General features: G+C 49.9%; 3 protein-coding genes across 3 annotated transcripts; 1 reads left to right on the top strand and 2 right to left on the bottom strand.

Annotated features, from left to right (window-relative positions):
- Positions 1 to 34758: 34758 nt before the first annotated feature.
- Positions 34759 to 82936, bottom strand: LOC149357180 (uncharacterized). Its single transcript, XM_089576526.1, has 4 exons — positions 82904 to 82936; positions 60500 to 60662; positions 35527 to 35664; positions 34759 to 34865 (listed from the first exon to the last, which is right to left on the bottom strand). The coding sequence occupies exons 1-4, from the start codon at positions 82934 to 82936 to the stop codon at positions 34759 to 34761; spliced, it is 441 nt and encodes a 146-aa protein (XP_089432652.1).
- Positions 82937 to 89627: 6691 nt separating this feature from the next.
- LOC149357179 (uncharacterized) lies at positions 89628 to 104822 on the top strand. The gene is made up of 5 exons (XM_089576525.1): positions 89628 to 90110; positions 90159 to 91475; positions 102290 to 102391; positions 103554 to 103655; positions 104730 to 104822. Exons 1-5 carry the CDS (start codon positions 89628 to 89630, stop codon positions 104820 to 104822), a joined length of 2097 nt encoding a protein of 698 aa, XP_089432651.1.
- A 15532-nt stretch (positions 104823 to 120354) lies between these two features.
- Positions 120355 to 121692, bottom strand: LOC149357178 (uncharacterized). Its single transcript, XM_089576524.1, has one exon. It carries the CDS (start codon positions 121423 to 121425, stop codon positions 120355 to 120357), a length of 1071 nt encoding a protein of 356 aa, XP_089432650.1. The 5' UTR covers positions 121426 to 121692.
- Between the last annotated feature and the right edge of the window lie 4328 nt (positions 121693 to 126020).

The following is a 126020-nucleotide window of genomic DNA, read 5'->3' as shown; positions in this document are numbered from 1 at the left end:
CTCCAAACTTATATGGTGCGCATTAGTCGACACCTAAAATGTTTGAGTACTCTTCAAACGATTATCATATCGAATTATACAACTCCGAGCACCTAATCCACCCTAATCCGCTATTAAACAGATTGAAAGCGCAACTGTAATGTTTCTTCTACCTCTTTTGATTTTACAGAAATTTTAACGGTCCGTTCTACTTACTCTCGTGGTCCTTTGTGCCGAATTTCGCGGCGGAGAGAGCTAAATTCCAAACTCCGCGCAGACCTTGCATGTGTGGCGTCACTGGATGCACGCCCGTCGATATTCGCTTTCCGTTTGCGGGGCAGAATATCGAGCTGCTTTTTAAGGCGGAAGCCTTGAATGCCTCATCGTTGTAAGTAGGAGTTTTCGACAGAAATGTCACGGTTTTCAGTTGATCCAAACGGTCGCGACGTCACAGTGCGCGAATTTCAAACGGGGCCAATTATACTTTGGCTAGTGACCATGCAACCAATTAAAGGGATGGTATAGTGATGATCCATGTTAGTGGGACAGGGTTTAGTTAATTTGTTAATTAACCGATTATAAAAAAAAACGTAGTTGGCCTTTTTTAGTTTTTTAGGGTTGGCCGACTTGCAATATTTTTGATGTCCTGGGATTTTCGAGTTTGGCTGTGCCCTATGCTTAGTCTACGGTGTTAATTACTTCACGACCCTCGAGATTGAATTCATAGAACGCAGAGAATCCACACACCACTGCTTGCGCAGTGGTGCAGCGGTTCAGCGATGCGCCACTGCCCGGAAGGCGGCTGCTTCTAACACAGCCTCCGGCGGGGCTTGAGAGACCCAGGTTTCTCTTCCCAGCTCCTGTACCGCTCATGCACAGACCACACGAGAGTTAACCAATTGCATCGAATTTATTTGAATTAACTTCACAGCCACGTACCACTCGCGGAAGGTAACCCACAACCCAGAAGGTAGGGTGCCACGTGCCATAGTGACCAGGTTTTGGTACGTCACAAGGTCACGTGACCTCTCAAGACCAATCGGAGAGTTTCGTGACAGAACTTCTTTGCGAGATGAGAACCTAAATGCTGTCGCATTGACAGTGTCGAACGTTAAAGATATTTAAAGCTTACCGATGGTATTCTGTTGTTGGCCCAGCAGCTTCAGTGGGCACCTCTTAAGTTACGCAAAGTTACTGAGTCTCTGGGTAGATGTCAGAGCCAGTCAAGCACCTTTCAGAGAGACAGGATGATGACACTGATGAAGCGCTGTGTGTAGATTGACAAGTGATTTAACGATGGTAAGATGTGCTAAATGAAAAAAAAAATACATCACGCAAAAAGGATTACACAGGACCTAAACAGGGTGATCACCTGGGGCGATGTGCGCTGAAAACTGGTATATGCACTTATCGGGGAAATGTTTTTGGATCGCAGGTATGTAATGTCACAAAGCGACTCAGACCATGGGGCGCCGTAGTGAAGGCCTCCGGAAATTTCGATCACCTGGGAATTTTTAACATGCACTGACATCACACAATACGCGGTTCTCTGGAATTTCGCCTCCACCGAAATCCAAACGCCGTGGCTGGGATCGAACCCGCGGGTTTCGCGTCAGCATCTGAGCGCCTAAACCACTGAGAAACTACAGCGGCCTCTGAGGGAAACCCCAGAAGATAAGGTATTCGGCCCAATACTGGGAATATATTGGCAAAGGCCGTTTCTGGAAAGGACTCGAGTGAAACCATCTATTTGCAATAATGGGCCGATTACCTTCTCCATTTGGGAATGTACTTTTCACTTGGGAGTGCACTTGGGAAGAATGTCACTTTGTATAGTACAGGGAACTTCAGAAGGGCGTCTAGCACCGAAAAGGGAAGCTCCACACTTTGAAACCTGCGGTTCTAGCACGCCTAGAAGTGGGTTCATGTGCGTCCAATACGCACGGCCTATTCTCAGCCTTCACTCTTCAGTGTTTCTTGCTCATTCTGAGTCAGGTGATCTGCGCTTCCACTTGTGCAAGTGCATCCCGAGTTCAATGTATGTCTCCGCTCAGGTTCTCAAATGAGACATGTTCGATATCTGCCGTGTCTCAAAGAGCGGCTGATGCTGCATCGCGAAGAGGCACGCCGTCACCTACTATACTACGATGACGAGAAGCCCAGCAGAGTGTTATTCAGTCTCTACGAGTAGCTATCAAAAAATCAATTGATTTAATTTGATTCATAAGCCAAGAAACCGCAGGAAGCCATGAAACAACCACTTCGCGTTTTGTTTATTCCCTTACGTCGTATCTCAATATCCTTTCGTTTGCATGTTTCTATGAGTGTTGCAATTTTTTTCGTCCCAACATTGTCGCTGATGTTTATTATTCTATTCTACCGGATTTACGATAAGCTTGTTTTAGCATTATGCGGAACGCTGTTGTGGCCCACCGTGCGCAGACGCCACGCGTCGGAGTACACCTGTGGTTCAGATAGGCTGCAATGACGTGGATGGATTCCTGATGTTGCTGATGGCCTTTTAGCCCTGATCGCACTCAGTTGCTCTAGCTAGGGTGGTGAGTGCGGTCTTTAGTTGGGTGCGGAAGTGTTCCACTAGGCCGGTCATCTGTTTGTGGTAAGCGGTGGTGCGCAGGCGAGTCGTGCCGAGAAGGGGAAGAATCTCAGGAAGAAGATACGACTCGAACTGTATGTCGAGTTGCCTAATGATTTTAGACGGATATCCAATAAGGGCCATCCACGTAGAAAGGAGAAGCAGATACGACTGTGGAGGCCGCAATATCGGGGTGTGGTGTAGCTTCAGGGGTGCCGGTGTACCTACAGGCAGGTAAATAACAGTGCACTTGCAAGGTGCAAGTAGTCCGGCTAGATTGATTTGTACCATATCAAGGCGTCCTTGGGGGGGGGGGGGGGGGGGGGGGGGGAGAAAAGAAGGTTTTTTGTTCTGATCTCGAGCCGACCCTTTTCCTTTACGTTTCTCTCAAAATGTATTTATTTATGCTTATTATTTTCGAATAATTTCTTTTAACAATCACCTTTTTGTGTCCTTAATTTTCATTCAAATCTCCTCAAAATCTCTCATAATTCGTCGCTTGTTTTCAGCAGATTCTTCAATTTTTATTTATGAGCCGCCTGAGCTAAGGCTGAATGAACCCTGTTTTATCCTGCTTGGTTCTGCACGAAACCTTGGCCAATCCCCCACCGTGGGTATGTGCCATGGCTTCAGAGGCAACAGCAACAACAACCCGAAGCCCGAGCCTTTTTTTCCACGCAGCTCGTGACACTTTCTCTTCATCGCGCGCTCCCATCGTCCAGAGGTGGCGCTGCTACGGAATATTCTGGGCCGCTCCTCGACTGCTCTGGTCAGGACGAAGAGACGACCGGCAAGAGCATCCTGACTCAACTCGAGGATCCACGCATCTTGCACCGGCTGCTGGCGGGAGCCTGGGGCATGCAGATGCCCATCTCAGTGCTAGTGGCAGTGTGGCACGACGTGGCGGGCCTGATGTTCGGCCACCTGCTGCTGCTGTTCCTCATGCTGCGTTCCGGGGTGCTCCCAGACCACCGGGTGAGCGACGGCTGTCTGGCCTACCCGTACACCGCCCTCCACAACTGCTGCCAGCCGGCCACACTCCAGTACTGCCACAACAACGATTTCATACGCCGTGACATAAAACCGGAGAACATCCTGATCGGTTACAGAGGTGTGCTCAAGACAGCAGACTTTGGCTCGTCCATCCATGCTCCGTCCTCACTGCGTTAAAACCTGTGTGGTACCATGGATTACTTGCCACCCGAAACTGTTGACTACAGCGTCTACGACGAGCAAGTGTATCTCTGGGCTCTCCGTGTTCTAATCTGTGAGTACCTTGTCGGAAAGCCTCCTTTTGAGTCAAGCTCTGCAAGAACTACCTATGACAGGATCCGACGAGTGCACATACAGACCCCTGCTCATGTCTCCGATGATGCCAGGGAACTCATTTCTACTCTGCCAGGGAAGGAACCGAAAGACAGGGCTAGGATGGAGGAAGTGATGTCGCACCCATGGATCACAAAGAATGCAAAGTGTAGTACCTCATAGATGAACTTTTCTGGTGGACCTGTACATGTGTGCTAGCCTAGCAGACTGCTCCAAGGTGCATGCGCCTGGGGAGCAGGCATCTGGCGAAGCGGAGACAAGGCATTCAAAAGGAAGCACACTTTAAAGCCAAATCTGTATGAATCGAAGATACTTTTGACTTCGTTCCAATTGTGTACACTCGACGGGGATAAATACGGAAACGAGTACGTTTGTAATATACTTCTGTAATTAATACGTTTGTAATTTTAAACATAACTTGTATTCATGTATTCAATAAACTTTTAGCCCGATTTATGAAACCTTGTTTTGCGAGCGTGCACTGGTCTGTAGTTTGATAATTAAAATGGTCCAATGGGCCTAAAAACTTGGCGACCTTCTTAACCGCATTCTTAATGAACAAAATTCGGTAGCATGTGGCTTGCCTGCTATGATTTATGCAATAAGTGTCAAATGTTATTGCGTTTTTACAGCCAAAACTCCAAAAATATGGCATGCATGAGTCACTGCATTGAGTTTGAGTAGGTTCCATTGGATTATCGTAGTAGATTATACTAAACCAGCCACTCTAATCCAGCTTAATTCACTGACTAAACTGATTTAAATTGCAACTACAGCCTTTTCTGCCTCCTATGAATTTATTGTAACTTTTATGGCACTTTCTCCGTAGTTTTCTGGTCCTCTTGGGCAGAGTTCATGAGCAGGGTGAACGAATTTTAAACTTGCCCCATTTCCTGGCCTCCATTTGGGAGGTTTCGCAGATAACTGTGCCTTTGTGACGTTGCTTCTGCCATCGCATGGCCATCAATATTATTTTTGTGTTTCCTGCTCCGAATTTCGAGCTGGCTTTTCGTCATTAGAGACAAATACTGAGTCGATCTCTCACTTCAAGTCACTAGTTTGGGCAATCAACGCGCACACGATATCTTTTGCGACAGTATCCGTGACTTCACCGGACGCTCATTCATGACGTCATCGTTTGGTCGAAACCCAGTGTAGCTTCCGGTTTTCTCATTTTTGCTGTTTTTATATACACATACTTGGTATTTTAAAAAAACTTTTTTTTACGCCGGACCAGAGGGAGTATGGACAGTTGTCGAGGAAACGTATCGAAATAATACGTTTGTAATATACTGCGGGAGATCTACACTGAATTTTAAGCAGAATTTGTACTCACGTAATCACGGAGTTTCCTTTTAATCCATTTTCTGGTGTGGGCATACTTCCAAAATGTTGGGATTCCTCAGATTTACATTTGGCGCTGTTTTATAATTAGGCTACGGTTCGGGTGACGTCACAGCCCTCTCAATCGCATTCATAGCACGTAGGGAGTCCTCATAGCACTTCTGCCGCAGTGGTGCAGGCTTTTGTGCGATGCGCCACTGCACGGCAGGTGACTGCTTCAAACAGATCCACCTGAGCGGTTTGAGATACTCAGGTTGCCCTTCCCGAGAACCCGTAAGGTTCATGCAATGGGTCACGGTAAGAATTCCACTATTTCATGGAATTTATTTGAACTTCATGCCCGCATACCATGGCTGCTCACATCCAGGTACGTAGGTCGCCATGCGCCATGGTGGCCAGGTTGTGATGACGTCGCAAGCTCACGTGACCTCTCGAGGCCAATCATTATTTTGCCACCTGACACGATGGGCCAGTTAAATGTGGTGGGCAGGTTTGGATGGCAACACAACAAGAGGTGAACTCTCCTGACCAATAAAGAAATTTCGTGACCTAGAAGCCGTAACTTTTTTTGTTAGACGACAAAACAAATGCTATCGCAATAAAAGTTCCTAACGTTAAATGATTGCTAAATCTACCCGATTTTGAAAGCTTTACAAGACACCTCATAGTTCCACAAAGTTGCTGAAGTTCTTGGCACCTCTAAGTGTTATTCATGCACTTTACTGAGGAACAGATTGATGACGCTGATGACGCGCTGAGAATTGATGTACAAGTGGTTAACGATGGTAACATGTACTAACAATAAAGAAATTATAGCAATTGAAAAGGATACCCCATGGTCTAAACCGGATGATGATCACGTGTGTTGGTGTGCGCTGAGATCTGGTATGCGTTCCTCTGAGGGAAATAGCTTTCTAGTCTTGCAGAGTAGAAGGCACTTCAGAAGGACGTGCAGCACACAAAACGGAAGCACCGAACTTTGAAACTCGTGGTTCTAGCACGCAGAGTAGGAAGTGCATGCGTGTGTGTGTAATACGTGCGACCTGTCCTCAGTCTTCAGGTAATCAGTTGCTTGATGACAGTGTTCCGTTTAAAAGTCTATGTCAAGCTGTGATCGCTTCCACTTATACACTTGCATCCCTAGTTTTTTATATCTGCGCGTTCAAGTTCTCAAAAGAAACATCTTCAGTATCTTCCGTGTCTCAGAGAGGAGCTCATAATGTGTTGAGAAAAGGTATCTCGTCACCAACTAAACTATGATGACGCGAAGTCCAGCAAAATGTTATTTATTCCCGTGCTTAATCTCAGAAAATGCAATTCATTTCATTTCATTATGTGAGGCGAGACAATAGAGGAAGCCATGAAACAATCACTTCGCGTTTCATTTACATCCTCGTATTCTGTCCTAATTTCATTTACTTGGCTTGTTTATTTGTATATTGGAAATTCTTCGTCTGGGCGTTGTCGCTAAAGTGGATTATTCTAACCTGCCGGCAAACTGCGTTAACCTTGTTTCAGCGCAGTGCGGAGCGTCTTTATGGCCCACCGCGTGGCAGGCGTCGGGTTAAAGCTGTGACTCTGATAGGCTGCAAGACGAGGACTTCTGACGCTCCTCGTGGCCTGATAGCTTTTTCGGAAAAATTTGATTCGTTGTATTGGAAATGTAAGTTTTTACGCCCATACTCAAGGACTATTCTAAACTTTTAAAGTTTTTTGTGCATAAAGGCCAATGTTCCCACTTAAATGCTTAGAGAGCGAAAATTATGGTCGTGTACCAAGTTTTGGAACTCGAATTGGGCTCGAGATGTTGTGTTACACCATGCCGCGACTTTTAACACCCTTATGCCTTTAGCCCTTAGCCCTTAAACCCTTAGCCACGTACAGGTAGAAACAATAGTCTGTGTTTCATCAAAGCTATGTTCTTGTAAAAACTGGTTAAATATTAATGGCGCTAACGTGATGCTTTATAATGTGTATTTATTGTTTTCTTTCTTGCTTTCTTGTTTGCTTCCAATTTTCAGAGTATTAACAGGTATGTAAGTAATTTTGCACGCTGTATGTTCGCTATCTCTCATGTCGAGGGGGCTAGGGTTCCATTCAAGTGAAAAGAATAGATCGTTTTTTTTTCGCTTGCGCCTGCCTACATCTTTATGATGTCAATAAAAGTGAAATCAATAAAGAGGTCCCTCAGAGATCTGCCAATACTTCAGGACCGAATGGGCTACAGCAGGTGTGCAGAGTAGACATGCAGCCTGCCCACGGCTTTGAAGTCTCTTGTAAAACGTTTTAACAGTAAACCAGGTCTAAAATCTACTTACATCTTTGGCTTTTAAACACAGAAAACAACTTTTAAGCACCACTTACTCCTGCTCAGCAAAGAAAGCTTGAGCAACTGATGCACTCTATTTGTGTTGGAACTGCGTGTGTAAGGCTGCAGCCTTGGCAAGTGTCCTTCGCTGAATGTGGCAGGCTCAGTGACAGCTGTGTTTCGCCGTTTTAGACATCGGCTTCCGGACTACAATGGTGCCGACCATAGCGGTAGCGCGACAAACGTTCCTTCAGCTGCACCTCAATTTCCACGGCTGGTGAGTGAGCTGTGGAGAATTTGTCCTTTGAAGGGAAGTAGGCTGCCTGAGGCGTACATTTGGGGCATTAATTTCTGAGGGCGTGGCACCGAGTGTCTTCGCTGTTTCTACCAAAGAAGCTGTGCGCAGGGTTAGCCATCTGGGCCTTTTTTTCTTTGAAGCAAAGATCAGCGCTACAAACGAGGATAAGTGCTTGTCTTGTCGTCGGTAACACTGTCCTAGTTCGTTGCGCGCTTTTCCTTACGAAGTTGTTTGGGTTTTGTGTGCCACTGATGTCTGCATGCTGTACTTGCGAGAAGTGGTTGCGTCAGAAAGATAATCTTACATTATTTTGTGATCAGTGCTTGTCACTCCGCCGCAGCATTTTGTGACGCTCTTTGCGTCCCTTCGAATCGTGATGATGTTTTGTGTTGATGTTTTTGTGAACGTACAGGCGTACTGCAATGATCGCACTAGACGCAAATACATTTTACAAGATAGAAGCGATGCGGTTGATGCTCAGCTTAGGAGAGGCAGGGACATGGCTGCATGGTATTAGTGGAGATGTCTTTCGTTGTACTTTAATTGTCGCCTTCATGTCTGGCTTTTGTTTTTAACAAAATTTTCCTACGAGTAAACAGTCAAACAGCTAGAAGATGTGGGCGAAAAGCTGCTTACCAACTTGTGCATGAAATTAGACTAAATTTGATGCACGTATGTAATATATGTAACAAATTCTGTGGCATGCCATGTAAGGTAATTTTGTTTACTGCAGCGTGAGAACGACAATAAAACACCCTGCTTTGGTCTGCGGTAGGCAACAACAACAAGTCGCGATCAGTGAAACCTCCTGTACCCAGATGTGTACCTTTTCTGGTGATTCTGGGAGCACCTACTAATTGCACACGGGACAGTGTGCGCACTCTGCGGTCAAGACCGGGTCCATCGAGTGTGCAGTCCTAGTTGCAACTTCCCTGCGAATTTGTTGCGACAACTTGCTCAATTTCATTGTCTTCGAAAGGAGCTCGCAGCACTGACTACCGTTCGCAACTACGGATGAAGCTTTGGAAAGGCTCCGTCGATGCAACTGAATTTCACTCATGGAAGAACTGACTACGACCGCATCTCGCCTCGACGAGAATCCGGCAGTGGCTCTTTGGAAGGAGTTCGTTTATCCGCTATAAAAGAGAAAACCTTCCATTTTAGATTATGGTCACACGAATAGCAAACACGAACACGACGTTGCCACGCTCCAGAAATAGCTGAGGTCTTTGAATTTCTGTGAAGCTATAACCTGACAGGTATTCCAAAGCCTCAGCCACTGGAGGACGTCAGCTGACATCTCAGTTCGACGAGCAAGGCTAGAAAGGTTCCATTAGCCCAGTCAATGAAGGTCACTTTCGAGCGACATCACCAATAACTAATAAAATCACATCCGAACCCCGTTGAAAGGGTGAACCCGTTCTGGCGCTCTGACCTTGCCGAGAGGTGCTGTGTTCGATCCCGCGTGCTCCCGGGTACTCAACGGTTTCGAAATGGCTGCAAGATTTCCCCCTGTCGGGTGCTCGGCTTTCCTGGGGAAAAGTGGTTGGGAAAAGGGCGTTTTACCAAACAGCGACGTAGACAGCTCAGTGACTCGATTCGCAGTGAAACAACATAAATACGCCATGTGCGGTCCAGCCCATTTCTGATCCTTTTTTGATAGCCTTAATCCTTATGAGCCAATTAACAGTGTGTCTGTGTTTGTGCGCCTCTGCACGTGAAGGCGTGTGTGTGTGTGTGTATGTGTGTGCGCACGTTTGCCTGTGTGTGTCTGTGTTAGTGCGCGGGTGTGCGTGTGCGTGCATGTGTGTGCGTGCGCGTTCCTGAATGTGTGTGTGTGCGCGCGAAGGCCTGTTCGTGCGTGTATGTGTGTGGGCGCATGCCTGAATGTGTGTTCGCGCGTGCGTGTACGTGTGAATGTGCTTGTGTGTGTGCTTGAAGACCTGTGAGTGCACGTGTGTATGTGTGTGCGCGCGTGTGTGAGTGGGTGCCTGAGTGCGTGTGAGGGAAGCCGTGTATGTGCTTATATGTATGCGCATGCGTGTGTACGCGTGCTAGCCTGTGTATTTTTGTGCGTCCGCGCGAGTGTGCGTGCGCATGCCTGAGTGTGTGTGCGTGCGTGTACGTGTCCCTACTGAAAAATCCGGTATGAATTTTAAACCGGAACCGCATACCGGGTTATTGTACAGGATTTGCGATACCGGATTACTGGAATATCCTGTATAAAACAGGACAGTCCTGTATAATACAGGACTCTCCTGTTTTGTACAGGATACTCCAGTATCGCAAATCCTGTACAATAACCCGGTATGCGGTTCCGGTTTAAAATTCATACCGGAATACAGGACAGTCCTGTATTAAACAGGCTAGGCCCGTATTATACAGGAGGGCCCTGTATCACAGGACAAAGGCAGAATAAAATGCTTCAAATATATCCCACTTGGACTAAATCTGCCCAAAAACTGGGGCCATAAGTGTACATGCCAAATGCTGAAATATACAGAGCCTCAAAAACTGGTAATCTGCGATTATCAGCAACTCGCATTGCAGTCGATGTGCCATTGTGTTATTTGCTCCCACCTTTTACCAAAGTATTGGTAGCTTGGTGAGTATTATAATGCATCAAAAACTCCAAAAGATGTTTATTTTTTCCGCATGTCTTGAACCAGCTCACTAAGGTAATAATTTAACTCTTTGCGACGATCTACCGGCGCTGGGGTCTCTACAGGGTGCTGGCCAATGAAGTAGTCAAAAGCACCTGCAGAAAAGAAAATATGATTGGTAGTACATAATGCCCCCAGCTTATCATTTAATTGCGCACTGACACACAACATAATGCATTGAGCACTGTGACATGCAACTTACGGCCAATGGCTTGTAGCTTTTCAGGGGTCATTGACTTTCTGCCCACTGTGGAGGCTTCTGACTTCAGGTTCCGATGGCAAGCTTGCCCTGTAACGCCCCTTTCCAGGAGTTGTGGAGTCGTCCAAAGGCTGCGTCTTTACAGAAACGCGAATCTTTGGGTGCCACCATAACTGCTGCGCACGTTGCCGAAGGAATAAAAATTCCATTCCCGAGGTGGACCTGTATGCAATAACAAATGCATACCCCAGTAGCACAAACGGGGCTCTGAATTGCGGGCCCCCGTGGGCCCAGACAAGCCACAGACAAGCCAGGCGTCTCAAGACGCCAGGCCCTGAGCATTGGCAATGCTCAGTATCGTGAATGCACCTACCGCCTTCCATATTTGAATCAATAATGTATTGCAAATCTGCGTCGTAACATTGTTGGTGTGTAAACAGGTTGCTCAGACGATTGCGATGCTTGCGTCGTCATCCTCCATTATTTACGGCACATACCGCAGCATTGATGCGATGCGTGATGTTTGTTCAAGGTCTTGAGCCGCTCCCCCTCAGGACGCTTATCAATGATTGCTCTCGCACGTATACACCATGTGCCTCTGTAAAGAAATAATACAAACTATAAAACTAATTTTAGTCGTGCTATCATGAAGGACAAGCAATTTCGGTATGTAACTGAAAGAAAATTTTGCGCTATTTCGTCCCTCTACGCTGTGCAGTCTACAAAGTTTTAGTTAAAAAGACACTGAACAGTTAGAACGTTTCTGTTGACGCCGAGCATATAACCGAGACGGAGGCAGTACTTAAAGAACAGAGTGATTTAAAATGCGTACTTACGTCCTAGCAGCACGACGTCGCCGTCATAAAATCCGCCTTCCACCGGTCAAATGTTCACCACCGGCCTCCACCGGTCAAATGTTCACCACTCACGTCTTTCGGAGCGAAGTCATTCATCACTGAGACAAGGATGATAGGGTTCCACCATATTTGCACTGGACGTACGCATGAAAGGCGATGTCATCTTTGATCATGGATTGATCAAGGCAACACGAAGAAAGTCGCAAAAAATTGTATAACACAAATTCAACGCCAACGAGCGAGTGCCAGCGTGTTTTCCCAGCTACCTTCATCGCTTGACACTCAACCCAGCCGCAGGAGAGAAGTAAAAACCTGTTCCAAACAAACGCAGGAAAGGCGGGGGGGGGGGGGGGGGGGCACTTTTGCAAAAAGTCACCGCGAAGCGGCCGGGGACAGTGAACAAGTAGAATCGGAACCTCCTCGCCACTTCATGGAAGTCGCGGGAAGCGTGGTCGGGAGGGCGGCTTAAAATGTTCGGTCGTGGGTTGACAGACACAGAGGAGCCCAAGGGGAAGGAACAAAGCCCGATAGAAAGACCAGGAATGCGCAGGCTTTTTGTTGTGACGGACCCAGGAAAAGCAGAGAAGGCGGTGATGAGAGAAAAAAAAAAGCTTTAAAAAATTTGCGTAAAGACGGGTTACTCGTGTAAGGTTTCTACAGGTGGTTTTTGTTTTTATTTTGTTCTCTCGAGCGCTGTATCTTCTAGCTAGCACGAAGCGTCGCCCTTAAGGGAACACCGCAAGCTGCCGGCTCCGTTGATATCTTGTTCGTCGATAGAAATGTTCTGGGCGATTTGTGATTAGTATGCCTTCCTGATAAAGTGAAGGGTGGGGCCGCTCGGGATGGCACTTGGACAAGCTGCGTTATCAATGGGCAATCACTTGACGAAGAAGAAGTGCAAAGAATTCCTGCACGAAAACCAAGAATTTTCTTTCTTCATCGATGCGTCGCTACAGACTGCCGCTAGCGAACAGCTGCTGCAATGAACGCGACAGTAACAAACCTTTTGGAGCCTCTGGCGCAGTCACCGGAGGCTCGCCATGTTTATCAGCCAGTCGTGAAGTTCTGCACTGTGAAATCCAGAGTAATCTGCGCAGGACTTACGAAGGCTGCTGGCGGATATATACTAGCCGTGTGCCCGCACACAGCCGCCTTGACTTTGTCAGGGTGCTGCACGGGAAGCCAATATGGCGGTTGCCCTCAAATCACCAAATCATGCACAAACTGCATGTTTTGCCACTGCGAAGCTCACGCTTAGCCCTTTTCTTTTCCTAGCCCTTTCAACAAAACCGCGTATGTGTTGATTATCGCACTTATGCGCTCGCTGCCCCCACCTTTCCCCTAAAAAATATCTGCTGGCGTACAACAGTCAATCTGCAGACCAAGCACCAAAACCGCGGCACATATCGCTCTGAATACAGGCTGGTATGGCTGGTTTGAGCTCCGTACCGGACTAGTCTGTCCGGTTTGAGCTCCGTACCGGACTGGTCTGTCCAGTTCGAGCTTCGAACCGGGAATGGACTGTCCGGTATGAGCTCCGTACCGGAGCGGTCTGTCCGGTTTGGGATCGATACCGGACCGGTATGAACCGGTATAGCCATCAAACCGGACGGGTCTCGCCGGTATGAGAGTGATACCGGACCGGTATGAAACCGATATGTTCCGGTAAAATCCGGTTTGCCGCGATACCGGATTTTTCAATAGGGTGTGCTTTGTGTATGTATGTGCGCGCGTGTGTGTGTGCGTGCGCGTGCCTGAGTGTGTGTGTGTGTGTGCAGGAAGTCATGTATGTGCGTCTATGTATGCGTGTGTGTGTGCGTGCGAGCCTGTGCATGTTTGTGTTTGCGCGTGAGTGTGTGTGCTTGCACATGCCTGAGTGTGTGCGCGCGCATGCGTGTATGTGTGAATGTGCTTGTGTGTGTGAGTGCGTGAAGACCTGTACGTGCATGTGTGTGCACGCGCGTGCCTTAGTGTGTGTGCGCGGGAATCTGTGTATGTGCATGTATGTATGATCGTGTGTGCCCGTGAGCCTGTGTTTATTTGTGTGTGCATTTGAGTGTGTGCGTGCGTGAGTGCACCTGAGTGTGTGCATGTGTATGAATTCGTTTGTGCCTTTTTGCGTGTGTACCATCGCGACCTGAGTGTGTTGTGTGGGTGCGCGCGTGTGTGTGTATGTGTGCGCGCGTGAATTTGTGTGTATGTATGTGCCTGAGTGCGTTTATCTGTGTGGGCGCGTGCATGTGTGCGCATGTGTGGCTTTGTGCATGCGCGTACCTGTGTGTGTGTTTGGGAGTCTGTGAATGCTGCCTGTGTGCCTATGTGTGTGTTTCTGTGTGTGTGAGTGCTCGCGCGTGTGTGTATGTATACGTTCGTGTGCGTGCGCGTATCTGTGTGTATTTGTGTGCGTTAATATGGGCGTGCGCGTGCCTGAGTGTGTTTTTGTGCGTGCGCACCTCTGTATGCGTGCGCGTGCCTGAGTTTTTCCGTGTGTTTGACGTGTGTGTGCGCGCGCGTGCGGGTGTGTGCGTGTGCGTGCGCATACCTGTGTGTCTTTCCGTGTGTGTGCGCGCCTGCGCGTGTGGGCGTCAGTGTGCGTGCCTGTGTGCGTTTGTGTATGTATGTTTGCGTCCTGTGTGCGCTTGTGTGTGTGTGTTTGCGTGAGTACCTGTGTGTGTTCCTGTGTGTATGCGCGCGTGTGTGTGAGTGAGCGTGTGTGGGTGCGCTTGCCTGTGTGGGATTGTGAATGTGCGTGTGCGCGCGCACCTCTGTTTCTGTGTGCGCGCCCGTGCTTGCGTGTATGTGTGTGTGAATATGTGCCTATGTGCGAGTGGGCTTGTGTGTGCGTTGGCCTGCCTGTGTGCGTTTGTGTGTGTGTGCGCGCGCGTACCTCTCTATGCTTGTCTGTGCGCGCCCGTGTGTGCATGCGTGTGCTGCGTGCGTTGCCGGGCCTGTGCGTGTGTGTGTTGGTGTTGGGAGGGGGGCAAGCGGTATCAAGAATGGTTTAAGTGAGTGAACGGGTGGAAGCGTACGTACGCTCGCGGCTGCAAGAGAAGGAGTTGAAATGTGCAGGCCTTCAATTTTTTTTGACGTCCTTTACCTCGCGCCTCGGGACGAGTGAGCTTGGTGCGTGAACCCGCGCAGGCCATATGCAGCGTCTATCTATTCTTCAGCCCGCGCGAACGCAAGCGAATGGAGAGAACCACGTTCGAGAGCTTTAAAGTCGCTGGTTACTGGGCGGGTGCTTCCGCCGATATGGCGGCTCGGTGAAGCTTCCGTTCTTATTGGCTGAGCATGCTTCTTATGTTCTCAACTCCTCTACGCGTGCGCTTTGCACCTTACAGGAGCGCATAAGCACTTCCTCCTGACGGTGCAATGGTCTTTTATTGGAGACTTGCTCCCCCAGAGTGGCAACACATTTCAAGTTAAGCAAACAAGGGAAGGGGCACCTTTTGGTGACGGAACTTGCATTTACTGCGGAGGCGAATAGCGGCTGTGTCAAGTTTTAGATTGCCAAATGTTCCTCTCATCTCCGCGTTTTGTTTGTGTTTTTTTTTCTGATGTGATGAAAGCAGCATTTGTGGAATATGGCCTTGCTACCCAAATGTCGATAAGCGGCATTGGTCTTTCAGAAGGAGAGATAAGGAACTACGCGAGCACTTATCTGGTCTCTACCCGTGTCAGTCATGGCTAAGGTCATTCGCACTGTCGCGGCGTGATCGCAGCGTCGAGATTCAGAAACTCTTGGTTTCTCCATTTCTCATGCCGCAAACAATGCTCCGGGATATCTAGCGACCACGCACCACTGATCCAGGCCATCGTTTAGTACCACGTGAGCACCTGCTCATCCGCGACCGCGCTGATAAGCGCACGAGCGCGGGATACTGGAACCATGTGACGGAAACATTGCGCGTCATCGCGCCACTTCACCCGTGGTCGATGGTAGTGTTTATACCGAATGCCTGACGCGGTCGGCGTGCAGTCAGCCTTCCCTTTGATCGGACGCAGTTAGCCTTCCTCATAGCAGTGGTAACGTTACAGTCGCTGTTTTAATTTGAGTAGCGTGTTAGCACCTAAGGCTACCATTCGGTTTGGTTTGGTTTATAGGGTTTAACGTCCCAAAGCAACTAAGGCTATGAGAGACGCCGTAGTGGAGGGCTCCGAAAATTTCGACCACCTGGGGTTCTTTAACGTGCACTGACATCGCACAGTACACGGGCCTCTAGCATTTCTCCTCCAAAGAAATTCAACCGCCGCGGCCGGGATCGAACCCGCGTCTTTCGGGTCAGCAGCCGAGCACCATAACCGCTGAGCCACCGCGGCGGCTAAGGCTACCATTCGTTATACGAGGTAGGGACGTGTGGATCCGCTGTCCAGCCCATTGTGGAACATACCAGATGCAGGCATTCAGTACCACAGCGCATCCGCAGAGAACTCGGAGGCTCCTGCGCGCATGCACAGGTGCTCGGAGCCCGTGCACTGCGGTGGGACGCCCTGTTCCGCTGTCAGGTCGTCTGCTTGCTGCAAACCTGCAGCGCCGCTAACGGTTGTCCGAGTGCACAAAAAGGCTCTGCCGTGTCGTACTGAGTTTAAAGAGTGAAATGGAGCACAATACCACGAGGTTTTCATTCTGTATACGGTGCTATAGGAGGTCCCTATGTGACCCCGTCGACATATCTTCGGTAGCGGGAGACACTTTCATTGCTGGAAAATTCCGACCTAACGTTATGACCCCCTCTACCCTGGTTCAAACTCACGAGTGTGGTGACTACATCGAGTCAACTGCAGGCTTTGCTGCGGTTTTTATTAGACTTTTGGCTTTTCTTGTCGTCTTCGTTGTGCGATAAAAGTGCACTCGCGCTGCTGCTTCAAAACCTGTAGATATTTTTGCGTACCCTTCATTTTCTTTTGCATGGAATGGAAGAAAACAGGGCTCTGGTGGGTTTTACCGCACAAGGCAGGTGCTGATAGATTTTCCATCGAGGAATGGTGACGTGACCAAAGGCCCCTTTTCAAGCATTTCACCCCAGGAGAGCCGAGCACGAGGCCGGGGAAAATTCTGATCCCTTTAGAAAACCGTTGTTACAGTGTATTGTAGAACTGTCTCGGAGGGGAACTGCAGTTCTCAATTGGTAGCGAGGTGCTGCTGGAAGTGTTAAGGAAATAAATGCGTGTACTTAGGGCAGGAAGGGGCCGTAGATCCGCATCACGAGATTGAAATAACTGGGATTATAAGATTGGGGCCGAGCGCATTTCGCAGTTTGTCTAGAAGGATGAATGAAAGCTAACAGTATTCATTCAAGAGAAATGTATATAACAGCTGTATCTTACCGGTACTCAACTCTGGGGAAAAAATCTCGAGGCTAACAGAAAGGGATCAGCTTGCAGAGGTATGGAAAGAAAGTGATAGGTGTAACGTTATGAGACAGGAAGCGGACGGAGTGGGACTGGGAACAAGCGCATGTTATGGGTATCTGAGTCGAAATCCAGAGGAAGATATGGGCTTGGCCAGGGTATGTAATGCGAATTCAAGATAACCGGTTTCCAGGTGGCCGTGGGCAAACGTGCGCTTGCGTCACGGTGACGCTCTGAAGACGTCGCCCGCAAAGGCTGTCAAAGCCTTTGTGAGACCACAAAGAGCAAGAACTTCTGCAAAAAAACCCTTTAGTTTATTTTCTGCAGAAAGAAAGGAATGCCTTAGGGCAGTGTCTCGTGGGTCGTGCAGTGCCTGCATAAAAGGTGTGCAAAATAAAAAAAAAACTGCGATTACTGTGTGCAAAGTGTTCCGATAACAGCAGAAAAGTTAGTTTAGCGATTTCGCATGAACCAAGCAGTACCGCTCTGTGCTGACCGAAGGTCGTCGCGGCGCATTGCTGTTTCAGTACGACAGCCTGCTTCCACCACTCGTGTAGCGAGTGAGTGGACGCCAAATTATCCTCTCCGGTCCTTTTTCCTCTCGAGCTAAATGTAAACGCCATGCTGGGCGAATAAACTGGCTGGCTGTGGTTTGCCATCGGCGATCGGTGGCTGCAGCGCCCGCCATTTATCACTGTTATGAGGTGATCAGTTGCGTACTTTACATTTTTTAATTTAAGTATATATCCCGCAACTATAAAGGTGCAAAAGGAGGGCACGAAGTAATTTTGTATATAATTACGACCACTTCGCGGATGGTGCATATTAACATTGGCTCTGTACAGTAGCGTCTGATGCCCTAGATGCCAGTTTTTTTTTGTCGTGTTGTGTTTCTCGGCGAAGGGAAAAAGCGTTGCGAAGCCTTTCGCAGCTGCCTGCACCACATCTTGCATCGGTCTCACTTCTGCGGCCGCCCACTGTCGCAACCCCATTGACCATCGCATCCGGCGTTTCGGCCAATCAGGTGTCATCAAAAGGGACGTTTCTTTTAAAAAATGGCTGAGGCTTAGCTAAGGTTAAGCCTAGTCAGATGCGAAGCATATTGATGGCTAGGCTTGGTAATACATGGCTTTCCTTGGTTGAATACTTGGTCATTTTAATACCGTGGGGAAGACAACGGCATGGCTACAGCGGAACGCCGACTAACCCCGAGACGCGCGTTGGGTGAGCGCCTGGATTGTCACGGAAGCCGCGTCCGCCTGCCCGGTGGAGCGAGCGTTTCCCCTACACCGAGTGTGAACGCGCGTTCGAAATGCGCGGGAATGCCGCTCGAGGACATTCCGGCGTCTGTGCGATGGCATCGTTCTCCCTCTCCCAGCGCGTGACGACGATCTGTCGTGACGTCATCGTGTCACGTGATGTGGCATCATCGTGTCGCGTAATTTGGAGGCGCACAACCACAGCGACGGCGCGAGGTGGGCCCCCGTTTCTCCACTGTCGTGACGTCATCGTGTCACGTGGTGTGACGTCATGTATCACGTGATTTGGAGGCGCACAACCACAGCGACGGCGCGAGGTGGGCCCCCGTTTCTCTACTGTCGTGACGTCATCGTGTCACGTGGTCTGACGTCATGTATCACGTGATTTGGAGGCGCATAACCACGGTGAAGGGCTGAAGTGGTAGCTAAAGTAGTATGCTTCACATGAAATAACTGAAATTTGGGACATGTGCGCAGGTGGCAAGACCAGACTAGGAATTTTGTAGAAATAGGGTGCGTAAGGTTAATGGAGGGATATGGGAGAGTCCTCTGTGCTGCATTTGATGTACTTGGGTTGAAAATGTGTGGGATATACAGATATTCCTCGCCTGCCCGCGCCGAGTCACGAGACGAGAGCGCAAGCCGCAGGGAATGGGGAGAGGAGGGCACCCGGCAACTCTCCTCACTCTCAGCTCGGACGTGACGTCACGCCTACGCTCTGGCGTCTTAGGAACGGGGTGAACGACCCCTCTTGGTTGCAACCGGTTGCTCAAGGGAGTGCAATGTCGGAGGGGTTTAAGGAGAGCTCACGCGGGAACAAAGGCGGTCCAGTCTCTCCTCTCGCCGTGGTGACTGCCCGATTGCCCCGCCGACCCCGTCTCCTGCCCGCGCCCTCCCGGATTATTCAACGCCGGTCGACGACGACCTGGTAAGCTGCTGAACCATATATTATCGGATAGAACATTCTTCCGCAGTGTGCTTTGCCTTGCGCTAGGTTAATAAACGGTTTCCTAGCGTACTCTGTTCGTTGCCTACTTCGTCCGAACCCGCCGTGGCTGTGACTCTGCGCCACGGGTTGGGGACACGAGAACGCCCGCGCATAGCTGGCACGGAAGCGCGCCTTCCAGGCCGGCTGCTCGCAGGTGACCCCATATCTTGGCACCCGAACGTGGGGCGAACTAGGCATTGAGCAGTGTACTTTGTTGGAGCGAACGACTGTCGACGCGCTAACAAAGAATGGCAGATGATAGGCCTGACTTCCAGTCTTTGTTCATGCTGTCAGAGCTAGCGGCACAGAGCCAGGGCTCCCTACTTGACTTGCCTATGGAAGGCGTAAATCTTGAGTGTTCCACGCGGAATAGCCGAGTTGCATTCCCGGGCGCGTCGGCAGGACTTAGGCCTGGTACGGAGGGCACCACATCGGGCACCCCGCCGCTCCGTGGTGCGAACAATAGGGCACCTACGCCTCATTGTTCGACGCCATCAGCGGCTGCGCCCAACTCCGGGGGCGTTAGTCCGCAGTCATCCGAGGTGCTCTTGCAGAACGCGATGCAAGTTATGCAGAGCTTAGCGGGTATGTTGCAAAACAATTTGCAAGCCCCGGCCCAGGCACCCCGTCTTAGGATAGACGTACCTACCTACACGGGGTACCACGACAGAACAGGTGCTAATGAGTACCTCGACCGTCTGCTGCATTATCAGCAAGCGACAGGAATTGCAGACGCCGAACTGCTCGCGCGTGTTGTGCCTGTCTCTTTGACGGAGCAAGCGGCCCGCTGGTACCGACTAACCGGCAACCGAGCGAGGACAATGGAGGAGTTTAGCGCAAGCTTCCGCGACGAATTCCTCCCCGCAAACTACGAGTGGCGTTTGAGGAGGGAGCTGGAACTCCGCACCCAGCACCCCGACGAGTCTCTGTTAGAGTACGTCCGAGCGATGGACGAACTGTATCGCCTCGCTGACCCTCGCGCCACAAACATGGAGAAAGTTGAGCGTGTCACACGACAAGCGCACCCGACTTTCGTGGCCTACCTGAGAGGAGGAAGGTTTAGAGACCTGGACGAGCTAGCAGCTGAGGCGAAGCGCATTCAGGGAGACATCCTCTCTGCGCGAGCGTATCGGCCGCCGCCACCTGCATCGCAGTCACTGGAGCCGCGTTGCGCGTGGAATGGCAGCTCAGCGTGTAGTCCGTCTAGAGCTGAAGCGACAGCACAGTTTGCTGACGAGCGTGTCCCGAGGGGTTGGGAATTGTCCGACCGCGCTTTGGACCCCTTCAGCTACACGCTGCGAACAGCACACGCTGCCGCAGAGCGGAACACCTGTAGCCGAGATCGCGAGGCCGACACGCGGCCGCACGAGCGGCCCCCACCGTCCGCACCGCGAGATCGAAACGACCGACCGGAACGTGGCGACCAGCGCCTAGCCCGTCGGAGCCCGAGCAACCGCTGCTACAGGTGTGACCAACCGGGGCACTTCGCCCGCGAATGTGGCCGCCTCCCCGCCCGTGACCAAACACAGTCGGGAAACGGCTACAGCCGCCGGTGATCGACCTTCGATCCCGCGCGGCTTACACAGAGAACCCCGGTTTATTAGCGCCTTTGGCATGTCGCGTAGGAAGTTCTGTTGACTTGCCAGCGCCGTTGATTGAGCTAACGATAGCTCGAAAGAAATTCACCGCGTTACTCGACACAGGGGCAAGCGCTTCTTTGTTCGGTGACGAAGTGCTAAACCATCTCCGCCAGAACAAAATCCGGTTGAGAGAGTGCGATACCACTTTTCGCCTCGCGAGCGGCACAGCGCAATCCAGCGGTGCAGCTAGGATAGTGGTTCGCTGGGAAAGACGCGTGCGGCGACAACGCCTCGTTCATCTTCCCTGTTTATCCGTTCCTGTAATTCTTGGGCGAGACTTCCTAGCCAAGACAGGCATTGTGATAGACATAGCCAGCGGAGGCTATCGAGAGCGCACCACCGGCGCCTTGAAGCTTTTTGCAAAAGCGCCCGCGGCCTCGCAGTCAATTACGGCTCCGAACGCGGAGCTAGCGGGGAGTGACCGTGGAAAATCACCCCCGCCGGCCCGGAAACAAGCATGCGAGCGGACAGTCGCCGCTGAGAGAGGGCCCACAGAGAATGTTGTCGCGGTAGAAAGCTGTTCTACCGTGCCAGGGAGGTCAATGCACCCTTTGTTGTCGGAGGTGAACAGCGTATCGGAGAGGGAGAAGGCACGCTTGTCATCTCTCCTCTACGAATTCAACGCGACATTCACGGACCAGCCTGGCCTGACTACACTAGTAAGGCACAGAATAGACACGGGTGATGCACTGCCTTGGAAGTGCAATCCTAGACCAATCAGCTTGGCTAAGAGAAAAGCACTGGACGGCGCCTTAGACGAACTTATCGATACTGGCGTTGTTGAGAGGTCTAACAGCCCTTGGGGCTTCCCGGTAGTCTTAGTCCCAAAGAAAGACGATACATATCGGCTTTGCGTGGACTACCGCAGACTGAATGAGGTTACGAGGAAGGATGCGTACCCTCTACCAACCATTTCTTCCCTAGTGTCCGACCTAGGTGGGGCGAAGTACTTTACTACGCTCGATGCTAGCCGCGGATACTTTCAGGCTGAAATGGATGAGCGTGATAAGGAGAAGACTGCTTTCACTTGTCACAGAGGTCTTTTCCAATTCAAGAGAATGTCTTTTGGCTTGGTAGGAGCACCCGCTACTTATCAGCGCCTAATGGACCGTGTTCTGGGAGATGCGAAGTGGCACCACGCGCTCGCATACCTAGACGACATCGTGGTGTACTCGAAAACGTTCGAGGAACACCTGCGCCACTTGAGGGACATCCTAGAGAGGCTGAGGTCCGCGGGAATCACTTTGAACCCGAAGAAGGCGCAGATCGCCGCGACCCGAATAACACTGTTGGGGTTCACGATCGACAAAGGCCGCATTCTGCCGTGCGAGGATAAACTCGAGGCTTTGCTTAAGTTTCCGTCGCCGTCAGATCTAGCTGGTCTCAGACGCTTCCTGGGAATGGCGAACTTTTATCGCCAGTTCATCCCAGATTGCGCAGCGCTGCAGGCACCTTTGACAAAGCTTTTGAAGATGGGCGAGCGCTGGAGTTGGGGTCCCGAGCAAGAGGCTGCACTGCGCAACCTCGTTAAGGTGCTCGCGGACACGGCTGAGTTGCAGCTACCCGACCTGAACAGGGAGTTTGTGATTCAAACCGACGCAAGCGACCTGGGCTTAGGAGCAGTGTTGCTTCAGGAGCATGAAGGCGTCCTCCGACCGGTAGCGTTCGCGAGCCGTTCACTGACGCCGGCAGAGAGAAACTATTCGGTGACTGAGAAGGAATGTCTCGCGATAGTTTTTGCTCTGCGGAAGTTCGACTACTACGTCGACGGGGTGGCATTTGTGATCGAGACGGATCACATGGCGCTCACCTGGCTGAGACGACTCAGCGAGCCGAGCGGCCGCCTGGCGCGTTGGGCCCTGTTGCTGCAGCGTTACGACTTTACCGTACGCTACCGCAAAGGGAAGAACAACGCCGTGGCTGACGCACTCTCGCGAGCGCCTGTCCAGAGCGAGGAAGGTCACGCGACCGACCACCCGACAGAGAGAGAGAGTGAGGGTTTGTCCCCAGCCGTAGCCGATGTAAGGGACGCGGACCGACCGTTGACCCCAGGCGAGAGCGTGAACCACGTGGACTACGCGAGTTCAGTGGGGATCGCGTTCAGCAGAAAGGAGCTGCTCGAAGCTCAGCAGATGGATTCATTTTGTCGAAAAGTGTTCGACGGGCTCAGGGAGCCGGGCGGCCGGGCCGCCGCGCACACGGGGACAGCTGGTTTTGCTGTCGGTGCGGAGCGCTTGGAAACAGCTGGTAGTGCTGTGAGCGCGCTGGATTCTTATCTGCTGGATTCCGACGGCGTCCTGCTGAGGTATATCCCCTCCGAGAACGACACAAGTGAGGCGTTCAAGGTGGTGATACCGCGAGTGTTGAGAGCGGCACTGTTACGTTACTTTCACGACTCGTGCATCGCTGGGCATGCAAGCGGCCCCAAGACTTACATTAAGTTGTGTCGCTTTGCTACCTGGCTTGGCATGAAAAGGGACGTGACACGCTACGCCCGCTCATGTCATGTGTGCCAAAGCGTGAAGCCCCGGGGTGGACGACCGCCCGGCCTCATGCAGCCGATTAACAGCCAGACTCCCTGGCAAATCGCGGCGTGTGACATCATGGGACCGTATCCCACGACACCGAGTAGGAACAAGTTCCTGCTGGTGGTCACGGATCACTTCAGCAAGTGGGTTGAACTCTTCCCCCTTAGAAAGCTGACGGCACGAGTGATCATGGAGAAGCTGATGGACGTATTCACCAGGTTCGGTTTCCCAGAGCAGCTGATAACGGACAACGCGTCCTACTTCACTGCGAAGGTGTTCGTAGATTCGTGCGCTGCACTCGGCATTAAGCACAAGAAAACGACCACCTATCATGCTCAGTCGAACCCCACGGAACGAGTCAACCGCAACATCAAGCACATGCTTGTCGCGTACTCTGAGAGGCACAAAGATTGGGACTCCTATCTGCCGGAGATCGCGTTCGCTTTGCGTTCGACCGTTAACCGCTCGACTGGGTATGCACCGTCTTCTCTCAATCTGGGTAGAGAGCTGCTAAATCCGATGGACCGGGTTCTAACGGACAGCAGGAAGACGCCAGTCGCTTCGTCAGCACGAGCTGAATACGCGACGCAGCTGCGCGCTAAGATGACGGAGGCCTTACACAAGGCTCGCCGAAACCTGAGCACTGCTAGGGCGCAGCAGAAAGCACAGTACGACCGCTCGCGCCGGGATGTTCGCTACGAAGTGGGCGATCTGTTGCTTCGGCGCCAACACGTTCTGAGCGATGCTAGCAGACAGTTCGCGGCCTCGTTGGCGCCGAAATGGATCGGGCAGTTTCGTGTGCGAGAGAAGCTTTCCTCGCTCGTTTACAGGCTCGAGGACTTGCGGTCGAAACCGACAGGCGGACCGGTGCACGTATACGACCTGAAACGTTACGTGCAGCGAGATGAGTGGGTCCAGGACACAGCCCGACCCGCGCCGCAGTCGGAGAACGAGCGCTGCGATCAGCCGGCGACTTCCGCGTCCCGCTATAACTTGCGCCGTAGGCAGAAATAAAATCTGCCTGCGCGGACTATAGCGAGGGCGAAGGCCGACACGCAGTCTCGTTAGATGCATGAACGTACGGGCCGCTCATGCCGATCAATGTTACGTAAGACTTACTTGCGTTAACCCTCATGACACTCGTGAGGGCCGAACAGCTACGTAGCACGCGCTGCGGGAGTTGGTTACTTCTGTGTTGACCTTTTCAGCGCAGATGGAAAAGAAGCAGGGCGCATCAGAACGACATCGTTCGCCACTACCACCAACTAGAACCATCTAGAGCCACCATCCAGCTTCGGCAACGCGCCGCGCCCATGGCCCGCCTCTACGCCCAGCCCGCGACCTGAAGCCGCCACCCTGCTGCCACCTGGGCGCCCCTGCTACCTGCCACGCCGCATCGGAGCCAACCGCCTGCCTAACGCTTGCCGACTGTACGCCGCCGCACCCGCCTACCCAAGAGCAAGCTGGCAAAACGAAGACAGAGCAGCCGCGGCCCCGTTTACCACCTCAATCCTGGGCCCTCACCAGCTGACCAGGCATGCCAAGGCAGCTCAACCGCGGCCTCTACCATGGAAGCGCCGCGGCCCTAGCCCCTGAAGCCACCTGACCTAGTCTCTCAGAGCGGCGCGGCCACGGACCTGGCCTCCAAGCAATCCAAGCCGGTGCCAAGGAGGCGGTCGACCATATTCACCGGAGCGGCGCAGCCGCGCGTACTCAGAAGACTGCAACCGGTAGCAAGCTACCTGTCGACGTCGGCATCTCGCGGGTGGTCAAGCATTCGGACCAGCTGATCGGTGCGGGCGTGGCGCGGACATCAACAAGTGTACCGGCGGGAGCCGAAGAACTTCGATCCCTGGATGGCTGCGCCCGCTTCTCTGTCCGGGAGGCTTCTTAAGGAGGGGAGGATGTGGGATATACAGATATCCCTCGCCTGCCCGCGCCGAGTCACGAGACGAGAGCGCAAGCCGCAGGGAATGGGGAGAGGAGGGCACCCGGCAACTCTCCTCACTCTCAGCTCGGACGTGACGTCACGCCTACGCTCTGGCGTCTTAGGAACGGGGTGAACGACCCCTCTTGGTTGCAACCGGTTGCTCAAGGGAGTGCAATGTCGGAGGGGTTTAAGGAGAGCTCACGCGGGAACAAAGGCGGTCCAGTCTCTCCTCTCGCCGTGGTGACTGCCCGATTGCCCCGCCGACCCCGTCTCCTGCCCGCGCCCTCCCGGATTATTCAACGCCGGTCGACGACGACCTGGTAAGCTGCTGAACCATATATTATCGGATAGAACATTCTTCCGCAGTGTGCTTTGCCTTGCGCTAGGTTAATAAACGGTTTCCTAGCGTACTCTGTTCGTTGCCTACTTCGTCCGAACCCGCCGTGGCTGTGACTCTGCGCCACGGGTTGGGGACACGAGAACGCCCGCGCATAGCTGGCACGGAAGCGCGCCTTCCAGGCCGGCTGCTCGCAGGTGACCCCATAAATGACGACGAAGAAACTCAATGTCTGAGGCGAATTAGGAGGCTCCAAAGGGACCCAGATCCTAAGCACTGCAATGACACCAGAGAACGACAAGACACGACGACGCCTGCGAGGAAATTAAGGAACAAAGCGTATGGTCTACGAACTACGTAATTGTTCCGAATGAGAGGCTGGATTATAATGGGTTGTTATCGCGCACTTGACGCTGTTGTTCTACGTACCAACCCTCGATGTATATGATATCAGCTGATCAAATCTAAAGAGGGAGACGAAGACGGAGAGCCGATGGGAGTGGTCGCCACCGTACCTTAGCCAAGCCTCCCGCGTGGGTATGTACCATATGTTTACTGAGGTGAAGAAGAAGAAGTAGAAGTGGACGCGCTTCGCATAGGGCCTGAGGACATCGTCATCATCATCATGGGCACTGCCAACGAGGCAAATTTCCTCCGCAAGATGCCTTCAGTCTAGGACATCATAATTCGAAGAGCTTTGCGAAATCATCCGGTATCCATCGACGGCTTTCTCAATCCTGTGAGTGTTTTTCCGATATTTCTAGAGACTTGTGAGGCGTCGGGGCGGTGGCCGCCACGCTAGGTGTGGCGAGGCCTGGTGCAGCCTACCCAGTCAACATGGATACATCAAACCAAAACGAGGCGGTTACTTGTGGTCTACGCTTACCAATCACTGACCCAGCTAACTCTACGAATGCCCCGGAAGCGTGTTCGCCAAATGCAGCCGGTACAGCCAGCGATGACAGCGCCGCCCACCGGCAGGTAGCAGCCACATTAAGGCTGGTTATAAATATTCATTCAGAACGACGGCTTGACATCGCTGCTATGGCGCAGTGGATTAGAGGCTCGTTTTGCGTATGGAAGGTCGGCTGTTCGACTCCGCTCTCTGTACTGTAGTTTTATTGTTTTTTTTAATTCATTTTTTTTTCATTATTTCCCTTTTAGGTCGCAAATCGTGATGCTTAGTGGCATATAACGCCGTTTAAGAGGATTTATTATCCCTTTTAGGTAAGCCGTTGTGACAATCTTCAGTCACCGTGATCAATTCACCGTGGTTTCAAGCCTTGTGGCTGTACAGGCTGCAGTTGGCGAATACGCGCCCCGGAAATGCATTTAGACGCCCAAATTCAGTGATCCGGATGTGGAAGAAGGCCGTGCCTGGACGCCGGACGACCGTCATTCCAACTGGCATGTAAACATATGCAAGAAGAATCGTAAAAGATTAGCAAAGTGCGAGCAAGTCGTGAACGCAGGAAAGACTTATGCTCCCCCAACGCACCTACTTCAGACCGCCGTAAAACCGCAGAAGCCGACATCATCGCTAGCCCAGCCGGCAATGCGTCACACGACTCAGAAGAAGGGGAGCTACCACCGCTTAGTACAAATGACTACAAGATAAGACCCAAGAAGGGCATGGACGTCAAGAAATTCGTGCCAGCCCAGAGCCATCATGGCGGCCTGCAACAACTTAACATCATGCGACCGATTTATTGTGTGACCACGCTTTCTATCAGAAATCATCATAGTCAGCGAGAGACCGCGGATGCCGTACTGCATATCACGAGTCTGTGCTTGGAAGGGAAGACTTACGCAGTAAACGTCTATCTAGCGGCGCCTGAGGATGTCATCAGAGGAGTTAATTCATAGAATGGCCCCAAACACTCCATGAGAGGAACTCCTAGCAAACCTTCGACTGCGCACTCAGTGGGCACAGATCGTTCAAGGACGCATGTTTCGAGGGTCTCGCACAGCAGCGCTAACATTCCTGAGCCCCATCCTTCCCCGTCATCCATCCGTTACGTCATCTACTACGGAGGAGAGACGGCTTGATACCCTTATAGACCGACACAGCAGACCTGCAAAGTATGTCTCAAACCAGGACACAGAGCGGACGCATGCCCAAGCCCGGAGATCAACGTGTGCCGCAACTGCAGACTTCAGGAGCCGGAGGAAAACCACGTCTGCGAAGCCAAGTGCCTAGCCTGCCAAGGAAACCATGCAACGGGAGACAGAGCCTGCGAGCAGCGCCTCAAGGCAGCTAGTCACTGGACCCAGGCACAACAACACCGCCGTCCAAAAGGACAACAAACAACAACAAAAGCCTTCAAGCCAACACGTCAGCAGGAAAGATCAGCAGTTCAACCTGATGGAGTACCGCTGGTTCGCTTCGGAGGAACAGGAGCGGCAGCCGACAGTTACGCCCTGACCACAGTGCCGCCCTAGTCGTAAGCCGGATTACCTAGGGGCGCCCCTATCAAAAGATCAGAATCGTTGATAGAAGGGCCATTGATACCATCATAAGGGGAGACTATAAAACTGCCTTAAACATCCAATCAACGACAATAACGGAGCGTATTTGGGAACTTGGAGTACACAACACCTCTGACGATCTCAGGGAAGCGGTTCTACAGGGTAAAAAAACACCTAACCACAAAACAAGCGAGTAGGGATATCCTGACGAGACTGGGGCTATGGCAGGCACTACGAACTAATGAGAGCAAGTCCCAAATCATGACAGCTTCATGAGAAAAGACGTATGTAAATCCAATACCCAGGCACATGCATCACGAACGGCAGAAAGATAGAAGGGTAGAAGGAGAGCCAGAGTCAAAGCACTAGCAAAAAAATAACTATCAAAAGAACTGGAAGCGGTATACGTGGACATCTGTGGCTACGCCGAGCCAGGCAGGTTCGCGATTGCCGCGGTCGGCGATGGGGCTTTAATCTATGCCAAAGATGCTGCGGAAGCGGAATCACTGGCCATAGCCATCACTATCCAGACTTAAGATCAACAGGGGAAGTCATCGCACGTAATGACGGACTCCCAATAAGCCTGCAGTGGCAACATCGCTGGAAAACATCACGAAAGAGAGAGCACACTATTAAGTACACTCGCACACTCAGAAACAGTAATATGACCACCTGGTCACGAAGGCCTAGCTGGAAATGAGGTAGCGAATGATATAGCCCGAGCTCTCACAAACAGGGTGGATCGAATTCTTATCCCCCCCCCCCCCCCTCTTGGGATCGTATCCTATGGTGACAGGTTAGAACACTTTAGGCTAGAAAGAAGACATTTCTCACCGCCACACAAACAACTTTCCTCCTCGGATGCCAGTGACTGGAAAGAAAAACAAACACAAATAAATACATATCCAAGTCTTGACATTTTACACAAGCGAAGACCCACACAATTCCCGAGTTACTGTCCTTGGTGCGGAGCAAGCCCCACGCTCTACCATGTTATGCCTTGTCAAACTGGATAAAAAGTCACTAGCGCAACACGCGACACACGAGCAGTGGGAGGAGGCCCTGAGCAGCGACAACCTGGACCAGCAAGCCTCGATCATCCAACCAGTCCGCAAGTCAGCTGCCGCCAGCGAAGCTTCGGACTAGGAGCCCCGACCACCCGGCTCCTGCAAATTAATCTATGCTAATTAAAAGTTTTTTCCCTCTCTCAAATCTAAAAAGGAAGATGCACACTCATGGCAAAGACGAAGATGGCCATGCACTTCAGCGGTGTTGCTCTCGCCACGTATGCCTGTGCTCCCCCTTCCTGACCTGGGTCTCTTTTGGCCGCTGCTTCCGTCGTCCCAGCTCCTTTCGAAAAACACCCGCCTTACACAAAGGGTTGTCGAGTGATTGGAGCACAATTGGGAAATGAAATATTAAGAGAGAGAATGCGACTGACGGCCTGTTTTAGACATTGTTTTATACGAAAGGGACAAGTCATTTCTTAGGTGGTTGTTTGCCCAGTTTATGTCACAGACCTGAAACATACTATTCCTATGCTCTGTCAATGTGCTTGTTCTTGTTGTGTAGCCATGGAGCTGAGTGGCCAGCTCTGGACTGACGCGTTGTGCAAGGGCACGGGTTTCCTTTTTTACCTCGTTTTTGTAGCGCTGCCAACTTGGTATTCCGTGTCGGGTTCTAGATAATGTAGTAGGGTTTTAACGAAGTTAAACCGCGTGGATGTGCGAAAGCGTGAGTTTATTCTGATTGGCTCATAGATTTGCTTTGCTGGGTCGTCGGCACGTCTGGCGACGATATTAAGACTCAGGTTAAGCTCTGCTCGAGGTAAAGCTCGCCTGATCTGTTCGCGCCGCAGACGGAACTTGATGAAGACGACGATGTGCAATACACAGTGGGAGATTTTTTTAGCCGTTTTCTGAAATCTTTTGTCCCATCCACTTTAAAGGAGGTCCGTTTTGTCTCGGTCCCTGGACATGTAGGTATTCATTCAAACGAGGTGGATGATTAAGTACTTAGCAAGGTCAGCTATTGACGTATCAGTGACCCGTAGCGAATTTCAGTCTGCTAGCGATTTCCAGGTTTCAGTGGTTGCAACACATATCAACCAGGTTACGCGATTCCTTGGTAAATACACCTATTATCAGCACTTAGCATAAAATTGGAACGTCCGTTCGTGTAAAACCAGCCTGCGTGTGGTATCAATGACGCGGTTGCGGTGCACGTTTCCAGGTTTAAATTTATATCTATACAGATGTGGGTGGTCACCGACAAACGTATGCGACTGATGCGGGGACAATGAATCTGTAGACCATTTTGTGCTCTACTGTCCGAAGTTCGCACTTCAGAGAAAGATTTACCTGGAAGTCCCTCTCTCCAGGTTAGGGCTCTCGATAACTCTGCCGGTGTTATTATTGTTTGGTGCGAGGGATTTGCATTGGGTTCAATTTGTGGGTTTCTCCATGTTACATAGTTGCAACTGGTAGGTTTATTTGCTCTTTCAAAATTCTTCCAGCTCTTCTTTTTTTCACCAAAATGCGGTTTGGTATTTCACTTTAAATATTCTTCTGTCGTTTTTCATCGTTATATTTTTCAAAATTCACGCTTGGCGCTAATATTTTGTAGTAATCGCATATGCAAGTTTCCTTCTTTAAGCCACTACACCTTGGCCAATCCCCCCATGTGGGTATATGCCATGTTTTCAGAGGAAAAAGAAGAAGAAGCAGTGCAACTGTATGTTACAGTTTAACACATGGCACGGGATCGGCTGCGGCAGCAGCTAACTGCTCTCGTACAGTGATCAGCGAACCTCATGTTTTCGCCCCGCGGCTGGTTCGAAAGTCAGTCGCGGCAATATTTATTTATTTACTCAAAATCAAGGTCAAGGCTTCAGCGATAGCCCCGCTTTTGCAGCTTTAGTCGTGCATTAGGGGTTTTGGTCTAAAATCACTGAGAAATTTTCAAAACAATAGATTAGGAACGTTCAAAAGAAAACTGACAAGAATAAAAAATGGCTGGTTGCTTCGGATTCATGCAGTGCCAACATTCCAGTATGATGTGTCCGGAAACCCTTGTAATTTCTGCGGTGGAGGAAGGGAGGGGGGGAGGACGGGTGCGAGACCCATCGAGACCCTCCTGACCTTAAGCACTGCACTAACGAATTGCGCAGTGCCTGCAACACGCGGGATGAAAATTTCTCACAATCGTTGTCTTGCGCAGCCGCCGCTCGGACGTACTCCGATTTTGTTGTCTGGGTCAGTCAACCTTCACTGTTGGTTATTTGATCTTTGCGTCGCATGGTGTATAATCTGAATGATGGAAACACAAGCTGTTTTACAAAGTATTTTGGTGTAAATTACATTTGTAAACGTCTTTAGCCTAACATCAGGGTAAGTTGGAAATAGTGGAGCTAATGTTGATGCATCAACTCCCTCTTCGTGGCCGGAAAAGTGGCAGGTCCCACTGGAAAGAAAAAAAAGCAAAATCATTTTCGCCTCGACAAGAATCTTTGTTTTATGCTTTCAGTGTCATCAGCTGCAGCGCAACAGTATTTGAGTTTTGCGTTTGCGGTAATCTAGCTGGGAATGTTCGCCGTTATAATGTTTCTTATTTGAACCTTTAGAATGTACCAGTATTTTGATCAAATTATTGGCATACCCCCTCCCTATCGCGACCCTCAAAAGAGGCTAACAGCATGAAAAATACATGAGTAAATAAATAGTCATGACCACTTGCAATGCAACTGTTTAAGATCTAATTCAAGACCACTGCCAGATTGAGCAACTGCCCCAATTTATCTATTTGATTCGCTCGCAGTGAGGAACTGAACGACTGGCATTGGCAGAATCGACTTTCCGCCCTTTTGGTTGGACACTGCTTATGAGACTCCTTAATTTGCTTTTTGCTTTCCATGATAACGATGTAATCTATGGGCTTCAATGTGAGTGTGTTAGCCTATAGGAGCCTCCCATAACCTCTCGTCGACGCTTGCTTTGCGTCGTGTCTCCGCGCAGCTTAACTTCACGGCAGATCAAGGAGATGTTGTGAACCAGCCCACACAACGCCCATGGCAGGATTTTCACCCACTTAAATGGCATAGCTCTGCGCCTCACAAGCCTGTTTTTCGCCCATGCGGTCACGAAATGCTCACTTTCAAATAGAAAGTTCCCAATCCCTAAGAACAAAACCAATGACGGTACGTCTTTTTCAGGGAGGTAGTATGGTCATCTCAAGAGCATCTCCCACAGTTTATTCACTTGTTTTCTTCAGATGTGTATAGTAAAGTGTGCCAGTTTTTATATCCATGCTCTGCACCAGTAGTCAACCATTCAATTTCTTTAATTGGGTGTGTATTACATTACATGTGCTCTCCGTGACGCGTGCACGGTACCATTTATGCGCAACTCCACGAAAGAGAAAGCGAAGAGGGCCGGTTCCAAATAATTCAAAGTCTGGTGAAATAAATCTTTGACGAAGATGCCTGTTCTCTCTTAAAATAGAAATCGAAGAGGCAAAGATTTCAAACAAATCGAGTCATTGATTGTCCTTTTTAGTCATTGGCGCAGTTGTGTGCGAGGTATTTTAGCTTAGTTGACAAGTTCGGGAGATTCTCTCCTGAAATAAACAGGGCTATATTACAATCCAGAAAACGGAAACCCTCTGCATAATTTCCGCGATTTCAATCAAATTATTGTTTCGCATTCTTGACTCGTCACATCAGAGTTATTTTGTTTCAACTTTCTGTTCAGCCATTTTTCATAAACGAACAGACAGGCTAGTTGTTGAGCACTTGTTATGAGAAACGGCTCCTAAAGACGGACGGACAGAGCTTGAATGAACACGCAGAAACCGATCGCTTATTGTCACCTGCTGTCATCTTCAGCCCAACTACGTCTACTGCACGACAACGGCCTAATACAGTCCCCCCCCCCCCCCCCCCCCCCAGTTTATCCTGTCCTGCGCCTGTTACATCCTCCGCGAAAGCTTCCTGTTTGCCGGACCGTGCTGTGATTGCCTCATTTTGAAATGAATTCGACTATCCCAAAGGGTCACGGATTACGTTTTCTCCGCATTGCATGTCTTGTTCATGTGCATTGTCTTATCTTGATTTCGAATATATAAACCACCGTTTGTTTTCTGAACCACTCTGTTTTCATCCGTTTACTTAAGGTTAAGGTTACCTTTCGCCGTCCTTTCCGTAGGTGGCTGCGTGGACCTCAATTTCATCAAAAACCTATTTTTTAGCCTCCAAGTTTCTGCCCAGTATATCAGAGCTGGAAGTTTACAAGTGTTACTTTGTTACTTGTTTTACTGTTCAGGGGTATTGGCAAGATGTTATTCTCGACCTATGGATACTAGCCAAACGCACTTGATCCTGTTCATATTTTCTTTGGTTTTTCCCTCTTATCCTCCGGATATGTAGTGAATACTTACCCTAGATAGAGGTATTTCCACTACACTTCTAATACTCCGCTGCCTATTAAAACCCATTCTTCCCTGAATTCCCTTTTTGCTGACCATTACTTCATCTTTTTGTCATGTCAAATTTTAGCGCCACCATTCTGCTTTGAGTGCTTAGGCTCCGAACCGTTCGCTCTACTCATTTGCGCAGTTGGTCAGGAGGACAATGTCACCAGCAAATCAGAGATTACTAAAATTTCCTACGTTTGCCTTTATCCTCAGCTCTTAGCAATACAGTCCATGAGTACCTCCTGCAAACACACGTTCCATAACATTATGTAGAGAGTGCCCTTGGCCTGGCGTCCTTTTTTATTGGCATGTTCTTACTTTTACTATGGAGAACCATGGCCTCTCTAGTCCTTAAAGATACTGAAACATAAGCGCACAGATGTATCTTTGTAACGCCACAAAGTACCCTAAACATTCCCAGGAATTTCATCCTGACGACCGTCGGCTATGATTTAAAATTACTATGGAACTGACTGATGAAGAATCTTTTGCACTCCCTTCTAATGTGTTCTTCCCTTTCTTTTGAGACAGGAAAAAAATTGCATCTTCTTTGCGTGTCTGCATTGCAATATTTGGTTTGGTTTTAGCGATTCAGTCTATGAGCGACGCCGTAGTGGAGGGCTCCGGATAAATATTCCGACATTTATAAGGATCCATAGTGACGTAGCTGGGCTCTGAGTTCAAAAAAGAAAGAAGACTTCAATGCCTTAAAGTTGGAGCGGTTAAACACGAGACTGGTTGACGCTGCGGAGAGTTTATTGGATTGACTACCGTTTCCACATGCATAGCAGAAAGGATGTCCTCTTTCTCTACATCCTGCACAATGTGCTTCCTACATTGATCGCCATGGGCAGTTTTTTGTGGTTGTTGCTATTGTTTCCTGTATTTCGGCAAGGCGAGATCTCACCAAACGTCGTTGCTCAGAGGATATTTGTTGTTTTGCAACAGAATGTGAGGTCACGTCTTTGATCCCAACCGCTGTAGCCAGATTTGGACACGGTCTAAATGCAAAAAAGCTCGTTTGTTAAGGTCTTAACATACGTGACAGAAGAGAAATATATGTGAAACAAAGGAGCTGTTCTTACAGTTAAGAGCGTTTGCGGGTATACACCTACTAATATAACAGTTCAGCCGTTTACTATGATTTACATTCCTGCAGATAATGATGAGCTCAGCCAGTTTCATTCTGAATTGAAGCGTACAGAAGCCACATACCGCACTACACGGACTTGCGAGGCCGCAGAGGGTAGCAAGGGCGCTGGCACTGGAAGTACCGCTCGACGCTCTTCTCTTCTCCGCCTTCCAAGTCCTCCCTGCGTTTGCAGGCTGCGAGAAGTTCCAAGGGTTACTGTCTACGCGATCACAGTGGAAAGCACCTCTTGGCTTAGCTTAGCGTTCTTACACAGCGGAAAGAAACAATGTGCCTTTAGGTGGAGTTACTTTATCCAACGTGCAGAAAGCGAAATACGTTCGTAGCGTGAGCCAGCCTCTGCCCCTTCCACGGCCAAGGCTCAGGAGGCCACGGCGCGGCGGACCGAAGCTTCCAGGAGAGATTCTCGCATATTGAAGGAACACTGAGGCCAAAGTGATCTCATTTTTGTTCTAAGGGAAAATCCATTCTGTGGCGCTTTCTGGCAACACTGATGTTTGTTTGCGATTAAAATTCGTATTTATTACTGAGAAGAATAAATTTAAATGTGGAACTTTTTTCCTTCCACTCGACTCAAACGAAAAACGTCAAGTCTAAAAGCGACTCCGTGATCCCCGTTAGAAAGTTAATGGCGGCCTAGCCTATAGCCTCTGAGATCCACAAGCAGACTGTCTGGTGGTGGTGCTACCTGTATTTCGTCCTCTGACCTATTCTAGCTAAAAACAAAATCATAGATTGCAGTGAAAGTAGTCTCTGTGCCCTTACAACACGGTACGGTGCTATAGCAACTACGATTCGCCCTCTGTGTCCATTTTCGGTAGGGGAGCATGTGCTCACCAACAATTCGGACGAGGCACCAGTCGCAGCACGTGCACTTGTCGTCGAAAGAAGGCGACTTCATGGCGCACACGCTGTCGTTGAAGGGACCGCACGTCGCCTTGGCGCAGAGGTTCTGTGCACAGAGCAGGTAATTGTCTGAAAAAGAAGAGGGAGTCGCTTCCTCAACAACGGTTCCCGCCTGTGCAACTGCAGCAACGAACGTTGCCACCGCAGTTACGTAGGTTCTCCTCAATCAGTTATCGGATTCACTGCACCGAACATTCCCGCCTCTTTGACAACCGTAACCGAAAAGTGAAACAGCGCATATTACTACCACTGTGGAAATAACAGTGGGGGTGCAAGCTCTAAAATGCAATTCAGTGCTAAAGAGGCGCCCATTTCCCTAAAGCTTTCTGAAAGCCTGGATGTTCTCGAATACATTTCGGATTGTATTAGAGCGTAAGCTCTACTACGCCATGTCTCCCAAGGTCAATCGTCTGCGGCGGGACAACCGTGAACCGGCTCGGAGCGGGAGTGCGTACGTGACGTCGCGGTGTCACGTGACCCGCGCAGCCGGCGCAGCAGCTGCTCCGCGGCGCTGGCTCCTCAGCCCGTTTCCCCCGTCTTGCTCGTTTCGCATCTCGTTTTTTAGCTTAAGAATAGCCACAATTTTGAGCTGCATTTTTACCCTTGCGTTAATGCACGTTGGTGATTCATAGCAAAACGATTACTAAAGGCATCTTTTGTCAGTTCTCACATCGTCCGTGATTTATTTTTTAAAATTATCTCTTCATTAGCAGTTAAATCCCTAAGAAAACCTTTCCGGCCCTTTCGCTGTTTCTTGCCTTAAGTTAGTGAAACAAATGTAATCAACGACCGCTTAGTTCACGAAGCAACAAGCAGTGTTCAGAGCAATCTCGTTGCATGGTTCATAATCATCATTTATTTATTCCCTTGCTGCTTCCATTGTTACGCCGCCTTTTGCGAACTGGTGTGCCCTTTCATATTCAACTGACATGATTTCTTCATATTCACTTTTATACATGTGGGGACCTTCCCTTGTATTCCCTTCGGTTGTCTTCCCCGCGATGTGCCCTCCTTAGCATAGTCGGTAATCTTAAATAACAAGGGAGGGCGCCGGTGTCGCAGCGACACGACAGCCATGGATGGCGTGATTGCTGCGTGCGCGGGGGAGAGGGCCCTCTTCGGCTCGGGAACTGGGACGCGCGCTGACGCTGACGCGCGACGCTCCGCTCTCCGCCAGAGGGCGCGAGGCCTCGAGGGGGGAACATTCTCCCACCAGCTCGTCCCGTCTGGTCTCGCAGTTTCCCCCTTGCCCTGGCATGGCCGAACGTTCGCTCGTAACCGTGATGGTGAGTCGGACGTCCTCGATTCCTCAGCGTATTTTGTTGCTAGCTGGCGTTATTATTGTTGTAGCAATTATTGCCATCTTTGTGTCAGCCAGTGTCTTTCCTTTGTTCTCTCAGAGTAAGACCCGCCATGCTCGGTGTGCGCTCGGTAGCGTGCGCGATCTCGGGGTGAGGTCCGGCGGTTTTGAATTGTGTCAGCCGCGATTAAGCGGGGAGAACGTATTTCTCTCCCCCTCCCCCCCCCTGTTAAAACCCCACATCTGGCCGCCCAACGTGGGGCCTGCTCATCAAACATTGGGCGATTGTCGTTCGCTTCGGGGAACGCTCTTTGTCCGGACTTGACATGTGCTAGGCCTAGAGTAAATTTTGATCTCTAGGAACTGCGGCATGCTTTCTTAGTGAGAGGTGTATTGCGCTGCAGCATCTTTGAACTTTTCGACATGTTCAGCACGTTTTTTCGCCATGTTTTCCCTGCAGTTTCTTCAGCATGAGGACCGCTTGGTTCGCATCGAGGAAGCGCGAGGCCTTGCGCCCGCGGAGTTGCCGAGCACGAAGCGAGTGAGTACGGAAGCCGGGTGGGTAGCCCGAGTTTTCTGTACATATTTTTCTCGGCTGTCACGTTTTCGATTCTGGGAGTCACGGCTCCGGGAGCCGGGTGGCCTGAGCCACGGGTGCCGCGACGAGCTTGCCGGTATTGCAGCTCGGCAACGGGTGCTCCGACACCGTCCGATACGGTGGGCGCCGACCGCTCAGAAGCTACTTCGTGCAGCGAGCTGAGTAGGACCACCCCTCAGAGCTGATGACTCCTAGCGGCAGCACGCACGTAACCCGTTTCGGGTCTCTTTTTTGCTTGCGGTCGTTGTCAGAGTGGCAGTTAGGCCTAAGGCTTTTCAGAGCTGCCTGCATCACGTCAGAAGAGACACGGCTACCGGACCGTGGTGCTGAGTGGGGGCGCTTTTTGCTGCCCGACGTTTGGTAACCTCGCACGAACTAAGCAGCCTCGTTCAACACAAGAAAAGGCTTTGTTCACTCGAACTTTGCGTTTGCACAGCGGCCCGACACATATTGCTATTGAGTTAAGCATTGAGCCACGATGCTCTTGACGTCGTTTCCCCTCCCGTGACCTACGTTAAAGGCATGCGGAATGTGTTTCGAAAGCCTTGCAGATCCCGTGGAACCACCCAGGCTTGCTCTCCTGTGCACATCGTCTCGCTGCCGCATGCTGCTACAGATCGGCCTCTATCTTGTTTGGCGCATCCATCCGGGGCAGCCGTGGCGACACGAGTCGGCATTCACCTCTGGCTGCTGTTATCCTGGCCTGCAGTCTTCAACCGGCCTTCTCTTCGCAGGCCTGCGGACATGTAGTCCACGGGCCATGCGTGTCGTTCCAGCGGAGTCCTTCACGCCGCCTTCGGAACACCGCGGAAGTCTGCGCCCACCGCGGAAGTCTGCGTGGTCGGTGTCTGCGTGACCTCCGCCGCCAGACCTGCTTCAAGTGCATGAAGACCAGGAGACTCCTCCATATCATGTAATTCAGGCGCGGGGGTCTATTGAAGGTTGGAGGATGTGGGGACCTGCATCCGCCGTTCCCAAGTGGTTGGCTTCCCCGCGATGCACCCGCCCTAGCATAGTTAGTTACCTTAACTAACAAAGGAGGGCGCCGATGTCGCAGCGACACGAGCGCCATGTATGGCGTGATTGCTGCGCGCGCGGGGGAAACGGCCCTCTTGGCTCGGGAACTGTCACCCGCGCTGACGCTTATGCGCGACGCTCCGCTCTCCGCCAGCGGGCGAGAGGAGGGGGGAACATTCTCCCGCCACCTCGTCCCGAACGGTCCCCGGAGTTTCCCCTTCGCCCTGGCGTGGGCGAACTTCAGCTCGTAACCGTGCTGGTAAGTCGGATGTCCTCGATTCCGCAGCGTATTTTGTTGCTAGCTGGTGTTAATGTTGTAGCAATAAATGCCGTGTTTGTTTCAGCCAGAGTGTATTTCTTTTGTTCCAACAGAGCAAGGCCCGCCGTGCGCTCGGTAGCGTGCGCGATCACGGGGTGGGGTCCGGCAGTTTTGAACTGTGTCAGCCTCGATTAAGCGGGGAGAACGTATTTCTCTCCCCCTTATTAAAACCCCACAACCTACCGCTCCGCTTCGCCTGCCTAGGTCCTCGATCGTGCTCCGCGATTCGACTTCTAAGACGCTTAGCAATCCAGCAATATCCCTAAAGCGCAGATTAGTAAGGTATTCTCCATTAACTGTTATACCCAACTCTTCCAAATCCTTTAATACCTCCTGTGAACACGCGGTGAAAAGCACGAGAAACCATCCCTCCTTGCCTGACTTCAATTATTAACATTAAATATGCACGATTATCTTCAAAACATTCTCCCCTCTGTTGGCATGCAATCCCATAACTCATGTTAAGGAGCCAGTAAGGGCAATGCCCATAGCAAAATGTGTCTTTCCCAAAAAATTGCAATGCACTAACACCCAGATATTACAGCAATGCACAACACCAAGCGAGGCGCTGCTAATGTACGGAGGAAGAAGGTAAGTGGTGAGGGGGTTTTCTACGTGGTGAGGCCGAGAAATCTACAAGTAAACGATCTGAGCGTAAACGCCCTCGATACTTGTGCATCTTGCGTGTTTTGTGCTTAGACAGAGACTTAGACATAGCGACTTGTGCTTTGATAGACACCAAGGGTTTAAAAAACAAATAAAAGAAGCCCCCAACGCTTCAGGGCCGACTCGATGGCTAGCACGCAGCGGGGAGCAGACCTCGCTTCCCCTTCCTATACACGTGTCGGGGGCCATTGGCATAGGCATGTCCAACATTCTGTGATAAAAACGGAAAAATGGTACGACACTGTTACTGAAGAGGTATGGGTAACTATACATTTTTCTGATATGTACCAAATCTTTTTTTTTAACTGTTTCCATCTATCTCATCGAACAGCTAAGACTGCAATAGAAAACAAAAAAGGGACGCCTTTGAGGACAGCAGAAACGCTAATAAAAAAAAAATACAAGACTGCTGTCGGATGATGAATGGATGTAGTGACTGTTATAGTGAAGTCTTACAATGCATGAAAAAATTGCGTTCAGAAATGGCTTCCTACTTAAAAATGATTTTGTCCAGCGAGAGAGAGAGAGAATTATTCGGTATGGCGGAGGGCAGAGTTCCTGGGAGCCTGTTTGCGTTTCCTTTCCCATTCCGAGATACAACGTGTGGACGAAGTGGAGGCTTGGGCGAGTCGGTTCAACATTATCCGAACAATGCAAATACGTGGACGAGAAAAGAGGACACAGACAGGGCGCCGACTTACGAGTAATTTTATTGAGGCTTTACCAATGGTTACAGGCTCCCAAAGCATCGGCGAGTGACGCTGCTGCACCTGATGTGCTGTGCCATCTATGGAAGAAAAGGAAAAACCGGTACGCCGCTGCTTTCGCGACGCTTTCTTGCACGTGCACACGCTCGCGTTGTTGCGATGTACCGGCTGCATTGCAGCTTCAAGGTGATCGGTCAGATTAGCGAGCAATTCCGCAAAGCAAGCCTAATTGAAGCCGATTAGTCGCGTCTACGCTGTGGAGCAGACGATCGACGACGAGGAGGCCCCTGCAAAATGCGCGTCTTAAGCCAGTGATAACGTCGTGACGACGTGTAGCTGTAGGTAAGTGTACTGTTTATTTTATATACCGGGTGTCCCAGCTAACTTGGACCAAGATTTATAAAAAACTAAGCGGTCTTCAGAACTGAAATCGCGTGGATGTTATTGAGGTTTATCTAAAGTTACAGTACCATTTTTTCCCTCCTCCTACTTGAATAATTAGCCCAGATAAATAAATTAACTTTTTAAATATAGCTTGAAACGTTCAGGCGTCAATAGGAAGGTTGTGGAGCTCCGCAAATATCGTCCAACCCAGGCACTTCCATCGAGATAGACCTAGCGTGGCCATTTCTATTCGGGAGAAACGAAAGCCCGCGGATTTTAAAATATACCACGGGACAGCGCGCTCTGTGCGCCCGGATGCGCCAGCGATTACAGCGCTCTCATCCGTGCTTCGTTAGAAACATCACCCGCTTCGGGACTTTCGTGCTGCCCAAGACAGGGCTTCGCGATGTGCTTGGTTCCAAGATAAGCGCCAGTGGGTACGATCGGCGGAAAGAAAGCGCGACTTCTGTTTTTCAGCGTAATTCACACGACGTTATCAGGCTTGTTATATGCGTCTTTGCTAGTTGGGATCTTGCTCCCAAATTCAAACTCATGAGATTGTCATCGTTCTTCCGCAAGCATTCTGCTAACGTGAGTGTGCAGTTATTACCCTCAGGAACGGGAGCCGCGCTTTCTTTCAACTCCCGCCCGAACCCTCTGGCGCTTATCTTGGAACCAAGCGCAACGCGAAGGCCTGTCTTGGGCAGCACGAAAGGCGCGAAGCGGGTGATGTTTTTTACAAAGCACGGATGAGAGCGCTGTAATCGCGGCGCATCCGGGCGCACGGAGAGCTCTGTCACGTGGTATTTTTTAAACTCCGCGGGCTTTCGTTTTTCCCGAATAAAAACGGCCACGCTATGTCAATCTCGTTGGAAGTGCCTGGGTTGGACAATATTTGGGGAGCTCCAGGACTTTCTCATTGACGCCTGAACGTTTCAAGCTTTATTTAAAAAGTTAGTTTATTTATTTCGACCAAGTAGTCAAATAGGAGGAGCAAAAAAATGCTACTGTAACTTTCAATAAACCCTGACAACATCAACGAGATTTCAGTTCTGAAGAACGCTTAGTTTTTTTATAAACCTTGGTCCAAGTTAGCTGGGACACCTTGGATATCTATATATATATATCCACGGTGTCTCAGCTACGTTGGACCAATGTTTATAAAAAAATTAAGCGTTCTTCAGAACTGAAATCGCGTGGATGTTGTTAGGGTTTATTGAAAGTTACAGTAGCATTTTTTCGCTCCTCCTATTTAATATATATATATATATATATATATATATATATATATATTAAATAGGAGGAGCGAAAAAATGCTACTGCTATATATATATATATATATATATATATTGTTACGTGGCAGGAGGCGTTCACGCCACGAAGAACACTGGTGCACTCACGCTGAACAGAACACAAGCACAGGGCGCACCGGATGCCAAAACACAGGCCACCGTCCAGGATCCGGAGCCCGAGCACGCGCCAAGCGCCCTCTCACTTCGTCGGCCTCATCTTCTCTGAGTCGACACGTAGCATGACCCCCGGGCGCAAAAGCACCGTCGCGGTGCTGCTTAGCGAGTGTCAGAAGAAGGTAGGTGGTAGGGCTTGAGGCGCGACACGTGCACAATATCGGAGGGTGGAGTACGGGAAGTGCACTCGGGGAAGGCAGGCTCAATCTCGTATGTGACGGCTGTGACTTGGCGCAGCACACGATACGGGCCCACATATCGAGAAAGAAGCTTTTCCGAGAGCCCTACACGGCGAGAAGGCACCCAGAGCAATACAAGGGACCCAGGCAAGAAGGCACTGTCCAGGTGGCGGCGGTTATAGTGCTGTTGCTGAGAAGCTTGGGAGGCTTGCAAGCGGGAACGGGCGACTTGGCGAGCATGGTCAGCATGGGCAATGGCTTCACGGGCGTATTCAGAATGTGGGGGAGGAGATGTGCGATACAATGTGTCAAGCGGCAGTTGAGGCTCGCGGCCGTACAAGAGGTAAAACGGAGAGTAGCCGGCAGTGTCGTGGCGGGATGAATTATATGCAAATGTAACGTATGGGAGTGCGACGTCCCAGTCTCGGTGATCAGAGGAGGCGTACATGGCGAGCATGTCGGTAAGCGTGCGATTGAGTCGCTCAGTGAGGCCATTAGTTTGGGGGTGGTAAGCGGTCGTCAACTTGTGCTTAGTTGAGCACGCGCGAAGAATGTCGTTTACCACTGCTGAAAGGAAGGTGCGGCCTCGGTCGGTGAGCAGTTGGTGGGGTGCTCCATGATGAAGAATGACATCCTGAAGAAGAAAGTCGGCGACATCAGCGGCAGTACTCGTGGGGAGCGCACGTGTTATCGCGTACCGGGTGGCATAGTCTGTGGCTACTGCAACCCATCTGTTCCCAGAAGTGGACTCAGGAAAGGGGCCGAGAAGATCCAAGCCGACACGGTAGAACGGCTCCGGAGGGATGTCAATGGGCTGAAGATAGCCAGCGGGAGCAGATGCAGGGCGCTTGCGACGCTGACACTCATCGCAAGAACCAACGTAACGGCGCACTGAGCGGTAGAGGCCAGGCCAGAAGAACCGACGGCGGACGCGGTCGTACGTGCGAGTAACGCCTAGATGGCCAGCAGTCGGGAGGTCATGGAGTTCGTGGAGAACGACTGTTCGTAAGTGCTTCGGGACGACGAGGAGAAGGTCAGGACCAGTTGGTTGAAGATTCCGGCGGTATAAAATACCATCAACGAGAGCAAAGCGGTTCAGTGAAGGGTCGGTGTGGGCGGACGTTAGGCGATCGATGATGGAGAGAAGCTCCGCATCCCGACGCTGTTCTTCGCCGATAGTTGTAAACGGCGATAGAGAGAACAGGTCAATAGCGCTTGCGCTCGTCACAGTATTAGTGTGGGCAACAGGGTAACGAGAGAGGCAGTCGGCATCTTTGTGCAACCGTCCGGACTTGTAGATCACAACGTAGTCATATTCTTGGAGTCGTAGCGCCCAACGACCGAGGCGACCGATAGGATCCTTCAGAGAAGAGAGCCAGCACAGTGCGTGATGATCTGTAACAACTGTGAATGGCCTGCCATATAGGTAGGGTCGAAATTTGCCAACAGCCCAGACTAGGGCCAAGCACTCTCTTTCGGTAATGGAGTAGTTCTTCTCGGAAGGGGATAGGAGGCGGCTAGCATAGGCAATTACGCGATGTGTGCCGGATTGACGCTGGGAAAGGATTGCCCCGATTCCATGGCCACTAGCATCAGTACGGACTTCCGTAGGAGCTGACACATCAAAGTGTGCCAAGACCGGTGCAGTGGTAAGCTTCCTTATAAGGTGGGCAAAGGCGTGGTCTTGAGAGGACCCCCAGGAAAAACTGACATCCCTTTTAAGAAGATCGGTGAGCGGCTGAGCAATGTCGGCAAAATCTTGAATAAATCTACGAAAGTAAGAAGAAAGACCCAAAAAACTTCGGACGTCGTTGCTCGTACGGGGTACTGGGAAGTCCTTTACTGCTCGGATCTTGTCTGGATCGGGACGAACCCCTGTAGCATCGACGACATGGCCTAGTATAGTGAGCTGACGACGCGCGAAACGGCATTTTGAAGAGTTGAGCTGCAGCCCGGCATGACGGAAGAGGGAAAGAACTTGTGAGAGGTGGTCCATGTGGGACGAAAACGAGGGAGAAAACACAATTACATCGTCTAAATAGCAGAGGCAAGTGGACCACTTAAATCCTTGCAGCAAGGAGTCCATCATGCGCTCGAAAGTGGCTGGGGCGTTACATAAGCCGAAAGGCATAACCTTAAACTGATATAATCCATCAGGAGTAACAAAAGCAGTCTTCTCCCGATCCTGGTCATCCACAGCAATTTGCCAATAGCCAGAGCGTAGGTCTATGGAGGAGAAGAATTTGGCTCCGTAGAGGCAGTCTAAGGCATCGTCGATGCGAGGAAGCGGATAGACATCTTTTTTAGTGATCTTATTCAGGTGACGGTAATCCACACAGAAGCGCCACGAGCCATCTTTCTTCTTGACCAAGACGACGGGCGAAGCCCATGGACTGTGAGAGGGCTCAATGATGTTCTTCTCCAGCATTTTTGCCACTTCCGCCTGGATTACCTGTCGTTCTGCATGGGAGACCCGGTATGGTCGGCGGCGGATCGGAGGAGCGTCGCCGGTGTCGATGCGGTGCGTAACGGTAAGAGCTTGGCCAAGGGCGCTGTTATGGAGGTCGAAGATGTCGGAATAGGACTCGAGAAGCGCACGCAACTGACAAGATTGAGCAGGGAGCAAATCGGAGGGCATCATTGCCGTGATCGCGTCAGTCGAAGTAGGAGCGTGAACAGGATCTGCAGGAGCTGATGCATGGGCAGGGTCCAATGGGGCAACTGGGCAGGAGCCAATAGGGGAGAACGTTGCCACGCATATGCCAGGTGGAAGGACTTGGGCTGAATAGCTGAAATTAATTAACGGTAGTGACACGCTGTTTCCCCTGATTGTAGCGACAGTATGGGGCAGTGCAACGTTGCGGTGCAGCAAGACATCTGCAATAGGGGCGACTAAGTAGTCACCATCGGCCACTGATGAGGTAGGACGTAGGGTAACGAATAAGGCGGCTAGTGAGGGCAGAGAAACTTGGTCGGGCGAATACAGTCGGGGAGAATGCAAGGGTTCAGGATCTATGGTTGGGAGATCGAGGTGTAGGACGCCTTGCGAGCAGTCGATCAGGGCGGAGTGTTCTGACAGGAAATCGAGGCCGAGGATGAGGTCATGAGCACAAGGGTTCAAAACAGTGAACTGCACCGGAAGGTCATGGCCAGCAACACTAACGCGTGCAGTGCAGAGTCCGTCAACACTAACTGTTCCACCGTCCGCGACACGCACTCGAGACCGAGCCGGCGTGAGAACTTTACGTAAACGACGACGAAGTTGTGCACTCATGACAGAGATATGCGCACCAGTGTCGATAAGCGCACGCACGGGGACACCATCAACACAAACGTCTAGTTGGTTCAAGTGGGAGGTCTGTAGAGGATTTGTGGGCCTGGTCGTGGATGCAGCGTCACCTCCGGGAGCTGCATCAGCTAGTTTTCCAAGTCAGAGCGGTCGTATGAGGCTGCCGAGGATCGAAGGTGCTGCGGGGATCGGAAACGCCGGCCTCGGGGAGATGGAGAGCGGGAAGAACGACGTGGTCGGGAGCTGGCGAGATCATTGGCCGAATCTGATTGGTCATGAGGTGGTCGGGGCGGAAAACGGGGGGGCATATCTGAACGGTTGGCATAGGAAAGCTCGGTGCGAGGAGTCGGAAACCATCTATTGCGGCAGTGCCGGGAAATGTGGCCGACACAGGAACAATTGAAACATATTGGGCGATCATCAGGCGTCCGCCACTCTGCTGGATTACGGTAGCGACGAAAGTACGGAGCCCTTGGACGGAAAACATTCCTGGTTGGTGGTCGGACGCTAGAGTTCCCGATGGAACAGATAGCGTGTGAGAGGTCCAAATTTGCGAGTTCCTCTCGCACGACGGCTTGAATGAGGGAGACATCGGGCAAGGGGTGACTGGGGGTGGTAGGTTGAGGGGCCGCAGGTGCACAGGCCTCCATTTCGCGGCGAACGATCCGGGTGACTGCGTCGGTGATATTGAGAGGCGAAGTGGGAGGTGGGCTAGGTGGTGGCTGCTGCAAAACACACGTAGATGTGGCGGCCGTATGGGGAAGGCGTTCAAACTGTGGAAATATGCGCCGGCTCTTGACTTGCTCGAAGAGACGGCACTCCTTAATAACGGCATCCACGGTATCACATCCTTTGCACAGAAGCAAATGGAAAGCGTCGTCCGCGATCCCCTTCAGGATGTGGCCCACCTTTTTGTTTTCCGACATGGAGGTGTCAACCTGGTGGCATAAGGAAAGGACGTCTTGTATGTACGTGACGTAACCTTCACTGGAGGACTGAGCCCGCGACTCAAGGTGTTTCTGGGTTGCGAGCTTCGAAGCATCCGGAGGTCCGAACAGAGCGCGAAGCTTTTCCTTGAAGATGTCCCAACTCGTTAGTTCGTCCTCGTGGGTGTCGTACCATTGCCTTGCTGTGCCAGATAAATAGAAAATTACGTTTGCCAGCATGACGGTGGGGTCCCACCTGTTATGTGTGCTGACACGTTCGTACATGGAGATCCATCTCTCGACGTTTTCAGTTGAGGCACCGGAAAAGATGTCGGGGTCACGGGGATGAGCCATGACCATGAATGTAGTGGCAGTGGCACTTGGCGAGTCGCCGGGCTTCGTCATTGTAGCGGTCCCGGTGTAGCGGCCGCTGCGAAGCTCCGTGTTGGGATAGTCCAGAACGAGAGGAAGGGGAAAGTCCTCACCTCCACCAAGATGTTACGTGGCAGGAGGCGTTCACGCCACGAAGAACACTGGTGCACTCACGCTGAACAGAACACAAGCACAGGGCGCACCGGATGCCAAAACACAGGCCACCGTCCAGGATCCGGAGCCCGAGCACGCGCCAAGCGCCCTCTCACTTCGTCGGCCTCATCTTCTCTGAGTCGACACGTAGCAATATATATATATATATATATATATATATATATATATATATATATACAGGGTGTCCCAGCTAACTTGGACCAAGGTTTATAAAAAAACTAAGCATTCTTCAGAACTGCAATCGCGTGGATGTTGTTGATGTTTATCTTAAGTTACAGTACCATTTTTTCGGTTCTCCTACTTGAATAATTAGTCGAGATAAATAAATTAACTTTTTAAATATAGCTTGAAACGTTCAGGCGTCAATAGGAAGGTTGTGGAGCTCCACAAATATCGACCAACCCAGACACTTCCAACGAGATAGACTTAGCGTGGCCGTTTTTATTCAGGAAAAACGAAAGCCCGCGGATTTTAAAAAATACCACGTGACAGAGCGCTTCGTGCGCCCGGATGCGCCGCGATTACAGCGCTCTCATCAGTGCTTTGCAAGATAATTGTGCGGGTTGTGGTTAAAGGCCGCTAAAAAAACTACTTTACGTAAATATTACTTTGCTGCAAATGTCTCAGTAAGCTGTTTTTCAAAGCGATCTACAACTTTTCCATTGGCACTTTGTTCCTCAAGTCAATAATTAAAAAGTTAGTTAATTAAGCTTGACTAATTAGTCAACCTTGAAGAACGAAAAAAATACTGCAGACTAGGTCACGCGACTCTAAACAACCCTCATTTAGTTTCAGACGGCTAGGACACCCCGTGTTTTTTAAAAGCTTGGTTACATTTAGCTGGGACACCTGGTATATATAGCAGACAAGAGAGCGTGAATGAGGGGCTCGTTATACATATTAAAGAAGCCAACAGCAACAGAAGCCAAGAAACACAGGGGATTTATTTTAGATTTATTTTGTGGTGCTGATCACTGAGGAATACTACTGAATACGTTATCACTTAAAGATGATTGATTAGAAAAGCAGAAGAAAAAACAACCACATGCCGACGGTGGGAACCGAACCCACAACCTCCAAGTTACGCGTCCGGTGCTCTACCAACTGAGCTACGGCGACGGCGGTCAAATCTTCTGCTTGCGGGTGTATTTATGTTTACAAGTGACCTAAACTTGAGAGTGTTCATCAGCGCCACCCACGTTCATAAGCGGCGGACGCTGTACGTCCTGAATTACCGCTGGTGTGACGTGGAACGCCATCGAACGGCGAGGGTGGAAGCTGCGTGAGAACCCTCTTATGCTTCCTATGGCGTCAAGGCTGCCAGAACCAAGGCCCTCGCTAAGCAATTAAGCAGACAAAGAAAGGAGAATGAGGGGCTCGTTATACATATTAGAGAAGCCAACAGCCACAGAAAGCAAGGAACAACGAGACTTTTTTTAGATTTATTTAGTGATGCTGATCAATGAAGAATATTACTGAATACGTTATCTCTCAAAGATAATTGATTAGAAAAGCAGAAGAAAAAATAACCACATGCCGCCGGTAGGAGGTCGTGGGTTCGGTTCCCACCGGCGGCATGGGGTTGTTTTTTCTTCTGCTTTTGTGATCAATTATCTTTAAGCGATAACGTATTCAGTAATATTCTTCATTAATCATCACCAGGAAATAAATCTAGAACAATGCCTCTGCGTTCCTTGGTTTCTGTGTCTGTTGGCTTCTCTAATATGAGACCGCATCTGGACATTGCATTTTCCTACTGAGTACCTGTTCTGCGCACTCTCCATTTTTTTCGTGTGGGTCCTACTTCCCCTATAATTGATTTGTCTTTTATGTGCATTTTTATTCTACCTACTTTGTGTTTCTCGCTCACCTGTTCTGTGCCCACCCCTCTAAAAGGGGAAGCAACAGAAAAGTAAAATCACCCTTGAAGAAGATCTGTCTTCCGATCGAAACGCGAGTCAAATAAATATTTTCCTTTAATGAAGCGTATACTTCGCTATATACTCCTGTAAGCAGCCAAGTACTTCATGCTCTCGCAGCCCATATATATATATATATATATAATATGAAGCGACGGACTCGTTGATCGTAGTTGTCGGTTATCGCATGCAGTGTACAGGATGTTCACTCTCAGGGTGAACACGCTAGTGTGATGCCGCGCTCTTCTGAGCGCTCACGCGCGTTCGACATGGACAAATTGGGGTACGCGCACGAGGATCCGGATGCGGTGCTTCGCGCAGCCGCCTGCTCGCGTATTCGTGATAAGAGTGGGTAAGAGTGATTTGCTTTTAAATAACTAAAGTAAACTTTCTACATCCGGGGAAGATAGTGTAGGTAGAGGGGGAAAAAAAAACCCGGCAGAGACACTTAACGACTGCTCACGTGTGAGAAGATGTAAGCCCTCTCGCTCACTTTGTGATGTAACGGAATGCCGCGCAGATGGCAATTCTACCTCTGCATGACTCTACGTAGCCGCCACTGCGACGCCACTGCACCCCTTTTGATCGGCGCGCTAACTTCGTGAAGGCAGTCGCCAACGTACCGCGGGCCGCTTTCTGCCTTAAGGGTATGACAGGACATAGCTCATAGCTCCCCGCAAGCCCTAACCCTTCTGGCACAGTAGAGCAGCGGTTAAACGATGCACCTCTGGCCTGGGATGGCAAGTGCTGCCACCGGTGGGTCTTGTGCGGTACAGGTTGTCCACTTGCCCGGTTGAATTAGGACATCTTTTATGGGTACCATTGAGTGCCACACACACACACACACACACACACACACACACACACACACACACACACACACACACACACACACACACGCACGCACAAAGAAAGAAAGAAAGAAAGAAATAAGGAAAGAAATAAAGAAAGAAAGAAAGAAAGAAAGAAAGAAAGAAAGAAAGAAAGAAAGAAAGAAAGAAAGAAAGAAAGAAAGAAAGAAAGAAAGAAAGAAAGAAAGAAAGAAGGATAGACAGAGAGAGAGACGGGCTTTCGCTCAATGGAGCAAAGTAAAACTTACGCCTTAAAAATGTGTTTCTACACGGCCAAGCACGCTATAGAATGCAAAGCCTCTTAAACTATGGCCTGGCCCATGCTCCGCGCTTTGGGACATCACCGGCTCGATGAGTCGTGAGGCAGGTGAACATTTAAATTCTGCGAAACCAGGGTACTACTCCCCAAATTTATTTCAGTCCTTAAGCCATGCTTGTGTTTATTGGTGCTTAATTAATTAATCGTGCTTAATTAAAGGTGGTCAGCGATCACCACGCACTGTGCTGGCTTGCCAGTTTGAAGGACCCCTCCGGCCGCCTCGCTCGATGGAGCCTGCGGCTCCAGGAGTTTCATGTAACCGTCGTTTACAAGTCCAGACGCAAGCACTCTGACGCCGACTGCCTGTCACGAGCCCCTGTAGATGCACCAGCACCGGACGACGATGAGGACGCCTTCCTGGGACCCATCAGCTCCAGCTCTTTTGTACAACAGCAACGCGCGGACCCCGACATAAAATGCCTCATCGAATACTTGGAAGGCAAGGTTTCTTCATCCCCCGCCTCGTTCAAGCGAGGATTGTCCTCGTTCTGTTTACAGAACGATGTCCTCGTGAAGAAGAACTTTGCAGCGAACAAGACCGCCTATCTCCTTGTTGTGTCTGTAAGTCTGCGTGGAGTTCTTCAGGCCTGACACGACTAGCCGACAGCTGGACATCTCGGGTTTTCTCGCACCCACCACCGCATTTAAGAGAAGTATTACTGGCCACGAATGTCTGCCGATGTCGCACATTATGTGAAAACCTGCCGAGAATGGCAGCGACGAGAGACCCCTCCAACACGACAAGCGGGATTTCTGAATCCCGTTGAACACCCCTCAAGGCCCTTTCAGCAGATCGGCAGATACTTGCTTGGCCCTTTCCCGAAGTAAACATCTGGAAATAGGTGGATCATTATAGCGACTGACTACCTGACCTGCTACGCCGAGTCAAAAGCCCTAATGAATGGAACAGCAGCAGAAGTTGCCAAATTTTTCGTGGAGTGCATTCTTCTGCGACACGGCGCCCCCGATGTGCTCATCACGGACAGAGGAACAGCATTCACGGCGGAACTGACGCAAGCCATCCTGCGCTACAGCCAAACCAGCCGCCGGAGGACAACCGCATACCATCCGCAGACGAACGGACTGACCGAGCGCCTGAACAAAACCATCGCCGATATGCTGGCCATGTATGTCGATGCCGAACACAAGACATGGGACGTTATCCTGCCTTACATCGTCTTTCCATACAACACCGCAGTGCAGGAGACCACCCAGATGACGCCTTTTAGGCTCGTCCATGGCAGGAACGCCACGGCCACGCTAGACGCCATGCTGCCCAATGTTACCAAAGAAGACAACGTCGACGTCGCCGCCTACCATCAACGAGCAGAAGTCCGAAGACTTGCCAGATTACGGATCAAAGACCAGGAGCGGACCGGCGCCAGACGCTACAACCTAAGAAGACGCGACGCGGAATACAAGCCAAGACACCGAGTCTGGGTTTGGACGCCCATTCGCCGCCGCGGATGGAGTGAAAAACTTTTGCGCCGCTATTTCGGCCCGTACAAGGTTCTTCGTCAGCTAGGTGAACTGGACTATGAAGTAGCCCCTGACCAAATGACTCCATCCCAGCGATGCCGCGCACGAGCAGAAGTTGTCCATGTCGTCCGTCTGAAGCCCTATTATGAGCGTTAAAGCACGTTTTGTTTACACCCTTGATGTTTATTTTTACACAATCCATTTTAGTTGTTTGTGGCCGCATTATGTACTAAAGCATCGGGTCGATGCTTATTTGAAAGGGGAGTAATGCCGGGAATATTTTTCAAAGCTGCTGGCACGCTGCTTTATCGCTTTGTTTGTGATGCAAGACCCGACCACACTAATCTCCATTAATCGCATCCAGGTGGAGCCCATTATACGTTGTTCCAGAATGCTGTAGTAAGTTTGCACACCATATATCGAATGTTCGCTATCAGCTTTAAAAAGAGCACGGCCGAGAGCGGCGGGGATTCTGTTCGACGACCGCCGAGCACGCCGCCGCCGAGTGATTCAGTTTTTTGCGGGCGCAAGTAAGCCCAAATAAACAGTTTCGTTTCGAAGTCATTCTCGCTGTTTTCCCGTTCGCCGAACTGCCGTCACCACTACGTGACAATATTAGCTTTACACTCGTAAGACCTTTGGTGCGAACGTGGTGTTCCGTGTGAGTGGTGCTGAAGCGTAGGCGCGATACAAGCATTACAGTATCACGACACAACAATCCTTGGCAGCTCCGTTTCGCTTCGGCGCGACCGCTTCTGTCATCGGCAAGATTGCGCCTCGGGCAACTCTTTCGTGGCACGTGCACACAAAGCTGGTCATGGCCGGACACGAGCGGTGGGGGCGCGCTTACGCTGCCGCCTTCTCCAGCCTGACCGTTAGGCGGCTCCTCCGGCGACGCCCTGACTCTCCGCGGTTCGCCACTGTGGCGCTGGCGTCGCTCCCCCCAAACTTGAGCTCGGGTTCCCTATACTCTATTGTTCCAAAGAACGTCACGTAAAAACACACAAAAATGACAAGAACTCTGCACATGGCGACGATGAAAGATCAACGACTGTGGGTATTTTTTCTTATCTTTTAGAATACCAAGTTCCTTCTCGGACAGTGCTATCGAGGTGATGCTTACGCATTTGTCTTGAAATTTGGGAACTTCGTGGGCTTCCATTATTTCTCTTATCGTTTTGGTTCGGCTTTCTGTTAAGATCTCACATACGTCTTTCTTAATTTCCTTTTTTTTTTCTCCGCACTCTCTGCAGTGGATGCATGCCAAGAAGATTAGCCACACAGGCACCATAGCTTTCAAAGATTTTCGGGTGCAGGGAAGGCGACATTCACTTGTGCACACTGAACCACCCTCTTGAGGTTGTCTGGAATTTTATATAGGTACAGTGTAACGGCGTCCTTTCTTTTTCCCCTTTTTGTATTTCAGTGGCTCCATGGCGGCCTGAAATTGAGCTCTCTTTTGAAAGTTCTGAGTCTGCAAGAGAGACTAGGGGATTTTGAGCGAGCGCAAGTTCTGGCTGCGATGGAGGCACTGAAAGACAAAAAGAAGAAAAAAAATAAAATTTGAGGACACACTAGTTACATAAAATATCACACATCTTGAAGAGTGTATGGGTTCATGAGAACATGGGAATGTTGCTTTTTTGTGCACCGTAAAGCTTTCAAAGCTGAACTAAACTGTGGACTCGGGCAAATTTAGAAACGTGGGTTGCGCCAAGAAGCACCAGAACTGATTTATGCCTTGCGCAGGTCTGCTGCCTGCACTACACATCACCGACGGTCAGATGCAACCTCAGCACCTTTGTGGCCTCTCATCTCGGCATTCACTGCAGAGACTGCACGGAAAAAAAGAAAAAAAGGAAAAGAAGAAAGAAGGATGCTAGCCGATTCTCAGCCAGTGTGAGGTTTAACAAAGTCGCGACAAAACGAGAAGAGAAATAATCGAAGCTCACAATATTCACAAACTTCAAGACAAGTGCGTAAGCACCTCCCCGATAGCACTGCCCGAGAAGGAACTTGGTTTTCTAAAAGATGGATAAGAAGAAATGCGTACAGTCGTTGATATGTCACCATTGCCACGCTAAGGGTTCTTGTCATTGTTGTGCGTTTCCAACTGAAGCTGTCTGCTACAGTATATAAATTGTGGCAAAGCCTCAATAAAATCTGTTGAACGCCCTGTCTGTGTCCACATTTCACGTCCACGTCTTTGAGCTGTTGCTATAATCGACGTGAAGCCTCTTTACTGGATTGCGTTCCACGCCGAACATGCTTGACTTGTCTCACTAAAGCGCCATCGTATAGGCCATCTCTCTCCTGTAAGCCACAAGCTCATGCTCCATAACAGGGTGTCGAACCGGAGCCGAACCTGAATGCGAAACCGGAACCGAACCCGAATTTTTGCCCGGAACTGGAACCGAACCGGAACGATTCAAAGGAACCGTTCCGAACCGGTTCGGGACTCGGTTCAACAGCACATTTTGTGTAACACGGCATACTTTTTTTTCTGTTTTTCAGACCAAATGGCATGTGCCAGCGCGTAGATTTACCCACCGAAAGCTGTCGGCGCTATGGAGTGCGAAAATGGCATCCAGTTCAACAACAAAACTGAAAGAAGTCTCTTGTATAGAAAGAAAGCTAATTGGCGCTTATGCAATGTGATTTTGGTAATTCTGAAGTATTTTACTCCAGATTGATGTGAAATGTTGGATTTTATAGTACCCCCTTTTACATGCTTACGTACAGCTTTACACGAATTGTTAGCGGTGCTTTAACTCGTAAAGCACTGAGTGAGAATGGCTTCCCTTTTTCCCTTTTCTTTGTTTGGAGTACCATAAATACGTATAGTATAGGCGCAATGACCCAATCACGTTGTGAAACATTTATTTCTGTGGCATTCCTTGTCTCAGACAGCAGATAATGAATAAGACTTGTCACGATGGCTCAGTGGCTGTGGGGCTCGGCTGCTAATGCCAAGGCCGCGGGTTCGATACCGGTAGCGAGGTCGCATTTTGATAGCGGCGAAATGCGAAAATGCGCGTGTGCTGTGTGATGTGAGTGCACTCTGAGGAACCCCAGATGGTCTACGCTAATCTGGAGTCCTCCACTACAGCGTTGCTGGTAGGCTCCGCGCCGCTTTGAAGCGTTTGAACACACATAATACTATTATTGCAAAACAATGAAATATACATATGTGTTTTCTTAAAGAATCCGAACATTCTTCGTTGCACGCTACGGAAATAAGCAAGGAAAGGCGGGCATGTAGCAGCGGTACGATACTTAGAAAAAAAATAGTGATTATACAAAGAGGCAATGCGGAAATACATGCGCTCGCTGAGATGTGAAAAACGCCTAGAAAGGTGCTACTGAAATGAAATGTAACTGCGATGAAGTGATTTTCTGTTTTGTCGATGCATTTAAGTTGTTCTGCTTATATAAAAAAAAATGGCAAGCGCTAACGGACAGCTTTGTCACGCTGTTCTCAGATTGCTGTATCTTGAATTCTCTGACGGGCGGCTTATAACTGCCTCTCTGCCGCACATGAGGGAAGGCAAACAATCACCGAAACCAAGGAGCATAGGGGATGTACTTTTTTAAAAGTAATTTGTGGTGTTCATCAATAAGAGCTTAAAGATTAATTATTTTGAACGATAATTGATTAAACTGAAAAAAAAAACACATGCCGCCAATAGAATCCGAACCCTTCACCTCCGAATTTTGCGTCCGGTGCTCTACGGCGGCGATTTTTTTTCTTTATTGCATGGAAATAGGGCCGAAAAGGAAAGTCGGAGTAAGTCCATGCCACAAAACACCAGGCTGTGTAATACGAGCCCACCATACCCCTGCCAATCCCCACCTCCCTAAACATCAGAAGTCTGAGAGGCACACGCATCTAGATCGGGGAGCCAGCAAGGCGACCTTTCCAGGGCAACATATACTCCCCTCACCAAAGCGTACTGCTCACGGAACAAAGATTTCGATGACCGCGGTGATTCGGCGGTGGTCCATCACACGGCTCTTGAGACTAAACAGTCACAGCAACATAAGTAGATCACACGGCACAACACAGTTTTTCTCCACTGGCAAAAAATGGGTATAATTCGTATGATTTCAATGTCCTTCTCAAATGTACGTTCGCCGTAATTATTTCCCAGAAGAACATAGCATCATTGCACAGAATAAAACAATGGTCAATGGTCTTTGGTGCATTGCGCAGGCGGCAATTTACCGTCCATGACACAAACATCTCCTCAGCATGAAGTAATGCCTTGACAGGCAGCGTCGGTGTGTGAAATTTAGAGAAGCACGATTTTGCAGCAGAAGAAATAAATGTACATTCGCTTAACACGTTTTCAAGCACTGGTCTTAAGGAACTCCAGAAAAGGTTGCCGATACAGCACTACAGGAAACAAATACCCTGTAAGTACATGAGTCGTCTGACTTCTGGAAAGGCTATACAGGTAGCCTAAAGAAAAGCGCCCAGTGAGGAAATTTAAGGTGTCCGCTACTTCTGCGCTGCGGCTACGACTGTCTAATCTTTTTGGCTTTCTGGGGTACTTATGTGTAGTGCTACCGAACCATGAGAGTGTTCCCCAGCTCCACCTTCGTCAATAGCAGCGAACGTAATGCGTCTTCGTTTACCGAGAGTGCCACATAAAAAACATAGTAGAACGGTGAGGGCGGAAGCTGTGCAAGAACCCTCGCTTCGGGTTGTTTGTGTCTGAGGCGAAAGGCTTAAGTTTGGTTCATATGCAAGCGAATGGGCGACTGAGTGGCGCGTCCCACCGACAATTTCCAACTCGTCAGAACCTCGCCGCTCACCACCGCGACGACTCCAAAACAAGTTTTTGCATCGCGGCGTCGGGATTCGCTAGCGTTTTCGGGTTCTTTTGTGGAATGCTTTGCGACGGTACAAGTGCAGCATTCACAGCATTCCACCTCAGGTAGATCGCCTGCAGATGGGGCATTTTAGAACGCACCTATTATGCGTCCGTTCCCGCGTTCCGCGTAGTAGTCGGCGCAGCCGGCGTAACCGGTTGTCCAAGTAGTAGAGCGAATTAAACGCCACCTGGAAGGTGGCTGCCACGGGAAGACCTTACGAGTGGCTAGCAGCATAATACGTCATATGCCAGGTAGCGTGTGATGAGTTGCGCTTAAACTTCTCATTACCGACAATTGCAACCGTCTGTCAATTTTTTGCCAGTGAGTGCCCGGATGTGCGCCCACCGAATTGTGCACGCGTGGACATACACATGCTTAAGCGCAGGCATGCATGGACACACGCACGCACGCACGCGCGCACGCACGCGCGCACACACACACCACGGAAATTTTTGAATTTTTGAGAAAGGAGGCTAAACTGCTAACGCAGTAAAGAAACCAACTACAATACTCTAACCCTGAGTGGGAATCGAGCCAGTGGCGGCGGGCGCAAGAGAGAAGCTTCGTTTACTGATGCCTTATGCTACTCGGCCATCTTCGAAGATTCTTTTTATTGTTGCCGCATGAAATATCAGGAACCTCCCTGATCTCGTCTTGCATTACTGACTGGGTCGAATTCCGCGACCTCGGCATACGGCCTTATACCACTATCACTCCCTTGCTCTGCCCGCACATAAAAATTCCCTGAAGGCGCACACGTCAAAAAGGGCGATCAGTCAGGAGGTTGAACTTTCGCAGCATATACGTTCTGAGCTAAAATGAACTGTTCTCTGAACAGTGACCTCGCCGAAAGTGGCGATTGTGCGTGTGTATCAAGCATACAGCTTCTTCACACGCTAAGGAGTCTTATTAACAGGAAAAGTTCACACGGAATTCCGGTGTCCTTCATTACTGGCACAAATCTTATAGTGTAAGGCATGACCTCAATGTCCTTTTTAAGAGACTGCTGAAGGGAGTTATGTCTCAAAAAAACATAGCGTCACAAATAACTTCGTTGTTCGATAGTTCCTCCTTGCTTGCAGATGTAGCAATTCACTGATCATGGCACAAACGTCCGCTTGGCTCGATGGCATCTCCTAACACGTAAGGTCGACGTTTGAAGTCTAAGAAAGGTTTTTGGGGCCTATTGAATGTACATCCTCTGAACTCGCCTTAATATAAGGCCGTCATGAAAGGCTAGGTAAGGCTGCACGTGGAGGAAGTAATGACCGATCAGAGCCTTTTTCAGCTGCCTTCTGGAGAAGCCGTACAGGTATTCTAAAGAAAAGCGAATATTTAGGAAATCGAGTGTGTCAGCACAAAATTCCCTCTCGACTATGTACATAAAAGACAGATGAGCATTTAATCACCTACTAAGCACAGCTTCCAGGAAGCGGTGATTTTCGGTTTCAAAAAAAAAAAAATCATGAAACAGGTTAGGGGACAAAAATTGCACGAAAGACTCACCATACTGTATCAAGGTAGCATGAAATTCTGTCCACGCATGGGCTCCCTTCGAAAGCGCCCCAGAAAAGTCACAAAAATTCTATTTAACGAATTTACGATCCTCGTCTTGCAATGCACCAATTGCAACATTGTCACAACGCAACGTCGCATCGAAGATGTCACAAGTTTGTGTCCGTACAGACACAAAGTGCCCCCAACCAATGCAAGCCTGCTTTTTTATCATATTTTTTTATCAGAGCAAGAGACGGAGACATCAGCATAGGCCAAAATCTTAATTTTACACTGCACTAGCGGGAAGCCACGATTAGCTGTGTTTTTGAAGAAACTGAGCTATAGGTGGTCGAGATATACAGTGCTAGTTACAAAGGCGATCTAGAGCAGGTGATGAAAATAAAATATTTTTGGTAAACTCTCTAGATGTGTGCTGGAGGTGTGCCAGAGTGGGGGGGGGGGGGGGGGGGGGGGTGACTGGCAAGCCGCTTTTGGGGTGACAGAAAGATGTCTTGGCTGTACATACCTGCAAATACTAGGGAACTTCCGCTCATAGTGGGCGCATGCAGCGGTCCTGATGGCGCCGGCTCAAGCATTTTGCGCCGGAGAAATTCCCGATTGACACGAGCTTCAAGAGAGTCCTATTACTCGCCTGACGGGGACTCCGAAACTGCTGAAGCGTAAAGGTTTCGTAGATGAAAAATCCATCAGCTTTTCTTTGTATGTGCCTCATCAGATAGAGTCTAGTATACATAGCCGGTGTACACTAATTCTGAGTTCATATGATTTCGCGGCTCTTGAGTAAATTTAAATCTTTTTGCCGCGGAGAGTAAAACATCTCGCATTGAGCAAATTTTTCAGTGCTGTTTTATATGCTGATATCACAAAGAAAAGTTAACAGCAAAACAAGGTTGAATAAAAACCTACGTTCAGGATTTTTTATAGTCTGAACCCGTTTGAACCGGTTCGAAGCTTTCCGGAGCGGTTCGAACCGGAACTGAATGTCGCTCCGGAGCCGAACCCGGAACTGAACCCGAAAGGCGTGAACCCGAACCTGAACCGAACCTGAAAAAACTGCGGTTCGACACCCTGCTCCATAATACAATTAACGTGACGCTCCATGCCCGTCCACCCTACCGTGAACGGCCGAACACACACGGGACAGCTTGTTCAGCGTTCAGGTGACCCAGCGGTCTTAAAGGTGCACTGAAGAGGATTCTAAGCCCTTCTTTTTACCGCGGGACCTCGATCCACACTCCCCAAGCATTCTTAGGAACTGCGAATTATCGTCCTGCGCGGCCCAGGTTTTTTTTTTTTTTTTAAATCGCATTAAACGTCCAGGCTCTCGCCTCTTTTTTTTTCTACCTGACCACAAGAAGTAGGAGGAGCCATCCAACGCATGGAGTGCTTTTCAGCCAGTCGCGTGGCGGTTTGCAACTCGGCCATCGGCGGAGTGATACGTAGTAATAGGCGGAGTGACCTGCGAAAGAAAAGAGTCCACGTGTATTTCTACTTCCGTGGCCCAATTTGCGGCTACATTGTCTGCGGCTGAAACTGTTCATTCACGGAAACCTAAAAAGACAATGAAAGCGAAAGCGAAGCCGCCACGCGGCTGGCTGAAATGCACTCCCCGCATTTGTTGTCTCCTTATACTCTCTCTGGTCAGTTCAAAATTTAAAAAAAGGTGGGAGTCGTTTCATCCGATTTATTAAGAAAATCGGCCGCACAGGAGAATAATTCGAAGTTTTAAGAATGCTTGGAGCGTGTAGATCGAGTTCCGGCGGTAAAACGACCAGCTCAGAATACTCATAAGTGCACGTTTAAGGTGGGGGTCGTACTTCGACAGGGTGAATGCTCCATTTTAGACTATGCCCGTGCCAGCAACCAACGCGTTGTTCTTTTTCAAACAGTACAATGTAGGCATCATTCTAAAGCTTATTTTGCACTCTGACAATTGATGCGCACCGCTATAATGTAGTTGCACTATCAAATGCACAAGATTGGTATTGCAGAGGAGGAATTCGGTAGTTTCATTGATATCACCTCCTTCAGATAACTTTTCTGAAGAAGCTATCTCTTTTACGATACTTTCGTTCGGCTTGAATATAGAATAGATGATTATCTAGTATCACACTGTCTCGTAATAATGTGCATTCATTGAATTGCATTTGATCGACGGCCTTTTTAATAGAGGGAGCTTTGTCTATTTTGGGTAGGAATATCCCCTACGTATCGGGGTGCACAGTAACAATATTTTTGCCACATGATGCGGATAATATTTACCTTCATCACTTCCTTTTTAATTGCATTTCAACTTTTAAGATTTCCGTAATACTGCCTCGCGATCAGAAGTCAGCACCGTCTTGTCAAAGTCTCCCATATGCCCGTGTTTACTGCGCTGTTGTGAATCATGAATCTATATCAACTAGCCCAGATTTCTTTAATGATGAAGTGTGAGCCAGTTCGAGAAAAAGCCTTATAGAAGTTGGCGTCTTATCGCGTCTTCGCGTCACATGTCCGAAGCGCGCGGCACCCTCGCGCAGTGTCCCGAAGGCCTCGCTCACCCTTCAGGCTGGTGTCGCCCCAGGTCGGGATGTCTCCGCAGCGGCGCGCGCCCACCAGCGACTGCTGCGTCAGGGAAACGGGCGCCACGGCGAACACGATGGCCGCCGTCAGGAGCACAACGAAGAGCACGAACACGCAGCCCAGGCACACCAGCAGCCGCCTCTGCAGGCCACAAATCAATCTTCAGTGCGACTCCGCCGCGAGTGAACACGGCATGAGCAAGCAGCTGCCACCTCATGTAGGCTCGTAGCTATGCGTGATGCCGACACCGCCGCACCCGAGATCCGCATTTGGAGCCCCTAACAACTGTCACTTTAAAGCCGCCTTTTTTTTTCGACGGCAGTGTCCAGAACGCGATACGTTGCCTTGAGCGGGCTTGCAGTCTCCACCTGCGTTCTTAGGAGGGGTGTGCGACTAATAGTCCAAATTTTCGAATAGCCAATCGAACATCCTCCTTTCGATTCACTGAACGAACCAAATAGTGAACGTTAAAAACTATTCGAAACAAAATGAATTAGATCAGAGGCTTCCGAATAGTTTTCAGGTATAACAGGCTCGAAATTCGAGTAGGATACGCCGTAGCTTTCTTCGACGGCTGTTTCAAAAGCAAGGCCCACTGCGGTGACGCACAGCATGCTGTCTCGATTGGTCTACGCGTTCAGCGCCGCGACGAGCTCCATTCGTGTGGCGGCCTTCATGACTTTTTTCTATGAGCATCACATGGCAGTCACACAGTCACAGACTTTGTTTTGCGTGCAATCTAGCGGAGATCACTGCTGTGTCTTTCAACGGCTACAGCTTTTACTCCACGAGCCATATCGCCGCAGCTATAGTGCTCCGCTTTTTCGCACGAATATTCGTTTTGCAGGAATAATCGCGTAAGTAGTGAAATATTATGCGAATACAGTTGAAACCAGACTTAACGAAGTGAAGCGCAGCCAGGAAATATTTCGTTAAATCGGGAAATTCGTAAAGTCAAGTAAGATATTTTTCCGCCCTTCGAAATACGCCCTTCGAAAGCTATACCGCGCCATCGTATTTGCCCACAACCCGCGCCTGCCCGTGTGAAAAGTCCTCGAAATCGGACCGAATCGATTGTACGTCAAAGCGCCATCTGGTAAAAGGGATTCGAAGTCAAGGTTGGAAGCGCTGCCGACTGCCGAATCATTTGTTCCGGGCAGCGGCGCGGGTTGCTGCCCTGTCAAAACCAAACCAGGGCCGTGTCTTGGCCGTCTAGATGTTACTACTGGCGCGCTGCCAATAAGCTGCGAAACATCGTTGCAAAATAAGTGAGAAATCGAACTTTTTTTTTTACTGAGTTATTCCAGGAACACTTCGTTAAGTCGGGTTTAGTGGTCGTTGTTTCGTTATTTAGGGTTACTGAGAACACTGAACCCTATGAGCGCTTGCCGGGGAACAAAAATTTGTTCGTTAGATCGGGAGCTTCGTGAAATCGGGTTTGATTAGATCGAGTTCTGACTGTATTCGATTCGTATTCAACGTGTTTTTTAACTGCACTATTCGTATTCTGATGGCTACAGAAGCTGGACTATACGTATTCGATCCGGTTTCGAAAAATATCAGTTCGCACACCCGCAGTTCTTAGCCGATTCTGTCGTTTCGGGACTAATGATGATCATTACATCCCAGAGGTGTCGTCTGTGTCATCAAACTGCGGGCCGAGGCGTGCCCTGTGCAAATATCAAGGACTAAATGTTAGCACCGGCATCAGAGACAAACGTAGGGACGAACGACATTAGTTTGAGCCCATGTTATTTCAGTGATTCCCTTCCCCCTGTGCTGGGCTGCAGGTCATCTACGCTTGCCAAATCGCTGCCTTTTGTAATAAAAGTCTGCGAGAGTGTGCAACAACTGAACACAATGGGCAATGAGAGGTTTACTAAATGACAATAATAGCACCGTCGCTTTCAGCGCGGAGGCCAACAGACTCTGCTGCGTCAAGAAACGCCTGTTGCAATCTGACCAATTGACCGCTGAGAATGAGCGCAGATATCTGCACAACGATGTTCGAAGCGTGTTGTTGATCAAGTTGCACGAACACGCGTCAAGAATGCGCGAAATTTCCGTTCGTTGCATTAAATTTTCTAGTTGACACTGTGTAAGCAAGGACGCGTATGCACATCTCGTGTACATAGTCCCATGTTCGGTTTATTTTTGCCAAAACTTCGGTTGGCTCATTGACACAAAATCCCGGCGCAGCCCAAACAGTGGCGGTGTTACTAAACACTCCATTTTTCTAAACGATGTGACGTCATCAATGGAAAATATCAAATGCTAACCAGTATGTCAGTATTGGCACTTAAAATAGCCTCAACTATAAAAATCTAAATAGAATTAGAATAGAATTGAATAGAATTAGAATTGAATATCATTCCTTAAGTTGTCCCGATAATTTTTGGTGACATGTTGCTTCTATGCGGAGGGACTCTATTGCTAGGTGCGACAGTGCTTTTGTTTTCTTATCGCAGTTACTCGAGTGAGGCCCTTGTCAGTCTAACGGCCTGTATGTTCGTGATGTTCGGAAAGTCCAGGGTAAGCCTCATTTCCCTCATTGACGACATACTGTTGACGCTTGAAAAGTTTCTGGATATTTTCTAATTCGCAAGGTAAGCAGCATAGCAGCCATTGCAAGAAGTTCTCTAACACCTGAGTAACTTCTCGCTCTTTCGGATCCTACAAGGTGGTTTTTCAACGCAGCATTTGTGTTGGCCACTCGAACGGTGCATGCAATCGGGTGATATGCTTGCGAATTGTCCCCAGACGCAGCAAGCATATGGGATGGCTGCGAACACTTTGATGTTGATGTTTGTCGCGTAAGGGCAGCTGTTGCCATGTTCGAAGTTAAAGTATGGGAGCTGTGCTCTGCGGCTGATTTTGTCAAAAACCTGCAATAAAAAAAACTGCGCACTGTTCTGTCGTCAATAGTAGTCGCAGGCATCAAATGCACTTCAGGAAGGCGCCGCGGCTTTCAGGGCCACTCATAGATGGCGGTAGCCACGCACCGGCTTCGGCCGTGACCGTTGGCTCCTGAACGTGTTCTCTCTTTCGGCCACTTCCGTTCTTCGACCTGGGTTTCGCGCATGGTATGCCCGGCTGCTCTCTAGGGTTGAGGAGCCTCCGTGATCAGCAGCTGTTCTACCCGGACTGCGCGCTCGGCTTTCCTTGCCGCTTCAGGTGATTTACGTGCATTACGTGCCGCAGCGTTCAGCCACTTCTCTTTTTCGGGCCGGTTGACGCGATCATCGACCCTCGCTGCTTTCGCACCCTGGGGCGCCGTAGCGGTCGCCCGGTCTTTAGCAGAGTTACCGACGACTTCGGCCGCACTGGCCGCCTTCTGACCTTCGTGTGCGGCTACATGCAGCTCCCATAGTGGCACACGAGAGCCGTTCTGTCTCTGGACTGATGCCACTCCATTATACGGCCGCGGTGGCTGTGAAATGCAACCATGCGTTTGGAATAGCGTAACAGAACGATGAAATATGAAGAAGAAGGTGGTTTTGAAAGCGCAGCGCGAGAGGATGCGCCGATGGCCGAGTGTTTTACGTCATCAGGAAACGAGGCTGCTCTATTTTCACTTTTGCTGGTTTCACTCCCCTGTGTGGCTGTAATATGTTTCGAAAGTTTCGAATGTGCAGACATATATCGTGTGCATGAGTCATCACCTAGAATATTTCAGTAGATTACATTGGATTAACATATGGGAATATACTAACCCACCCATGAGGGTCCATAGCGCACAGCAAGGAAGGTATCCAATACGAACGCTATGCGACGTGTTTAGTGAGTGTATTACACTAGGCTGATTTAAAGAGCAACTACAGCGTTTTCTATATCTTCTCTGATTTTACTGAAACTTTTACGGACCGTGCTTCGCAGTTTTCTTGTCCTTTGTGCCCAATTTCGCAGCGGGGCGGACGAATTTAACATTTTTCGTTTCGTGGCATCAATCCGGGAGATTTCGCGGGCAACCTTGTGTGCGTGACGTCACTGAACGTACGGCTGTTGATATTAACTCTGCGTTTCCTGGCGAGAATTTCGAGTTGGCTTTTCGTAATTTCAGACAAATATTGATACAAGTTCTCACTTACAGTCTCAAGTTTATGCAACCAACGCGGACACGATATGTCGTGACAGTGTCCGTGACGTCCATAGGATGGGCTGTCGTGACGTCATCGTTGGTAGAAGCACAGTTTCGGTTTCGGTTTACTAATTTTGCACTTTCGCTTTGCGCAAATACCCCTTCTTGGTATTTTGAAATTTTTTTTTCATCGAAGCGAGGGGACTCTATGGAATGTGTTGTGATTATCCAACCAAAATGTTAAAAAAAAACCTGGTGTAGACCTTTATTCAATTTTCTGTGGTGGATCCACTTGCAAAATTTTGGGACTCCTCAGATTTTCAAATTTGGCGGTGCCCTATGATTGGTCTACTGTGTTGATGACGTCACGACCCTCTCAATCGCGTTCGTAGACCTCGGGGAATCCTCATACGACTACTGGGGCAGTGGTGCAGCGGCTAAGCGATGCGCTTCAAACACAGCCACAGGTGGGGCTTGAGAAACCTAGACTGCTCTTCCCTAGTTTCCCTAAGTCTCATGCACAGCGCCACTGTGGGCAGGTGGCAGCTGCATTTAATTTATTTGAATTACCTTCAGTTCCATTTACCACAGGAAAGGGGGGTAGGTAGCTAGCAACACGATAGGCAGGTTGCCAGGTGCCATGGAGGACACGTGGTCATGACGTCACAGGGTCACGTGACCTCTCACAACCAATCGGAGAAATTCGTGACAGAGAAGCCGGAACTGATTTGTAAGATGACGGCCTAAATGGTACCGCATTATAAGTTTCTAGCGTTAAATGATTGCTAAAGCTACCCGATTCGTCAACCTCTTAGTTGCGCAATTGCGCAAAGTTTCTGAGGCTCTGGGCTCATGTCAGAGTTAGTGTTGCGCTTTTCTGAGGACAGACTGGTGAGATGTGGATGGAGAAGGGGTTAACAATGGTAAGATATACTAAATAAAAAGAAATTACATCATATAAAAATGATAGCACATAGTCTGAACCAGATGATGCCCTGTACTGGTATGCTGGTATGCGTACCTTTCAGGGAAATGCAGTTTTCTACTCTTCTATAGTACAGGGATAACAGGGCACTTGAGAAAGACATCAATCCCCCCCCTCCCCCCCCCCAAAAAAAAAGGAAGCTCCACACTTTGAAACCTGCGGTTATAGCACGCCTAGAAGTAGGTTCATGTGCGTGCAATACGTACGACCTATTATCAGTCTTCAGGGAATGGCTTGCTTGATGTCAGTGTTCCCTTTCAATTCTGTCTGTGTCTATTAGCGCTTCCACTTGCGCCCTTGCATACCAAGTTTCCTGCATCTGTGGTTTCAGGTATTAAAATGAAGCACGTTCAAAATCTACCGCTTCTCAAAGAGCAGCTCATGCTGCGTTGCAAGCAGGTATCTCGCGTGCAGACGGCACGCGTCGGCGCACACCTGTGGTTCAGATAGGCTGCAAGACGTGGTCTCCTAATGTGCCATACCCAACAATTCTGGACGAAATCATTTTTGAACGGTAAACCATTCATGAACGCAATTTTTTATATAATTGTAAGGTTTCACTATGACAGTCAATGTATCCACAGATCACCCGACGGCAGTATTGCATTTCAGTTTGGTTTGGTTTGGTTTGGTTAATGGGGTTTAACGTCCCAAAGCGACTAAGGCTGTGAGACACGCCGTAGTGGAGGGCTCCGGAAATTTCGACCACATGGGGTTCTTTAACGTGCACTGACATCGCACAGTACACGGGCCTCTAGGATTTCTCCTCCAAAGAAATTCAACCGCCGCGACCGGGATCGAACCCGCGTCTTTCGGGTCAGCAGCCGAGCACCATAACCACTGAGGCACCGCGGCGGCATAGTATTGCATTTCGTTTTTCTATTAACCTTTTTTGCTTTCGTCAAAAGCGTCCCCACTGGTTTTTTTACGCCAGTCTTAACTGTTCGAGGCGATCGATGGAAAAATTTTAAAATATTTTGCTACGTATCAGACGAATGGGTTATTACCTTCGGTATATCCATAACAGCATCTTAAAATTTTCCGATTTTCGAAAATTTTGCCATAGAATGTTAAGCATGCTCCGCGTCTCTCATTATAGAGAGGAGAAGAAGGCAAACATCGCCTGTGGAGTCGAATCGCCCTGGCGCACGAAGGCTAATTGCTTCTGGAGAGAGCCCGCCTGAGAGCGCTAACTCGCCTACTAATGCGTCGCAGCCACAAATTCTGCCCAAAGCTGGTTCCTTGGACGATACCTCACAACTAGTGGGGCAAATTAATTTTAGGCCACAGGGCGGTCTGAAGCCGGTTTTAAACAGCAGGGCACTTAAATAACCTAAAAACGGAGTCGTTCCAGATAGAATTTCACCTACGTGTCTTCTGTTGGCGTTCTGCTGCGACGGGGACGCTTCAGGGCTGTGCGCGCTAAATGAGTGCAAGGGTGGTGCTCCGTGACCCACCTGCTGTGTGAAAAAAGAAAAAGAGGAATCGATTTATTCCGTAAAAGAGGCTTCTTGTTGCATGCAAAATGAAAGTGGTGTTATTCGCGTTACATTAGGTCCGTTGTGCTGGGACCACACAGTTAATTTATCGATTAGGTAAGTGCGCCTGCTAATAAAGGGAAACTGAGGACGCGTTGAAGTTGGCCTGCATCAATTGATTTTCGCGTTGTAGTGACAAAGAACCTACTTTCAGTGATATCACAGCTCTTATAAGCTACCAAATGCATTAAAAAAATAAAACAAGCATCGCCCCTGCTGGCAGATTTTACCGAATGCGGTGACGCAAATTCCTTACTTACTCTCTTTTTGGTGGCCAATCTCTCCGGCTACATCATACACTCTAAACACGAATGCTCCCCTTTTAGTATTTTCTGGTTAGAGTGATACACACACCACCCTACGTCTTCACACGGTGGTCAAGGAGTCCTTTTGCCACAAAATTCAGCGCATTTTAGAAACAAAGAAAAACCGCCGCGCGCTTGACGTCTCGCTGGCGCGAGCCCAACGGGAGAGAGGGAAAGCCCCCGCCGAGCGCGTGCCTCTCTCTCCACCGCCACGGCATGCGCCGAAGGAATGAGTCATCCACGCCGATCTCTCTGGAACGTGCGAGTCGTTTCTTCTGTTAACGGGGGGAAGAGGGGGAAGCCTTGCGTGCCATGGAGGAAAAAAAAACTAGGAGAGAGTGCGCTCAGCCTCTGCAAGCCATCCTCCTCTGACGCCGCTACCGAGGGTCCTTTTGCGCACTGACTCTTGGGAAATAGGCCCTCCGCAGTTACCAGACTGCCAACCAGCGGTGCTTTTTAGTGAACGCCCGTGCTCCGATGCAGCGCAGAAGCGCAGCGCCTTTGTTGCAGCTTTGGCGGAATGCGTACCGAGCTCGAGGTTGTCTGAAGGCTCCGCGTCTCAACACTTCTGTTGATTACACTCTCGAGTTTTTGGGTGCACTGTAGAAAACTGCAGGTAAACTTTTCATCAAAAAGTGCGGCCGCGACCTCGTCACATGTTCAGCTGTGGTTCATAAAGAGAATAGAGAGGAATTCATTTCGTCAAACACATACGGAGCGTTTATTTCAGCGCATGCTATAAGCGGAGAACTCGAGAGCAGGCGAAGGAAACGAGCCTCTAAAAAAGGGCGCAGTGGCTTCCAGAGCGCCCACGGCGCTTAACGAGCGCTCCGGCGCACTGCGCAAAATTCTATTTCTCGGGCAGGCGGACTTCGGCCCGCCCATGGGCACGCCGTTCTCCGCTATTCTCGAGGCACAAGTCTCGCCGAGTACGCTCGCGCACGCGATTCCGACGTGAAATGCAGCAGTGAAGAATTTCTCTTTCTCGCTGTCGAGAGAGAGTGACGGCGGCTTTACGTCTGCCCCTGCGCGGGGTCTCCCGGCCGCTGCGCACAATCACTTACAAAAAGAAGTAAACTGTATGTATACTACGTAGCCGCGCGCACGCAGCGTCCTGTCTCGGACTAATTGCGCGCGCGGCACAGTGCACTAGCGGCCGAGTTGGGGCGCCCGGCCGCGTATACCGTCCGAGGTAGCACCCACGGAGCGTTCGTGTCACGCGTGCACTACCTGACGAAGAGCAAGCGGGAAGTCAAGTCCGCCTGCTCATGAACGCACAAAGGCTCACCATTGTTATGTCACGGGTGCGCGCATTGCCGCGCGACCACAGGAGCGCTTCGAGACTGTCCGGGATGATTCCCAGCGCCCTGTAGGCCGCGAGCATCTCGCGACGCGGCACTGCAGAAGCGGCACAGTGAAGGAGCATGTGCTCCAATATCTCCACTGCGCCGCAGTCAGCGCACGCGTCGCTCGGGGATGGTGGCCGCTGCAGCGAGCGAGCAGTTTGCGCTCACCACGGAGCCGTCAATGAACACAAGCAGATGGTCGCGCATTTTCTCGTAGAGCGAAACCGAAACCGAAATCCGGCTAAGAGCTACCGCTGCCTTGTCACGTGAGGGCCTATTTCCCATGATTCTTTCCATTATATTTTTTATGACTAGGCTTCAAGATTGTGACGTCATGCTCCCTCCTAGTTTTTTCTTCCTCCATGTTGCGTGCGCTAAGACACGTCCCCCTCCTCTGCACTCGGACGTCGGCTACGCCGCCACGACGGCGCCACGCTAGAACACGCTGGAACCTTCGCGAAACGACTCCTGACTTTAACCAATGAGGACGCGCGGCCAGCGAGAGAAAGGAAGGGAGACAGCACGGGAGATGCTAAGCGTATGTGCGCGCCTACTTTGGCGCGTAGAACAAACAGACGTGAGAGCGAGCCTATAAAAGAAGGACGCTGACAGCTATCAGTCAGTCCGGACCGCCGTTTAAGCTTCATCGAAGCGCGCCCGTTCGACTCCCGGGAAAACACCACTCGGCCAGCATCGGACCAACGAGGCAACGTTCGCCAGTCTGCGGGACGGCAGCGTCGTGGAACTCTGGTCGTCGGACTGCCGCAGTGCCCGGTGAACAAATTGTGTTTTGTTTGTTTAGCTCTCTCTCTCTTGTATTAGTGCACTTTAGGTGCAATATTGCCTCTGTATTGTGGTCTCTCTCTCGAGTTTAACTTTGCACGAATTGCATTGCTTGTTAATCACTTGATATGTGTATGTACTAGTGATTGTGAAATCCTCTGTATCGTCTCTTTGCTGTATAAACTTTGTTTTGTTTGTGAACCTTTGGCTCCGACCCATTCTCTGGCTTGCGACCAGCGAAAGCTGGGCACCGAACACCCAAAAACCTCTTGTCACTTGGTAGCTGGTCTCCGCTGAGTTTGCCACGCTGAGCCGAGGGCATCTCCTTTGAGTCCGAGACCGCTACCCCCACACGCTCTAAGGGTGTCTGGGAGCTTCACGCGTAAACGTGCGCGAAGTGTGGGTGACAATATATTCTGGCGTCCTCGACATGACGTTTGGTGTTTGCAAGCGCAGAGAACGGAGAAAGAGTCGGAAGGAGTTTACGAATCGTAAACGAGTGTTAGCAGCAGAGCGATATTGTGAGGTGCCGCGCCGAAGCGGTTAGTGAGGTTCACCGTGGAGAGGTATTCATTGCCTTGAATGTAGAGTTCGGTCTCTAAACATGAGCTTCAAGGAGCTAAAGGAGCTAGTAGAGGCCGGTCTCCAGATGGGGATGACCGGAGCCGAACTGCGAGAATGGGTGGACCAGGAAAGAGACAGAGCTGAGAAAGAAAGAGAGAGAGCTCGAGAAGAAAGAGAGAGAGAGAGAGAGACAGCGCGCTAGAGAAGCCGCTGAGAAAGAGAGGCAAAGGAAACGAGCAGAAAGAGAGAGAGACAGCGCGCTAGAGAAGCCGCTGAGAAAGAGAGGCAAAGGAAACCAGAAGAAAGAGAGAGAGAGAGACAGAGCGCTAGAGAAGCCGCTGAGAAAGAGAGGCAAAGGAAACGAGAAGAAAGAGAGAGAGAGAGACAGCGCGCTAGTGAAGCCGCTGAGAAAGAGAGGCACAGGAAACGAGAAGAAAGAGAGAGAGAGAGACAGAGCGCTAGAGAAGCCGCTGAGAAAGAGAGGCAAAAGAAAAGAGAAGAAGAACAGAGAGAACGGAAAAGGCGCGAAGCGGCCGAAAGAGCTTTTGAAAAAGAAATGGCAATCATTCAGAGGAAGATTGCTGAAATTCGGCGTTTGAACAACGTCAGGGAGCCTGTGGAGCTTAACCCCGTAGAGGCCGGGTGGAAGACTAACGAGTCTAATTTGTTGACAACCACGGAAGAGGTTGTAACTAGCTCCACTAGAGAGAGTGAGGTTGTGGAACAGTCTGTGCCTGCAGCTGCAACCACCGAGAGTGAAGAACAGACCGGAGTGTCGCTTCCTCAGGAAACTGAATGCGTAGCTGCTACCGAGGTAGTAGGCACTGTGGAGAAGGCCAGCCTGACGCCTCAGTCAGAGTGTGCCTTGAAGAAGTTGCCTCAAGACGACGAAAGAAGCTCGAGCTCCAGAGACAAATCACTCAGCTGCACGCCTGAGGGTTGCAGTAGGGACCATGAGGAAGAGCGGTCAAATGTCAAAGAGAATGAATGCTCCGATGTAGTCATAGCTTGGGAGAGCGCACTCAGTGAAGACCCGGAAACCGTTCCGAGTGAAAGCTTCGCCGACGAAGAAGGCGAGGAAATTTGTGCATCTGAGGAAAGAGAGCAAATGTTTGCCTCTGAGGAAGGAGAATGTGCCGTAGAAGTAAAGGAACAGACTGGAGAAAAGTCTGCTTACGACTACACCGAAAGTAACCAACTGACGGAAGGAATTGAGCAAGCAGAATTGAAAAGTGAGGAGAATGATTCTCCAATGACTCCTGAGTCGAGCTCTGAGCATTGTGCTCGAAGAGTATGCAAAAAGAAGAAAAGGAAGAAGGACTTGGAAGAAGAAAGCTCAGCCCTCGAAGAACAAAAGAGAGCTGAACCAGTGGCTTCATCGCGAGAGAACACCGCGGATGACGCATTTGACAGTGAACCGGGCTTGACCCCTAGAAGAGCTTGGAAGAAGGAAAAAAGAAATGAGTCGGACACCACCAAAGCAGCTGAAGCCGAAAAGCAGAAGCCCTGGAGAAAGTTCAGGAAGAAAATGAACAGAGACAGAACCAAGCTGAAGACAGCCGAGCCGAATGCAAGCGAGCTGCACGAGCACCGCAGCAAGGTCAGAAAGAAATTCAGAGGAACGAGCCCAGCGTTCAGTAAGGACTCCTTGTGGAGGCGCAAAAGAAAACAGAAGAGCGCGCGCCGAGGAGAACACGAGGAGCGGAGCCGTTATGAGCGAACTGGCGTAAAATTTGCTCGCAACAGACGCGCTAGCCGCAAGAAAAGAGGAAGGGCTCGAAGTCTGGACACAAAACCAGACAGGAGTACGAGTAGGAAGCGGGGCCAAAACCGCGTTCGGAAGAGAAGCCACAGCATGAGGCGAAAGAAGAGCAGAGCTCGCGACAGAAAGAAAGGTCAGAGTCGCGTGCGTAAGAGAATTAAAAGCGCGACTGTAAGCTTGAGGGGAACAGTCCTGTCCCGAACCTACTCTGTAGGCCAAACTTGGAAGTATAGGCGAAAGTGTGCCTTGTATTTGCGTGCTCCATGTTTGTAGCCTTGTGTTACTGTACTGCCCAATCGCGGCGTGTTTTTATGTGCATTGTGAACATTGTACTGTGCTGTGCATGTGAAAACATCATGGTATTGATGTATGTATTTTCACATGTATTTTGTGAGCGCATGCATGTGCGCGCGAATTGTACCGCCGAACTGCGGCGCGTTTTGAAGTGCATTCTTGACATTGCACTGTGTTGTGTATGCGAAAACATCATGGTATTGATGTATGTATTTTGGCATTCGCAACTGACTTTGTCAGCGCATGCATGTGCGCGCGAATTTTGTGTTTTGTTAATATTGTTACACAATATTCTTAAAGGAAGGGGCAGTGTCACAAAATTCAGCGCATTTTAGAAACAAACAAAGAAAAACCGCCGCGCGCATGGCGTCTCGCCGGCGCGAGCCGAACGGGAGAGAGGGAAAGCCGCCGCCGAGCGCGTGCCTCTCTCTCCACCGCCACGGCATGCGCCGAAGGAATGAGTCATCCACGCCGATCTCTCTGGAACGTGCGAGTCGTTTCTTCTGTTAACGGGGGGAAGAGGGGGAAGCCTTGCGTGCGCTAAGACACGTCCCCCTCCTCTGCACTCGGACGTCGGCTACGCCGCCACGACGGCGCCACGCTAGAACACGCTAGAACCTTCGCGAAACGACTCCTGACTTTAACCAATGAGGACGCGCGGCCAGCGAGAGAAAGGAAGGGACACAGCACGGGAGATGCTAAGCGTATGTGCGCGCCTACTTTGGCGCGTAGAACAAACAGACGTGAGAGCGAGCCTATAAAAGAAGGACGCTGACAGCTATCAGTCAGTAGTAGAAGAGTATCTGTTCTCGCTTCGGCGAGCGCGGCTTCGGCCGCTTATCTGTTTCTTGAGCAGCGTCCGCTCCGGCGGACGCAGTTGTTGCTGCGACGCGCGTCTTTCCTTTCCTCTCTCTCCTTCCTCTGATCTTTTAACTCTCCTCTATCTGCACGTGGCAGCGGTGGTGGCTTGGCTCGAGCCAGTAGCAGGCCCGTGCAATTTCCTTTTCCTCTTTCTCTCAGTCACAACAACAACACAACATCAGTCAGTCCGGACCGCCGTTTAAGCTTCATCGAAGCGCGCCCGTTCGACTCCCGGGAAAACACCACTCGGCCAGCATCGGACCAACGAGGCAACGTTCGCCAGTTCTGCGGGACGGCATCGTCGTGGAACTCTGGTCGTCGGTCTGCCGCAGTGCCCGGTGAACAAATTGTGTTTTGTTTGTTTACCTCTCTCTCTTGTGTTAGTGCACTTTAGGTGCAATATTGCCTTTGTATTGTATTCTCTCTCGAGTTTAACATTGCACGAGTTGCATCGTGTTGCTAATCACTTTGTCTTTGTACTAGTGTTTGTGAAACCCTCTGTATCGTCTCAATTGCTGTATAAACTTTGTTTTGTTTTGTGAACCTTTGGCTCCGAAACATTCTCTGGCTTGCGACCAGCGAAAGCTGGGCACCGAACGCCCAAAAACCTCTTGTCACTTGGTGGCTGGTCTCCGCTGAGTTTGCCACGCTGAGTCGAGGGCAGCTCCTTCGAGTCCGAGACCGCTACCCACACACGCTCTAAGGGTGTCTGGGAGCTTCACGCGTAAAAGTGCGTCGAAGTCTGGGTGACACCTTTTCATCATCAACGCCGCTTGTTTGATTGACGTCACGGGAAAAAAAATGTCAACTTTTGACTGCAATTTTCTCGTAAATACACGCGCCTTTTCCAGCCCAGCAAACTTCAGCACAGTCACAAAAACTCAAACAATTCATTTTTATTAAGAGCTAATATTGAATGGAAGTGCCCGCACCGTCCGTTTAAGGCATTTGCGTAACGAGCTGAAATTTTTACAATGCAATCGCGGGCGTCTGTAACAACTTCGTTCGAATTTACCACAGTAACAGCATCATTCCTGAATGTAATAAAACGGAACGAGCTCCTAAACAGCTCTGTAGAAGAAGGGTGATCACTTTTGATCCATAGATTCCACACGACTGCTATTCATTGGATAGGATATAGATAGCTTCCCAGCGTTACCACGTCTTCCTTAAGAGAAAAGGTTCTGGACAAATAAGCTATGGTCGACACAGTATTGCACCTTCGAAATTACGATGAAAAGATCAAATATGTATATGTATATATGCTAACCTATATCTCTTCTTCACAATATGCTTTCTTTTGCAGGTCAATAGCGCAATATAGGTGCATCTACCTTTTATAAATCACAGAAATTTTAAATCGATAATGTATTGTCAGGTACTCGTGCGAGGACCTGCCAACACCAACAGAGAACGATTTTGAACCAGATTGTAAGCAGGGTACTGGAGGCCGTCGCCTTCACCCCTTAGTCGGCCGACGCTACGAATTCCCTGATTCAAGACGTCGTTCGCCAGGAGTTCGCGAATGTGAGCCTCAACTCTGATTCGCCTCAGTGGCTCCCTGTTTGCAACCCGCGCTCCACTGACTGCTGCTGATGCACTGCCTCCGACATTCCCGACGAGCTTCCGTAATCCTGCGGAGCGGCGCACCTCGCAAGACTGGCCCATCTGTTTCACTGTTCGCGTGCCGGCCACATTTCCCGCTGCTGCCGCTGCCGCTGGTTCTCGCCACCTCGACCCAGCTCATATCCCGATCGCAGTGCCGACTACGGAACCCGCCAGATATCGCCCAATGCTGAGACCACACACGTCTCCGACACTCCGATGCCGCGCAGGTCTATAGCCGCTAGTCTTCACATGTGGTCCGCCGTTTCCGTTTGCCGCAACCTCGCCGCCCGTCCTTCTCGCTCTACTCTGGCGCTCGCTCGGAGAACTAACCAATGTAGCTCCTGGAGGTGACGCTGCCTTGACGACCCAGCCCGAAAATCCTCTCCTGAACCTCGCTCATCGCCGCAACCTTCTCGATTCGATTTCTGCGTGACTGGTTTATTGGTGTATTGGGGATTAACGTCCCAAAGCGACTCAGGCTGTGAGGGACGCCGTAGTGGAGGGCTCCGGAAATTTCGACCACCTGGGGTTCTTTAACGTGCACTGACATCGCCCAGCACACGGGCCTCAAGAATTTCGCCTTCATCGAAATTCGGCCACCGCGGCCGGGATCGAACCCGCGTCTTTCCGGTCAGCAGCCGAGCGCCGTAACCACTGAGCCACCGTGGCGGGGCGATTTCTGCGCGAATGGTGTCCCTGTTACCGCTCTGATTGACACTGGCGCCCAAATTTCTCTCCCGAACACCTCCTTTCGCCGCAGTGTCAACAAGGTTGTGACACCCGTCGTATCCACAGCGGTTCGTGTTGCCGATGGAAGTGCCACTGGTGACGTTGGGATGTGGACCGCGCGCTTTTGCACTGCCGGTCGTACTACACCTGTTCTGTTCACCGTCATCGACCGCTGCCCTCCCCTCCTCCACCCCCCCCCCCTATGCGTTCCTCGGCATCGACTTTTTAACGACCCACGCTGAGCTCATTGATTGCTCTAATGGTCTTATTCGACTGGACTTGCCGCTCTGTTCTAACAACGCCGATACCATGCCACCCCCCCCCCCCCCCCGCCCCCTACATTCCTCTGAGTTTATTGGGCCGCCGCATGTCCAAGACAAGCTGTCATAAGTATAGTGAAAGACAGAAATTCAGTCCTCATTCGTGTTTCGGAGTTTATTGCTTCCATGGGAATGTTGGAAAGTGATTTTAGCCAATTACAGAGTGAACCGGATGTCTGTTGTGCAATGTTTTGTTACATACTGTTTCCAGTATCTCCGCTTATTATGTCCGTATCGCTATTCAAAGCCGCTCCTGTTTGGGCCAAAGTGTTGGCCTGCAGCAAGAGTAAATAAATAAAAAATGTTTCACCAAGAACTTTAAGTTCATTCACATATTTTAGATGGTTTTACCATCACCGTTGGTACCTTGTTAAATAGTGACTGATTTATTTTTTGCGCGAAATAAGATGCCTTTGCTTTTTGTTGGCGTAATGTTCTTGGTTTATTCTTGAGTCGCCCAAATGAAGACCCAAGAAGAGGTGGCAAGGCGACGTGGAGGAGGACCTAATTGTCAAAATGGCGTTGCAATCTCGGGAAACCGATATTTAAAACCATGTGAATACTTCTTTTCATTCGTCTTTCTTCACGTCCTGCCAGTGAGAGATTTTCATCTTTCGCCGTGGACGCAAATAAGTGACATTTTCCGACATTGCTGTTACGCTTGTCATTTACCTTGAGCAGGTCAAACAAAAATTAATTCGCACCAGATATTGTAGTCAGACCCTTCAGGTATTTCATAATGTTGACAACGACACCGCATAGATCCTGTGCGGATAGAGAAATCGTTTTAACAAAAGCAGACCACCTGAGCATAGTGTCGACCATTACTTGACTGTAATTTGAATTCACAGTGCAGCAGGCAAGAAAAATAGAGTATATTGCATCTGTCTGTGTGCGTCCGTGTGTGTGTGTGTGTGTGTGTGTGTATGTGTGTGTGCGTGTGCGTGCGTGCGTGCGTGTGTGTGTGTGTGTGTGTGTGTGTGTGTGTGTGTGTGTGTGTGTGTGTGTGTGTGTGTGTGTGTGTGTGTGTGTGTGTGTGTGTGTGTGTGTGTGTGTGTGTGCGTGCGTGCGTGCGTGCGTGTGCGTGCGTGCGCGTGAGCGTGCGCTCCAAGACTGCTGCTTTTATGAATCTTAGCCGTACTTTTTTTTAATTTTTTTAAACTGAATTTTTTCCCTCATGCTGTTTCGGTTTCAACATCAAAATGACGGCTGAGCCGTAAACGACAGTTTGGGATCACGTGAGGCGCACAAAGACGGTAGTACGGTCGCTGCTTTCTACGTTGAATTCATGTGAACTATTGCGCAAGCCCGCCCATGAGTTAGAATGACGAAAAATGTGTAAGCAGCGATTATATCGCAGTTTATGCATGATTCACGTGCCCTCAAATCGGCTGTTGCTTCGCAGCTGTCGTTCGGCTGTTGAAAAAGTTAATAATAAATTATTCTGCTGATGTAGGTGAATTGCACGACGTGGCTCGTGTGCAGTGTTGTCTCTGGCACCATTCCAAAAAAAAATAACACACATCCGAAAATTTCGTTTTTCCACTCATTTAATATCTAGTTTGCCGCGAGTTCGCGGCAAGGGTGATTTCCATACCTTTGCGTCGGTTGAAGGAAGTATGTGGACGTGCACCTGCTGCGGAAAGCGTAAATTAGTACCCGGCACCAGGCAGGCGGTTCACTTGTGGTCCTCAAATGACGATGGCCGTTACGCGATAGCGCCAGGACTTCATCTACTTCTCCCAAATCAACTACGCGCCACCTAATAACACCTGTTGGTGTTATATATTCCCTTATAAAGAGGTAGAGAAGCGGTCTGATGCTGCCCACACAGCAGGCAAGCTAAGGAGCACAGAGAAAACACCAACACATTAGGTATAAAAACCAGCACTGAGTCAGAACTGAAGAACGCCCAGCCGTTCGCTGGCCTTTATTTCGTGTCTGAAAGAGCCACCCTAGGCACTTCTCAAGACATACACGAACCACTGCAAAAGATGCTGAAACTTTTATAAGCCATTTTATTTCAATCAATTACCTTCTGATGTCCTGACTATGAATTCTATCAAGCAAGGAAAATTAAGAATTAATTCATGGCTCTTTAAACACGTAGGCTATTTCTTTAACCATCACGTCGTTTAAGAATTAATTCATGGCTGTTTAACCACGGGGACAACTTCTTTAACCATCACGCCTTTTCTCGTCTTTAAGAATATTCAGCTTTTTTTTTGTATCACCCCATTAATGCAAAAGCGTACACAGTTGGTCCAGTTGGCAGTCCATCGCTCGTGTTGTCTGTCTTCCTTTTGTGTCGTCTTTCACACTGTTTCTCAAGATGAAATCCCAATAATGTTGGACCTCATAATATTTCACCTAGTACAAATTTGCGCGACGATATTGCTGTTGTTCCTCCTCGTCTTTTTTCTTGGTTGCGTGATGTAACGTTAATGTATATAAACATGCAATATATACAGGTGCTGTATGTTCGTGTCAGTACCCCGACTTTTATAAATCGTCAGTCTAGAGTGCCGTATTTGAATTTCTTCTCTACATGCAGAGTTTTTGTGTTCTTACTTTTCGAGATGCTAATGTTTCGTTCCACCGCTCCACCCTGTGTACCCAGTGTGCCAGGCAGCGTATGTCATGAGGAATTCGCGTGTCGCCCTGCCATCCTTTACGACTTATGTCACCGCATTCTATTTACCAACTGTGTAGACATTTCCATACTTACCATGGCCTTTGTATTGCTTACTGAGCTACTCGCTTGTCGTGCTACTTTTCAAGTAGATAAAAAAGCTAACTTACCCTATTCGGCATTCCTGTGTTCCCAATTCGGCCCTTATCATGTTATTACCTTTCATTTCGACCCTCGAAAAGACGTTACTGGTCGTCTTAAGATTTGTCTTCACCCTGTGCGTTCTCCTCTTTTTCTCTTTGAGCTTTTCGTGTACGTGTTTCTTTGTGTTCGTGTTTGTGTTGCATCCAGCCGCCGTACTCTCTCTTCTTGCCCCTGCTTATACTGCAGTCGCAAATGTTTATGGTTTTGTATTGTACATTCCTCAAGTTCTTTGTTCTTGATGGTGTCTTTCTAAATGTTTTCGATATTCTACCTCTGCATTTATGGAGAATGAGGCACTGTCTGTCTCCGTTCTTTGCCCCGATTCCCAACCGACAAGTACGTGCCTCATCCACGAGCGCTCGACGCTTCCGCGGGCTCAGTTCATTGCTGTACTGCACGCATTGAAGAATAAAATTGTATCGTATTGTATTGTATTGCATTACATTATACAGTAGTACGCCTTAAGACGCACAATGTGCACAATGCCAAGCGTCGGCTGTAGGCCTTTGTCCGGAAGAACTTCATAGTTGACATCACTGCCACGTGGCAAAACTTTATAAGGCCGCAATGGCGGCAAAGTAGGTTTGCGGACAAGCCTTGGTGACTGGCAGATGCCCACACACAGACTTCTACGGTATCCCGGTTTGTGGTCCGTCTGTCGGCGGCGCGCATCAGGGCCCTGTTGTGCACGCGAGCTTCTCCAGCATTCTCCAGCATGCTGGGGGAATTGCTGGGAGCTTGCAGTGAACTGGGCACCGGATCATAGCAACGAGCATGTCCTGGACTTCTCGCCCGCTTCAAAGACGAAACGGCGTAAAACGCCTAGTTTCCTGCAGGACCATGTTGTACGCGAAAGTAGCATACGGTAGCAGCTTACGCTAAGTTTTGTAGTGGACAATATCGAAACTAATTGCGCTGAAGAATTTACGCGTTTCTTCGGATGCCTGCACCTTTAACAGGCGCATTTTATGATCTGTTAAAGGTACAGAAGGCGAAAAGAAGCGAGGTTTGTGAGAAAATATCGGACAACTGCGCACGAAACAGGAACTTAAACGAAGGGAGGGAGGAGATGGCCTCAAGCCGCTCACCAATGGACACTCTTACAGATGATGGACCTAACAGATCTCCGTTATTACGGAGATGACGGCGGCAAAAGCCAACGAAAACCTGGGTTTTCTTTTGCAACAGATGAAAGAGAACATGTGAAATAGATGTGAAGAGGCAGTCCAGAAAGCGTCAGATTGCCAAATAAGAGGCAGAAAGCGGCTGCGCTACAATGGCCAGGTTTATATTACCGTTCCAAACGCAACGTGCGCCTCTCTCTGAGTGAGAACAGCTGTTCATACGACATTAATTACGAACACGCCTTCGAGTTGGTCTCCCACACAACTCAGTCGCGCAAAATGGAACTAAAGCCCATCTTTGCAAATTCGCGGGCTGCTGATTTCCCAAATTTCATCGGCGCTAAGAAATAGTTCAACGTTCTTTGTCTATGATGGTGCTGTGGGTCGCATAACCAGCCAATTTTTATTTTGTATTTCTTCATAATGTGTTTGTTAAAGGGTTAAAAAAACATTTGCGACATAAACTGCTATGACGCTAGGATGAAGAAACTCAATTTTAAAAAATCTGTCGCTAAAAGGGTACAGGGTGCATCGTTTCACAGATGAACAAACCACATGCCGTTATTTCAGTTAAGATGTTAAGACGCGACCGGGTAAAGCTTAAAAGGACATGTACATTAGTCCACCAACTTATGCGTATCCTCAAGTCGATCCTTCAGTAAAAATCTGTAAATTATCCTGTATGGTAAATACATGCAAATATCTTTTCTCTCCAAAAACTATCCATGACTGGGAAAAAAATTTTCAGGACATATTGTCACTGCTTCCTTTTCGTGATATTCTACAAACCTACAACCTTTCATGTCGAGCTCTAATAATTCTTAGCGTATAAATGCGTTGCTTTGTCGCCGAGGCGTTTGGTGCATTTTTTTCTCCAATGCCTCCACCATATCATACTCTGTGTATATGTACGCGTTGCCATCACTGCCTCCTATTTTTCTGCTCATCTTTCTGCTCTACATTGGTGTCGGATTTTAGTCGTGTAGGTATTGAAAATAAATAATGACTGCAGCTCAAAATGCGTTTCCTCAATGCGCAGTCATTGTAATGGTTTCTATGTGACATAACAAGTGACATTTAATGATCGGCGCACGCAGATATAATCAGCACTGCTTGTCGCCAAGCCGTAAAAAGTGTGATATGGTGACGAGAGGCGGAAAAACTACAGCGCAATATTCCGAGAAGAAATCTGCCAAGCTAATCTCAAGCAGAAACCAGCGCTTTGTCACCCACAAGAAAAAGGGACTGCGACAAAGTACTAGGCTTCTAGTTGATGACTGCGTCTTAGGGACTCAACTATCTCACCATATGCGACTTTGAAATAACTGCCGCTTTGAGCTGTACTAATGCTCAGTTCTACCTGCTTTTTTTTTATTGCGAAAGCAATACTATGCTCATGAATGGCCTTTCGCGTAGCGGTGGCCGGTAGCCACGTTTGACCTTTAGAATGAACTCTGACGTCATACCAGGGTGAGAGATGGGCTACCACGTCGAGTCGTCGCGCAGCGGCGTCCGGTAGCCACGCAGGACATTTAGAATGACCTATGACGTCATTACTAGCCTAGAGACGTCATAGCTTGACGCCATATAAGGGTGAGAGATGGCCTGCCAACTTGAGTCGTCGCGCAGCGGCGGCCGGTAGCCACGCGTAACATTTAGAATGACCTCTGACGTCACGCCATACTTAGTGACGTCATAGCGTGACGTCATACCAGGGTGAGAGATGGGCTACCAAGTCGAGTCGTCGCGCAGCGGCGGCCGGCAGCCACGCGTGACCTGTAGACGCGGCGCACTGCGTTCCTTCTTTAGACGTGGCGAGCTGCGTTCCTTCCGCTAGAGGCGCTGCGCTCGCTTTCGCAACCTACCAGGCTTAACCAAAGCTAAGCCCCACGCCAATTTTTACGTTCAGTCGAAATAACAAACAATCATAAATATTCCAAGATTGCTGTCATAAACCTGCTCACCATTTTCTTTTTTCATAGCGGTAGGGGATAACCGGGCAAAACTTTCAATAAACGCATCCATCCTGGCGCCTAATTTTAAGGCGAAAGCCTTCAATGCCTCACACTTTCGTGACCAACGTGTTAGCAAAGGTGTCCGCGTTTCGGATGCATGCCTTATAAGGGCATATGCCAATCAACAGCCCATCGGTACTTAATCGAGTGCAATCGAGAGACATTGGAATATGATATAAAGTGATTTCATTGTTATATCATTGTACTTAATGACTAAATGACTAACTGGTAATTAGTAGTATTTAAGAAGTGGCATGTGAGACTCAGCACTGTGCCTGTACCTGAACTAACACTAATAAATTAGTGTCCTAGTTAAGGTCACGTTAACAATCGTTAACAATCACTAACCATACATTAACTAGTATCGCGAAATGTGCAAGTCATGTTTAACTATCATTAACCATCATTAATGGTTAGACGTTTCTAAACGTTTGATAGAAATTGTGTCGAACATTCCAGAGAGTTCCATCACTTGACAGGTGAGTGAAAAGACATGACGGATGGCATTACAACAATAGTAAATACCAATTACCCTAATTAACCTTTCTAGTCAGACCAGAAAAATAAATAAAACCTAGTAGGAAATTGGTCGAGTTGGAGAATCGAACCTGGGTCTCCGGAGTGCGATACGAGCGCGCTAACCCCTCCGCGATGCTATAGCTCGATGGTTTGGAGTGAACAAAGGCGCGTCTAGCGAATACGGCGTCTTCGTTCACTCCCATCTTCCTCCCTTCCCTTACGGCGAGATTCATGTGTTGAAGTTGAAGTTGAAGTTTGAAGTTTATTTCCATTTCAGTAAGAAATGAGGGACCTGAGACAAAAAGTGAACGTTAATTCACTTGACGGCGCTCGGGCCCCATTACATGGCAAGACAGCGAGGTGTCGGTAGTAACAGTTGTACGAGTACATTTACAGACATTGTAGCTTTTACTACACATAGTTCATCGAGATATGCTGGACAGATACATTTCCTTTCCTCAAAAAAACAATTTGCCGTCGAGCAAGGCGTAGAGCCGAACGGGCGATAGCGTTCTGTGGGCTCCCTGGCAGCGTTTCAAGACGCTTTATCTTAACCACTTATCAGTGACACAAGCAACAACACTGCGCTGAAGGCTTTCGCCTCACCGCACTTTAGGTCAACAAAGTTCCCCCCTGCAGTTTTTGTCCTGGACATACTGAATCTCATTCTGTGACCTGGCATGTACCGAATACCACATCAGGTTTTCTAACTTACCAAGTGGCTCAAAGATGACGGGCTGGACGACATGCTTCACCTGCAAGAAAGTTGAATAAACACAACATTAGAAATGCCATTTTCCAGCCAACTGCGTTAATAAAGATCATTTCCGCGGTGAGGACGAAAACTGCTTTGGACGCGAGGGCATGACAATTGAGAAGCACCTGTTTTCCATCTAATTGGAATGTGTCACGACCAGCATTGCGCCTGCTACATGGAAGGGTGGAAAGAATGGCAATGAATTCAGTATAATGGGGCATTTTACGCATAATGTGTCAAGCGGGATTTTGTACAAGCCTACGGAAGTGATATGCTTATGCGCTGTTCACTCTGACGTTCATCGCAAGCCGCTGCTTTGCCTCGACTGCGCAGCTTACAGTGAAGAAGGAAAGCTCAGGAGAGGCCCTCGCTATCCTAGCTGCGTGCCAGAAAGTGTGCCGGAAGTCATGCGCTCAGTTCGCAAGGACTTCTGGGAGTCTTTGGCCGACGGCGCCGCCAATGGTACGCTGGGCGCAGCGGCGTCATCTGCTACAATGTCTGCTACGCATGCGCAAGCGCGCTGAGACCGCGGCCAAGTAGGGGGCAGCAAGGGGGAGCGGCTTCAAAAAAATGTGACGTAACCGCCTCTCCTGCGTTCTTTCCTTCCTCCGTGGCCGCTTAGCTGCAGCTTCCCAACGACGTGAGTTTTAATGCTTCATCCAGGATCAATGTTTCGTTCCCTTACCCATGCTCCTCAATCCAGAAACAGCTTAACCGCAATGTACCACTTGGTCACCACCGCAACGACACGTCCACTATTTTGTGACTAGTATTTGTAGCGTAGATAGCGCCACCTACTAGCGACTAAACTGGCGCATAGCAGCAGATGGCGCCACATTCAGTGCTCTGATAGTTGCTGCGTGAAAGCACAGACAAGGTTGCCTATCACGCTGAGGTAAAGGGAATATGTCCTTGTTATCATCAGCACCCGTCGCCCTTCATGCGTGGTACGTTCGTTCTGCGTTTCCTCGGCGCCAGTATAGGGCCGTAAAGAAACTGGTAAGATGACCGAACGTGTCGCCAAGGCCAAAGCGAATCGGACCGACGCCTCGATGTCTCAGGCAACGAAAGCACCGAGGGACGCGGAGCTCGCTGCCCATAAAGAAGAAGCGGCTGAAGGCGGAGGCACGTCAAACGGGAGTACGGCTAGCGACATCTATGACCCGCCCTGGATTGTGATGCGCAAATATCACACCGCGAAGCATAAGGAGAGAGAACCGTCACTCTTACTCAGTCGGTTAATTCGATTTTTCCACGTGGTGCAACAATAAAAAAGAACAGACTGCAAATCTGCAAACACTGTAAACTAAGGAATATGCGACTAATTTCCTAACTGATAAGTGATCAAATGGTTTTAATCTATACAGAGGACATGCAGCACTTCGGAGCTTTCTTCTAAGTATCGTCATGTGAGGGTTTCGAGACGTACCATAGTCAATGTGTACTCCAAGGTATTTCACATAAGAGACGCCGGTCACTCGGCAGGAGAAACAAGGCGTCGACACATATGGGCGCAGCAGGATGGAACTCTCAGTTGGAGCAATTTTGTGCGAATTTCAAAAGATAACAAGTGCAGTTTTCAATATTCATTGAAGTCATCGGCTAAACAGGTGCCGTAGGAGCGCCGAAATTTTGTTCATTCATGTTGGATATGGAGTGACATTGACTACCCCGGAACTCATTAACAATCGGCCAAGTTTTCTGCATACTACGTGAATCACGAAGCCGATTAGCGTAATATCTTCTTTCTGACGAGCGAATGAGAGCCCCTGCTATTTCTCTCTTCATAGAATATTGCCCGTAATGCATCATTGTTTGCCGCTTCTCGGCATCTAAATCACATGAGTTCTTTCTCTTTAGTGGCTGCAAGAACATCTAGAGTTCACCAGTAATTATTTATGCTTCTTCTTTTTACGGTTACAGCCTTTCGACATGAGTCCTTTGTATTGCTATGTGTGGAGACAAAATCATCATACAACCCCTCATTACTGCGTTCAAGCACAAAGGCTTCCTAGTCAAAAGGGAACACTAAATGGACAGATCTCCTTTGATCAAGGGCAGTGACTGTGCATCCTTGAGGGACTTCCTACTTTGAGTGCTGTGTTCTGTGATATGGCAAATAATAAAATAATGATCAGCAACTTTCTGTTTTGTATGACTGCCACTTCAATGACTGATAGATCAGACAAGCGCAAATTGATGGGACCAATGCACATTTTGTAAATTTTATTGTTTATGACCTCATCTCTGGTTACTTCCTAGATGAGTGCCTCGATGCCATGATGGGCAAGAGCATTAAAAAATTTTCAGCGACTGATCGTTCGGGCTTCAGTAGATCAATATTTAAGTCCCCAACTAGGCGCAAGTTACCATGACTGAAGTGGCTTGTACAGGCAGCACGTAGTTCCGAAATAAAACATGGTAGGTTTTCGGATGGAGGGCGGTAAATTATAAGTAGCTTAGTAGAAATGTGACGACATGTGACATCAAAGCACAAAGCCTCCGCAGCAGCGAAAGATGAAAGTGAATCTTCAACTTAAACTCCTATTCCTCCGCCTTAATTGTTTTTACGCGTATAAAAAAATTCAGTGAAGCCTTGAAAACGAAATAAATGCACAGAATCTTCAGTAATGTTCGCCTGTGTGAAAGCAAACATGTCGACCAAGTCAGCTAAATTTTGAGCAGTGGCTCTGAATTCTTATCTGTATTTTCTAATGCTGCGAATATTGACGTGAGCAGCAATGCAAGAATGCCCAGAATGGGGTTGAAAGATTTTAAAACAAGCGTCAAAAGCATAAAATGAAGTCATGATTTTGATAAGAATTGCGATAATCTGGTCAAGGTTCGCGAGTGGTCTTATGCTTTCATTGGCTTCTTTCGAACGCCGGTTCTGCAGCGCATTTCTTGCTTGCACGTATTCTCGACGAGGAGTTAGGCTGTAAACTCTCACTGGCAGTCTCGCCGCGAAACACATGACGTGTTAGAAGTGGGCTACATTACGTGGTAAGGACAGAATCGGGAAATGAGTGACTGCTAAGGAAGCAGTGGTTGCTTTCATAGAGATAAGGAGGGAAATGATTCGTGACTACTCGGCCGGGAATGAAATGGAGAAGGTGAGTACTATATAGGTACAGAATGGAGGCAGGGAGAAAAAAAACGGCTCTCAGACTTATGGCCCTGCTTCGGAGAGGGAAAATCCCAACTCCGTCCTCCCCGGCAGCTTCAACGATTCTCCCACACCCACCTGCATTACCTGAAATGACACAATATCAAGAGCGCCCAGCATTCCGCCTGAATGGCTCAAACTTACCACAGATAAGATTCACATTGGTCAGCAGTCATGCGCAGCAGCTTTTTTGGTTCCGACACACGAAACCATCGCCGCTTATTCCAGAGAAAGTTCCTCGCGCCCCTGCAACCGTAAAAGCTTAACCCGACAGCCGATGCGATTTTAAAAAAAGAAACAGTGTTTTGCGCACTGCCATGACTCTGCCAGAGCACGCTGGTTAGGAAAGCTATAGCAGAGCGGAACTGCTCAAGTTGCGGCTAAGCAGGGAAGTGAAGCAAAGTGAAAAGAGCGAGGAGCGGTCAAATTATTCTCACCTCAAAAAGGGCAGCAGCTCACGTTCCTTCGTCTTCCTCTTCTTCTTGCTGCGCTACTAGTACAGTAAGTCCGAGCGCACCAAGCGTGATTTTTTTTCTGTATTCAAAACAAGACCACCGCATCATTTCGGATGGCTGTCGTCGGAGGGCCATGTTGATCGAACTTCTGTCTGTACCGTTGTCGCCCACCAATTACCGCCATATTCACGTCCCCCAACGCATATTATCTTAAAATTTACGGACACGCGGAAATTCTTCTTCATTGGTAGCAAGAGAGATTGTCAAGGTTTTCGACTATATTTTGCTATCACTGCAAGGTATGAACCTTTATTTTACATTGCCACCACAGCAAACTACGCAGCTACGCTTAAAACATACCGTGGGCACTTAGATGCTATTGCCCACTTCCACAACGGCTCACAGAGCAGTCATTACCAGAGCACTGATACTGTAGGCGCACTGTGACCTTGGATATTTGATTTGTAAGCCACGATTTACTCCGAATTCTGTGGGCCGTTTCACAAGGGGATAGCGTGCACTTCTCGGCGACAACAGTGTCACGCCATTGCACTTTGAACACTGCGCTTTTTTTTTTGGTCTGCAATCTTTGTTGCTTGTTTTTAGCCACCTCAGTGCGGCAATATCGTTTTGTTTCGCCGCGCAGGGTCAAGAATATTCAAGAATAAGGGAATGGGTTACATTACAATATTTATGAGCAAGCAGCAGATAATACTGGCGTAGTCGTGACGGCAACCAACAACAGCAAAAACACAGAAAAGACCATCACAAAAAGGCAGTTTTGACAACAATTAACAAAAACACAGTAAAGGCAAATGCAAATAAAACTGATGGAAATTACTATAATCAGCAATCTCCTCCACATGCCGAGGGAAGCGGTTCAAACTTGCAGGATTGCGGGGAATGAACGAATAAAAATTTATGGGGGCACTTCAGACTGCTTACGTGCTTTGAAGGTGAAAACATGAATTTTTCAATTTTTATTTTTTTTTTACTTTCTATCTATTCATACTTAATCATTAGTATACAGTCGTAAGGCAACGCATATATTCGGTTCACCTTTATTCGCCAAGAAGCCGCGCGGCTATGTGGCCCCCTCTCGCCTGTCTCGCCGCCATACCAAGATATTTTTTTATAAGCTACATAGCGAGACATTGCCCGTTAAAGCATGGAATTTTTGTGTCCACGGTAAATTGCCGCCTTTTTGATGCTCCAGGAACGATTGAGCACTGTTCCATCGATTGCTAAGACGCAATACGCTTTTAGGATGTCTTTCAACGCACATTGATAAAAAGACAATTTGACACCGCATTCTGTACGGTATCTCACCGTGCTGCCATTTGTTGATGAACCTTTAGGCATGTTCTTTCTGATTGGACTACACAGCCTCTGGAAAACGCGCATGGTGGAGCGACATTGTGAAGCTGTTGTTTCTACAAGAGAACACTGCAGCAGAATGATTTTTCCTCTGAAAAAATTGTATGGCCAGACTGAATTCGGACCAAAGTGGCGACCACTCCTAGTGCTGTGTTCTTCATTGCCCTTTTTCTAGTGCATCGTTGCTTAGTTGTGTCGTATTATGATGCAGTAGTGATGTGCCATGTGTTGCGTCTTTTTTCGTGCTTTGTTTAGGTGTGTCTTATTATGCATTGTGTTGATCTTCGATTGTTTTCTTCATGGTTTGTTCATAGTTCATGTGCATAGAACATTACTTCACTGTATTAAATATTATGTTTTGAAAAGACAGAAACTTTGTAGCCTGTGGATTGCATGCTCGCCTCGCAATCTGAAGGTCCTTGGTTCGATTCCCCGGCACCTTGTGAACAAATTATTTCTTCGCTGTTTACTTCACTGGGGGTTTTGTGGGCCACCTTTTCTGGACGCCGACAGCAACGCCGGGTTTCCTTGCGGATGGGCCATATTAGGCTTTCGCCTTTAAAAAAATTAGCTACACTAAGTTGGGGTTGAAATACGCAGACGCATTTAAAAGATAGTGGCATAGACATAAAGGCTACGCTCCTCAAGGGCAGTCTTGTATTAAGCGAACTAGTATTTCCCAAAAAAGTTCCACAACACTAGTGAAAACAGCGTATCATGTTTTAAGAATTATACAAGCATCCACCACTTGTAGCAAAGTCTCCACAGCTTCCGAACAGAAATCCGCGCATTTTATTATGAAGTATTTCATTCTTTTACTTTCGGAAACTTGTTTCTGTCAGAAGTACACCAGGCCAATTATGTTAGCAGTCTTTGTAAAACGATTTTAAGACAGTACCCTAAGAAGTCGAAGCTGGCATTCGTCGTCTCCTGTGGGTCTACACAATCTAAAAGGCGACAAGGCTCCGTCACCTGGCCACATGCGGGTCTTTCGCTGAACATTTCTGCATGATATGATGTTTAGACGCAGGTGTCGCAACATCGTTCTCTCAATACTTCATTCGATCTGCAATCGTTTTCTTAGTTTTATAGCAATGCCCCTTGTTTAGTTCATAAACATTTCCTTTTTATGCCGTAAGGCAACAAACATCGCCAAAAGCGGATGCGGGCCGCGCGTCTTCGTTATGTCTCTCACAATCCTCTTTTTCTTCAAAGTGGTCGATTCTCTAAAAACTCAGAAGATATATGCGAGAAATTGATTGCTAGTGTCGTTATCTTTTATTTTTTAGGTTTAGAAGTAAGATGGTGAGGAAGAAAGGTTCCTCGGCACACAAGCTGGAAACTGGTAGGCAAAGGGGAATGAACCTCTTGTTTGCTGCGACTGATCGAATACGTTGCCTTGAGCACGTGTCTCGTTCTTCGTCTTCATCCACGAGCCACCGGCGGAGCCGCTAGCGTGCATCCGGGAGCACGGGCTGGTTCGTACCTCGCAAGCGCCGGCTACCCAGCGGCCCCCTGAAGGCCCCCACCGACCTACAGCTGGTGCAGCAGCGGCGAGCATTGCCGACTACGGTAGGCTTCGCCGGTATGGTGGGGAGCTGGCGCCGAAGGGGCTGCGCCGCCCTCAGCCGCGCCTAAATTCTGCGCCCGGCCTCACCCGCTCCGAAGGAGAGGGGCCGACACGATGCATGGTCGCCGGTCGTCGCGGTCTATGCGCATTGTGCGCAGCAGTTCGTCGTCGTCCGAAGACGTCGTATCGGTGACGCAGGACCGACGGTCCTCGCGAGTGGTGCGAGTCATCCCCATCGGGTCTGCGTCCCGGCGCCTCGTCCGCGTCGTCCAAGACCCGCCGCCTGATATTTCTGGTCAAAATGTTCGGATCGTACAGAGGAAAGGGTCGTCCTCCCAGGTGCACCTCTACGAATCCAGCGATGATAGTAGCGGGGAGCAGCCAGAGCTGGCAGCGCTGCGCGTGTATCGCCGCAAGTCAGAGCCATCCGCTCAAATTCGTGTGTCCAACGAAGGACAGGGCTCCGAGGACGACAAGCGAGTATACATCATTAAAGGGGACGAGTCCAGCGCCCGCGTGCAGGTAAGACTGGCCGGTGAAGAAGAGCGACTGGTCGGCCAATCAGTCCTCATGCAAGATTCATCGTCCCCCGTCCGAGTTAAATTAGTGAAGGATGACGGGCCTCAGACCATTCATGTTTACCAGAAAGACTCGCCACCCCCACCGAGACTGCGAATAATCAAAGAGCCTCCTGATCCTCCCCAAACGTTCCACGTGCACCAGAAGGAACCATCCGAGCCTGCTCAACTGCGCCTCATCAAGGAACCCGCCGATCCTCCGCAAACGTTCCACGTGCACCAGAAGGAACCATCTGAACCTGCTCAACTGCACCTCATCAAGGAACCCCCAGATCCTCCCCAAACGTTCCATGTCCACCAGAAAGAACCTTCACCACCTGCACAGCTACACATCATCAAAGAACAGCCGGATCCGCCTCAGACTTTCCATGTACACCAGAAAGAACCAGCGAGGCCTCCGCAGCTGCACCTCATCCGAGAACCTCCGGGACCTGCACAGACGTTTCACATACGCCAGAAAGAGCCCGCGCCACCACCGGAGATTCATGTCATCAAGCAGCAGTGCGCTCCGCCTATGCCCGTGCACATCATCCAGAAGGAGCCACCACCACCACCTCAGATTCACATCATCAAGCAACCGGCCCCACCGCCTCAAACGTTTCATGTCATACAGAAGGAGCCCGCCCCGCCCCCGCAGCTGCACATCGTCAAGCAGGCCACACAGGCGCCGCCTCCTGTGCACGTTGTGCAGAAAGAGCCCGCTCCGCCCGCACAGCTACATCTGGTAAAGGAACCGGCGCCACCACCGCAGACGTTTCACGTACGCCAGAAGGAACCAGCCCCGCCCGCTCAGTTACACCTTATCAAAGAGCCCGCGGGGCCTCCCCAGACCTTTCACGTGCGACAGCAGGAACCGGCGCCACCTCCTGAGCTGCACCTCATCAAGGAGCCAGCGGAACCCGCCAAGACCTTCCACGTACACCAACAGGAACCGACGCCACCTCCCGAAGTTCACGTAATCAAGGATCCGGCTCCCCCGCCTCAGACTGTCCACGTGCACCAGAAGGAGCCAACACCCCCTCCAAATATTCAAATTATCAAAGATCCAGCCCCGCCACCGAAAACTATCCACTTGCACGACCAGGGTTCGCCCACTCAGGTGCGGGTCGTCAAGGATCCGGGCCCTCAGAGTATTCACGTCCACGACGACGACTCAGACTCTCAGGTGCGCGTGATCAAGGCGCGGCGGTCGTCGGCGAGACGGGCGTCCGGGCTGCAGGACGAACAGGCGATGCAACTGCGCGTCCTCAGAAGCGGGGCAAAGTCGGAGATGGTATGCCTCCGCCAGTCCCAATCATCCTCATCCTTCAGTGAGGTGGATCTTACGCCCGCAGTCACCAGAGTGCTCAGCTTTCCAAGGCAAAAAAGTGCGCGCGCGACTAAGGTAAGAACATCGGGCGGTTCACACCCGTTTGGGTTTCCAGATGCCTAAAATTTGCAGCCTACATCGCCATCTAGAGTAGGTGCATGCAATGGACTGCAGGAAAAGCCACAGCACATTCTAGAACGGCTTATAGACGGTAACAGCCACACTTGCGCGTTGGCCTTTTGATTGTTGTGCAGTCAGGGCGGAATGAAACGCGAACAGCACTATCCACAAGATAAAAAAATACTACTTGTTTGCTTTCAGCTTGAGTACGCAACTAGCCTCAATCATGTTTAAGGGTAGAAGGTTTATCAAAGCGTATATTCATAAACCATCTATGAAGGAATATATCTCTGCAAAGTGAGAAAGTACTGCATATGCGTGTTCGCGTTTCATTCCGACCTGACTGCAGATGGCGCTGCTTTCGCGCTCTTATAGCCTTCGATTTGGGCAGCGCGCAGCCTTCTCCCTGGCTGCTATCGCGATTTGACGAGCCGCCGCCATCAGCCGCTTGTGATCGATCACACAGAGCGCTCGGCTTTTTTTCTGTTCTTTTGGTGCTTACGTGCCGCCGCATTCAGGTCAGCGAATTTGCTAACTGCTAACTAGATAATTGTCCCACAAACCAATACCTTCTTACTAACACGAGGTACTAAAAGTAGAACTAGAGAAAGTAACTGCTTTAAGAAGCTAGTGAAGGGCATTGCAGTCACAAAAAAAGGTAGTAGTATTCAAAAAGAAAATGGTTAGAAACCATTTTTGTGTATATGTTGCTGGGCCCACAATACGATGTGTTGGCGTGGCATGTTAAATTTTTGTAGAGTAGAAAAATGAAAAAAAACTATATGTTCAATTTTGCTAGCGCCCGACACCAGTGAGAAAACTGCCCCCCGTGGCTGCTGGCAGTTGAAAAAGAGGTGGCTTGGGAAGAGCAACCTGGGTCACACAAGCCCCACCTATGGCTGCAACTGCCATTGCAGGGCAGTGGCGCCTCGCTTAACCGCTGCACCACTGCACCAGATGGGGTATGAAGGATCCCAGGGGTCTATGAATGCTAAGTAAAGAATGATCAATTCCGTATGTATGGGCATTAACCTATTTACGCTACTGCATCATACCCTTCAGGTGTAGCTTAACTGCCTTCTTAATTTTTTTTTTAACTATAGAGCTGTGGAACTGCACTGGGCTAAGTAGCTCAAGTGAGTTACCGCCTCCTCTCTCTGTCGCTTACGCCGTTGGCGTTCATAAGCAGTTTTCATCTCAATGCGATGCTCCGTCAAAATCCCGCGTGGATCGGCTTCCCGTACGGCAGGGCACGCGTCAGGATCTTATCTGAGGGGCAAAAGGACCTCACGTTGTTGAGCGCTGCGGCGGGCGAGAGTCGCTTCCTCCTGCTGCGAAAACTCCGTAGCATTGCTGATGTAGGCAACGCGGGGCCGTATTCTATAAGGAGCCATTGTCGCTTTCCCATTTCATTTGGCGCGATATGTCCGCATGACGTAAGCACCAGATGGAAGCAGCAGCGGCCAGTCACATAAATCCCTGCATAGCGGGTCCCCAAGTCGACGATAGCCTTCGCCACTCGCCACACGCACCGACTCATCATTCGCTGCGATATGCAGCCAATGGTGAGGCCCGGTCGCCAATAAACGAATGGTCGAGTTGCTCCCACGGACGCTTGAAAGCCGCCGCTATGTCACCCAACAACAGCGAGCAATGCCAGAGGGCCAACTGGATCCGAAATCTAAAATGGATCCTTACAGAATACAGCCCCTGCGGTGCCCAAGCTGCGCTGAAATAGTTCAACAGAACTGAAAACTGCTGCTGTTAGCCGTTTGGCCGCTAACGCGAGGCCACATTCTGAACCATTAGAGGCGCGCATTCGTCTGATAATAGCTTCTCTCGACGTAGCCCAGTTTGCTGACGCTCGCCACATTCGCCAGAGTGCAGAAGCTCATGCCTATAAACGCAGTCAGGTAACGTCGACAAGCTCTATATGGATGTGCCGAAAACTTCTCACTTTCTCGCTAGGCCATGTTACAGCTCTGCGATCGCCTTGGCAAAGTTGCAACGCAGGTTGCCTATAGCAGTGCAGCTGCACCGCTCTCTGTCACCCCGCCGTGCTTAGTTTTGGCGTCACGCCAGCTGCTGCTCGCTCCGCACTTGCTGCACCTCCGCTCTGACGTCACGTGCTTGGCTAACGTTGCCTCACGTTGGCGCTTTCTGCACTTTCGCTATCTCGCAGTCCTCCGTGCGGTTACCCTACGGGCGATTGCCTCCGCTCGAGGATAGCTACTAAAAATAGCTCTCGCTGTAGAGATAGCAAATTTAGACCGAAGAAATGAATAATTTTCATCCAGTGGGCAATGTATTTCCAATCCCTAGAGCAAGGGTGCGAGATAGTTGGGAATCCATGTCTAAACTACTACCGCGCAACTCTGAAAAAAGAAGGACTCACAGACAAGCACACAAGCGCTGATTTCCAACTGAAATTGATCGGAAAAAACTAGATGTTTATGCTCATTTCGGAACAACCAAATAAAAAATGATAATACTTGGTGCATTCCGTTATCAAGAATCGAAATTCTGATTTGTCAAGGCACCCGAAGGCGAGCCAACCAAATAATCATGTAGCCTAGATATCTCCGCTGCTTCCACAATCTCCCTCACTCTCTGGTCAAGATGCCTTCTGACCTCAGAACACCTGGCGAAATGATGTGTTACCGGCCTTTCGCTGCCTGAATCTCGGTCGGCTCACAGTCACGACAATGCAGCGCTGGATTTTCTGGGCCCGTATTTTGACGCGATGGCGTTAGAGGTCCCGTCAGAAGAAAAATCCGGTTGTGTCATGAAATTCCCATTGGTCGGCAGTGTCGTGACCTCACAACCACATGATCCCGCGTTGGTAATTCAAACACCTAGCTTTGATCACACAGTACAACTGTGATGACGTCACTGCACAATTCCTCACTGGTCTACAGGGTCATGACGTCATCTCAACACCATGACTTGGTGCCCGTGAAGAAAGAACAGCAATTGCGAAAGAAAAAAGGTCGACCCGGGACTCTAATCTCTGCCGGGCGGTCCACCCCTCGACCACTGGGAAACGTTCGTTCAGCAGGACAGTTCAGGGGCTTTACGCGACCACCTCATCCCGCATAGCAGCGCTGTCGTGTTGAGCTCTTAAGGCTACTTAAGCGTCCCCAGAAATGTTTAGTTCTGTAGTCATGTTCCTTGAGGCGCCTGTTGAAGCAGGGAAAACAAGCAACTGCCAGTCACATAAATCAAAAACAAGAGCTATAGCAAAGGAAATGAATCGTCGTTCCGTAGCGACGTAAACGCCTTCTCGGCCCTCACGAAGCTACGTAGGCACGGTACGCGCATGAAAGAGAGAACGAACACAGGCGGTATGACGCGTGGCATTAAGAGCTCTTCGTTCAGTTGGCCGAAGGTGTTGTGTACTCAGTTTCACTTTCATGCAGCAAGCTTTACGTAGGTCAGGGGGCAGGGTGCCTAAATGAGGGCCTCAAGGAACGTGACTGTATACATATAACTAATAAGAGGGGCACAGGAAATCTGGCGCCCAATTGTCGTAACTGCAAAATAGGACACCAAACTTCTGGCAACGCAGTGCAGTGCTGACATTATTCTGTCAGCTGTTCCGGGGTCAGCAGGCACTCGGAGCAGATAGTGAGAGAGATTGTGGAGTCAGCGGACAGATCTAGGTTGCAATATTGTATTAGCTTGCCTTCGGTTTCTCTGACGAAAGCGGAATCGCAATTTTTGATAATTAGTGCACCAAGCATTTTATTTTAATTTCTTTCCTAAATCAACATGCACGTAGCAGTTCTTTCAAATAAATTTCACTTGGAACTCGGCGTTTGTGGGCCTGGTCTCTGTCCTTAATTGCAGTGTTGCGCTGCAGTACTGTAGTATTACCACAGCTTAAAGGTTATTATTTTCTTCGGGGCGAAAACGCATCAGTGTGAAATGTAGGGAATGCAACGGGCGCTCGAAGTTATTGGCTCGGATAGCTGCGACTGAATATATGTGCAGAATGCCGATTTCTTAAACGCTTTCACAGCCAACCATAACTTTCTGTAAACCAGTGCTTTAGGTCTGCGCTGGCGAAAGCGAACACAGCTGTTGCGTTGTTTCAGCGCGGCCACCTCCCATGCGGGTTTAAATCCCGGTACGGATTCTTTATTAAGGAGGAAACCTTTAATGTCTCATCGTTGTAAGCAGCAGTTGTCGACAGAAATTTCACGCTTTTCAATTGGTCGAAACGGTCGTGACGTCACAATGCGCGAATTTCAAACGGGGCCAATTGTACTTTGGCTAGTAACCATGCAACCAATTGAAGGGATCGTATAGTGATGCTCCAAGTAAGTTGGAGTGAGCTTAGTTAATTGCTTAATTATCCAATTAGCCTAATTAACTTTTCTAGTCAGGCTATATAAACAAATGAAACCGAATAGGAAATTGGTCGACCTCGGGAGTCGAGCCCCGGTCTTCGGCGTGCGAGACGAGCATGCTATCCACTCCAACATGCCAGGTCGATGGTTTGGAATGAAAAAGGCGCGTCTAGTGAATACGGTGTCTTCGCTCACTCCCATCCTCCTCCCTTCCCTTCCGGCGAGGTTCAGGTGTCCACCGAGATATGACAGGCAGATACATTTCGTTTCCTCAAAAACCAATTACCGACGAGCAAGCGTAGAACAGAAAGGGCGATGGCGTTTATGGACTCCCTGGCAGCGTTGCAAGACGCTGTCGCGTTCCACTCTTGGAGGCGAAACTTAACATCTTAACCACAAATAAGTGACCACACGTTAGGTCAAAAAAGTGCCCCCCTGAATTTTGACGGCTGTCCATCGAGATATGTGAGACAGCTACTGCGTAATTTCCTTTCCTCAAATACAATTTTCATTTTCTTCATTACAGCCCTCTTTGTCTTCTTTCACTCCCACTTCCTCCCTTCCTCTACGGTGCGCGGTTCAGGTGTCCACCGAGATGGTAGAGAATTGCTTCTCCATTTCCTTTCCTCAAAAAGCGCTGCGTTCAAAGGGCCAGGCATCGCGCCGAACGGGTGGTGGCGTTCCGTAGACTCCCTGGCAGCGCTACAACACGCTGTCGCGTTCCACTCCTAAAGGCGAAGCTTAAGCGTCATTAATTAGCAGTTAATTAGTATTCAGGCATTAATCAGTAATTACCCATTAGTCAGTGATTTGTCATCACTTAGTAATTAGTACTCAATTATACGTGACGCCGCCAGTGCCACAGAAGCAGTCAAAGTGGTGCGGAAAACGCTTTCGCCTCTACGCACTTTAGACAGTCAAAGTGCCCCCTGAATTTTTGACTGCGTGAGAGCCACGACGTGCACGTACCAAAGTCACACCCAAGGTAGTTACCGAAATACGGTATAGCGGTACCCACTGCCTTCGGCACATAGCGCTAAATATCACGCTTGGGGAGTGCGATCGCACCACCCATTTCGGCTGACATCACCGGGTCTCTTTTCCTCGGGAAAGCCTGAGCTGATCCGATCGTCCTGTGGATAAAAAATGTGGAAATTTGTTGTTATTTTGTAGAATATAGAGCGAAATACACCAAACCCAGATAGCCAGAAGCGAGGACAGAGTAGTGTGTGTGTCGCTCGTGGCTCTTATGTGTTTCGTGTGTTCTGCGCCCCTTTTCAATCCAAAACCGACCTCTGCAGCCACGCGTGTAACGTGTGCCCGTTACGTCCTGTGCGCCACACACATATATTGTGGGCGCACTTACGTGCACAGAACGTTCAGCTGAGGCGACATGCATTTACAGAAACTAATGAGCCTGGTATTATAAACCATTCGGCCTAGTTTCACATTAAGATGCCACACGATGCATAAGGTGCGACAGTAAGTCCCTATCCTTTGTTTACGCCTAGACCACTGCGTGCCTTTAATGGAGCTTCCCATGGAATAACGCTGAACGGATGGGCTCGTGTGTGTTGTCAAATATTACTTCGATCTACATTTACACAGTGACAGGGAAATGACGACTAGCGGTCATGTTTTTATAGAAGACTTACCAGTCTTTGAGGACAGACATTGCCCATGCACCTCTCCATAGATGTACAATGCGGATGACCGGCCGAGGGCCGTCGAAGATGGCTTGTCCTTGACTTTGTTCCGCAAACGAGACAGTGCTGCGAAGCTCGCATTTTCGCAGCGTTGCTGGCAGCTCCGCCGTGGTGTCGACCCCGAAGAAAGGCCGCCTCGTAGCTGTAGCTGTAAAACCGTTCCATGGTGAAAGGGAAAATAAAACTCCCAGTGCAGTTACCACTTTGTAACGCGAAATTAAGCAATATCCTGTTGCGGTAATGAACACAATACGTTTATTCCTTATTTTCTGTCTTGTCTAGCAGAGTGCGCGTCGCGTTGCTGTGCTCTCACTCGTGACGTCACAGTGTTCTGAGCACTCAGCATGGCGCCTTGCAGTAACATCATGCGTGACATCACCCGCTTGAAAGCGTAGCAAGCGTAGATGGCCCTTTCTCGAGAGGACACGACCCTGGTCCCAAGTGGACAGTGGATGAAGGCGACCGTTCCCTCCCATGATAGGCTGTTTGGCCGGCACCAGTGGCTCGGAAGGAGCATGACGGCGCCTGAACGGTGCCGTAGCTCGGGTGAGCGGACGCCTACAAACAAATTTTCAGTGAGCACTGCGCATCACATTTTCGCTTTTATGACTGGTATGTACTTTTGCAAATAAAAAAATCGTAAATTGTCGTGTTTAACGCTTCGAAGTGGTGGTGGTGAAAACATTTATTTAATCATAGAGAGAGGTGCTGGGGGTCGTGACTTGAAGGGTCACGCCCTTACAACCACTAGGTGGGATGCCTAGTCAGGCACCCCATTGGCGGCTGCCGCAGCAAGGGCGCGCTGCGGTAAAGCCCTTTGGGCCTCGAGGTTGGAACAACCGGACAGGGTCGCCTCCCAGTCCTCTCGGGTAGGGTTTGGGGTAGGGGGTAAGGATGGGTTCTGCTGGCAGGCCCACACCATGTGGTAGGTGTCAGACACCTCCCCACAATGTGAGCACCGCCCGTCGAATTGAGGACCGAAATGCTGTAGAGTTGCCTGGCACAGCATCGTGTTGGTGAGCAGGCGCAGGACTACCCGCTCGTTGACCTTCCCCAGCCCTTTGCACGGGGTTGGAAGAGTTTGGTGAGTGGATTTGTAATAACCGCACATTTCCTTAAAAGTGTAAACCGGATTGAAATCGAACTCCTGGTCGGCGTCGGGTCCCGTGGGAAATGCCCGGAGAGAGAACGCGCGGGCGGCGGCGTCGGCTGCCTAGTTTCCGTGGAGGCCTTGGTGACCTGGAGCCCAAACGAGAGATCGGTGGGCCGAATCCGAGTCTCGTCTACAATTTTAGTAGGTGCGGTAAGCCAGGGGAGTTTCCCACGCTTGCTCGACGTTTCGACAAGACCCTCGTGAGTCGAGAATTATGTATTTGGAGCAGGAGTCGGAGGCTGCTGACTGGGCCTTGAAAGTAGGGGCGCCTACTGTTTGGCCCTTGTGGACGACCGCGGCCGTGCACCATCCCCTGGTGTCCGGGCCGGTCGCGTCCAGGTAGAAGACTCCTGGTTTGCTCCCAAAATGACGGTCCAAGGCTTCCGCCCGCGCCAGGCGCCTGCCATTATGGTCCTCTTTGGACATGTTGGCGGGGAGAGGCCGCACGTGGAGGTCGCATCTCCAGTGTACGGGAAGGCGGCTTCTCTTTTCTGTGAATTGGGTGTGCTGGATGTGAAGCCAGGCCAGAAGGCGGCGACCCGACCCTGTCTTTGTGAGACGAGTGTATTGGCGGTTGAGGTGGGCCTCCCGAAGCTCCCTGAAAGTGTTCAACACCCCCAGTGCCTTGAGGTGGCTGGTAGGGGTAGAGACCGGGAGAGTCCAGCGCTCGTTTCATTACAATGCGGAGGATGACCTCGAGGCCATCCTCCTGTTTCCGCAGGTGTAGATATGGAGTCGAATACAATATTCGACTGGTCACGAATGCGTTCGCCAGCCGCAAGGAGTCTTTGCATCGTAACCCGCCGCGCTTGTTAGATACCTGGAGGACCATGCGGCCCTCCTGGTCCCCACCTGCCGGTGCTTGGCGAGTGTTGTGTCGCAGCGTCCCTGGTTGTGTCCGAAAAGTCCCAGGACTCTGATTTTTTTGGATTCGTGAATGAAACCGCTTTGCAAGGAGAGATGGATTTGGGTCGAGCATGTGCGCGAGGGGCGCAGATGAACGAATTTCGATTTCTGCAGGGAGCATTGCAGACCGCAGCCTCGGGCATAGCGGTCCACTATGCTGGCGGCCGTTTGCAGGCTGGTCTCCATGTCCCCCAGGCGTCCTTGCGTAGCCCAGGGGGTGATGTCGTCGGTGTACAGCGCGTGCTGGACCCCTTCGACCGCACCCGGCAGGGCAGGTAGGCGCATCATGGCAATGTTGAATAGCCGAGGGGACAGCACCGCGCCTTTGGAGTCCCCCTCGTGCCGAGCAGGAAAGGCCCGAGCTCTTCGTACTGTATTCGGAAGTGGGACAGTCTGTCCGTGAGAATTTGCTTCACGTGATTTAAGGTATTGGTGCCGCAATGAGTTTGACTCAAATGTGTGAGTATGACCTCGTGAGTTACGTTGTCGAACGCTGCTTTCAGGTCGAGCGCGAGGACAATTTTATCCTTTGGAAGGGGGGGGGGGGGGAGGGGAAAGTGATGGGGTTCAAGATTTCGCGGTCGAGTTGGAGCAGGACATCCTGTGTGGATCTATGTGGGCGAAATCCGAACGTTGTGTCCACGAAGATGTTGTGTTGTTCGAGGCACTTGGGCAGCCGATCCCGCACCATCGTCTCCATCAATTTGCCCACACACGAGGTGAGAGAGATGGGGCGGAGGTTGTCTGTGTCGATCAGTTTCCCGGCCTTCGGTATGAAGGTGACAAGGGCCGTCTTCCAGTCAATGGGGTGGTGGGTTTCCCCCGTCCAGATCGCATTGATGTATTCTAGAAGGTGCTGGCACGCTAAATCAGGAAGGTTCGCCAAAAGTTTGACGATGACCTTGTCCCGGCCCGGCGTGGTGCCCCTCTTCATTTTGGCCAGACTGGCCCGCAAATCATGAAGCTAGAAAAGCTCCAAAATGACACATAGGCTATTAAGGGCGCCGTAGTGGAGTGCTCCGAACAAATCTCGACTACATGCGATTCTGTAAGGTGCACTGGCATATCTTAATACACGGGCGTTTTTGTATTTCTCCTCCATCGAAATACGGCAGCCGCGGATGGAATGAGAGCTGCGTCAATGGGATCAGCAGCCTAATCTCAAAGCCACAAAGAACCACCGCGGCAAGCCCTGCTAATGCATTGTGCAACCTACATCACATTTTAGATTTCTCTGGAATTATTAAGCATGAAATGCTGTTAGCTGCTATTCTCAGCAAATTCAGGCAAACATCAATCTGAGGCTGCGGCGAACCTGAGGACAAACATGAAGCCAAACTTATCCGGAAACGTTCGAATGGTGTCCAGCCCGGAGCGGTATTCGAACCAACACCAACGCAATGAGAGCAGCTCAGTTTTCCGATGCCTTCGACCTCTTCGCTATCACCGCAGCTTCGTGCGCTGAGTGTTGAAACTTCTCTCATGCTGCTGTTTCAAATAGTATTCTTCGTCATCTTCCATCCCTTGGCTTTGCGTTTCGAAATGACGACGCACATATACACGGCGCTCTGTTTAGCTCTATGAAGAGAAACGGCTGATGGTGGCGGCTCTTGGAAGCCTAGAAAAAACAGCCGGGGTGGCCGTTCGGGCTTACAGGGTCGATGAACAGAAGCGCGGGAGGCGCCCAGCATCCCAAGGACCTGGCCACTACAGGAGTGCGGCCATCGTGTCTGCGGCGTCCTAGAATGTGTTTTGCATTTCCTTCAGTTCATTCCATTATTAAACCTACTCTCAACGACGACAGGATACATATTTTTTAGCGCGAAAGCACTTCTTCACGGGGTCAAACCCAGCGGTGTCCCTGACCTTGAGGGTGCAGAAATGAAATAAATATTTCCCTGACTTCATTTCGAACCAGGACTGGCGCGAACAGATGAGCTATGCTGGCCACTGCACGAGAGAGCACTATATTATCGCCGCAGTCGATCACGCCTCGTGTTATACCGTAACACAGTTTAACACGATGCACTCCACATCGTCGTCTTCATCAGCTTCCGTCTGCGGCGCGAACGATTCAGATAGATTAACCTCGATCACAGCTTAACCGGAGTCTAATATCGTCACCAGACGTGCCGAAGACCCAGCAAAGCAACACTATGAGCCAACCAGGCTAAAGACATGCTTCCGCAAGTCTACTCGACTTCACTACCTTAAAACCCTACCACTTTTCTTAAATGTTGTAATATTTTTATCGCACATCAATCGGAAAACATTCTATCTGTTAAAGGGGTCATAATATTACTGTTAAATGCATATGTTATTCTCGTTTGGAGCGCTTGCTGCTGAATTTTTTTTTCATTGTCTTGTGGAGTTGTGGTATACACGTAAATTTACTTATGCGTCGCATGAAAACACAAGTAATGTATCGTGAATACGCTTCCCATATGGTTTATGATTTCGTTATTGTTGAGTATTTTTCCTCATGAGTGTGGTTCGTTGCCTTGAGCTCGGGGCTCATGGGCCCTGTCCGGCATCTTGCCTTCTTCCCTGCCCCAGCACGGAGAAAATCAGTGAAGCAATAGACAACGTGCCGCTAGCTCAGTAATACAGCGCGCTACGCACTCCTCGCCATAGTGTCTTCTCACTGCGCAGGTGCAGCTGGTCAATGCGGAGGACGCGGTGTTCGTGCAGAGCCGCGGGAAGGATGCACCGGAGCCCACTACCGTGCGGATCGCGGAAGCCAGCCCGATGCGGGTGCGCGTCAAGAAGCGCCGCTAGCCTTAACTGGACGCATTTCGAATTCCCACGCCCGCTAGGCGCGCAATGGTCAAGTCTGAGCACTTTTATCACTCCCCTACCCTTGGAGACAGGACAAGAGCGCAGTTGCGATTAAAATTCTTTCCCAGATTTTTCCATACCCAACAATCCTGGATAAAAATTGCCAGTAGCTTAGCTCTGCTATGCCTGGATATACGTAGCGTAAAACGACGGTTATGCTTGGAGAACCTCGGGATAGGAAGAATTTAAATTTTCCAGTCTTCTGCGCCGTTTGGCAGCGGCTCGACTCTCCTTAGCTTCCATGCCGACCTTTAGCTTCCATGTCCTTAGCTTCCATGTCGAGCGCATGCGCAGTAGCGCGCGGCGCAACTGTCGTAAGCGCACGCCGTCGGCGGCGGCAGCGAGTAGCGCACACCGGCTGTGGCGAGGAGGCGACGCACCTGTGCATCTCGTGACGTCACGCGGCTATCGCGCATGCGCATAACAGGCGGCGCACACTGACACGAAACTCGTCTCTGACCCGCGTAGTGTAGCTTTACGCTACAAAAAGCATTTCTGAGCGATAAATGTGTTTACGTGAGCATTATTTCCTTGTAATGTAAGATATCACTATAACAAGCAATACATCCACACATAATCCGACTACAGCCTTGTATCTCTGTTTCTATCGACATTTTTGCTATCGTGAGAAGCGTTCCTAATTGGTTTCTTATGCCACTCCTGCGATCGATGGAAACGCTTTAAAATAACGATTTTTCTGCATATCAGAAGAATGGACAATTACCTTCAACACTGCCATAACAGTGTGTTACAATTTTCCAATTATCAAAGTTTTTGTCCGAGAATGTTGGACATGGATACCTCCTGATGGTGATAGCTCCGGTTTTACAACCTCCATACCCTGTAAATTTGCGTGCTTACTATATTACTACTATTTGTTATTTCGTTATTGTCGAATCGTTTGCCTCAGAAATATAGTGTGTTGCGTTGAACTCGGGGCGCATGGGCCCTTCCAGACATCCTGCCTTTATCCCTGCCCCTACACGGAGAGGATCCGTCAGACAATAAACAAAGTGGCGTTCGCTTAGTGTTCCAGCACTCCACGCACTCCTCGCCATAGAGGCCCCTCACTGCGCAGGTGCAGCTGGTCAGCGCAGAGGACGCGGTGTTCGTGCAGAGCCGCGCGGAGGAGGCAACGGAGCCAACCACTTTGCGGATCTCGGAAGCCAGCCCGATGCGGGTGCGCTTCAAGAGGCGGTAGTATGCGTGCTCCGGGTGCCGGCCTCAAATGGACGCATTTAAAATTGGGTGCATTGGTCGAGTGTTAGCACTTTTAGCACTCCTCTACATTTGAGACAGGTGAAGCGCGCAGCCGCGTTTAAAAAATGACAGTGGTTTAATTATCCTACACCAAATGACCCAGCGATAGCTATTCTTGCCACTACTCAGAAGAGCGTGCTGTCGGGCAACTTGGCTTTGCATGATATAAATGAAGTGGGAGCAAAACTTAGACAACGGCCAAGAAACCCATACGACCACTGACAAGCGATATTTATATCTTGCTTCTACTATGATTCTGGTGTTTCGGGATTGGCCCGTGTCAAATTTGAAGGTTACTATCGTATTAAGCACATTCAAATTCGCCTGGATATCGATTTTGGTGCAAATCAAGATGGACAAATTCGGAGTGGCTTGGGCCAAATTTTAGATAGGCCGGGTTAAATTTGGAGGCCACCATCGTACTGGCCATAGTCAAGTTAGCCTGGATATTGATTCTAATCCAACTCAGAGAAGGCCAAATTTCGGGTGTGCGGGTGGGCCAAATTTTGGGGATGGGGTGGTTCTATGTAGATAATGACCAGGGCCGCATTTGGGGACACCGTCGCATCGGCCAGAGTCAAGAGTGTGATTCTGCATCTGACTTAAGGCTAATGGCATGAATCGCTAAGTCCGAAAGGCATTTGAAGGTCAAAACAAAAACTGAAACTCTAGTCTCAGCATTGAACAGAGCTATCGCTCTAAAATGTTTGCCAGCCTTTTCGATGCCCCTTGAAGGTGGCATCAGTGATTTTATAACGTCCATGTGCAGCTAATTTGCGTATTTGCTATAAAACTACTATTTGTTATTTCGTTATTGCTGAATATTTGCCTCAGGAGCGTGGTTTATTGCCTTGAATTCAGGGGTGCATGGGGCCTGCCAGGCATCTTGCCTTCATTCCTTCCCCTGTATGGAGAGGCTCAGTGAAACAGTGGCGCTCGCTTAGTATTTAAGAGCGCCACGCACTCTTCGCCATAGTGCCTTCTAACCCCGCAGGTACAGCTGGTCAGCGCGGAGGAGGCACCAGAACCCACCATTATGCGGATCTCGGAAGCCAGCCCGATGCGGGTGCGCGTCAAGAAGCGCTAGTATGTGTGCTCCGGGTGCCGGCCTCAAATGGACGCATTTAAAATTGCCGCGCCTTCAAGGCGTGCAGTGGTTGAGTGTTAGGACTTTAAGCACTCCTCTACACTTGAGACATGTCAAGCGCGCAGCCGCGATTAAAATGTTTCCCAGCCTTTTGATACCCTTTGATGGTGACATCTGTCATTTTTTAACCTCCATGTGCAGGGAATTTGCGTATTACTGCCTTACTACTATTTATTATTTCGTTACTGTTGAATATTTTTTCTCGGAAGAGTGGCTTATTGCCTTGAAATAAGGGGTGCATGGGCCCTGCCAGGCATCATTCCTTCATCCCTGCCCCTGTACAGAGAGGATCCGTGAAACAATAAACAAAGTGACGCTAGCTTCAGGGTGTCTCCATGGCCAGCGCCGCTTTCAGGGTGAAGACGGCAGCATGTTGGGTCCCATTCTCCCGTTCGGCTCCATTGAATACAATGCGGCAACGGCCCGTATCCCAGAGAAATCTACCGCTGCCACGCGGAATTCCACAAATTTGGTGTTCTAAGACAAGATGGTACCATCGATTGTTTAAAGATTGATCTGAGTTAGTTACGCTGAAGTGTATAATCTTTCGCAGCTGATGTTCTGAGAAATTTTGCGGCTTGTGAAAAGTCATCTTACAAGGGGGGTATCGTATTTTAGTGCAGTGTCATTACCCGTACACTTTATCTGGCGATTACTTATTTCGGGCTGCAGTTTCATATTCGCCAAAGATTGCCATTCAGAAAGCTTCTCGTTCGACATGAAATCCAAATGTGAGCAGACTCCTTTGACGGCTGCTAATTTCAGTCATTAGGAAGGAAAGCTACAGTTGAAGGCTCGCCTTCCAGTGAAAGGGGTCCCGTGAGCCCTTGTCTCCCCCGACGAGTGACACACAGTCAGCATAAAAGATACCGGTTTATTTCGGACCAAGCCATCGATTCCCAAGGGGCACAACATAGAAAGTAGCGGCGAATTACAACATAAGTCAAGGCTTTCGAGAGCGCAATGCTATGGCTACGACAAAGCTGGGCCCCAAAAGCGCTCTCTCCGGAATCCGCTAGCGCCCCCCATTCGCTTCCTTTATCAAGTCATCACCGCAGAGATAACATGCCACATCTCGCGAGCAGCACTTCCGTCATGCGCAGTTGCGCTGCACCCGTACGCACCTATAGATGACTGCAAAAGAGCGCGCGCAGTTTAAATGGGTGAAAAAGGTCCGTAGATCCCCACAAAAATTCAGGGGGGCGCTTTGTTGACCTAAAGTGCGGTGAGGCGACAGCCTTAAGCGCGGTGTTGCTGCTTGTGTCACTGATATGTGGTTAAGATGTTAAAGGGACCATGAAAAGAATTAAAAGCCGCTTGTAAATGTTAGAAGTGATGCTCAGAAGCATTGACACCAAGTATGAGTCTTCGGAACTGAGCCGGCAATTTATTATGAATTTTTAAAAATCGTGTTTTTTAAAATTCGCGGGCCGCTTGGTGTCTTCGTAGGGAGCAATTCTGAAACCAAAATCGGGAAAACAGACGTCACTAGTCCCATGACGTCGGCAGGCCACCACACGCTGTCATTCGCTAGAGCCGCGGCAGCTTCGACGTCACGGGCACACTTCCGGTAGCGGTGAAAATCGTCTGCTCGAGCTGCCGCGCGACCCCCTCGGGCAAGCGCGAACGAGGGCATTGCCTTCGCGCACATGGTTTTAATTTACCTCTGCCGCCTCTTTCTGTCGCGAGTTCGGGAGCCACTCGCAGTGCCTTTTTCGACCGCCCGAGATGAATACGCCTTGCTGTGTCGTCGGCTGCAAACCCAGTGATTGGCGAGGTGTTGAACTCAGGCATGTTATTCCTAGAGACGTGCGTGAGCGAGCAGCCTGGATGGAGCGCATCGGACTGCCAGCGTCGCACGCCCGCCGAAGACTCCGCGTTTGCGGTCGACACTTCGCACCTGACGCTTACTACTATAACCTAGCGCTCGTTCGACAGTCAGGCATGAATGTCAAGCACCTGAAGCTTCGAGCGAAGTCGCTGCCGACACTGTTTCTTCCCGCCGGGAAGGTGAGTTTCTAGCTTACAGCGATCGGTATGAACGTTTACACGATATGATCTGCGATGGAAGACAGTTTTATCTACGAGAACTTAAAAAAAGGTGCCGCATTTACTTAGGGCACAGAACGAATTCGAAGCGTTAGCTGTCGCGGAGGGCCTTGGCCTGACGGCTACGTACTGCTGCGGTTCACATTCGGCTGCTGCTTCGACATGCAGACTCGGTCCCGACCTTCTTTCACTCTCCCGTCCGTTTTACGACCGTAATACCGTATGTTCCTTGTGTTCTAAGTCGGGCGGCGCGATTTTGCGATCCCGCAGCCGGGTGTCCAACATCATTCGACAGCTAGGCTCAGTATATGCACGGTGTTTCACGCCAAGACTTCGCAGCATCGGTGTGACGGCCGAACCAGCGCACAAAAAAAAATAAAACATTGTGTGAGCCGGGAACAGGTCCGGGTCCATTCTGCCAACTAGCAAAGAAACCCGACGCGCGCCGCAATCCAAGAAAGCGCCGAGACCGGAGAGACGCTGCCGACGCACGCTGCTCCTCGGGAGTGCGACAACCGGAAGTTGTAAACCGAACGTCAGCGAATGACGTTTTCATGGGCGGAGCCCAGTCCCGGAGCTGTTTTCTTTATTTTTTCTTGGTGCCCCGCGCGTACGAGTTGAGGGGGGAGAGGAGGAGGGTGATTTTTAATCGCCTATAACTTCGTTGTTATTGATGCTAGCTCAAAAATTCTTGCGCTGGAGTGACGAGTGATGGATTGCCTATCTTTACATAATCTCAATTAATTTGTTTCATAGTCCCTTTAAGCTTCGCCTCTAAGAGCGGAACGCGACAGCGTCTTGCAGCGCTGCCAGGGAGTCCATAGAACGCCATCGCTCGTTTGGTTCTATGCCTTTCATGTCGGTAAATTGGTTTTTGACGAAAATAAATGTATCTGCCTCTCATATCTCAGTGGAACCTGAACCTCGCCGTATTCACTAGACGCGCCTTTGTTCATTCTAAACCATCGAGCTGGCATGGCGGACTGGCAGAGCCAGGTTAAGTGCCTTGCGACCTGCTAATGTTGCTCTACATGCGCAGCCTATGGCGTACGCGAATGGATGTCAGGCATGAACATGTTATTGTGCATCCGGCTCATCAGTATTTCATTGAGAGCATCATGTATACTCAGGAAGTTTTCGGACAGCGAGCTCCTCAGCCTGAGTGGCTACCTGTCCTCGACCAACTAAAATCATTTAACCCATTTTATCATCGTGCACTAGCTAGAAACTGACCAGTGCTTTTATTGTCATGTCATTGTATTTTTGTTTTGTTTGTCCGGCCAAGTCGGTAATAAAGAAAAAAAAAAAGCTGGCATGGCGGATTGGTAGCATGCTCTTCTCGCACTCTGGAGACTGGGGTTCGATTCCCGAGCTCGGCGAATTTCCTACTCGGTTTTATTTATTCATCTGCTCTGACTAGAAAGGTCAATTAGGCTAATTGGTTAAGTAAGCAATTAACTAAACTCAGTCCCACATACTTGGAGCATCACTATACGATCCCTTTAATTGGTTGAATGGTTAGAAGCCAAAGTACAATTGGCCGCGTTTGAAATTCGCGCACTGTGACGTCACGGCCATTTGGACCAATTGAAAAGCGTGACATTTCTGTCGACAACTCCTGCTTACAACGATGAGGCATTAAAGGCTTCCGCCTTAAAATTGAGCATTATGCCTCCACCTCCAGAAAAAATTGTTCCGGAATGCAAACCTTCCGTCTGCCAAAGCTCTCGTACTTTGGAGTAGTTGGTTACCAGCTGTCTTGCTTGAAAGTGCGATTTCTTCTTTTTTTCCCGAGCAAAGCCAAACAGCCGCTGTGCTTTTCTAGTGTTTGCAATCAAGCACCCGGGAACGCAACAGCCCCTCATAGCTTCATCTCCGACTGCTGCATCACACACACAACACGAGCTCACTTCAAGCAGCCGGATCGGTAGTGCCACTAACAGAGCAAGAGGCAATCTACTGCCTCTTTGGTACACTCCTCCCTGTTATAGAAAGCGTTACGTCAAAGGGTTGAGGGCCGATGGACAAAATTGCCTACTTTCGCCTTAGTTTTACATGTCTCGTGCGTTCCCCGCCGTCTTTCTTCTCCCGATTTGGAACGCCTCGTTACGCATCATCATCACCCTCATCATCAAAAGTCGCATGTTTTGTCGAGCAGACCAGAAGCACGTGCGCCGATGACGTAGGCCGGAAAATCTGTGATCGTCCGGCAGCTGCACAAATACCAGAGGCGGATTTTTTTGTTCGACATGTGCTCGGAGCTGAGGCATTTGCCGCCTTCAGCTGAAGTGATGGCGCCAAGGTGAGGCGAGGGTTAAACCTGCCAAGCCGCATCAAAATTTGCCGAGCGCTTTCTTCATAACCTGACGACGACGATGGCTCTCCCGGTAAGGCAGCCTTATTATTTCGGCGCACTCGTTGATAAGCGAGTATGTAAAGTTCTCGTCGCAGTGTTTTGATAAGTTTATTTTATCTTTATGTCACAAACACATCCTACTCCACCACCCCCTCTACTTCTTTGTGCCCATTCACTACGAATATCCTGGCGCCGTACCCTTCAGCGCGTCAGTAACCAAAGAAGTCGTGGCTGCGAGGCGACAATGAAAGGAGCTTTTTTCTCTCAGTGGTGTTTTATTTTTATTAATTTACGTATTGCTCTGAAATAAATCACTACAGAAGAATAAAGGCTCCTTTCGTTGGCGTCACCAAGGCACGTCAGGAAAAATTGGTCATGCATGTTTCTCGGCGAGCATGTAAAAATGCTTACTTTTTTTGCGTTTCGATGACAGCAGCAGGGATGAGAGCATCTGTCGTGTTCACTCATCCGTGCACTTCTGGGCGCTTAATGTCAGACGTGGTTTTCCATGTAGCCCAAAATCATACCTTAATGAGAGATCTATTGCCTTACCTGGCGACTATCAAGTGAGGCGACAGGCCAGCGTCTCATGGCAGCTGGAGCAGACGGTTCCGCGGAAGCAAGGAAGGCGGCCTGTGCAGCTCCGACTGCCCTTTGTTAATTTAATCCGGCCGGATCAATGGTATTGAAAGGTAGTTATAAGAAGCTGATTTTTTTAGGTTTCTTTGTGATTAATCAGTCACTCTTAATGGTTTTTCTTCGTGGTTTAAAAAAAACATTCCAAGGAAATTTACCCTTGAACAAAGCAACCACGAATCAGCAAGATGTCCTCGCATCGTATCATCAATCTACATGTAGTCAACACCATCCAGAGCGAAACTCAACCGTCGGCATGATAAGAACGTTTGGTCTCAGATCTGCTCTCAGCTGCACACCCCAGAGCAGTGTGGCGACGGACCGTTCCGAAGAGTAATTTTCCGTTATACTGAGTAGAATTGGATCGCCTGGCAGCATGCATCCTGCAGACAATTCGTATCAAGTGGATGCCACGTGACCTCCTGAGCTCCCAAACCTGTGCAGACTCTGCATCACGCCAAGCGACACCAACGACGTTATAGCCTTAGCTCCTCAATCTAGATGATGCCACCCTACTTTTAATGAAAAAGGAGCCGCTCCAGCGCCACACATGTGCTCCCATCCCTCCGGGTGTGATAATCCTCCCCCGCGGTCCATACCCGTGAAGAGGAGGTTGCGCTTCGGAGGATCCGAGTCGGTGTTTCCCTCACTACTGCCGTAATTCGAAAGGCCTCACTTTCGAGACTTATATCCCACCCCCCAACCCCATGATGTCCAATCTGCAAATCCCGGAATGCTGAGGCAGACATACACCTCCTGCTGTGTGTTTGCCCGACGATGAAGCCGACGAGAATGCGGCACTTGGCGACAGTGGGTCTCTCGCCAACAAACCCTTCGTCATATATCGCCTGGATGAAGGGATCGCATCATCGCTCACTCCTCGACTTCATTAGAGATCGGCCAACATTTACTCATTCATTTAGCCCTCCTTTTCTTTCAACCATCATTACCTTCTGCCAAGGGCGTCCGCAGAACTTTTTCCAGGGGGGTGCACCCGATGGCCACTTATGGGGGAGGCGGCAGATGTGTAGTTGTTTTCTACTAGTGCATAAATAATATCCGTAATTCCAAGGGGGGGCAACCGCCCCCCCTTGCCCCCCCTTCCGGACGCCCATGCCTTCTGCTATTATTTCCTGAGGCAGTAAATATCGCATTAAAAAAAATCCGCCATATATGATGCTGTATAAGATAAAGGGATCCCAGAGAATAATAGAAATAGTTATATTAGGCCACGGTGCTGGCATACCAGAGAAAACTAGGCTCTTATGAGCAGTTTTTACGTTCTAAAACCAAATTAAGAATAATAATGCGGAGTTTGGCAGATTCTCTAAATTACGACTTTGAAGGAAGAACATATAAGAGCTGTCCTTTTTCAGAGCAGCGATCGCCGTGCAGGAGCAGCGACTGCATCAGGTATAAAAAAAACACTCAGAAGTTTGGTTTGGTTTATGGGGATTTAGTGGTCGAATGTAGGTAGGTTAAGCGCGCAGCCGTGATTAAAAATGTTTCCCAACTTTCAATGCGTCAGCATTGTATGGCTATATGTTTACGGTAGCTTGTCTATACGATTACGTTCGAACGAATGGGCTTATGCGAAAAAGAAGGGTACCATCGGATAGAGCATCAAAAAATCTCGTACGGGAAATCCTAGGGTTGAGGTGGGTTGATTAGTTAAGTAATTAGAGCCAAAAATGTCCATAAAGTGGGCGAGGCCGGAGCATAAGGGGCGCCAAATTTGAAAATGCCGGAAGTGTGGCACCCTGAGACCGGAAGTGTGGGCGGAGCCAACACGTGGCGCCAAATTTGAAAACGAAGCTTTCCACCCTCCGGACAAAAGCCTGACTAAAGGACAAGAGGTTACGTGGCGTCGTCTTCAGACGAGATCGATACGCACCCCATCAATCTTCGCGCACATCTATCCAGATTTATACAACCCAAACTGTACACATTGTGGCCAACGAGCCAACTATGATCACATCCTGTGGGATTGTAAAATAGAGCCACCTTCGGGTGATCTAGTTACCGCAACTTATCTCGAGCGGTGGAATACCGCGCTGGCTAGCTCTGACCCCAGGACGCAAGTTTTGGCGGAGGAGCGGGCTGACAAAGTCGTCCAGGGCTATGCACTCTCGACCACTTAACGCGACCTCTTACCAAGCTCTTTCCGGCGAATAAAATGTTTTGTAATCATTGAAAACTCAGGTCCGCAATTGATTGAACTAGATTAAGTAAGGTAATTAATTGTGGTATCTTTAAGGTATCGATAAGTGATCGATATGTGATCGATAACTGATCGATAAGTGATCTATCATCATCATCAGCAGCCTGACTACACCCACTGCAGGGCAAAGGCCTCTCCCATGTCTCTCCAACTAACCTTGTCCTTTGTCAGTTGCCACCACTGTATCCCCGCAAACTTCTTAATCTCATCCGCCCACCTAACTTTCTGCCGTCCCCTGCTACGTTTGCTTTCTCTTGGAATCCACTTTGTTACACTTAAGGACCACATTCACACTATCAATCAGGTGATAGAGAAATGCGCAGAATATAACCAACCTCTATATATAGCCTTCAATGATTACGAGAAAGCATTTGACTCAGTGGAAACTTCAGCTGTCATGCAGGCATTGCGGAATCAGGGTGTGGAAGAGTTTTATGTGAAAATATTGGAAGATATTTATAACGATTGCACAGCTACTATAGTTCTCCATAAAGTCAGCAATAAAATTCCAATACGGAAAGGTGTCAGGCAGGGAGACACGATCTCGCCAATGCTTTTCACTGCCTGCTTACAGGAGGTATTCCGGGGACTGGAATGGGAGCAGTTGGGGATAAGAGTTAATGGAGAATACCTGAGTAATTTGCGATTCGCTGATGACATTGCCTTGCTAAGCCACTCAGGACAAGAACTGCAAAGCATGATCAATCAGTTAGACAGGCAGAGCAGAACGGTGGGGCTAAGAATTAACATGCAGAAAACCAAAGTAATGTTCAACAGCCTAGCAAGGGAACAGCAGTTCGCAATTGGTAGCGAGATGCTGGAAGTAGTAAGAGAATATGTCTACTTAGGGCAGGTAGTGACCGCAGATCCGGATCATGAGAGGGAAATAACTAGAAGAATAAGAATGGGGTGGAGCGCATATGGCAGGTTCTCTCAGATCATGAATGGTAGCTTACCAATATCCCCGTGTTGGAAATGACTTTGGTAAGTATACTTTTCTTGACAAATTACATTCAGAGATACAATGGATGAATTTTTAGTCGAGCAAATGCAGTATAGCACTGCCTGACGTAATTTTCCTAATACAATGTAAGCGGGATGCGATCGTCGGCATTTTTGTCTTGGCGCTTGTCAGTGCTGCCGCAAATCTGCTTGTAATCCACAAAGATCATTGGCATGCGCAAGAAGTTATCAGGCTCTTTTTGCACGCAAATTTTATGCTGGCACTACTTCATAGTAGCTGCATGCCGGCTGGATTCATAACATACAATTTCGCAGCGCTTTGCGACAAAACTCGTCTAGGTGACAAACGTGCGCCTTACGTTTTGCGTGCCAAGATGGGAGCTAGCAGTAAATTAAAATCCTTGTTTATTCGAGTTGGTTCATGCTGCAAGTCCTTGTAAGAATACTTTCATCCGTTTGCTCCGCCTTTATCGTGCTTGTTCTCAGATGTAGCGGAAAGGGATTTTTTCACTAACTAGATGGACTCGTGCTGCAACCGAGCAGGACGAATCGCAAGGCTGGCTGTAGCACACTTGGCACACAATTATATAATATTATTATTAATGTATGAAGCCATGCGGCAGTCGGCAATTCTTTACGACTACATGCGTTATTAGAAATGTATTCCTGGCAGTTGAGTGATGTCATTGTAAACACTCTACTTCCAAAACAGGTGTTCCTCCGTCCGCTGCATTCCAGAGGGAATGATGAAGACTGCTGGTGCGGCCAAGAAATTAATGAAATTATCAGAAAACAGGCGGTATTGCACCGGGTTTCGGTCGAGCTGACTGTTGACAGGCCCAGTGAATGCATTGTCGACAGGCTCTGGTGATAGTTCTAATCACGAAAGTGGCCAGAGCATAGCACTGTTGCCTTCAACGGCTTGAAATCCCTTCTCTTCACAGCAGCGACTCACTTCGCGGATAGCTTCTTATTTTGCGGGAAATAATGAAAGACCACATCGTCGCGGCCGCGGATGTTCGTGCAGCCGAGGGCTGCGCAGAACGCCGGCATGATGGGTCCACCGCTTCATTCGATGCTGCACACCTTTCTGTACCTCACCACAAACATAAAAACGCACAAATAAAGAAACACACGGCAGCTCGAAGCAGCTTATGATGGCACGCACGCAGAAACAAGCACGGTCGCGGAGGCTGTGAAGCGACGGATCACCGGTGTTTACGTCACCACTCCGCGGTTTCCGGTTTTGGCTCGCATCGTCAGGGTCATCAGCAGCGCTCGGCGGACCGCGGGGGGCGGAGCTACCGCGTAATTTTAAACGGTGATTACGTCGCTCCTAAGTTATGAATCTAAAAAAATTTCACCCGAATGATTTATAAAGTTCCCACATCCACACGTGAGAATTTTAATGAATTCGAAAAACTCTTCAGCTTCCCTTTAAGGAGGAAACTGTTCAGAAGGTTTATTCACATATTTACAGTCGAAACGGGAGTGCTCTGGTCACCAAAAAACATCCCGTTAAATAGCGTTTGCATTCCCCAGATCCCTTGACTGGGGAATTAAGCTTGAAGAACGCTGTCCAATCGAATGCGCAGTTGATGACGCTGGTGGTGCCACCCACGGCAGGGGCGGTGATGGCTCTCTCTCAGCTCGGAAGATGGGAAGGAGAAGAGACAGAGTCATCAAACACTGATGGGTCACTTCGATCACGGCGGCAAGTCTTCTGCTTGTTGCCTCCCAGCAGGTGAACAACCGTCCTCGAACTCCCCCGCCGGATGTCCGAAGCACGAGATCACTGTCGAGTACACAACCGTCTTTCGATTAGCAGCAACAGCTTAATCTTGTGAGCAACGCTCCCTCGTCCGGCGACCCCGGGTAGAATCGGCCACTGGACGCCGCCGCAGTCGCCGCTGCTTCCGCCCGTGCTTAGCCGCAGTCGCTAGCCTGCGCCGCATCTTGCTTCACGATGACACACGTCTGGAAGCAATTCTTTCCAGGCTTGTGTACAACGATCTTAACAACGTTTGGCAACTGGCGACGATAACAGCATTTCAGACCGAAACAAGATGGTAGTTTTTCGTATGCATCGGCTCTACGTAAAAAATGGCGAGAAAGTGTAGGCTATGAGAAGAATTTCTTTATGCGTGTGTTTTCAGAGCCGCGATGATTGATTGTGGACACAGCAAGGGTATTTTAAGAATTTTTTTAATGTGGTTATTCTCGCACATTTTTTAGCCGTTGATCTATCGGCTGCACATATGAGATTACTTCTCAACATTATCAATCAAATCTCAAGCCGGCCTAATGTTTGGTGAACGCCCCCCTCGGCAGCGACCACATCTCGAAGCCGCGCGGGAATGAAGGTGTACAACGCTGGAACGAGAGTGGGGAGCGAACGAAGGTGTTCCCATTCTTCTTTGACTGCCCTCCACAAATACTCTCGCCTCTGAGGTGAAATGGAACGACGGGCCAGTCGCCTTTTCATTTGTCCCCATACGTTTTCGATTATGTTGAGGTCTGCCCCTTTTGGGGGCCATGACAACACTTAGATGCCAAGTTCAAGGGTTTTTCCAACTCTCCTGCGTAGTAGTGAGGGAAAAAAATACGGGAGTCAGAAAACGCAAAGGCAGGAATTAATAGAGGAATGAAATTTTTAGTTAAGAAAAGGGATATTTCTTTGTGGAAAAAGAAGAAACGTTAGCAGATATGCTATTCTCTCGTGAGAGCCTAACACGCTGGAGTGGTAGGCAGTGTGTGTGTGTGTGAGTGTGAGTGTGAGTGTGTGTGTGTGTGTGTGTGTGTGTGTGTGTGTGTGTGTGTGTGTGTGTGTGTGTGTGTGTGTGTGTGTGTGTGTGTGTGTGTGTGTGTGTATGCGTGCGTGTGCGTGCGTGCGTGCGTGCGTGCGTGTGTGTGTGTTTGTGTGTGCGTGCGTGCGTGCGTGCGTGCGTGCGTGCGTGCGTGCGTGCGTGCGTGCGCGCGCGCGCTCAAAATGTGAGAGCACTTTAAATACCCCTCCCGTTCGTCGCAATTCCCGGAGCCCTCTACATCGGTGCCTCGCATAGCCTGAGCTGCATCGGGACGTTAAGCCTCACTATCGCCATCACCCCCACCTCTGCGCCCTCTTTCTTGGAGGAATGACAGGCTAAAGGTGCTTTTGCATTAGGAACATAGTGAATCGAATTTATTAAATCTAAGGCTTACGAGAAATGTTCTGCAAGTGTCTTTTTCTTTGTTATGGTACACATAGCTGTCTGCACTTAACCACCGAGAATGTTTATAAATTAAGGCCCTTTCACTGTTTTCTTTCTGTGTGAAGTGTTTAGAGAGACGTTGCCAAAAATTTTCATCACGGGGCAAATAAGGTTATAATCTCTAAATACGACAGAGATTCTCCTTACCTCGCGGTGTGGATAGGGCTTCTGTCTTGCTGAAAAATATGTACTCCATCTTTGAATGGGCCTTCCAGCGCAAAGGGAACAAGGACTTGCTCTATAATTTGAGTGTATTGGTCCGCGGTCAGGTTCCCATCAATAAGATGCAGCGGTCCAAGTCCTTGCCAGGTAACGGCGCCCCACACGCTGATAGAGCAGCGCCCACTAGCTGCCACTTGCTGAATGTACTGCTCGTCGTATCTGTAAAATGTGCGTTGATTTCACACTGAAATTCGCATTGACTGCGCAGATTCAGCACTCGTAATAAATCACTCTGCTTCCAAATGAAGGACGCCCGTGTATTTCACAATATAAGTGCACGTTAAAAGAACCTTACGCTGTCTAAATTAACTCGCAGCCTGACATGCAGCATCCCTCATAGCTCATGTGTAGGTTTGGGATGTTGAGCTCCACAAAGCAGTGTAACCAATGCACCTTGTAAAGGAGGACATCATTTGTAATCTATTCGGTTACACAGAAACTGGCTTACCTCGTGCCGAGGAGACTCCACACTCTGCGCTTCTGGTCCCACTTGGTGACAAATGTAGATTCGTCACTGAAGACGACTTCTCTCCAGTCCTCCTGCCGCCAAGACAAGTGCTCTGTCGCTAACTCCAACCGGGCTCGCTTTTCCGACTCATTCAAGCGCGGCCTTTGACATGCCACCCTGCTCTTCAGCGGCATACAGGCTGCGCTTAATAGTTGAAACTGATACAGGGAGATCAAGCTCCCTCTTGATCTCGAGAGCAGTAATAGCGGGCTCGCAACTGACAGCTGCAACAATTGCCATGTCTTGGTCCTCCGTTGTCGTCAAAGGCCTTCCTGATCGAGGTGCGTCCTCCACGCGGTGTGTGGCCATAAACGAACGAAAAATCCGGTCTACAGCACATTTTGAACATCAAACCTCTCTAGCTATTGCTCGCCGACTGCGCCCAGCAATAAAAAGATCTAGCACCTTTTGCGTCTTAACAGCATCAAGTCGCGCCATGCTTGCGTGCTTTACGCTGTGCTAATGGAAAACCTCAAGCCTGTCACTGCGCTTTATATCCGCCAGCCATGCTTTTCAATCGCTGTTAAAGCGCATCAGTTATCGCGCTTTCTATTCCGACGCAACCGGACAAAAGTTGCCATGGAGACGAACACCGCCTTTTGGGACGAGACATCTTTGGTGTGAGTAACTGCAAGCTTAATGCCCAATCATCCCAAATTCGAATGTCATGCTTTGGAAACCATTGCCTGAGCATGCCTGTCCTTTCTTTGTTATCAGGCATGTCTCATCGCGTTCTTCGCCGGGAGCCGCTGTTTGCCACTCGCTGTCGGCAATGAATCGCTGTGTCAGCATCGTTCCGCGTCTGTTTCGGCGGCTGTAGTGGTGAACAGTGCTCCGACCCATCGCGCGAGCCTAAATAGGACTGGCTGCGAACGTCACGGGCGTTCACCAAGCATTAGGCAGGCTTGAGATTTAATTGCTAATGTTGAGAAATAATCTCATATGTGCAGCCGATAGATCAACGGCTAAAAAATGTGCGAGAATAACCACATTTAAAAAATTCTTAAGACACCCTTGCTGTGTCCACAATCACACACAATCGCTCTGAAAACACACAAAAGAAATTCTTCTCATAGCCTACAACTTCTCGCCATTTATTACGTAGAGTCGATGCATACGAAAAACTGCCATCTTGATTTACACTCATAGTTTTTCAGCGCAACGGCACACGGGCAAAGAAAAGAAGCAGGAAGAGAAGAAGGACGAACACAGCGCTGAATGTCAACTGTTTATTTAGGGACGCACAGACAAAAAACCTGGGTGTAAAAAGAGGCACGTGAACCGCTTTGTGGAATGCGCCACAGGCGTTGTGTACGAAGTCCCCTTGACGTGTGGCAGATCGTACATCGGGCAAACTTGGCGCTGCGTCAACGACCGGCTCAGGGAGCGTATTCTTTTTCCTTCGGCTCAGGGAGCGCGCAAGAGACCTAAGGAATGGGGAAGGTGCTAAACTTGTCGAGCCCTGTGCTACTTGCAAGGATTGTACACCGGTGTTTTCGGGAGTGAGGATTCTGAGCACAAGCAAATAAAAAACAACCCGTGAAACGATAGAGGCATATTATATTAAGAGAGCAGGATCAGAATGTGTCAGCGATACTTCAGTCCATCTCTAAGTAAGACATGATGTTGGGCTAGTCGGTTCATGGTTAGAGCGCATCTCTACGCTGCAGAAAAGATGTTCCTATCAAATTTTTTTTGCGATAAAGATGTGAAACGAGTTTTTTCCTGTTTACCTTGCACGGTGTGCGCCTGCGCTGGTCTGAGTGTATTTAAGCTGTGCGTGCGTCCCTAAATAAACAGTTGACAGTCAGCGCTGTGTTTGTCCTTCTTCTCTTCCTGCTTCTTTTCTTTGGCTGTGTGCCGTTGCGCTGGAAAACTATGAGTTTAAATCAAGTATACCAACTAGCCCAAGAACTAACTCTACTGAACTGCCATCTTGTTTCGGTGTGAAATGCTGTTATCATCGCCGGTTACCAAACGTGCACACTTATACTCAGCAGTATTTAAATACAAGCGGGCAGGAGAAGCGCACCTTTTCTTACCATATATACACAAAAAAATGATCCCGAACAAAAGGTAAACGCCAGAATATATTGAATCATTTTTATAAAAAGAAGTAGGTGCAAACGTCTGGACACTGAGTCACACGTTCTACCAGGCTTTCAAAAATGACAGATTAACCTTAAAAACCTGATATCTGACTATCATTGTATGAGGCCGATGCACTATCATAAAACCATTATACTTGCCCCTGTAACCCATACATCTCAATCTATTTCTCTTCATATTCATGATGACGATACCTTGCACATGTAAGAGATAACACATAAGAGCCTAAATTCTCAATGCACTTACAATAAATTTCATCACTTCATGACATTTTTCTTTAGTTTGCCCCAAATCTTAAGATTCCGAAAACACTTCTTTCACGTTATTTTCCCCTACCCAAACGACCCCCGAAGTTTCAAATTAAATTTACGCACTGATTTTCGCCTTCAAACTTAATAATCCCCATTACATTTTTGGATCTGTGCGGGACCGCTATTTTTCGTAGATTTCTACATCGCTGCCAGCGGTGAATATATTAATGGTTTACATGTAATGCCTCCTTTTTGTCTATTAGAATAATGAACCTCCTGCAGCTACCTATTGCGCAACCGGCTGTTCTTCCACATGTAGCTTTTAATGTCCCAAAATTTTAAATTTAAATATACTCCATTACCTGTACATGAGTGCGTTTGTATCCGCTATGCACCCTGGCCAATCCCCCGCCGTGGGTACTGTAGTGCCGGCGCCCACATTTCGCTGGCTGGCCTCTCTGTAAACCAGCGCTGCGCGCTCGCCGTCCCTCAAAGCAGGCCCAGACTCTGATTGATTGATTACTTTGCGGTATTCTTGGGAGGGGATACTGGTCCCGACGTATGTTGGCCAGTTGGTGGCATCACTCTTGGGGACCAGGGGAAGGGGTAGGGGGATGTAGGGAGGGGAGAAGGGAGGGGGTATGGTCGTCACCGCGACGAGGAGCGGTTCGTGTCCGTGCAGGGGGAGGGATCTTGGAGTAACGCCGCCGCCGCAACAACAGCTCGCGGGGGGGGGGGGGGGGGAAGCCTCGGTGCACTGGGATAGTGTGCAAGCACCGGGCTGGGGGAGGCAGATTCCTAGACCTTCATGTGGCTGCGAGGAGCCGAAGGTCTAGAAGGGTCCAGGTCCGAGGCTGCAGGTCCAAGAGGCCGCAGGCCTTGGGCTGCAGGTCCAGGCTCCTCGGGCTACAGAAATATGTCCAGGCCGGTCTCCTTGAGGTAGGCCAGCATGAGCCGGCAGGCGGGCAGGAGGTTCCGGGCCGGGAACAGCAGCTGGTCCTCCGTGTCTGCTGGCAGGCCGAGGGCACGGTAGCCTGCAAAGAGACGGCTACGAGGCAGAGCAAAAGTAGGACATGCAACCAACAGGTGACCCAGGGTGCCTGTATCCCCGCACGATGGACAGGTAGGGGAGGAGGCCATTCCAACTACGAACTTGCGTGTCGGCGTCCATGAGCATCCAATCCGAAGTCGGAGCAGGAGGGCACGTTCTCTGCGGCGGATCTTGTCTGGGAGCCGGTGGAAGGGCCTGCACGCAGAGATACGCCTGTCAGGGTGCTTTCTCCTTACCGCCCGCCTTAGTAGCTGCCGGGCAAAGTCATGCGGGGCCACTTTGGTGGTCACTGGCGACCCATCGTTGTGGGCAGCCTTGGCGAGGGAGTCGGCGTCCTCGTTGCCCTGGACGCCGGTGTGGCCAGGGACCCAGTGAAGGGACACCTGGTAGCCAGCATCCTCAAGTGCGTGCAAGTGGGCACGCAGGACACTCGCCGATGTCTGCGAGATGTGGGGCCTGCTCAGGAGCTGGAGGGCAGGCCGGGAGTCACACAGGACAGCGACAGGGCCAGGTGGTGTGGTGGACCCGATGAATTCTGCTGCCAGGTGGAGACCTGCCAGCTCAGCTGCCGTGGAGCTGCCCGGGAAGGAAAGTCTGCAGGACCGGGTCTGCTGCAGTTGGGACACTGCCAGAGCCGCTGCTGCTTGCCCTGTGGCTGGCAGGACCGAGCCATCGGTGAAGAGGAGGGTGGTCCCTTTGCACTCTTCCAGGAAGGCAGCAGAGGTCTGGCGGAGTGCTGCAGCAGGGGAGTGGCGCTTGGTCACGCCGTCAAGGTCCAGGGTGACCTGCAGAGGAGGTCGGGTTGGGAGGGGGGGGGAGGACTGTGAGGCCCTGGGGAGGGCCAAGTGTCTCCACGTAGAGTGCGTGGAGCTTCCCCATCCTAGAGTTGGCGTTGGCCTGCAGGCAAGCACGGAGGGCACCGCCATCACGAACGTGGGCGAGCCGGTCCGTGTGGGTCAGGCCCATCTGCAGGAGCAAGAGGTCCAGCGGGAAGATACCCGCCTCTGCCAGCGTGGCCGGGACCTGCGATCGCGGTGGAACCCCCAGGAAGCGGCGGATCCATTTCCTGCGAGAGAGTTCCATGCGATTAAGGCGGGTGCTCCGGAGCGTAACTAGGGGGAGGGCGTAAAGGATGGCTGATGTCGCCGCTGCCTCGAAGAGTCGGATGGCCCAAGTGGGGGTGCAGCCGTTGCCTCGGGCGACGATGGAAAGTACTGCTCGGCCGACTCGGTCCATATGGTACAGGAGGGCCTTGTCAGCAGGAATCCAGGAAAGCCGGTGATCGATGGTGAGACCAAGGTACTTCACCTGCGAATTCCAAGGGAGGTTAGTGCCGTCAATATTGAGGGTAGCAATCTGAGCCGTGGCTCGTGCTCCCCTCGGATGGATAAACAAAGCCTCAGATTTTGTGGCTGAGAGAGACAGCCCCTTGGTCGCCAGGAACTGCTGCACCCCGTTGAGGGCACGCTGGAGGGCCTGTCTGGCAGAGGTTATCTGCCTCCTCGGAGCTCGGACCCAGAGGGCTACGTCGTCCGCGTATACAGAGCAGAAAACTCTGTGGCGGCGGTCCTGCTGGATGGAGCGAGGGAGGCCTGCCATGACCAGGTTGAAGAGGAAAGGGCTGAGGACAGACCCCTGAGGGACCCCCGTGGTGATGGGACGAGGACTGCTCAGAGTGCGGCCAACCCGAACCGGCATAGAACGGTTGGACAGGACATGTCGCGGCTTGCAGCGTGAATCACCCTACCTCGCTGGCGCCGACGCGGACCCTTCCTCCTTCCCTCCTCTCCGTCGGTGCGAGCTCCTACGACGCTTCGCGGGCCGTCGCCTCTCGACCATTGGTCTAATTTGAACGGTGGCCAGTGCCGTGACCTGATTGGAGGATTTGAACTGCTGGCTGCCGCAACCGACACCAGCGGCTATAAAAACGGAGCCGTGCTGAGCCCGAGCAGCAGACGGGCAGAGGAAGAGCCATCACGCCCGAGCTACGCTCGCCGCCGGGGCCGCTCTTCTTCTTTGTGTTAGCCCGTGGTGCTCTTGGCTCTTGTATCATGTAAAAGCCCTTGTACATACTGTACATAAAAGTCATTTGACTCACCGTCGCCTCGACCGTTTCCTGGCTCGGACACCCAGTCCCAACAGTATGTGCCATTCAGCCTGAGGACATCATCATCATCAACAGCATTGATTCCACAAATGCGGCGGCTCTTTGCATGCCAACGCTGTAAGAGAGCGAACGACCGTGGCATATTATTTGAAAACGTGGTGCATGTATGCTGGTACCCAAGCCTCATAGAGGAAAAAAAACTAAGGAGAGAGCGTGACGTCGCGCGGCCAGAGTTCGCAGGCCGTGTGTTTATGAAGTCGTTTTCTCCCTCAGTTTTCGCTCTCCGAGTCAGTCCTTTATGTTTTGATTCTGGTATGTTTTAGTGCGCGTGTATGCGCGACCCGCGGCGCGGGCGTCTACAGTAAGGAGGTTGATCTACAGTCAGTCTTGCGCGCTAATCGGCCCAAGCGCTCGCGCAGCGGGGCTAGACTTTACTTTTTGCTATATATTTACTTGTTAAGACTAGGCTTCAAGGTTGTCGTCGGACGCTCCCTCCTCAGTTTTTTTTCCTCCATGCCAAGCCTTGAGCACGTGGGTGCGGTGGATTAGACGGAAGCGGACAGCGCGTAAGCCTAAATTTTTGGGTTTGTAGTGTGCAACGTCCGAAAGCATCTAAGGCTATGAGAGACGCCATAGTGGAGGTCTCCGGAAATTTCGACCACCTGGGGTTCAACGTGCGCTGGCGTCGCACAGTACACGGGCATTCGCTAGCATTCCGCCTCAACTGAAATGCAGCAACCGCCGCTGCCGGGATCGAAGCCGCGTCCTTCGGGTCAGCTGCCGAGTACCATAGCCATTAGGCCACCGCGGCGGGTTACATGCATCAGGTGTCAACCCAACTACGATGCTAGAAAGAATCGTGCCGTGCGCTTCACGAACGGCTAAGCGGCCGCGCGCAGCAGCGCCTCCGCACACGCGGGAGACGAGATACGAGGCGGCACCAGTGCGGCGACGATGGATGGATGGATGGATGGATGGATAGGAGCGCCCCCTTTGAAACGGGGTGGTGGCAATTGCCACCATGCTCAGCTTTTCTTTATTTTTTTTTGTTTACTGTGTTGGCAATTCTCATTAAGAATCGCCACCATCTTTACCTACGGTTTCGTACAATTCTAACCTTATGCCACATCTCTGCTTTTCAGCCACCAATCCTCCAATCGCTTTTTGCTAACTTCCACTGCAGATTTATTTACATGACCATTGTTATCTTTATGCAGACCGGAGCCCCCTTTCGCCCTGACCGTCAACTGCGAAACAGCTGAACGACGCACTTGAACTTTATCAACCGTGTGACGTAACCGACCGAGAGCAAGGGAGAAACCTGTCGTCAAAGCGCAAACTCTCGCAGCGCCGAGGCAAGCACCGCGGTGCGGCTCGCGGCCACTCCGCCGACTGGAGCCGTGAGCCGCGTATTTTTGACCGCGACTGTACCTGCATAGGGCCACTGCATCTAACCCGTTCATGAATCAATGCAGAGTGGCGCAAAAGAAGGGGGACCTCGAAGTGGTGCTTCGTGTCATCTGCCTCTTTGCACGGGTTTGCCACCGGCTTGGTCGCAATCGTGCTCCGCGTGTGCGCAGCCCGCGGAGCCGTGTTCCCTTTAACTGTACGTCCCATTGGAATTTTTGCAAGCGGTCGCACAGTGCCGTGTCCTAAACTTTCACAGAGACGCATGCAGGTCACGTGTCGGACAGTCGCCCGCTCGCGCTTGTCCTTAGCGGCCTGCCCGGTCGGCCCGGAGACCGTAGCTTTATCTGGCGATTAGATGCATAAGTGCTGCAAAATGTAAGTGATCTGAGAGAAGTACAGGATGCGGTCACAGAGTCGCTAGCGCGATCCGAGTTCCAGCCACGCGCCTGGGACTCCCTCTAAGAGGAGTGGCGGGGCGCGTGTATCCGTGCTGGGCGGCGGAAGCGAGAGCGGGAGGCAGCTGACATAACAGAATGTCTACGACGCATCCGTATTGTGAGACTGGGAGGATCACAGACTCCGGAGCCGCGAGCGTACCTCCAATTTCAGTGCGAACGGTACTCGCGACTTTTATGTCAGCAGTCGCGCGCCGCGGTTGCTTCGGTGGCCCACCACCGCCCCAGTTCGAACCCAGATGTCTTGCGCCTTGCACGTGATGCAGGGGCGACGGAGAAAGTGTCGTCACACGTCACGTCACTGTTCTGCGAAAACGGATGGGAGAGCTCTGAACGGCGCGATATAGAGCGCATGTTTTGGAATTTCCTTTCAGAACTCTTTTCCCGTGAGCATTCTGGTGCAGGCCGCGAATTTGCAGAGCGCGTGGCTAGTTTCGCCTTCGATCTCCCGCGGCTAGACGACGAGGAAGCGCAGTCAATCATGCGCCCAATCGCAAGCAGCGAAGTGTGGGAAGTTGTGCGCAGGATGAACTCTGGTGCATCCCCGGGAACCGACGGCATCCCAGTAGAATTCTACAGAGTGGTTTGCTCCCACATCAAACACGCTTTGAACGCTGTTTTCAAAGGAGAGTTCATCCCGCGCTCTTTTGGCCGCGGTCGTATAACGCTGCTCCCAAAATCCGGTGCGGACGGCGCAATCCGTCAGGCTGGCGACCTATTACGCTGCTTAACGTAGATTATAAGATCCTCGCAGCCCTGCTTGTCGCCCGAGTCAACCGCTTTCTTCCGAAGCTAATTAGCTCCCACCAATTTTGCTCGCTTCCGGGCCGTAGTGTCTTCGTTGCGTTGAGCCTTATTCGTGACCTGATTGCTTACACCAACAACCGCGAGGGTAGCGGTGTTATAGTCAGCGTGGACCAGGAGAAGACGCCTAGAACACGCCTAATCTGCTCGAAGTGCTCACGGGCTATAACTTCCCCGCTGGCTTGATCACATTGTTAAGACAGTTATACGCGGCGACAACGGCGGACATCTTGCTTAACGGCGTTGCCACGCCGAGCTTTCCCGTCACGCGGGGTATCAGGCAGGGCTGCCCGCTCTCGCCAGTTCTGTTCGCCCTCGCGATAGACCCACTGCTGCGACGCGTGCATGGCTCTATTTGGATACGCGGACTGCCGCTGCCGGGTGCTACGCATGTCAAAGTCGTTGCCTACGCAGATGACGTAACCCTGCTGCTACGCGATGCAGACAGCCTCGTGGGGTTCTCGCGCGAGTATGCTGAGTACGCCGTCCTCTCTGGCGGCAGGTTGAAATGTAGTAAAAGTCAGGCGCTGTGTTTGGGACCCCCCGTTGACTCGTTGCCGGGGGGCCTTGCCCTCACCGAGCAAGTAACCATTCTTGGCGTGACTTTCTGGGCGGACGGCGTTTCTCCGCGCACGTGGCAGCGGATTCTGAGCACCGTGCATCAGCAAGTGGCAGCGGTATCAGCGTCTCCCTTGCCGTTGGCGGAGAGGGCGTACTTTGTGAAGAATATCCTGTGCTCTAAACT

Source organism: Amblyomma mixtum, chromosome 3 (assembly GCF_055824585.1).
Source record: "Amblyomma mixtum isolate Tamu chromosome 3, ASM5582458v1, whole genome shotgun sequence".
NCBI lineage: Eukaryota > Metazoa > Arthropoda > Arachnida > Ixodida > Ixodidae > Amblyomma > Amblyomma mixtum.
This window is presented reverse-complemented; position numbering and strand designations above follow the sequence as displayed.

Bases quoted from the DNA above. Each gene is read 5' to 3' on its own strand.
- LOC149357180 (XM_089576526.1), bottom strand. From the start codon at position 82,936: ATGTCGTCCAGCCCGTCATCTTTGAGCCACTTG. The intron at 60,663-82,903 runs GTAAGTTAGAAA...TGTGGCCTGCAG, and splicing joins CGTCATCTTTGAGCCACTTG to AGGCGGCTGCTGGTGTGCCT. The intron at 34,866-35,526 runs GTGAGCACATGC...AACTTCTCGCAG, and splicing joins GTGCCTCGTCCGAATTGTTG to CCTGCAAACGCAGGGAGGAC.
- LOC149357179 (XM_089576525.1), top strand. From the start codon at position 89,628: ATGCATGGTCGCCGGTCGTCGCGGTCTATGCGCATTGTGCGCAGCAGT. The intron at 91,476-102,289 runs GTAAGAACATCG...CTCACTGCGCAG, and splicing joins AAAGTGCGCGCGCGACTAAG to GTGCAGCTGGTCAATGCGGA. The intron at 102,392-103,553 runs GTGCGCGTCAAG...CTCACTGCGCAG, and splicing joins CGGAAGCCAGCCCGATGCGG to GTGCAGCTGGTCAGCGCAGA.
- LOC149357178 (XM_089576524.1), bottom strand. From the start codon at position 121,425: ATGGCGGTGCCCTCCGTGCTTGCCTGCAGGCCAACGCCAACTCTAGGA.